This window comes from Corticium candelabrum, chromosome 4, assembly GCF_963422355.1.
Source record: "Corticium candelabrum chromosome 4, ooCorCand1.1, whole genome shotgun sequence".
Taxonomy (NCBI): domain Eukaryota; kingdom Metazoa; phylum Porifera; class Homoscleromorpha; order Homosclerophorida; family Plakinidae; genus Corticium; species Corticium candelabrum.
The window spans coordinates 7,344,908-7,489,086 of NC_085088.1; the positions used below are offsets into that span (position 1 = coordinate 7,344,908).

The 144,179-nt window shown below is 41.3% G+C and overlaps 8 protein-coding genes and 2 long non-coding RNA genes across 14 annotated transcripts in view; 2 read left to right on the top strand and 8 right to left on the bottom strand.

Moving 5' to 3' along the window:
- LOC134178387 (uncharacterized) overlaps window positions 1-81 on the bottom strand; it is a 2,393-nt gene extending 2,312 nt beyond the window's left edge. Inside the window, exon 1 of the mRNA XM_062645264.1 lies at window positions 1-81. This exon is cut by the window's left edge and continues 112 nt beyond it. Coding sequence (XP_062501248.1) covers window positions 1-72 — 72 coding nt within the window. The 5' untranslated portion in view covers window positions 73-81.
- A 12,409-nt stretch (window positions 82-12,490) lies between these two features.
- On the bottom strand, window positions 12,491-15,289 carry LOC134179054 (uncharacterized). The gene is made up of 3 exons (XM_062645957.1): window positions 15,192-15,289; window positions 14,896-15,137; window positions 12,491-14,825 (listed from the first exon to the last, which is right to left on the bottom strand). The coding sequence occupies exons 2-3, from the start codon at window positions 15,068-15,070 to the stop codon at window positions 12,892-12,894; spliced, it is 2,109 nt and encodes a 702-aa protein (XP_062501941.1). The 5' UTR covers window positions 15,071-15,137; window positions 15,192-15,289; the 3' UTR covers window positions 12,491-12,891.
- Window positions 15,290-27,898: 12,609 nt separating this feature from the next.
- On the bottom strand, window positions 27,899-30,348 carry LOC134178308 (uncharacterized). Its single transcript, XM_062645167.1, has 2 exons — window positions 30,150-30,348; window positions 27,899-30,093 (listed from the first exon to the last, which is right to left on the bottom strand). Exons 1-2 carry the CDS (start codon window positions 30,325-30,327, stop codon window positions 28,160-28,162), a joined length of 2,112 nt encoding a protein of 703 aa, XP_062501151.1. The 5' UTR covers window positions 30,328-30,348; the 3' UTR covers window positions 27,899-28,159.
- A 1,112-nt stretch (window positions 30,349-31,460) lies between these two features.
- LOC134178365 (centrosomal protein of 290 kDa-like) lies at window positions 31,461-37,054 on the bottom strand. The gene is made up of 8 exons (XM_062645236.1): window positions 36,897-37,054; window positions 36,707-36,840; window positions 34,436-34,531; window positions 33,084-33,174; window positions 32,892-33,015; window positions 32,757-32,828; window positions 32,680-32,702; window positions 31,461-31,710 (listed from the first exon to the last, which is right to left on the bottom strand). Exons 1-8 carry the CDS (start codon window positions 36,936-36,938, stop codon window positions 31,570-31,572), a joined length of 723 nt encoding a protein of 240 aa, XP_062501220.1. The 5' UTR covers window positions 36,939-37,054; the 3' UTR covers window positions 31,461-31,569.
- A 73-nt stretch (window positions 37,055-37,127) lies between these two features.
- Window positions 37,128-75,506, bottom strand: LOC134178363 (Fanconi anemia group J protein homolog). Of its 3 annotated transcripts, none has more exons than XM_062645233.1 (32): window positions 75,404-75,506; window positions 75,228-75,339; window positions 69,956-69,982; window positions 69,672-69,806; window positions 69,402-69,601; window positions 69,185-69,339; window positions 66,298-66,387; window positions 59,615-59,723; window positions 56,730-56,852; window positions 53,447-53,542; window positions 53,149-53,284; window positions 52,968-53,014; window positions 52,751-52,900; window positions 52,023-52,171; window positions 49,783-49,831; window positions 49,706-49,730; window positions 49,587-49,651; window positions 47,028-47,168; window positions 46,848-46,967; window positions 46,714-46,785; window positions 46,579-46,651; window positions 46,466-46,513; window positions 45,032-45,132; window positions 44,937-44,972; window positions 44,780-44,881; window positions 38,895-38,920; window positions 38,776-38,840; window positions 37,890-38,701; window positions 37,768-37,831; window positions 37,543-37,701; window positions 37,324-37,478; window positions 37,128-37,263 (listed from the first exon to the last, which is right to left on the bottom strand). In XM_062645233.1, exons 1-32 carry the CDS (start codon window positions 75,494-75,496, stop codon window positions 37,225-37,227), a joined length of 3,774 nt encoding a protein of 1,257 aa, XP_062501217.1. In that variant the 5' UTR covers window positions 75,497-75,506; the 3' UTR covers window positions 37,128-37,224. The 3 variants fall into 3 exon arrangements, with proteins under 3 accessions (XP_062501217.1, XP_062501219.1, XP_062501218.1); XM_062645235.1 differs by having other exon boundaries at window positions 69,402-69,577; window positions 75,404-75,503; XM_062645234.1 differs by having other exon boundaries at window positions 49,789-49,831; window positions 75,404-75,503.
- A 54-nt stretch (window positions 75,507-75,560) lies between these two features.
- LOC134179100 (uncharacterized) lies at window positions 75,561-82,453 on the top strand. Its single transcript, XR_009969783.1, has 3 exons — window positions 75,561-75,725; window positions 82,106-82,137; window positions 82,201-82,453. It is a non-coding gene; the product is annotated as an uncharacterized LOC134179100 (long non-coding RNA).
- Window positions 82,454-86,392: 3,939 nt separating this feature from the next.
- On the bottom strand, window positions 86,393-102,664 carry LOC134179087 (dynein axonemal heavy chain 5-like). The gene is made up of 9 exons (XM_062645988.1): window positions 102,457-102,664; window positions 100,965-101,495; window positions 100,003-100,116; window positions 88,365-99,938; window positions 88,178-88,294; window positions 88,006-88,107; window positions 87,470-87,940; window positions 87,154-87,213; window positions 86,393-87,081 (listed from the first exon to the last, which is right to left on the bottom strand). Exons 1-9 carry the CDS (start codon window positions 102,628-102,630, stop codon window positions 86,542-86,544), a joined length of 13,683 nt encoding a protein of 4,560 aa, XP_062501972.1. The 5' UTR covers window positions 102,631-102,664; the 3' UTR covers window positions 86,393-86,541.
- Window positions 102,665-125,232: 22,568 nt separating this feature from the next.
- Window positions 125,233-129,050, top strand: LOC134178540 (uncharacterized). The gene is made up of 9 exons (XM_062645413.1): window positions 125,233-125,395; window positions 125,452-125,563; window positions 125,627-125,635; window positions 125,704-125,778; window positions 125,841-125,878; window positions 126,260-126,301; window positions 126,365-126,624; window positions 126,686-126,813; window positions 128,744-129,050. The coding sequence occupies exons 1-9, from the start codon at window positions 125,238-125,240 to the stop codon at window positions 128,912-128,914; spliced, it is 993 nt and encodes a 330-aa protein (XP_062501397.1). The 5' UTR covers window positions 125,233-125,237; the 3' UTR covers window positions 128,915-129,050.
- On the bottom strand, window positions 128,904-143,664 carry LOC134177872 (solute carrier family 22 member 15-like). 3 transcript variants are annotated; one of them, XM_062644649.1, is made up of 8 exons: window positions 143,369-143,664; window positions 139,046-139,476; window positions 137,333-137,560; window positions 137,139-137,270; window positions 136,990-137,069; window positions 135,071-135,261; window positions 129,120-129,249; window positions 128,904-129,051 (listed from the first exon to the last, which is right to left on the bottom strand). In XM_062644649.1, the coding sequence occupies exons 1-8, from the start codon at window positions 143,633-143,635 to the stop codon at window positions 129,047-129,049; spliced, it is 1,464 nt and encodes a 487-aa protein (XP_062500633.1). In that variant the 5' UTR covers window positions 143,636-143,664; the 3' UTR covers window positions 128,904-129,046. The 3 variants fall into 3 exon arrangements, 2 of the variants coding, with proteins under 2 accessions (XP_062500633.1, XP_062500632.1); XM_062644648.1 differs by lacking the exon at window positions 128,904-129,051 and having other exon boundaries at window positions 129,112-129,249; XR_009969566.1 differs by lacking the exon at window positions 128,904-129,051 and having other exon boundaries at window positions 135,071-135,224.
- Window positions 140,885-143,342, bottom strand: LOC134177873 (uncharacterized). The gene is made up of 3 exons (XR_009969567.1): window positions 141,816-143,342; window positions 141,632-141,746; window positions 140,885-141,297 (listed from the first exon to the last, which is right to left on the bottom strand). It is a non-coding gene; the product is annotated as an uncharacterized LOC134177873 (long non-coding RNA).
- Window positions 143,665-144,179: the final 515 nt, after the last annotated feature.

The window sequence follows — 144,179 nt, forward strand, 5'->3', positions numbered from 1 at the left end:
AGGTCGAAATGCGCTAAAGGAGGACCCGATCAAGGCAATACATACTAATAAAAGAAGCAGCGACGCATCCATTTTCTATTCTCACACTCCACTGAACATGTGACCAGTGAGGTCACGTGAATGAGTCTGCGGAAACACCCGTCGATCTCGCGATGAGAACCAACTTCCCGGGTGACGAACGCACTCACCAGAGCTAATAATAATCCTTCGCCAGTTGTTGTCGTCGGTAGTGAATGGAAGCCTAGAGGCGTCGATTTGACGATGTAGATGGGTGTGTCAGAGCGCCTGCATTTATTTAGACTACATTTAGAGTTTTTTTAATTTGGCAAAAAGTTGGGGTAATTTGTCGCTGTGGCAACCACAGTGCCTTTGTCGATTTTGTACATGGTATTATAAGTCCTGGACCAGCAACACACGCAGTGCTATCTAGAGATCTTTGTCGACTTAATTAAATTTCCTGTTTTAGCGCACAGAATAGGATGAGGAACATTGCGCTTGTGCGTGCAGTGTGTGTGTGTGTGTGTGTGTGTGTGTGTGTGTGTGTGTGTGTGTGTGTGTGTGTGTGTGTGTGTGTGTGTGTGTGTGTATGTGTGTGTATTCGATCGATTCTTGGTGTCTCAAGATGGAATAAAATCAAGAATTCAGACAATTTAGAACAAGCGTGTGAAGACCCTATTGCTATGACAATCCAGAAACAACGATTGCAATGGCTGGGCCATCTGCTACGCATGAGTGACAATCGTCCCCAAAAACAACTACTTCGCAGCAGACTTAGTAATGCAGCAAGACCAACACATGGACCTAAACAGAGATGGATAGATGTTGTCACAAGAGACCTCAGATCATTACATATCAGTCTTCGTGATGCTAATGATCGTGCTGCTTGGAGAAGCGCTATTACGCTGCGCTACCAAACCCATAGTGGGTATGGTGGAATCAAGATGTGTGTGTGTGTGTGTGTGTGTGTGTGTGTGTGTGTGTGTGTGTGTGTGTGTGTGTGTGTATGCGTGCGTGCGAGCGTGCGTGCGTTCGTTTCATCTGCAGAGTTTCCTTTAAACAACAAAGTCTCCACAACCACGAGCGTTTCTGCGTCAGAAAACCTCCACCTCTGCAACATAGCCTATATAGTTATTATAGGGGACCTTCGCTTGCATCGATTCTCATTGGAATGAATTTAGCGAAAGTAAAGTGATGGATGCGCATGTGTGTGCTAGCTGTCTAGCTCAGCATAGGCGGATAGAGGGGAGGGGTCCTGGGGTCAGGACCCCTCCTCTTCAATGACACGACCAGCACAGCCGCATGTTGTTTATTGTGTTACTAACTAGAGTTTTTGATGGATGGTTAACTCATTCAATTATAAACTTATATATGCCTATAATTATTTAATAAAATGCTAGAAAATTAACACTAATAGAGACTGAAGTGAGTTTGCTGGTTCTATAGTTCATATAAATATTTAGCTTCTATGGGGCGTGGATAATTACATTTGAACCCACTCTTTCAAAAAATTCTGTATACGCGCCTGCTGAGTTGTGAAATTATAAATTAGCTGTTACATTTGGTGAATAGAAACATTCGGGACTGTTGGCAGATGTCGATCCAGTCAAGGTCAGTATGAGCACAAATGTAATTTCCCTACTTGCGCAAGGAACTTACACGCAATTGCTTCTCTCGAATCCAAATAGTTAGTGTCACGTCTCGGTATGCTGACTTAGATGACTGTATCTAGCTACAATCTATTTGTTACCTAGCTACAAGATATTTGTTACAATACTGTCAAAGCATATTAGCGACTTACCAAAGACATTTGTTCCTCGACAGTAGTCTAGACTATAGTAAATCAAAATTTTTGTAAGACCATACTTGCAGCTGTTAATCGAGCGCGCAAGCGCTAGTCGCGCACATGCGCTAGGGTCACATGCAGTAGTGTATGTGGCGATTTATTGAAGGGATTGAACGGCCGGCCGGACAATTGGAATGCAGCGCAGGCGCTCTTTGTTATCGATAGTGTGAATTACAGCGTGCCAGATGTCGAAAGTACCACGTGCCAGTCAATGTACCCTTCTCGAGCACGCTCTTCATGTTAACTAAAACATTAGTTAGCAAGTGCCGCAGCAGCGGTTCCGTAATTGAGGTTATCAGCCGAAGGTTTAGCCTGCACTTTATAGTTCGTTGTATTTCATTTACACAAGGTTTGTTGTAATGCATGCCACAATATACATGTAATGAGTATAGCGTTATAGAGTAACTGCTAGAGAAACGTCCACTGCTAGAACGACAACACTACGCATGCCCAACACCCGCTATTACATCATGCACTACACTAACCCCTCCCTAATGTTGTAGTCTACTAGATAGCCACCTAAATAATTTGGTGGTCTGGCGTCTAGGTCTTATGTACATGGAGTCTTCAGCCGATCTGTCCTGGGCTTGACGTACATTGCAAGGCGTGTGATGTTCGTCAAGTGGTGGTGAGGGACTAGTTTCCGCTGGTGGAGTTTATGTCGGCTCTGATGTAGCTTCCACACCTGCTGGTTGTTTCGTCTCCTTTGAGTTGGAACGGCCTTGCTCTAAGCTCGTTTTTGTGTACAAAGGGGGTAGAACGGCTTGCAACCTAGTTTGTGCTGGTGGATCTTCCTGATGGTTGTTGGGAGCGTCAGCCAGGCTTTTAACTGTCTCTGAGATTTCTTTTGACACTCGGTGATAGCTTGGTTTTAGCCGGTTATAGAGTACTACTGTTCGACGACTTCCTCTCATTGGTTGAATCATGTAGCCAGTCTCCCCACGTCGAGTTATAATTTTGAAAGGACCGGTGCAAGGGCAAGTGAGTTTGGTTACGTTCCGTCGAAGGTGAAAAAGATTACTTTGTCTCCAGGGGTGTACCTATGATTGGGTCGTGAGTTGTAGTTACGCCTCTGCGCCAACTGTGCTGCAAGACTTCCACTATTTCTCGAGCAAGCATCCGGCGGTTCTGCAACCCGGTCATAAAAGACTGAGTATCTTCGGGCGGAGTTTGAGAAGTGTCAAAACAAGTGTCTGCAGGCAACTGAGGGGAACGCCTGTACACTAGCTCAAATGGAGAGTAACCAGTCGATGCCTGTTTTGCTGATCGGTAAGCACCTAAAAATGGAGACGTCCACATATCCCAATCGTTTGGAATATTGCTGCAGCATTAGTAAGCATGCTGATGAGTGTGCAATTCAAACTTTTGACTAAACCGTTACATGGAAGATGACCCGGAGTAGTGCGCACCTTTACAATTCCCTAGCAATAGCATAGCTCTTCGATTAGTGCACTCTCAAAGTTTGGGCCTTGATCGGAAAGCAGTATACGAGGTATTCCATGACGACTCACAACCTCTTCTACAAGCGCTCGGGCGACAGTTTCGGCCTTCTTATCTTTTAGAGAAACAGCTTCCGGCCAGCAAGTAAAATAGTCTAAACCAGCAAGACGTATTTGTTGCCGCGTTGTGTCACCGGCAGTTTCAAAATATCCATGGCTACTATTTTAAATGGTCTGCCCACTGGGATAGACTGAAGGTTTGCTCGTTTGGAGCGATTGCGCTTACGGAAGCGTTGACATTTGTCACAAGTTTTTATATATTCAACCACGCATTTCGAGTAAGTGTGCCAATAAAACCTTCTCTTACTCGATCTGCTGTTTTGTCTATACCCAAGTGACCACCAAAGCAATCATCATGAAGTTGTTGTAACACGTCGCGGACGACAGAAGTTGGAACTATTTTAGTTGTAGTTGGTCCCATCGAGGTCCCGAGCTACAAAGTCTAGAGAGTACACCGTCCTTTATCACTAGTTGGCTCCATATTTGTCAATATCGTCGCAAGACGCCGAAACGCCATGGTCCACTTGGAGGCGGCAGATGTTACTGGTCACTAGCTTGTCGATTACCCGTTTTATTGCTTCTAATTCAAGAGCGGCATTGACTGCATCGACCAACGACTTTGGTTTTGCATGACGAACGCGTATGCGGGAGTCACCTTCAGGCAGGCCATCGATGACTTGATCGCGCGACAGCAGATCTCTTTGTGCAGGCGCCGTTTTTGGAAAAGCGCGGAAAGCCAATGTACGATGTGCCATGGCAGGCTCGAGAAGTCGCTCGTCGTTCCTCTTGGTTCATGCCCTGAACTCCTTGCGGTAAAGCTCCGATTGGTCCAGAGGTTAAAAGTTGGAGGATAAAGCCGATTTCAACAAATCATACGAAGACTTCTCGGCAGTAAGTAACCTGTAGAGTTCATGCGGGTAGCCCTTTATCCGAAGAGCAAGATATTGTCGCCGTTGTGTATCGCCCCACTCGTTCACCTCCGCGTGCAGCTCAAAGTCGTCTAGCCAATCACGCCATCGCAGGTCAGGGTCGCCTTTGAAACAATTCGGCAGCACCGCCGGGCGTCGTTTAGGCGAAACTGTGCTACTGTTTGCTTGAGATGGAAACGGATCCACTTCGACGTGCTCGTTGCTCATCCCACGTCTGTCACCAATGTAGTAGGTATAGCGTTATAGAGTAACTGTTAGAGCAACGTCCACTGCTAGTACGAAAACACTACGCATGCCCAACACCCGCTATTACATCATGCATTACATATATATAAAGCATTGTGTAAGGTACTGTCATAGCTGTAGGCCAACAAATTATTAGCTCCCTAGCGGTCAATGACTTGACCGTATACACATCTCATAAGGCATTGCTTGAATTTGCTGCAGGAATATAGGAATACCCAACCATTACTTGGTGGCAACTATAAATACATGCTGAATCATGGGCAAGCCGAGATTCCTGTTTATGGTGTTGCCCTTAACAGGGCTCCAGCATAAGGAAAAATTAAATTATAATATTGATCTTTAATTGCTCAGTCAGAGTCTCCAGTTCGCTCATGAATTCCGTCAACGTGTAACTGGAATGATTTTTGTGAAGCAGAAGATAGATAGGAAAGATCAGTGGGAGGGACGTTCGATACTTGTTGACAACACAAATCTTTCATCATAACGCTCCCCTGAATTTCAATGTGAGAGTAAAGAAAGCATCATCCAATCCCGATGACCATGATTTGGATGGATCGCTTATTACCTGATTCACATGCTGACGGCTTGCGTTAAAGCTACCAATAAAGGCAGCAGCAGACGAAGACAAGGCAAAACGGAGGCCAAGACCTCCTACCCGTCCTGGCAGAGATGCTCGCATCCATGCCAAGTTTGAGATTGAAGAACGTGATGTGGCATAAGGATCTCTGCATCCCAACGTCAAAACGAGACAATTGGTCATTGACCATGCGACCAGGAACTGTGAGAATAAGATGGTTGAGTTTGCAAACACTCTGGCAAGTTCTCAATAACTCAATTTCCACTTGTGGATTGTTAGATTTAAAAGCAATTCACGCGCCTCCAATACGCTGTCCACTCTTTTGCTAAAGAATTTCTCAAAATATTAATTGCTCAGAGCAAAGTAATGGCGTGCCTAGGAGCTTCATTCCTGCATTAGAAGAAGAACGAATTCCAGTAATCTTAGGAAATTCAGTATACCAGATGGACAACTAAATGCTCTTGATGTCATCGATGCCATCAACAGCTTGAGACCGAGCAACAAGAAAAAAGATCTAGTAGAGGATCCAAATGATCTTGCTGAACACTTTAGAAGACTTGAGATTTGGCCACACTTCACCTTTCCTGCTGAAGTTAATATGAGACCGTCTAGCCGATGCAAATACGTCTGAAAATTTTACTTCCAACTCATGGAAAAGGAGTTACTGTAACATTCCAGAGGTGTCGAGAGCAATGGCATCCAAGTTGGGAGGCCAACATCAAGACGCGGTAACGGCATTGTTCCCCATCAGCCATTTGAAAGTTCTATGACCTATTTTATGTAGTGACTAAGCGCTGCTGATTGAGGGCCTTGGCCCTCGTTGCTCCAGGGTTCATACACCTATGCATTTGTTGAGGGCGTTTTCGTGTCAATTTACAACAGAGCTCTTCGTTGAAGCAGTTCTTTTCAATAAGAGACCGAACAGAATGTATATATAGCAGCCTCTAGACCACTCTTCACTCTAACTCTCACTTGTCTGTAGGGTAAAAGTATATCTGGAAGACGTGATCGGACAGCGGTCCAACAAACACGACCAGCTTGCTTCCTATTAAATCTTGTCAACAGCGATAGGGCACACACTGCCACATGTCTTTCGAAGAGCTATGAGCGGTGCAGTAACCAATCAAGCTAGGGGCGATGGCCTCATCAATCTTTTCTCGCTAAAAGCTTGTTTATCACTTTATTCAGTTGTTCAAGACAAATTTGTACATTAGGAGAAACGTTGACCACTTTTGTATCAATCAGATGTTGTGCTCCAAGTTTAGAGCCACCTGGACTTGTGCCTCCAGGGAATGCATTAATTTCAGAGGAGACAGTATTGCAACAAAGTCAACAGTCAAGGAAGATACACTATTGTTAGTAACGTTTGGTGGTGAACGCGACTACGATGTCTTTCCAGAAGTTTATTAAATGCTTCAACGTCACCTTCTGATGCACAACCAAAGCACTCACGCAAAGACTGCATGGCTTGACCGTAACGTGCATCTATCCATGGTTGGATAAATTCATATATAGTTCTTCCATGCGATGTTGTTCAGTCACGTTTGATTGATTCAGCATCTGGTGAACAGAGATAGCCCCAAGTATGCATTGTGCTCTTACATCGACTCTGGCAAATTCCTTAAATGTACCAAGTCACCATCTTGCTATTGACGGAGAATAGCAGATCGACATCAGAGAATGAATGGCAACTCTTTTCTTCTTTTTATACCTTGATGTGGTATATAAACGTAATACTGATTGGGGAAACATGAATACGCGAACAAGTCCCCATAAACCATCAGACTGAGCATGGCATAATTCTGTAGCAAAACTTTAGAAAGCATAAATTACGGACTAACCTTGGAACATGAAAAATAGTGTCAAACCAAATTGTAATGACAACTGAAAGTATTTCTGACTCAATTGGTGGTATGTCGAGTTACCGAAGACGCAGACTTGGGGGCGTTCGATTGTGCACTTTCAGCGTCTTTCAGAAGAGTCTGGAAGAGCACGCCCCTCTTACAACTTCTTTCGGCTCAGAGCTGGAAGAGGTTGAAAGAGGGCGTACTCTTCCAACCAGCAGCTGATTTCGTAGAATTTTGGCTCTTCCAACCATAGCGGCAGAGCTTTAAAAGTTGGAAGAGGGGCGTGCGCGTGGAGCCTCTTCTGGAAGAGCCCAATCGAACGCGCCCTTCATTAATTACATTACTCTAGCACCAAGTCAGCATAGAAAGCTCCAGAATGAAGAGACGGAGAAGTGTTGATTTAAGACAGAGTGTAACACAACAAAAGACAATACACTATATATAGGTAAGCTATAGACTCAAACTACAATGAACTCGAAGAAATCACACCGGCCGGCAAACAAGTCATCACTCTGAGTTCCCGTATATCCTATCATCCCCTTTCCCTATAGGCACTTGTCATAGTCACGTAGATATCATGGCGTATTCACTAATCTCCCACTTTGGGTAACCTTTGGATTGCTTTCAACTGCACAGCTTCTTTTTCGTCCGAATATTCTTTTTGTCGCTGGAAGGTAACATTCTCGCTCTGTTTCCAGCTTTCTTTTGGTAGACGAAGTTCCTTGCTTGAGCCACCTGACAATACATCTAGCACTGGTTGAGTTTCAGCGTCGATGTTCTGTAGCACAGGGTTCTCTAATTTGCTATGGGATCTCAATATCACAAAGTCATTGAAATCAAGTCAATGATTGCTAGTGACCATGCATGCAATGATTATCAAGTAGTAATTGCAGTATCCGGGTGCTGGTCATCCGGGAGTTTAGTCCTGGTAGTAGATCTTTCAATAGCGAATCACGAGATATCACACTGGCGACGAGGATGGCGACGCTTGGGTGCTTGGAAGAATTCGATGAAGCCAAAGGCAACTGGTGGCAGTACGCCGAACGGATGCAGCAGGTCTTCGTGGATAACGAGATGGAAGATGCCGCCAGAAAGCGCGCCATTTTCTTGAGTAGCGTGGGACCTCGTACGTATACTGTTGAAAAGTTTGTTACATCCGGATAAGCCAGAAGAAAAGCCATTTTCAGACATCTGTGCCACGTCGGAGGTCCATTTCAACCCAAAGCCTTCTACTACGATGCAACGTTTCAAATTCAACAGCAGAAACCGCCACCCAGGTAAGTCAGTGGCAAATTACGAAGCGAAATTACCTAAGCTTGCCGAATATTGTGAATTTAGGGATTCGTTGAGTGATTTGCTGCAAGATAGACTGGTTGTGGTGGTCAAAGATAAGAGGATCCAGAGACGGCTGCTGTTAGAGAGAGATCTGAAATTCCAGAAAGCGTAAGAGGTGGCTCAAGCGATAGAGTTAGCAGCTAAGAATGCTGAACAGTTGAGTGCTAGCGCAAATGTCAAGCCTGAGACACCACCAGTGGTTGTCCAAAATGTAGAAAGCCAGAAGTCTTCTCTGTCAAGCTGCTATCGATGCGGTTATAAAGGCCCTGTTCCATCAAGCTGCCATTTTTAGTCAGCAACTTGTCACGGGTGCAAAAGATGGGGCACATACTTAGAGCATGCAAGACCGAAGGAAAGATTGGCAATCAAGAACAGCAAGCAGCTGTAGTGGAACAAGAATGGGAATTACCTGAGGATGATGAAAAATCACAACAGTATCATTACCATATGACTCACAAAGTGAGTAAAGAAGAGATAGTAAATTCTTTGGAGTCAAACCAGAAGCCTTCGTTCACTCCAGTGATGATAGAAAGGAAAAAGCTTGACATGGAAATCGACACTGATGCATCAGTGTCACTGATGCATCAGTGTCACTGATTAGTGAAGCTGTTTATAGGCAGCTGTGGAAAAGGCAGCGCCCTGCATTGCGTAATACAGCCAGTGTCCTGAAGACCTATACAAGAGAGAAAATTTCTTTGCTGGGGAGGATCATCGTCAAGGCAAGCACCCCTCAGGCCACCAAGGGGCTAAAGCTATCATAACTAGTCGTGAAAGGAAGTGGCCCTAGTTTTTGTGGGTGTGACTGTCTGAGTAAACTGAAAATTAACTGGCAGGCATCCCACCAGGTTTTGTGACTAGATAGAGAGAAGGTGGGTGGTATCCTGGAGCAGTATGAGGAGGTATTTCGAGATGAACTAGGACTCTTTAAGAGTGAAAAAGTCAAGATCCACGTAGACGCCCAGGCAACTACCCGTTTCTATCGTGCAAGAAACGTACCGAACGCAATCAGAGAACAAGTGCAAGAAGCTCTTTGCAAATTGGTTGACACTGCAATTGTCGAACCTGTACGGCACTCTGAATGGGCAGCACCAATAGTCCCAAATTTTGAAGGCACATGACTTTATTAGAGTTTGCGGGGATTATGAAATGACAGTCAACCAAGTAGCCAAACCTGATAGCTATCCCCTACCACGGATAAACGACCTTCTTGCACGATTGGATGGACAAAGGCAGTTAGAAGACTCGAGCAGTCAAACCCCTTTGTCACTATAAACACCCACAATGAGATTATTTCAATATAATCGCTTACTTTTTGGTGTGTCTGCGGCTCCTGCCATATTCCAAAGCACAATGGAGAATCTGTTGCAAGGTATTGATGGGGTGGTATTATATCTTGACGATATCCTAGTGACCGGGAAGTGTCAGGATCAGCATTTACAGAGGTTAGAAGAAGTCTTGCAGAAGTTGTCCGCGGCAGGGCTGTGACCAAGAGAGCGAAATGCCAGTTCATGGTTCCATCAGTGCAGTATATAGGAGTAACCATTGATGCAGAAGGCACTCATCCGAATAAAGAGAAAGTTAGAGCTATCCAGGAAGCTCCCGCAACAACATCTGTGAAAGAACTTAAGGCTTTTCTTGGATTTTACATGCCAGCAGCAAGCGAGGGCACCGCCATTAGCTCCAATGTGTGCACGGGAATGACCAGAAAAGCCATGGAGTCGATTGCATGTCGACTATGCCAAGCCGTTTATGGGAGCATACTTTTTGTCATTGTGGACGATCGCTCCAAATGGATGGATATTCACTACACCGGCAATTCTTGTACATCGGCCATCACAATAGAGAAGTGCGTGACTCTTTCGCACTCATGGCTTGTTGGATACGTTAGTGTCTGACGATAGACCTTCTTTTGTGTCACAGAAGTTCAAAGAATTTGTGAAGGGCAGCGGTATTAGACATGTGCGGACAACATCTTATCATCCCGCCTCTAATGGCCTTGCAGAGAGGGCAGTACAGTCGTTTAACGCTGGCATGCCAAAGCAATCATCAGGGTCTGTAAAAACCGAGTTGGCAAAATATTTACTCAACTATCGTACCACCCGCATACAACCACTGTAGTGACACCAGCACAACTATTGATGGGGCAAAGGCTGACGACTTCCATAGACAGGCTGTTCCCAGATGGGTCTAGGAAAGTGGTCCAAACACAGTTACCACAGAAGAATTACCATGACCAGCATGTTACATACCGTCCATTTCACGTAAAGACAGAGTATTTATCAGGAACTATGCAAATGGCCTATTTTTGTGTACATGGGGTCATATTATAGCCGTCACGGGTCCACTGTCTTATGAGTGTCAATTAGTTGATGGCCGCTGAGTACGCCGACGTCAAGATCAATTCCGAAGAGGGAGGTAGAGGTAACACCTCCAGTAGTTAGGGAAAGACTGAGTTGTGGTGAAGGACTACCAGAGATGGTGGACAGTTTTCAGAAGGCAGCAGACGCTGTGGTTGCTGGTGGTCCTTTCGACCTAACAGAAGACAAAGAGAGCAGTTTTCTCATATCTGCACAACACACATGCAGCTAGGCCGGTTAAAGAAGGCAGAAATCGCTGGCAAATAGCATCTTTTAGAGGCTTCAGCATATCAGAAATGTTTGGAACAGTTCTCATAAGATACGACCATCTGTGAACCAAAACCTTGACTGAAAGCTGCATGCGGATCGATGTGTGCTAAAAATAACAGACAGCTTGTCAATTTGTACAACCTATTCCGTAACTTTGCTGTCAACGTATTCGGTTACAAAAAGTGGATGGCCTATATAGAGCTGCACCTATATGTCGCTTTCCATGCAGATGTCGTAATTTAGACAGATCTAGGGACCGCCAAATGCACAACATCCTTCTTCAAACTTGTTCTCCATCACTATCAGCCAAGTTTTCAGAGCATTGGAATGATAGCCGAAACCGGGACCATCTTTAACAAGTGCATCCCAACCTCCCACCAATCCCTGACATTTTCACAATTTCGGCTCCAGTGGCATCATCTGCATACCATAATTTTTACATAGCCGTACGTGTCAGCCTAGTGATGAGAAGTAGGATCCAATGATACACATAGAAAGTTTGACATGAAAGTAGTGCCAGTTTTTCAATCAGGACAGTCTGATGTTTTTGGTTTGAATGGCATTTTCCAGTAACATCAGACCACCTGTTGCTTTTCTGCAGTGGGCTCCAAACTCTACAATATACTTGGTCATTGTTGGAACAATCCCTTTAATCAAAGAGCTAGAAAAGATACTGAAGCAAATCTGACCCATCTGGCACAGGCAAGAGTTGTCAATTGATGTGTCGTATTACGTTGCCAATCACAACAGCCGATGACTGTGTGACCTCAACCTACTGATGTCATACTGACTGACAACATTCAGTTGATTAGACTGTGTGCTTCCAAACGGCTTGTTCACGACCACCTCATCTTAAGCAAACCATCTTTTTTCACTGCTTACTTCATCCGCTATCTTCTTAGCGTTATGCATTGCTATAAATTCCCTTACACCTGATGCCGCCTAGACCTTGCAATTGTAAACATGAATTAGACTGTTCTGGCAAACAAACTTTTTTTATGAACATTTCGCGCATCTAATTGACTGTTCGTCCATTGGTTGTGATTGCCACGTACGACATAAAGTAAATGCTGCTTCATGATTAGATCCCGCATAAGAGGCATGGCACAGTGACAAGATACAGTTTCAGCTATGAGCCCTACAAGAAACGGGACTTTGTAAAAGTTACGAGACTTGGCGAGTAGCGTACTCTAAACGTACGTATGGGCTGACCCGACTTCCGGTCTGCAAACGATTTTGTAGAAATAGGCCACGCCTCCTTTGTGTGCCCAATCACGGAGCAGTATTTCCTGTAGTTATCTCGTATGGGGCAAGCAAAGACAACATAAACCCACCAACATACATATGACCTAATTTTGCACCATTCTTACTGTATCGAAAACTATCCAAAAAACCATCCTTGTAAAAGTTAATTAAAAAGAGCTGGTGACAGAACATGTACACTTCCCTGTTTAGCACCATTTCCAATATTAATGCATCTGATAACGTCTCTTTCACTTCAACCTCATTTTTTCCTTTGCATACAATACATGGGTATTGGCAACTACTAGTGGTGGCATATGTGACATTGATTAATCAATATGGGATTAATTACTAAACGGTAAGAGATGTTTAACCAGTCCATTCTTTTACAATAATTATAAATCAGGCACTCAGTCAAGCAGAAAGGCTGGACAAGTCAGTAGAGTATGGACACTCCATACATGCTGTGTCATAAATCTGTCTTTAATGCGTGCAGTTATACTGTGTTGATTGTCCGCTTGATTACCAGTAAAGTTCACTGTGATTTCCAACAAAGTTGAGGAGATACTCATTTCTTGGTACACAAATAGCAAATATTGGCAGGAGTCAAGTTCCTGGAAAGAACAACCAGCAAAAATACAAGCAAATAAGGAAGCATTAATTAATACAGATTTGCTGGTTATGCAATCTCAAAACTCAAATTCTCAATCCAGCAAGCTCATCACTTGATTTTGATCTTGATCTCTTTAGGTGCTAGATATCATGGCAGCAAAGATACCTCCAATAACTGGACGAGCTCTAAAGCCCTTCACTTTACCAGTTGTTGTGAAATACCAATCACTGAATGGAACCCGATCTGGACTCATATCAGCAAAATGATACACACTGTTTGTAATTGCATCAAATTGGTCATGATTGCAAATTGAGGCGATCCACATGAGCCAGTCAGTTTTTGTAAAGTCTGCACGATTGTCAAGAGGAACACCATATGCATTCATCTTCTTTTGATAATAAGCACATTCCAAATCATACACTGATTGAGGAAACAAATTTAAACCAAGGTATCGATCATACAAAAGATTGTATTTGAGTGACCACGTGTCGGGCAGATTGTACTGCATTCGGTAATGATCTCCATCACTAGCATTTTTCATCCACATTGTTACAAAATTCTTTGCTTGCATTAAGTAGTGTGTAGCTATGTCTTTCTGACCATCTTGTTCGAGTAAATATGCTAGTGCTCCAAGGCCAACAATTCCTTTGATCGCAAGATTTGCATTATGTGGAGAAGGACCTTCAAAATCATCTGTGCACAACTGGTTGCCTGGATCTGGAAGGTTGGATACTAAATAGTCTCCCCATTTACGAAGCAAAGGCCAGTAGGGTTTTAGATACGTCAATGATCCCGGTTGACTCGGAAAGGCCAGTTTTTCTATATTTCTGTACCGTTTTGCTATGGCAGCTATCATGATGAGCATGTTACCAGTCTCTTCCATTGGCATCTGCTCTTGATGATTTGGAGCAAGATCACAAATGGGCCAATGACCGAGATGATGTGGTGCCCAGGCAAGGTTGTAAGGAATATACTCACCGTATGCTTTTGTTTCATTATTAGCATATGCAAGAATTGGCATTAGAAGCTTCTGCAATCGAGTGGGAAAAATATATAGAAGAAGAGGAGAACCCGGATAGAGAACATCAACTGTGTTCACAGCACCACCACTTGAAATTTCCTTCAGAAAAGCCCATTCTTGTTCTAATATGTCATTCCATACTAACTGTGTTCCGCCCACAGTTTGTCGCCAGGCTAATGTTGCTATCGTACTGTAATTGTCAGCTGGACTAATGTTTGCAGAGATCACCCCAATAAGAAAAGCATCCGTTAATATACATGTTAATCCCACACGAGAGGCGCTAGCATGAGCAGATCTCAACATTTCTGCTGTGTCATTGTTGTAGAGATGCCGCCACAAAGGTATCATGTTATGTCCAAAATAGCGAATGGACACAACTTGATCATATGCTAGAACAATGTAACGACTTGCTCCATTGCCCTCTCCCACATTACCCAAATCCCATGAGACAGCTAAAACAGGCCAGTTATCTTCACATGCACGTGGAGGCTTATCGTCCTCATCAGGAAATGCTTTCCCATTAGCAAACGATCCTCTTGCATTGACATCACTCGTTATAACTGTAGACACATTGCCATTGTCTTCAACTGATGTATACCAGTAGCCCCAGTTTATTCTATCCGATCCCTGTTGCAAATATTTCTGATCGACGGTTCCTATAGACATAGTGTGATGACCTTCTACAGCTGACCTGTTGCGTGACCACGTGACCATTTCTTTGGAGTCCATCACAGCTGGTTCAGCAGAATTGTCATAATAAAGTTGAACGTCGTGTACTTTGTTGTCTTCAGATGACACGGTAAGGTTCAGATATGTCACAGGAATCTCATACATTGAGACATCCACATCCTCAAAGAGGGCCACAGGAATAGCAGAAACACTAGAGAAGATGACATCCAATTTTACTCCATCCTGATGGAAGGTATAGTAAGTAGACGATGGAGCTACAGCCACTCCTGTTTGCTCAACATTAGGAATTGAAGAACCTCTTAGTAAGCTCTGTGGTCCCATGTAGCGATATGTCTTGCCGTCTATGCGAATGAGACCTGCACAGGTAATCGTGCATTGCAACCCGTCATGCAGTTCACTGTCTAGAAAGTTGTAGAGATAGCTTACCCGTCAAACCCATGCTAGCTCCTGACCAATGCACTGGAAACTCGTCATACAGATTATCTGCTGCAGACCATATGCTCGTATAGGGGTTATTGACGACTAGAGGTACTGAAGGAGGTCGAAATGCGCTAAAGCAGGACCCGATCAAGGCAAGACATAAAAGCAGCGACACGTCCATTTCGTCAGCCACAGAGCATGTGACCCGAAAGATCACATGAATAGTTATCAAGGCGGGTGGGCGGGCACTGTAAAAACAAAATTAGCGACTGACCCATTCATTACCACATCGTGCTGCGTACACAAATATTGGAGGCGATCCAGTTGATACAATCCAGTGTCCAACCGGTCATCTCCCCCTACAAGGAAAAAGACCGATATTCGGAGGTTTCGTTTTCTGACAGTCTACCACAGAATTTATGTTCGAACAGGTCCCGTATACACGTGCAGTAGACCCGGATAACAAGACGAGGTAGACATTCAGCCACGCACACGTATTCCTATCACGGCAGAGCTTTGCCCTACATTGTAGCTCCAGTCGAACAGAAGCCCTCACTATCTGACCGGCACATGGGCCCCCAGAGCCCGGTTATTGTGACTACCCTGCAAACTCAAGAAAGGGACATATACGCGAGATGTTCTTACAGATGTATCGCAACGCGTAAGTGCAAATACGACGTACCAACTGCTTGCAGAGATACCAATCACACACGTACAGTACAAATATGGATGTCGACGGTAAAGCATAGTAGACTGTCATTTACTGTGCTAGAATATTTCTAATACAGTATACGCAAACTGCTATTGCAACAAACTAGTACGATACGCCGTTGCAATTACAGCATGCAGATGGCCAAGTGAGTGTAGAGATATTGGTCTGACACATACGTCGACTTAGCAATTAGGCTACGTAGCAGTGAGCAGAAAGAGGCACTTCTTAACCAGTGTGACTCCACCTACATACACACACAGAGAGAGAGAGAGAGATCTGAAGACACTGCCAATAGGGATGAGCCAAATTACCTTTTCAGACGTTTTGAACTATAATTTCCATCTTACTACACATTAGACTTGTAAAGTTATTTACAATTAGGAAAACTACTAAATGGGTGGTATTACATAATTGAAACAACCAAAGTGCCATTTATATCGAGTACATTATATATTATCCAGAGAATTTATTATCCAGAGAATTTATAACACACAACAGCAACGCAGTTTTCACCAATACCTTCATAGTTCCTCAGTCCTCTTCATCGTCACTGACATCAGAAATGTCTGCCTGAAGTTCACTCTGGCCCATGTCCTCATAGAAGGGAAAATGCTCAGGCGGACAAAGGGTTTGCCCATGTAGGCTTACTGCAGTTTCTGACAGTCCATCATCTCATTCCAAATCTAAATCAGTGTCTGAGCTGTTGCTATCTGTATCATCAGCATGGGCATGAACCTGAAGTGGTAATGATGCACAAGCATCGATATCAGAGGGTGTGGGTACTGAATAGAATGAAATGACAGCAACATCAGACCAGCCTAACTGCAAGTCATCCTCTCTTACAGTTTCTTTGCATTTAGGGCACATGCCATATCTGTTGTGAGGATTTCTACAGTTGCCTCTGCATCTGCATCTAGTGGTACAAGGCCTACATTGCTGGAAACAACTTCTGCATCCTCCTCTGCTCCCACTGCAACCTGTCTGACAGGTGCATCTATCTGTAGGAAACATTTATTAAAATACTCTTATCATGCCTGGTATCCCACAAAACAGAAATAGAGCTACCTTCATCTATCAACCAGCCAGAGCCAGCATACGAAAGGAAGGATGAGGTCTCCTCTCGACTCTCATATACCAACCGGATGGCATACTCTGCACGCAGTACATGCTGGTGCAATGCAGGCAAGGATGGGATCATATTGGCTTCATGATTCTGACCTCCACTACTATCATGAAATGTCAGGCGTCTCAATAAATCAACCCACTGCCGGACTGTTGATACGGTCATGTCTCTGATACAGCATATCCTAACCACTGCAAAACTAGTGCAAGCTCATAAGGAATAGGAGCATCTTTGAGAGCCAGAGCAAAGCTGTATGCAGACTGACTGGAAAAGACAGACTAGTGCTTGTCATAGTACAAACACATTATAAACTTAATACTCGCAGGCAATGACAAGGAACAGAATTCGAAATAGCCATCTTCCCTCATTTCAAATAGAACCAACTCTTGGTCAGAACAAATAAAAGAAATATTGTTCAAAAACCATTTTACAGCAGCATGATGCGACATTCCAAAAATTAAGCTGACGTAGTCAGTACCACTGAGAGTGTACACCACGAGAAGACATGCAGCAGGATGTGACAGACTTTGCAAATAAGGATGAGATTTCATAACACTTGATATTCCACTTATGGCAACAAATTCTGAATTTGGTCTCAGCTCAACATATACCAACTTGTCAAAAAATATCCCAGCTCAACTAATGCCAGTCCACCCATCCAGATGTCCGTATCATGAGCAAACACTATTACTGCAGAAAAGGAGCTCTTACAAGAGTGATACCAAACACCTTGATCCCCTTCCCTTTCTGGTTTTTGGGTAATTTCTCACACCTACCCCCAGGTGACAGCAACAATGGTTGCTCAAAAGACGGAGAGTCGATCAAAACAGACTGTCCAACATGAAGCTCTTCCTTAGCTAACTGCATGAATGTCTCAGCAGCAAACTCTATCAGACCTGCTTTGAAATCTGGTGTTGCCAAGACACAGGCATACTCTTTGCCAAGAGGCATTTTCTCAGTCGGTGATGGAAACTGATAAGATGACTTGCTTTCGATACCAACTTTCTTGTGTCTCACTGAATGAAGTAATTGCCTAGGGAAGGCAGAAATTCTGGTTTGTCGATGACAATAGTAACCGTACCAGCCCCTCGCAAAAATCCCATTTTCACAACAATTTGACGCCACATGTATTGACAAAATTCAAGCAGAGATACCCCTTGAGATGGAGGGGGCTGATGAAGAACCCGAAGGAAGTCAATAACAAAGTCAAATGCATTTTGATTGGCTGTCAAAAGAGAGCATGTAGTAGCAAAGATTGGTGCCAAAACAGGATCCCTGACAAACGCTAGTCTGATTGAACTTTTGGGGTCGTTGACGAATTTCACCCTTGCCCGTTGCTATTGCGAGTGGTAATGGACAGGTCTGGGCAAGGGCAATTCCACTACAAATTAAATGTGCATATGCATTTTCCAGCAAACGAGTAGCTTTCTGCACTTTAGCTTTCTCTCTTGAAATCGATGTACGGGTGGTAAACGTCCGAAATTTTTGTCTGCGTTTTCCTGGAACTTCTGTAGGAGGACATAAAGCATATTGCCTTGCATAAAAAACCAACCGTCTCCTACCAACATTTCTTATGTCTAGCAGGTCACTCCTAGTTGGCTTGTCAAGTGACTTGGGACAATGGGCAAACACATTATGCAACTCAACAGCATCAAGACACTTCAAATCAAGTGATTTTCAACCAAGACTGTCACAGTAGTTGGTAAGTGAGTGCCGTGCACTATTTTTGACTTCCGAGTTTTGCCAACAGCAGAGCAAAAACAAGACACCACATTTTCCAGATAGGCTAGGAAATTGCTAAGTTCAACTACCTGAAAGTGGGAAGGTCTAGACACAACTTCTTTTAAGCCACAATTAATCTCAGTCTCATGCAATTCATCTAGCGCTTGATTATGAAATGGCACACCTAATTTTGACGCTGTCCAGTGTCCTTGCTCGAATTGCTGGATGATGGCAGTAGGGAATGTCAGTACATCACTGAGTGTTTAGACAGCCAAGACCTCGTATTTATCACGGGTATATGCAAAGAGCAGGTCACAGAACTGTTTTATGCAGGCATTGCAAAGGACCCGGTTCCCTGATCTAATTGCCATATAGTAGGCACAGTACACCATTAGGAAGCGAAGCAAACTACACCAGAACTGGCTAACTTCATTTTTCCCTTTACACAATTCCTGCACACAGATCTCAAATTTTCCCCAGTCCTGAAGATCTTCAGAAATGTCAAGAAGGCCCGTATCGTAACAATGTTTTAAAATTGCTTTCATTCATTAGGACTTCTAGTAATGCTATGAGAATTCGATGTATATCCTTCCACTTTAAGACCTCCTTCGTGCCACAATTTGCTGCTATATCGTGAAACCCTCCATCCCATAACACACTCTTCAGAACTTCTGACACCGTTTTGATAAAATGCCAATCACCAGGTACAGGAGAAAGCCATTCAAAAATGTCAAGATCTTTACGTTTTAGATTCTTCATGATAGCATAGAGCTGCTGGTCCCCCCAACGACAACATAACATGAAAAGCCTTCCTGACCTATGCAAAGATCTTTCTTCAGTTCAATAAGGTATGATGCAACATCTTCTGGTCTACCTGAGTATGCCTCTCTAACTGTTGCATATTTGATCACATGAGACTCAGCAGGTGTGAATGACTCTAACCTAGTCCATAAGACCTGGAGAAGTGACTGCATGAGAGCACTCTGATGGTTTGCAAAACAAACGATCTGCGGAACCAATGACAGAAAGCACGGTTGATGTAAACTTACAATAATGTGCTCGTTCAGAAATGGTCAAGTCTAAGAAATCTAATTCTTGCAAGCTTTCAGGCAGTCGAGATACCGCACAGCTAGCTAATGGGCAAGCAGTTGGACAGGGTTCTGCAGGTGGGGAATGATGTGAAACTTGGCCTGTCAGGAGATGCAGCATTCGCTTTTGGTATCCACCACTAAAATCTTCTTTGCAAAAGCCATCTTGAATTCCAAGTTGTCTCCAAAACTGCATCACATCTAACTCATTAATCAACTTCGTTCAACAGCCCAATGTTTGCCATGATTTCTGATGTGATGGATGGATGGCAGAATCCCAAACATACCCAAAATCTGAAAACCTCTGTCTCTAAGGCTATTAGCAAATGCAAACAATCCTAGCAGAGTTTGAAGAAAACAAGACCTTCTATCTAGCAAGTTGCAAAGTAATGCAATGACCATATGCAACTTCAATTGCTTTTTAACCTCAGTGGTGTTTGAAATTCTGGCACAACTTTCCAAAAATCGTTTTAACTCAGGATGAATAAACTGGTTTAAAGAATGACAAAGAGATTTGCCTTCATCTGGAAACAGCGAGCGATAATCAAACCTTCCTGAAACAGGTAGCATGCTGCACTGTTCCTTAATCAAATTACGAAAGTTCTGGGCTGTAAATGACGTTGACCTAGTGTCAATGATCTTTCTGTACATAGCTGCAGCACCCTTTGGATGAAAAAATGTTTCGTCATATACCATGTAGCCATGTTTTTCTAGGACCAACATGAATTCGATACTTATCTATGATGTCCACGTGTTTTTCAAAGTATCTTCGAAAGCACAAGACTTTCTGTTTCAAAGAGTGACTATCTAAGCAGGTATTGGCCTCTCTCATGGCACCCTTCAAAGGAGAATATGATATCTTTGTACATTAAATAACCATCAATTTCAAGGGCATGGACAGCTGACAAGGTGACTTTGGCGATAGTTTCGCTATCATCAAAATTTGAAAGAAGGTCCCCGGCAATATCTATTTGACGATCAGACAGGCATAGGGCAGCACAGTTTCCACATAGACAGTCTCTGCTAGATAGCTGTGGAAATCCTTCAAACTGAGTAAAAAGAAGTGACACTACTTCTGCTCGTTCTCCCAACATCTCCCAATTTTTATCCCAATCACCTCGATCACATATTCTGCACTGCTGACATCCTAGGTAAGTTTTCATCATTTGGAAGTGTTTTTCACACATGGGACAGTCTAAGTGCATGTCCTGCTCTAAGCCAAAAACCTCTTCCAAACCAGTTGAATGCACTGTGGAACATCTGAGACGCCAGACCAATTCTTCACTTCTCCGCAAGTACAAGTATCACTACTCTGTTGGTGACACACAGCACAATGAAACTCAAATTGTTTCTGCCATCTAGGGATTTCTCTAGAATGTCTTCTTAAACAATCAGCAAAGCAGGCTTTACAGAGGCAACTGCTTAAACAATCAGCAAAGCAGGCTTTACAGAGGCAACTGTCTGGTCGCAAATCGAATGCTCTACTGCTTCCACGAGACAAGTAGGAAGAAAAAGAGGATGCATTACGCTCATTGCCAAGGTGTCACATTTCAGTCCCACCATGATGTTCTCTGTATGTAGCAGAGCTACCTAGCTGCACCCACACCTCGCATGAACCGCATATGTGCGTGTCTTCTACGGTTGACTTTCTACCTTTTTTTGCAGGAGGCGTAAATCCGCTCCCACTTTGCCCACTCATGATGGAACATCAACCGCACACTCAAGGTCAATGGCTGTATGTATGCCGTTAATTAACTAAGGAGAATACAAATCAAAGACGAGGGCTCGACAACCACAAATAGATACAAGGCTTCCTACCTCACTGCCTACAAAGGACTGCCAGAATGCAGAGACACTGTGAAGCAAGCAAATATTACCAGTAAGCTACACGTAGAAAGACCTGAAGCTTACCAATGTCAAAAGCCGGACCCAGTCTGATTCTTGATGCAACAACACTGAACAGCTGCCGTCGGATATTCGCCAGCTTGAGGGGAACGATTGCTCGCTAATTTGTGAAAGCAACCGCAGATATCTAAATGGCGCGAAGTAGCACCGCCCCGACACAACAAATCACGCCAAAATCTGAGTGCCATCTGTCGTGAGTCCAGCTAATAGCGTTGATACGGCGGTAGTTTGCATGGTGGCATCGAGACCTGACGGCTTAGGAAAGCACACGCGCGAATGAAGCAACTGCAGATAAAGGGAGGAAAATCAGTTGGGCAAAATGTAGAGAACAAAAGAATGTCGCTTACTTTGACCGCTCACAGGAAACTACGTAACATTAGCCCAAGAAAACTCATACCCAGCAAGCTCCAACGCAACCGATTCCTCATCGAAGTGCACGTGCTAACGACAGTCTTCCACATGCTTTACAACAAATGCCAATAACACTCACCTTGTACGATTACACCGCGAGTCAAGACGACCGGAAACCGCCATAATCATCGTCACTTTGACCTGGTCTTGCACCTCCAAACAAGAAAAGATTCCACCTTGACAAGAAGTTCTGAAGAAAGCAATAGTGCAGGCACATCTAACAACCAAGTAGGTTGGATTCGCTCCGCTCTCTGGGTTGGGCGAAATACAAATAGTTGAAGCTACCGGCCGACGAACGTCATAATTGGCCGTTTTGCTCGTCTTCTTGCAGGCGTATCTAGATCTCTCTAGGATTGGAAGGCACGCAAAAAAACAGAGAATAGATCAGTTGTCAACGATGCGTTGTAAGGTGTGCTGAGCTCTAAGACTTACTAGACTGTGAGCCGATGATTCGATGTCGTCATACAAGCTAGCGATACGCCCTACAGAGACGGTCAGATTACCCGGGACATATCGCGAACTTAATTTCCCCGGTTGTTTGGTAGACTGAGAGTACGGAAGCCGATAGGTTCGCGTTTATCTATAGACTCGACCCAGTCTCTTCCGCCCTCGTCATTCCCCGGGTAATCAATCCTCGCCGTAGAGACCACTCGATCATGCTCCGCTCACTGCTAGTGGTTACTGTTTGTGTGCATGCAAATAATTCTCAAAAGTTCAAACTGTAGTATTTACAATAATTGGAAAGTCCTGTTTATCCGTGCCGACTGCTGCAGCAAGTTTTCTGTTTCAAAAGCCTGTCACTGAACATACCAGTTTCTCGTCCAAATTAGGTAAGAGGCAGATTCTCCTGGTACTAACGCTCCAAACTCTTCAGCTTGTCGTTTCTAGAAGGGGTCTGTACACATAGGTAGAGGGACACGGATTAGTCCAAGCGCTGACTTTTTCTGTCTTTCATAAAATCTTTCCCTGCACAATTGCACAAACAAAAGAAATCGTAATTACAGTCCCAACAACATTGAGTCTAACTAGTTGATCAAGGAAGTGATCCAGAAACAGAACGACAACAGCTCTTCTATAGTACTCTTCTATTGTCTCTGTGAGAACATTTACACGGTTCCTTTGCGTGTACCACAACGAAAAGATAGAGATGGCACACAGTCACCTTCAGCTTCATGAATATTTTCAGCTCCATATTTGAACCATCGGTTACTGTGTTCCGACACGCTATCCCTGAAAGTCCTATCTGTATACGTCTCTACATAACTCTCTAGAATCTTTCTTAGAGAAGATCTATAGAAATTCCTTAAGACACGCCCACTGGGTTGGAGTGCACCATCTCTGGATTATTTGGCAAGGTTTCGGTGTTTTAGTTGTTGAAATTAGATTGGAGTAGTATGCGTTTAATTAATTAAAATAAGTTTTTATAATTACGCTTATTTAGCTCGCGCTAAGCCGAAACACTGAAGACGCCCTAGCTGCTTCAAGTGTCGCGCCTACTTTAGTATAGTATTTGTCAAATAACTGCGCTTGTATCCGCAATTCTAAATTTTCATGTAGAAACTGTGTTTGTTTGGTTGGTTTTGGTTTGTTTGTGTGTGTAGTCCAAAGATTGTTAGTGTTATAACTTATTTTGGTTTTGCAAACCAAGAAAGTTATTCTTTTGCACGAGAGGCTGGCAAATTTCAAAAAAAAAAAAGATAATGATCCTAACCATGAAACAAAGAGAAAGTGAAGGGATTTAGTCTGTCAGGATTTGGAGTCAATAGGTGCATCATGCCAAGGGCACCAGGTGTACATGAGATGCCAATGAAGGGGTGGTGTGACATTGTCGAGAGGGAGTGTCTGAGTCGATCTTATATAAGGCAGCAGTAAATCGTAAGAAGAACAGATGTGCAGCAAACATTCTATCTTAGGGGAAAGGTTACATCTGTGAATGCAAGAGAACATGCATTTAAAGATCAGACGACCTTGTAAGGCATTACCGATTTTGCTGGAACACTATATAGCAATTTGGCAGTTAGCCAAGGATGACAATCTGAGGGTACAGTTATTATGGTTAATTACTACATGGGCGGCTTAAAAGTTCAAGGATCAAGGTGTGCGTGCGTGCGTGCTGTAGCTCAATTGGTTAGACAGTGCATTTGGAAATGGCAACATCCGGGTTGCAAAGTTCAAGTCACAGTGATGGCGAGCTATGGCATAACACTTACACAAAATTGCTTCTCTCGATTCAGAAGTATAAATGAGTACCTGGTCTTTGAACTGGGGTGGACAAGACCGCTGGCTTGGCAGTAACATAGCGCATGATGTTATGGAGCTGCGCCACGCCATAGTCAGTGCCCCTTGATGACTCTGGCCAAGCCCCAGGAGGATTGTAGCGCTGGTCCTTAAGCTTCCACGTAGCGCATGGAGGCCCTGTCTCTAGAGGCAAGGGAGCTATCTCTGTAACTGACCCTATGGTCGACGTCGAGCGACGTGGAGAGCATAACTTTTGTCCATTTTTTTGCGCTCGCGCCTGTATAGGCTACTTAATAATCCTCTCAAGTAACATGACAAGCTTCAATGTTGGGCAGTACACTTTGCAGAAGTTAGTGTCTAATTATTGCTCATCGAACTGTCAGTTGGACATTAACTAATGCACTGCCAGACATCATAGCTTCCATTCTCAGATGATGAAGACCTGTTCCGGGTCACATCTGAAAATGAGATTCGGGTACCTATGGCACATCTCAAAGATGGTAAGGCTCCGGGTCCTGAGGAGCTGACGGCATATCTGCTGAGCTGCTGAAGTTGATAGAAGGCAAAACCATCTGCTGGTTCACCTCACTGTTCAACTCCATTTGGAGCAGTGAGAGCATCCCCACCTTATGGTTCCGCTTCACAAGAAGAAAAGGCTATCCGAGTGCGACAACTACAGACGCATTGCCGATTTGAGCATCCCTAGCATGGTCTTTACTCTCGTTATATTGAACAGGATCCAACACAGAGTTGAAATCGTCTTGTGTGGAAACCAGTGTGGCTTCCGCAAGGGTATATGTACGTAGAGGGTGCACTGAGCAACTCTTCTCTCTCAGGGTGTTGATTGAAAAAGACGGGTAGTACCATCGTCTTCTATACGTCTACTTTGTAGACCTCCGTAAGGCCTACGATTCAATCAACAGAGAAGCTCTCTGGTCTCAGTCTGTGCTCTAATATTGTTACCATCTGCCATTTAAATTGCTCAACATCACCAAGCATTGCGCAATAACACTTCTGCCGCTATGGTAAAACATCGTATTTCTCTGTATTTAGTGGTGTCAAACAGGGTTGTGTACTTGCTCCAACTATGTTCAACCTCTACTTTGATACTACGATTCACCTTGCTATTACTGACCAACCAACAGGATGTAGGCCTGTGCTTGTCATACCTCATGGATGCTGACTTGGTATGGAACATAAAGAAGCTTACATCAGAGGTGTCAGTGACAGATCTTGAATATGCTGATAGTATGGCACAGATATCTGATTCCCATGACAGCCTCTCTGCCTTGCTGGAATCTCTGGATTCCTCTTTCCATCACACGGGACTTACCATCAACTGCAAGAAGACAAAGTTTCTAGCTGTCTTACCTGGAGATGATTCCCATCTTCCATCTCTTATTCTTCCCTATCCTGGTTGTGATCCCATTGAGGTGGTGCCATCCTTCTAGTACCTTAGAAGTTTGAATTCTGTCTTCAACAATTGTACCTTGGACGTTGACATATCAGTACGGATCACCAAAGCATCCTTTGGCACCAGGAGAAGATCAAGCTCACGACCAAACTGAGCATCTATATCTATGTCTCTGTAGTTCTTTCTACCCTCCTGTATGATCTGGGAACAGCAGCACTTTTGGAGTCACGGGTATATCGTCTACAGAGTTTCGTGATGTGAAGCCTCCGCTCAGTCGTTGGAGTGTCCCTATGGGACAAGAAGAGACACCACCTTCAAAGATAGCCCACCCATCAGATAGCCCACCTACAAAGAACCTCCATCATGCTAACTCGGAGACGTCTTTGACTATTGAATCACATCCTGCGCACGAATGAGAGTCGTCTACCGATAAATCTTTTGGTGCGAGCATCTTCCCAAGGTAGACGTTCAGTGGGACGCCAGAGAATGAGAGGGATTTGAGGAATTGCAAACTTCAGAAGGATTAGAGAATACTAGAACACAAGATATCGAGCTCCCGGCTCTGGCGGTGCTTCGATCTGCTCGTACGCCTTGATGTTTGGCTTACACAACGGAATAGACATACGTTCTCGTTCCACATGTCCAAGGCGAAGAGCCCCTTTTGGCGTATCCAATCGGGGAGCTGTTGTGTGAAGACGTGCTTCTCACATGGATGATGTGGAGTTGGTAACAACCTGACCTCCTTCGCATACAGTGGCGAGGGAAGCCTCTGTTGAGTGGGGGAGGGGTACTGCTTGTATGTCGATCTATTAAATATGTTAATACGCATAACTTAATACACATACATACACATAAAATCGTTAAGTCATTGTTATAGTACCCAATTCCCTTGTTATATACATGTATATCTATGTATACCAGCTATTTGTCTAATATGGCGCAATTTTGGTAGCCGGTGGGAGTGCCTTCACGTCTCGGGCGCCGAGAGGCGTAGAGACCCACGTTTACATTGTAGAGAAAAAGGACGGGAGGATCGTTTTTAAGGATCTCTGCAATGCAAACAGGCTATTCTTGGCAGGTGGTAAGATTTTAATCCCAGACCCCCTACACATAACTGAAGAAAGCCATCAGAACGAACCATTAAGTGGTTTAGAAAACCTACAAACTAGAGAAAACAAAAGGGACACAAGGAGTCTCCTTGCTACACACCAGATGACGACGCTCAATGGATATCCAAATCTGAGTTCACCTTCCAATCCATAGCACCACTGAACCCAAGTAAAGAGTTCACGCAGGGAGGTCAGACAAAATTAGCCCGAGAAAGCTGCTTCGATCGCAATTGTTGAAAGCGTACATATCACTCTTTAAACAGCATTAAGGTGGCATCATCACCGTGTTCAGATATTACTTTTTGTACATAGCGAATGGAAAGATGCTTCCAAACAGCTGCAGAATTTTTGTACATCAACAACTTACAAAATTGTACAAAAGTATCACACTTTGCCATGCTACATGGGTCTTGTTTTGTAAACATTCCTGACTGCTTGCCCTCTCGACAGCTGCGTAGATTCATTAAAACAAACTTTATTGCTTGAAAGGAAATAGTGTTACTCTTATGCTGATGAGTAATCATTAGAATGAACAAGGCGTGGCGCAAGATAAGAGTAAAACAAGTAAGACCGTCGAGGTGGAAAACTGAAAGAATTTACAAGTAAACTTTTGGGCAACACGCATCATAAAGTTCTTGTAGTTTATCTAAACTACGTATAACGTTTATCCCTAATTCATTAAATTTATTAGTTGAATGTGTTATGTTGTAAGAGCTATATATAGAAGAATACTTGTGGTTTGATTTTAGGTGATCTTTTAACTGTAGCTGAGACTCTGACATCTGGTGAATTGAGCTTTTGCCGGGAGATGCTACGTAGTGCTGTAGCTCGGAGAAGGACAACACGAGATAAATGAAGTGAGTGGTCTCTGTCAGGATATTACGCTTTTGTTTATGCTGACAGATATTACGCTTGTGTTTATGCTGTTAGCTGTGTTGTATATATACACCTATGACATTCACAGTTCAGCTCCGCTCTCCAACATACTACACTAGCTGCTAGTGTTATGCAGTCTTAACCCTCTGGTACACTACTTGTCAACAATAGATTGCTGCCATTTATCAATGTTTAATCAAATGTAACTGAAATCAATTTCCCCTTCCTTCAAGTCAATGTTGTCATTTGTTTCAAAAGATCAATTGAAAATGGTGAGATCTCACCATCTTGAACGACCTGAAATGAAGCAGTTCCACGTGTTGTGGTTTGTTGGTTACGTAAGGACGTTTTAGTTATGTTCATAGTTTTCTAATGAAATATGCCATAATAGATTGCACAGCAGGAAGTATAATGACTTCTACAATTATTATTGACTACGATAAAGAGCAATGATTTGTTTAGGATGGGATGTGTTTGGCCTTATTTAAAGTCAACAAGTTGAGAAGGCACTCATATATCTTGGTACAGAAATAGCAAATAGGCAAGCTCCTGGAAGGAACAAGCAGTTAAAATAAAAGCAAAAAAAGCGTTAATGCAGCGTTGTTAGTTATACAAACAGAAAACTAAAGTTCTCAATCTAGCAAGATTGCACTTGTTTTTGATCTCGATCCCTTAAGAGTTAAATAACATGACGGCAAAAACACCTCCAATAACTGGACGAGCTCTAAAGCCCTTCACTCTACCAGTTGTTGTGAAATACCAATCACTGAATGGAACCCGATCTGGACTTTCATCAGCGAAATGGTACACACTGTTTGTAATTGCATCAAACTGGTCATGATTGCAAATTGAGGCGATCCACATAAGCCAGTCAGCTTTTGTAAAGTCTGCACGATTGTCAAGAGGAACACCATACGCATTCATCTTCTTTTGATAATAAGCACATTCCAAATCATAAACTGATTGAGGAAACAAATTTAAACCAAGGTATCGATCATACACAAGATTGTATTTGAGTGACCACGTGTCAGGCAGATTGTACTGCAGTCGGTAATGATCTCCATCACTAGCATTTTTCATCCACATTGTTACAAAATTCTTTGCTTGCATTAAGTAGTGTGTAGCTATGTCTTTCTGACCATCTTGTTCGAGTAAATATGCTAGTGCTCCGAGACCAACAATTCCTTTGATTGCCAGGTTTGCATTATGTGGAGAAGGACCTTCAAAATCATCTGTGCACAACTGGTTGCCTGGATCAGGAAGGTTGGATACTAAATAGTCTCCCCATCTACGAAGTAAAGGCCAGTAGGGTTCTAGATAAGTCAATGATCCCGGTTGACTCTGAAAGCCCAGTTTTTCTATATTTCTGTACCGTTTTGCTATGGCAGCTATCATGATGAGCATGTTACCAGTCTCTTCCATTGGCATCTGTTCTTGATGATTTGGAGCAAGATCACAAATGGGCCAATGACCGAGATGATGCGGTGCCCAGGTAAGGTTGTAAGGAATATACTCACCGTATGCTTTTGTTTCATTATTAGCATATGCAAGAATTGGCATTAGAAGCTTTTGTAATCGACTTGGAAAAGCATATACAAAAAGAGGAGAGCTCGGATAGAGAACATCAACTGTGCTCACATCACCATCACTTGAAATTTCCTTCAGAAAAGCCCATTCTTGCTGTAAAATGTCATTCCATACTAACTGTGTTCCACCCACAGTTTGTCGCCAGGCTAATGTTGCTATTGCACTGTAATTGTCAGCTGGATTAAAATACCCCGAGAATGCACCAATAACCAGACCATCTGTCAGTATACATGTTAACGACAAAGGAGAGGCGTAAGTATGAGCAGATCTCAACATTTCTGCTGTATTATTGTTGTAGACATGCCGCCACAAAGGTATCATGTTATGTCCAAAATAGCGAATGGACACAACTTGATCATATGCTAGAACAATGTAACGACTTGCTGCATTGTCCATTCCCACATTACCCAAATCCCATGAGACAGCTAAAACGGGCCAGTTGTCTTCACATGCACGTGGAGGCTTATCATCCTCATCAGGAAATGCTCTCCCAGTAGCAAATGACCCTCTGGCATTGACATCACTCGTTATAACTGTAGACACATTGTCATTGTCTTCAACTGATGTATACCAGTAGCCCCAGTTTATTCTATCTGATCCCTGTTGCAAATATTTCTGATCGACGGTTCCTATAGACATAGTGTGGTGACCTTCTACAGCTGACCTATTGCGTGACCACGTGACCATTTCTTTGGAGTCCATCACCGCCGGTTCAGCAGAATTGTCATAATAAAGTTGGACATGGTGTAATTTCCCGTCTTCAGACGACACGGAAAGGTTCAGATATGTCACAGGAATCTCATACAGGGAGACATACGTACCACCAAAGACTTCCCCGGGAATAGCAGAAACGCTAGAGAAGATGACATCCAATTTTACTCCATCCTGATGGAAGGTATAGTGAGTAGACGTTGGACCTACAGCCACTTCTGTTTGCTCAACATTCGGAATTGAAGAACCTGTTAGTAAGCTTTCCGGCCCCATGTAACGATATGTCTTGCTGTCTATCCGAATGAGACCTGCACATGAAACATTGCAAACCATCGGTTACTGTTCAGTTGTAGGCTTAGCTTACCCGTCAAACCCATGATGCCTCCTGACCAATGCATCGGAAACTCGTCATACAGATTATCCGTTGCAGACCATATGCTTATATAGGGGTTGTTGACAACTAGAGGCACTGAAGGAGGTCGAAATGCGCTAAAGCAGGGCCCGATCAAGGCAACGCATAAGAAAAGCAGCGACACATCCATTTTCGGTTTCTCAGCACTCCACTGAACATGTGACCAGACAGATCACGTGAACGTACACGTACAGTAAACTATACGTTTGTTTGTAGCAAAAGAAACAAGACGCTAAAAGCCAGTCAACTCTACCATGCTACTCTAAGTCAGGGGCGTCGGACGGCCATGGCCGTCGTTACAGCGATATGTGTTTCCCCGGGTTACAAGTTTCCCCGCACGTATATCCGCATAATGTTGTGTGTCCCCGCACACATATATCACTGGACTGTCTACATCAAAGATACCGCAAGAGTGCATGTTCCAACCTTCAAAATTTGATTTTTATTTTGTCAGATAATTGGAAGAGATTTAATTGTTATTTCTGTAATAGCTTTATTTAATTAATAGTCTAAATTCAAGTAGCACTGCCAGAATTCATTGGGAACACAGCACTAGGTGTGTTTACCTAGTGTATGTTGTACAGTACGTACACTTATCACTACTCTAGTATTAGATGTGTGTGTGTGTGTGTGTGTGTGTGTGTGTGTGTGTGTGTGTGTGTGTGTGTGTGTGTGTGTAGACTAACAACTATATATTAGCAGGGGCCGTGCACACAAAACACTAAGAATATGTGTGCGGGAAACTTGTAACCCGGAAAAACACATCACTGTAACACCGTACCAGCTAAAGAAATGGACTCACCAGTCGTCTAATACGCGTATACTTAAGATTAATAAATATCTAGCTAATACATGTTTTACACATACTGTTGGGTAACAAAAATTCGAGGCGAGGCCATCAAGTTGCTCGATATTCGGAGGTTTTCGATTTCCAGGTCATAGACGGTAGTAAAAATCCACTAAGAATATTTGGTAGTTTTCAGTGTCTATAATTACGCCTACTTAGCGCGCGCTAGCACCGTGTTTCTCCTCTGAGTTACGTTTAGACGGCTCTGCAATTTCTACTAAATATAGTAGGTTTGACTGTCCAGCCGGTCGTCTTCCCCCAGGAGGAGAAAGACTGGCTCCCCAAGAGGAGAAAGACCGAGGCTGGAGTCTTTTCCTCCTGAGGGGACAAGGGGCTGGACACTCCAGCCTACCTGCTTTACACTAAAAGAGTAGCACGGGCATCCTCACTACTACAGTAGTAGATCATTAGTAGTTATAAAGCTGTTATAATATTTCTAATATACGTAGTACGGTACGTAGTAGTTATAAAGCAGTGATTTGTGTTATCTTGGCTCTATTGATGTGATTTACTAAAATGAAGTCATTAATCACATGAAGGCGTTACTGTAGGAAAGGGGATATCGTGTCTGCGGCACAGTTTTCTCATAGTTCTATCATAGGACTGGCATAACTTAGCTGACTGTTGCAATGCATATTTCAGGTCTTCAATTTCCTCAAAAAAATTCTACAAAACAAAGAATCAATTAACATATGTCATTTTAACCACATCCATAACAACCACGAGTAACTGAAGTAACCTAAGTTAATCAACAATGATACATTTTGGCAGTAGCAGTCAAAACAACACATGTTAAATTTGGAAAAAATAAAAGTCTGTAATTACGTAAACTGCAAAAGTTAAAGGGGAACTCCCATGAAAATAGAAGTAACGTTCTCATGATAGTAATAAGTGGCCTGATTCTATTGGTACCTTTCTTTCTTAATAGAACTCTTTCTGAACGGAGAAATTGAGCTTCCAACGTGGGGGCGTAACCCTATGGTAGTCGCCATTTTGAGATGATGACGTACGAATATCTTACCGATTGCGCATGTGTTGTCATCAGAGTATATGGCGTAGCTTCCGTACAGTTTTGAGCCCGAATGTGATGACGCTGAGAGCAGTTCGAGTTCGGGAAACTCTCATGAAATTGATTCGGACACAGGGGACGGAATCCCCAAGCGCTTTACCACGCATCATCATAGACGGCTCACACCCAAGGACGTTCTTAGTGAGCATCCAAGATACTGTGTTATTAGATGCTACATCCTTTCAAATTCTGACTGACCCTCGATATATCCTCGCTACACAGAGCAACATACGCGAGTAAGATATTGCTACGTCATCATTTCAAAATGGCGACTGCCATAAGGTTACGCCCCCATGTTCGAAGCTCAATTTCTCCGTTCAGAAAGAGTTGTATTAAGAAAGAAAGGTACCAATAGAGTCAGGGCACTTGGTACTATCATGAGAACGTTACTTGTAATTTCGTGGGAGTTCCCCTTTAAGTGATCTGATTAATGCAAATGCACTTTATTGTTTTGTCACATAGTTGTTGAATAATTTTCAAGCTATAAAGCAGCCAGTGCTTCATTGTAATAGAAACATTGACAACTATCACAAATAAATTGAGTTTAGGTATTAAACATGTTGTACCTTGTCAAGACATTCAAATTCAGCTGCAAAATGGCAAATCAGTGACAAAACCACAAGATCATCTAAACTCGACACACCTTTCCATTTCAGCTGTTTTTCCCTTAAAGCATCCCTCTCTTTAGTAACTGCAGCTAACTTCTTATTCATCCCTTGTGTCGAGACAAGAAAGCTAATAATAATAACCAGTGGGTTCATAGTGTAAATGTATCAACCTGATATACTTTGTTCTCTCTTCAGAGATGATATCTGAGACGTCAGTCTTTCATTTAGTTTTACCAATCCATCAGCATGTAATTGGCTGCTTTCTAGCTGCTTCTCAACTTCTCTCTTTTCAACCTGTGCTAGGAACATCATTGCAGTCAGACGTGACTCCAGTTGTACAACACATCCATCTCATTCAGCACCTTCAAAGTCGCAATTGACTCTTTCAATTTGGTACTTTCAGCAACCATCCGACTGTACTTGCGAGACACTTCTGAGTATCCCTCAAGTATTCTATAATCAAAAGACAAACCACACAACACAAATATCACAAATCACCACTGCTGCTTACATACACACAATATAAAACATGTGCATTTTCAGTGTGTACTGATAACTCAATGTTTAGTTACAAGAGTTGAAGACTTATCTACAGAAGTACCGGGAACCTAAACTTGTAAAATCTATCTAAAATCCTACAAAGCAGCTGTTGTTTCATGTGACCACAAAGTCCGTAAAAAGTCTGTAGTCATTACAGTACAGTAACAAAAGTTATCACATCCAGGACATAACAATCAGTCATGGTTATGTAATGTTAGGTTCCCGTATAAATGTTGTAATCCAAGAAGTGATTGATTTTCCGTTAGCAGTTGCGGGCAGGTAAGTTCTGTTGTTTATCTCTGACAAGACCTGGCAATCACAAACATATATTACAATGTTGTGGTAAAACCTCTCATAAATGGTTTGTACATCTGATTGGCTCTTTGTCCATTGTCTGTGATACGACATAAACAATACTGCTTTGTAATTGGGCCACACAAGAGGCATGGTGTACATTCCTGAAGCGTGGCAAGAACTAGCCAGCCACACACCCACCCACAAACATAGCCCACAGACAAGAAGTCAGTTAACCTCTATACGGTTTGAGTTGCTCTTGCCAAGTCTCACGACTTTACAAACTTCCAAATCAGCTATAAGCCGTAAGGAATGAACCTTTGTATTATTCAAGTATAAGCCTTACGAAACAGGACTTTGTCATGAGACTTGGCAAGTAGCTACTCACAAAACATAGAGATGAACTACTAGTATGTGGCTGGCTGGCTGGCTGGCTGTCACACTCAAGAACGTGCCACACCCTCAATACGGTCTGATCATAGAGCAGTATTTGCGATTTGTCATACATGGCACTTGGATGACTACGGAGTTTGCTGCCACTTCGTACAATTTCAGATGATAGATCTTACAAGTAGCACATTGAATAGCATCTAAATTTCGAACTTCTTTGTGTGGCTATCATATCATGGTTTTCAAAAGGCTCACAGCAGTGAAAGCAATAGTGTAAATGCAGATTCAATTAGTTATGATAACAAGACAACAAAAACCAATTTTAATGCACATGCACTGTTGCAACATCAATGAACTTGTTTATCTTGACTACTTGTTTAAGTCAAGATATTCTGGTAATTTTGAATGTATATAATGAAAGAACAGTACTCTTATTGAGTTGCTTTTAGCTGCTGCTGTAAGTACCTGATTAAAATAATACAACACTGACTTGTTCATGTTCTCCGGGTCAAGTTGGGAATGACTGCTTTGTGGAACTTTGTTAACTTGACATTCTTGATGATGTTTGTCTTTGCAGCATAATCCACTAAACATCAATGATACAAAATACAAAAATACAAATGTTACAAAATACAAAATGGCCTAGGCACTGTTGATAATGTAACATAGCCATCACGCAATTGGTAATTTGACTATTAAGTAAAATACAACATATGGTAACCCTTGAACAAAAAAAGCTAATTAGAAAAACAAACAGACAGTCAGAAAAAGATAAATAGTTGAACTCTTAGAATGTACATATCTAGACAAGACTGCTCTGTGTGAAGGAGTTGCTGCAGCTTTGAAGGAAAACAATGAACAATAGCTTTACCTTTCATATGTCTAGTAGTACCTTAAATGCCAGCTAATATGCTTATGAAAAGAACAAGTTGCATTGTTTCCATTTAGTTATACAGAACACAACATATTGATGGTGAACAAATAGCAAATCTTATAAAGTAAATAAACACTATTAAAACAGTTCTTGAAATGATGTGGCATCGCAAATGCTGAAGAAGATCGGGTCTGCAGTTGTAGGCTGCTTCATAAACAGGAGACTTTGAATAACCAAAACTGACTTTATGACATCACCATGACGCCATTGCATGCAGCTGGAGACATTTACATGTATGATTAAGGCATCTATGTGTATATAAATTACCATTGTACAAACTGCATAAGCCCTAAGGTTGCTATATTAAAGACACATTTGTATATGATTCTAGACAATATTGCTAACTCGACTTGAAATGCCTATTGTCTACACTTTATTTAACACCTTCAGTACATAGTAATTTGATCCAAAAATTGCAGTTTTATGAAAGTTCCTAACTCTATGCAAATGCAGTCATGTGAGATGCAAATGTGAGTATTAGCAGTGCCAGGAAAGTTGTTCTCTTTTGATGTCTTGTGTAATCATGTAGCTACATTCACACAAAATGCTATAAAACGTACATTATAATTTCTGCATGCTGGTGATGTACTTGGTCTCATTTCACTAAGAATTTTTCTCACTTCAACATATAGTGGTCTCGTAAGCTACAAAAGCTGTCATTATAAGCAAAAACTGTATGAAAGAAGTTGACTTAGAAAAGCGGACATTGACACACCAAATAGGAGTTCAAATGAACCCACTAAACCTCCAGCCTACAGGCCTGAAGATGAAAGCATTGTCTTCAGAAAGTCAAGTAGCTTAACAAAGTGCTTCAACAAAGCACCTAAAGCTTAATACCTCAGTAACCTGAAACAACAGCTCACAATAAGCACAGTAAAGATACTGAGTCTTCTGATATTTAACTTCAGCAAGAACATTTGATTCATGTATACTCAGAACTGTAAACACAACTCTCTTTACTTCATATCCATTCCTTCTCCCAAAAAGATTGCTCTCAATTAATTCCCTTTGTTTTTCCTTGTTGGCAGACAGCAAAAATACTTATTTTCTAATTAATCTTAATTAATTAAAACATTTGGCATTTGTACTATACATTTAGCATGTAAATATATATATATAAGAAAGTGTGAATAAGAGACCTAACGACATGCTTGTTTGCAATGGCCCCATCACACGTCCATCTTGCTAAAACAGCAGCAGAACCAAGAAAAAGAAACAGTGCTATTTTAAATAGACAACTACAGATTTTCAACATACAGGATGATAAAAAGTTATTTAGGTCTACAGCTGTGCTAGACATTTAGTGAAAATGCTCTAGCCAAGCGCAGAAGGCTTGATCGATAACTGGAAGTGCTATAGGCTTCAAATTATCTTTTGAAAGTCAAATAAATTTTCAGTATCATAAGATTGTTTCTCTTTAATTAAATAATACAAAGTATTCCACTTTGGATGATGCAACTCACCCTTCTATGGTTGACTCAAGGAGAAGTGCAATTTTTAAATTTTTCAGGTCAAGTACAGCAAATGAGCTAGATGTGTCCCTCTTTCATTAGTGAGAACTAGCAGCTGTCTCATATTGGATGGACATATCCCATTTGAAAGAATAAGACCTTTATTAACACATCTGGTTTGTGAATGATCAGCCTTCACCTTATTCTAAAAACGGGAATAAAAAGTACTTTACAGCTTTGTACAGTGTCTCTCTCAGTATTAGATAGGAAAGTCTTTACTAATTATTTTAATTAATTAAGACAGACAGTGACACTAGTCTATACAATAACTATCATAAAAACTCTAAACAGGCAATGAAACACGTTTATGCAAGACCTGGTATCTCTATCTCTAATGGTTCCTCTTCTTCCTACTTGTGATTCCATTTCAGCAACGTGTGTCTCTAGTTTCCTGTTTCTTTCTACAAGACGAACATACTTTCGTTTGAGTCTCTTGTTCTCGTCATGCAGCTAGGGACGTCAGATTTAATACACTTGAAAATAAAAAATTCGGTTTTCATTCTGACCTTCAAACACGTGCAGATGTCAGGTAATTCAACAAACGCCATCCTAAAGACCCGTATAAATTCAACATCACCCGGATGTTAAAAACGTCCAACATTCGCATTTTCTTCCAACAGTATTTTCGCTCTTTCGTCATGTCACAGAATCGGTACGCATACGGTTGAGCATGGAAACGAGCGTGATATATGAAAGTGTAATCGTATAACCAAGCATTCAGTCAGATGTTAAAACAAGACAAAATCAAACAACAAATATTTAAATTGATAGTCTTATCAAATAGTCATCTTTAGTGCAACTCTATTTGATAATTCACTTAGACTTCTGCTTCATTTATTGAGTATAATCGACAGCTGATTGTAAAAGATAAACCTGAGCGAGAAACCAACCATTGAGCCAATAGACTACATGCAGGTCTATAGTTTGTGTCACCTTATTCAATCTCTCCATCAGTGACGGTCGACTACAAGAAACAACTTTGAATCCTACAAGAGGAGGAGACTCAGGCGAGCAGTGAGTACCACAATTAGAGCAAACCAGTGGCACATAGCTCAACCCTTCAGCCTCACTCCAAATACAGTTTAATGCTAGGAACAACCAAGAAAGATCAATGAGTACTAGTCACAGGCTCGGAATCAACAAGTACAGTACCAGAAAATGGCCAAGAAACTGTAGATGTTTGAGGTAAAACTATGCATTTGACAGTTAGATCTTCCTCAGTACAAACAAAGCATTTAGAAAGTGTGCAACTCTTGCCAAGTTTACTCAAAAGGTCATCTATTCCACAGCTAACTTCCACTGCACTGAGAGCTACAAATACAATATTATGTAACAAGAGCTACTCAGAAATCATACTGAGCGACTAGATTTGGTCACCTGCAACCAGTTGCTCCTTGCAACTTTTGCATCGAACTTCACCCTCCACAGCTTTAGAATCAATCTACAAGCAAACAAAATAAACAATTTGGGCTTTTGAGTCAGAAAATGATCAGTTGAACATTTTCCTCCATTGTGTCAGCCACCTCCTCGGGATAAATAAATTGTGTTGTACTAGTTGGTTGTATACTTTCTTTGTCAAACAATGACAGCAAATGCAAATCATCTTTGGTAACACATTCACGTTGAGTTTCCAACCTCGCTCTGACATGTTTGTGTCCTATTCGAACATTACCAGGCAGTTGAGCAACTGGAAAATCTTGTTCTTCTGTACAATAATCCTCTTTGAATCCAGACTGTCCATCATCTTTACAAGGTACACAACTAATTGATTCATTCTGACACATACTTGTCTGCTTGAAACTAGTACAGTCACCATCAACAAAGTCTTCAGACCCTAAAGTAGAAAAAAGTAATGGAGTGGCTGAATTCTTGGCCCGGGTAATGGTAGGTGCTGAATGGTCTTCTCCAATATACTGGCTCTGAATGCCAGTTGATGGACGCACAATAAATGGACTTGGACTCATCGTATTGGTTTTACGTTGCAATGCACTACTGCTGACCGATCTTGCAATTGTGTGTGTGCCATATATTTGTGATGCAGTTACAAAAGCTGGACTAGATGAAGTAGTACTAGTATTGCATATTACTTGGTTGTCTTGAGACAGTGTCGCCACTGCACGAATACTTGGGCAGGTAGCTGACTTAACAGGAGACATGACAGATACAACTGATGTATCAGCAATCATCGATGAATCAATATTATGTCCTTGAGAATCAGACATTCGATCAAAAGAAAATTTCTTAATTGAGTCCAGAGCTACATCAAAAACACCAAAGTGTTGCACTTGATGACGAATCCATTTAGAAAGACCTGCCACCACAAAGTACAAGCACAGCAGACCACGTATTGTAAACCGATCTGATCATAAATTAACTGTGGCACACCTCTAATATACTTCTCTGAATGACCAAATCTCTCATCAATCATAAGAAGAGCACCCCAATCACTCCTAAATAAGAGAAAATTCAACACTACTATATCTACCTAATAATCAATCACTTACCTGTGACGCAAACATCTTCCAAGAGCCTGTCACAAAACAAAATATTACAACATCAATGAATCAATCACAGGTAATGCCTCAGTAAGCTTTACACCTTTTTTAGGCTCAAAAAATTCTACAAGGTTGAAATTTCATAGTGCTTATAAACACCATGTCTTGCTTGCTTGTTGCAATAGCATGATAGTGGAATTCAAAATGTATCACACAATAGTTGATGTCTATATGTATATATGCTGACTCAGAATAACATCCAGCGTTTATATATATATATATATATATATATATATATATATATATATATATATATATATATATTACACCATACACTTCATGCGTACCATCTACAGTACATCACACACACACACACACACACACACACACACGCACGCACGCACGCACGCACGCACGCACGCACGCACGCACACACACACACACACACACACACACACACACACACACTTTTTTCCAAACTCAAACAACCCCCCCAAACATCCCGAAACCAAACAAGTCTTACACTACACTAGGTATATCCCAACTATCAAGGTCCTGTATGTCAAGCTGAATTCTCTTATGATTCATCATTCTCGAATTATTTTCCATAATTGAATAGAGAGTTGCTGCATCATATTTTGAAAAGCCTAGTGGAATTTAAGGCCACTGACTGATGAGGTTTTGGAAGCAATAGCTTTCAGAGTTTTGATGCTGAATAATGACCAGAGCGCCAAGGTCTCAACCACTAAGAGGTAAAGAAGACCACCAGCTGTACGAACTCTGTCTTCATGGCGAATATCCTTTTGTTCTTCACATACCTCTGCTATGGCTCCAGCTCTTACAGCTGATTTTGTCAGATAACGGCTGCAGAGTTTTTAACCGTTACGTCAAAATAGGCAGGTCGACCCTCCAAGAAATCAGGGTGAAAAACATCACCAGAACGTCCTTCAGTAGAACCATTGCACCTCATCTCCCTCATAACATCTCTGTTCTCAACCAATAAGGCCTGGAAAATAGCTTCTGCCAATGCATTGTGTCTACGTGTGCGCTCTGGACCAAAACCACAACCAAGAAGGTGATCTCCAATGTGTCAATGTGCTGACAACAACTGCCCAAGACAGATGCCGCAGGAGAAGGAAACATCTTGATTCCCAACCAAAGCCATACCGCAATAACAAACTCATGAAGAGACATGGAAAGGCCGAGATTAGAGTAGGTTATTGCCCGCAACCAAGCTCCTGCATGAGATGTACTGATTGAATTTAAATGTGCTCTGTCTCGTAATCTAGCAGTGTTCAACAAATACTTGACTAAATCAGAGTCAAATTCTGATTGGATTTGCCGTTAAGTAGCAATGCTGAAATCTAAAGTCGAAAAACAGTGACAAATCTGAAGATGACTTTCGGAGTCTCCTGATGGTAAAGGCCTTGAGAAATGCAAATTTGAAATATCCAGTGAATTGCAAGCCTTTTTTAGGAAGTCCTGTACCATCTTACGAGTAGAATTGCAACTCCCTACATAAGCAGCTGGTGAAGACTGGACTGCTTCTCTCAGACCAAGTTCACCAAGTCTAATACGTAACGTTGCATGCAGCCATGCCATATCTGTAACAGAAGAACAACAAATAATTTCTAAAAATCGACGTAACCCTTGATCAAAGCAATGTAATTGTTTCAACAACATGGCCAAACAACAGTTCGTGAAAAGATTGACTTTGCAATATATATATATATATATATATATATATATATATATATATGGATCTTTTAATTGTAGAGGTTTTATATCCTCGGAAAGACGTATTTCAGAATTGATGAAAGAACTAGACTTTTTGGCGATACGGGAACATTGGTTATCTCCAAATGAATTTGTTATGCTATCCTCTGCATCAGAAGATGTTATGTATTGTGCTTTGCATCCCCTATGGAGAAAGATGCAATGTTACTTGGTCGACCATGAGGCAGAGATGCTATTTTATGGCATAGGCAGAGTCATTATATGATATCACTGCGTCGGGTTAGATAGGATTGTTGCAGTTTGAGTTAAATCAAGTATTGGAATTATTCTTGTTGTTGTTGTTTACTTGCCAGTCGATTATGGTGACACTTTGTCTTTGAATGATTACATCTCTGAGATTCGTTATCTGGAAAGTATTCTACACATGAATGACCATGATGAAGTGATCATTTCAGGTGACTTTAATGCTGATCTTCGTAGTCAGAACAGTCGTATGTCGAGACAGTTGGCTTCCTTTACTTCTGATTGGGACTTGTTTACTGTCGGCTTGAATGATCTCATGTTGTCAAGCAAAGCAAGTACATGGCACAGATCTGATTTTGGCTGTCAGTCATGGATTGATTATTTCCTTATTTCCGGTAGTCTGAGCAATACAATTATCAAGTTTGAAATAAGAGAAATGGTGGATATCTGTCTGATCACTGGCCATTTGTCTTGTCTACTGATGTTAGTTTTGACCACAAACATGCAACAGAGAAACTTCATTTGCCTTTGATCAAATGTCTGTGGTGGAGAAAGATGTCAGATATTGACTTAGATAACTACCATTCTTGTTTGGAGACGGAACTGGGTACTTTGAACATACCAGCTATTTCTAGCTGGGCTTCAAGGGAAGCTGCATTATCTAGGTCAACGAATCAAATTATGGCACATGTGCAGTAGAATTACGCACGTGTGTAGTTGCTCCCTCGCCATTATCAGCACTCTCTTGCGCTATACCAGCATGCCTGTATCATTACAAGAGTCCGACAAGCAAGTTTCTGATAATCCCCACTTATACTGGCATGCAGCTAAATGCACGGAAATGCGGTTTTGTGTATGTCTTTATGTATGTATGCATATATGTCAAAAACATTTCTGTCACAAATCTAACTGAGGCATCACCAAAATGCCACTATACATGTAGATGCATGTGCAACACAAGTTACAACCAATCAGTTGCATACTCAATCTCAAAGCAGACCTCTAACTAAGTCATCAGTAACACAGTACAGTAGAACCTCGCTAATCCGGACCTCGTTAATCTGGACCCTCGCTAATCCAGACGACTTACGGCACCCGGCCTCGCATCTCCAGAATATGTTGGGAATTCCGAGGCAGGTTAAATCTGGGAATTATTCCCGTGATTCAAAAATGTCTGCGTCTGATGTACGTAACAGCAAGCTGTCTGGCAAAAATAAGAGCAAGAAGGCTACACGTCGTCACAAGACATTGACAATAGACGAAAAGATCGCTATTCTTGATGAACCGACAACATCTTACGCTGCAATCGCAGAGCGGTACGAAGTAGGCCGAAGCACAATTGGCGACATCAAGAAGAAAGAGGTGGATCTGCGACAATTTAAAAGAAAGCTGACTGAAAAGACACGCGTTTCTTTAATCCGGACGACTTCACTAATCCGGACAGCTAGACGTTGAGCGCGGAACAAGGCTGTCCGGATTAGCGAAGTTCTACTGTAGTACATATTAGTCTAACTTTTTCTAAATTTGGCTGTATTCTTTTTGTGATGTCAGAGTTATGACATCATCATCTGACAATTAGTTTGCTGTAAGCCCCAAGTCACCTTCTGTGTATGCCACTGTAAATATGTACAACTAGCACAAACAAAGACACTAAAACAGATTGATGTTTGTCTGTTGCACAGCAATCATGTAATGTTCGGCTCCTGTTGTCTCTAACAAAGCAAATCTCCCAAACGACTGACACCAATCACTCTATGTAGAGACAATTAATACGTCCAATTTTTGCTACACTAATTTAATCTGTAGCATATTCAATGCCACTGAGTTGAAGACGTAAACGTACCGTAAAACCAGAAAATCGTGCGTACATAATATTGTGCGATTTTGTCCAAAATCACTCCTTCAACTCTATTGTGCCGTTTTAAATTGTGTGGTTTTAAATTGTGCGATTGGCAGCCATGTACACTCATACAAATGTTTATCACAGAATGTCAATTTCTAGTAGAACAGAAAACACAACACCAGGTCACAGACTGAAATCAATTCCAACTGATCTAAATTCTTTGCCAATGTCAAGATGATATGCACAGTAATCAAATGCATCCAATAACCATTGAGCAGCTAATGCCTTCAGAACACTGTTTTGCAAACCAACTACCATTGTATCTACTGTGCCTCCACTGGATAAGTGACACGAAACTTTGTCAGAATACCATGCCACAAAACTCTGCTTCATGTGGTCCTTCAAGGGCTTATTCACGCACACATCAAGAGGTTGAAGTCTGTCAGTGCAGTTGGCAGGAACAAAGACACACAGAATAGACTCCAACTTGAATTTATCTAGCACTGATTGAACTCAATGAGTCCGGAACACGTCCAAGATCAGTAATGCTTTCTGTGACTCTGGAAGGCCTAGTTGAGCCTTGACTTTCTTTAGGTAAGGCTTCAGGATGGTGTCAATGGCGCGTAGAACTTTAGCCTCATTAGCCCAATGGTTTGGTGTGTGCCACACATTCCAGTTCTCTGGAAATTAAATGTCGGGTGGCATCTCTCTGTGTTGCCCTCAAATAGAACTTGTGAAGGCAACCTGTCGCCTGAAGCTGAAATTGTTAGCAAATCCGTTATTTCTCGTTTGTCGTTCATTCCTTTGATTGAAATTCTACCTGTTCTCTGCTTCTCCATGGTCCGCTGTGACGATGGAACTATCTGGACAGCTGTTTGAGCCCAGTTAAGAACCAGTTGAGGTGCAATATTGTGTTCTGCAACCTTCTGTTTGATTCACGTCAGAAGTCAACCTTGAGCGCCTCAAATTCAACAGGAGGAAGTCTTGCTGTTTCATTCAAGTCAGTAGAGATCAAGCATAGGACTTAGTGATGTCAACTGTGCCCCCGTTTTCCTTTAGAAGGCATCTGTTACATGCCTGCAAAATGCCCTTTGCTGCTGCTTCAACGACACGTGTCGTCCAGCAGATCATAATTTAATTACGTAATCTTGAACCACACGATCCAGGTCTCCAAGCATTAGACTACGTCTACATTGTCTAGGAGAGAGACTGGTAACGGCAATCGGTCCATGATGCGTAGAAGTAGCTGCTTGGCATTGCAGTTCCACCTTGCACAAATCACGGAACTTGTAGACTGTCGACTCAGGCACGTTCCAGCGCAGTTGCCTGGTGAAGTGTCTGGCTGCTGCAGCAGGCCCATGGTGGGCTGCATACTCTCCAATAGCTGCCCTCACTTCCTCACTGTATATGTGCTGGTTTGTCGTCTTTCTTCGTTCGGCCGTAGCTAGTAGGTCGTTATCTTCATCTCCAACGACATCATTGGTGGCCTCTTCCTCTACATTAACCGGAACAGGGACAAATATGCCCTTGTCTTTTGGCGTAATACGCTGAAAGAAATCGCGGATCGACATGGAAGAAACGGATGATGTTGGGTAACAGGTGCTAAAGACTCATGCAATGTCAGTTTGACTACATGAAACGCACAATATCATGTACCACAGGATTTTCTGGTTTTACGGTAGTTTACTGCTAGCTATTGCATCATATATAATGTTCATGTTGGAAATATATAAAAATGACAGCCACACTAAAAAACTGACCAATACTGAGCTCTAACTTTAAACAAAATGTTCAAATTTTAAGGTAACATAGACAGACAAAGACAAACAGACCAGCAAACAGACAGCCTAACAAATTGTTCGAGTTTGAAAAAAGACTATTGGTCCACATTTGAATTCAGTTGTAAACTAAGATGTTTGAATCAGTATCTTCCTAACTCATGCTCATGCTGATGATTAGTAGATAATGTGCGATACATATTTCTATGTGACAGACAGAAAAACAGGCAAATAAACAGACAAGCATAAGCAAAAAGGCAGACAAGCAAGCTGGCAAGCAAACTAAACAGTACCTGGTTGAGTGCTCGAAATGCTTGTGTCTCATACCACAAAGCTCCTCGCAAAAGACCTCGCTCATTAGCATACTGATCATTGTATCTTCTCTTCAGTTCCACCTGTGTCAAATATAAATGATAAGAAACTGATAGAAACAAGTTTGTTCTATAATACCTGAACATCTTTAATGCTCGGAAAAGGAATTCCAATCTGTGCAGCAAGCAAAGCTGTATGCTAAATACTAAGTAAATCAGCAATGGCATAGCTACCGTAATGACTGCTCTAGCGTTGTTGTCAGCAAAATCAAGTCCTTCACTGACCTTGCCTCGACAGACTGCTATTAACAATGCACCTCTAGCATCAGCCTCATCTAAAGTAGAGAAAAATGTACAGAAACACATATACATACAGACACATAAATGAACAGCATTTGACAGCTAAACAAAAAACAAAAACAGACAAACAAATAAAAAGACAGACAAGCACACTGGTAAAAAGAGAGACAAGCAACAGGTAAGTAAGCCAAAAGACCATCAAACAGATAAAACTCCGACAAACAAATGAATAAACAAATAGACAAACAAACAAACACACACACACACACAAACACACACACACACACACACAAACACACCACACACACACACACACACACACACACACACACAAGCAAATACCACTAAATCAGACAAACAAACAACAGACAAAAACACAGGCAGACACTTAGTTCATTCATTGCAACGTGGCTGTAAAAGTTCTTTCATACTGTGTCCGGATAAGAGCATATTTAGTATCTAGTGAACTGAGATCTGGATGTCCTTTACAGTAAATTAACATTAAATGTTGCTTCCTGCTGGTCTGTTTTAACAGTTTGTTCAAAATTACTCTGGTATTGCATCTTTGAAAAACTATTGAAAAACAATGTCTCCAAAGGCCTTCAGACTGAAAGAAAGACACACAGACCAAGAGACAAAACATAGACAAACCAACAAAATGACTACAAAATAAATAAATAAACAAGTAAATGTGCCTGATTGAGATATCATGCTTTTCACAGTTTCTATCATACACAAGACAAGATCTAACTGGTTGGTAGAAACAGGTCCTACATCTCTGTTTAGTCAAATTGCCTTCAAATCCAATAAACAATAGCACAGATATCACAATAAGTTACTTGGGCAAACCTTGCAGTGTTTGATAGTAAGTCTGGCTTTAACATCTAAGTTGTACATTGCTTTAGTGTGCTCATAGCCTTAAAGGCTCTAATAATCATGCCAGTGTCTGAAAAGTCTGCACATGATCAAACATTACCTGTTTCCTTCACCTTTAGAAACTCCATGCAATCAATGTGACAAACATCTACAACCTAACTGCAAGCAAATCATTGTTTACATAATTAGAACAAAGTAAATGCTTGAATCTATTGTCATAAACCGAACCAACAAACCAAAATAACAGAATTAATGACCAAGTGTTTAACATATGCAGTCTCATTATGCTGTTTACAATCATTGTAAACACTAAACAAGTCATGTCAATGTTTATACCAAGAGAGACAAATAAAACACAAAACCAGACAATGGACTGAGAAGTCACTACAATGTGAACTCTTAGTATTTCTGTACCAAACAATTTTGCAGACAAAATGATACACCGTGTGTAACAAACTATATGATAATGTTGACTAACAATTGAGAGTCTACCTGCCCTCTGAATGATGTCATAAAACTCTTGCAAAACACCCTCAAAGTCTACACAAATCATTACAAAATGATCATCCAATGCCTAATAGTATAGTTAGCAGATGCCTACAAACCAGTTTTCTCGCTGCCTCTTGGTTCTGTTAAAACGCACTTAAGTTTGACAAGACTTTTCATCAACCCGGTGTTCTGCAAAAGACAATCTACAAATTGACTAAGTCAATAACCATATCACGCAGTTGTTACAACACCTGCCATCGTTTGTAAAACTTGTCAAGATGAGAGTAGGATGGCACAAAGCACAACACACCAAAGGGAATGATCTACATGTATAAACAACACTGTAAGAGCTTTATAATGATGATATCACAAACCATATTCTAACTTTGCACACTTGTAGCACTATCTCTCCAACCTCATCTTGATACTCAAAAGTTTCAGAGGATTTAAAGCGCCCATCCATTTTTGTTCCATTTGGTCCGATACCAAGGGAACCAACCCAAACCTGTTACAAGAAACATATTGTTGTCATATGAAACATATCCAACAGAGTCAATGCCTGGACCTGTTCCTTTCTGATTACGTGGCTGGCTTCCAAACGAATAGGAAAGTTTGTGCCAAGTTCTGATGAGAAAGTACTGAGAGGAGAGAGAGTTCCAGATGAGACAATGACACAGCGAGCTAAACTGCTCACTTGAGTGAAAGCCTGCAGTAAAGAAGTTATGTGTATATAACATGAGAAGTATGACTAGAAACCACAAAAATTGACAATATAACAAACAGATGCACATACACATGCATGGACTCACACACAAAACAGACAAACAGACAGAAAGGCAGACAAAAACAAACGGAAAGGCGCACAAACAGATAAACATATAAACACCCAGGGTTAGTAGTAACGATGAGCAAAAGACAGAAAATACAAACGAAAAGTAAACAAGCAAGACAAAACACAGACAAACATCACATATTAACTTCTATTCTGTAGAATTTATTGAAGTAGAATGCAACTTAATAGGGATAATAATAGCTAGTTACTGGCACGTGGCCCCTACCCAGTGAGCGCTCTCTTAGACCATGCAAGAATATCAGTATTCAGCCCAGTGATCGCATATTTTACATATACCGTAGTTATTGCACACATTCTGTAGTTATTGCCAGCCCCCATAATTATTGCATGCACCCACTGCATGGGACTGATCATAACACTGTATTGAAACGTCAACAATGTTACAAACAAGCAGGACATCGTATGGAAACCGCAACAATATCACAAACAAGCTAACAAGTCAAATGAGAAGGAGAAATATTATCCCAGTCATTCAAGTGCAGCAAACAAAAGTAAGCCATCTCTGACTAAATAATTGAAACTGCCATCAAACCCAGAAAGCTGACTACATGACAGTCTACTCGAACACTCATTGGGTAAGGGCCACATGCCGGTAACTCAGTCAGTTATCACCCTTGTTCCAGAGCAATATCATATTCCTTGCCCTCTCACCGTTTATCACACTTGCTTGCAGCTCGTGCAATAAACGATGGTTGGGACAATAAATGATATTGCTTTGGAATGCGGGTGATAACCTATACGTACGTAATGTACGTTTAAGCGCAACTGATATTTGCAGCAAGCTTGACTAATTACATCTAACAAGCCTTTCTATTAGCTTTTACAGGTTTTCACAGAAGGATCAAGAAATGAAATATTGTACATCATGCCATGTAACTGGTACAAAACACTAAATAGATACAGTAGGACACCACTTATTCAACACTCAGTTATCCGACAGCACGGATTATCCAACGGTGCATTGCTTGTCTGAACTGCGAGGCTGTGCGCAAGCTAGGATATACAATTCCTGTGCGTACAGCACTGTATCCGTGATCCACGTGTCGTCAAATTAAATGTGAAGCTCTAGAAACGGTTCTTCAGTACCTGGAAGAACAACCTGAAGTTTCAGTAAGTACAATGGTCCTACTGAATGGGCTGCTGATGAAAACTACAGCAAGAAGAGCGAAAGCATTGATACAGACTAAGATTAGTGGTTACTTTAAGTCTTGACAGTTCCCATTAGTGTTCTCCCTAGTCAAAGAAGTTGTACTGTATTAGTTGTTACATGTACAATTAGATGTTGAGCTTCTTTAAGTATTCTGCAGTTGTTTTTCAAAATGCGTCGATTATCCGACGTTTTCAGTTATCCGACATCCTTTTGGTCCCATGCCCATCAGATAAGTGGTGTCCTACTGTGCCTACATAAAAGTAGACAGTCACAGTGAGACTAGTGAGCAAGTAGCAAAAAGCCTGATGTCTCATCATAAAACAAATATCAAGATTCCAAAAAAGCCAATGAGACAACTTTGTATCATGCAATTGTTTCTACATATTATTAGAAACAGATATACAGTACATTATATGAGTTGTAAAGTGCCCCTGGCCTATATATGGTATGTGTGTGTTGGCGTCAAGCGGCACGAGTCAGACAGACAGCGAGCAAACTACACGCTGTCGGAATGGTCTCAAATGATGGCATTTACACATACAATCCTGCAATTATTATCTAAATAAGAGATATCGTTACTTTCAGCTGTAATGCACCATCAACCTAAGTAGATGGCAAAAATGATGATCAGAGATGTTATGCAACAGCAGGTCAAGAAACGATTGTACCATTTTTCTTTAGCAGTTTGCACCCCAAACACAAGATCTTTGAATAAGATGCTGAAATACTCCAATTTTGTATTAATTACATTCCAATTACATTGTTTCAATAGTCTCTCAAGTAGGGTTAAAACTAAGACCACGAGACTCAAAACACAGTTTGTGCATGAGGTTTAAAATTTACCACATTTACTACTGTCAATTGCTAACACCATTAACAACATCCATTTTGACAGTGCAGAGTAACAGTTTCTTTACCAACATACTTCATGACAACTAAAGCCAAATCCACTAAGGATCAACTTGCTATACATGCAATGTGAAGCTGCTATTTCAGCTGAAACCCTATCTTGTTGCAATGCTTGCTCACGCCTCTATATAAAGCATTCACGTGTACAACAAAATAAATTAGGGTTTGAACAGGTGTAATTACCATCTGCATATTCTATGTCAGGTACTTACAACAGCTGGATTAAGACACCAAAAATACAAGGAATATTTCCAGGCCTTCTGCATTCGTTTCATGGCTACATCAGATAAACATGAAGTTTATAAAAAAAACTAAAACATACTGTTCTTACATCGTCGTTGTCTCCAAGCATCAACCTACAAGCAAGTTAGACAATGTTGGTATTTAGTAAAACTACAAAAAGTGTACCTTTACGTTTTCCTCTGCATTAAGAGACAGAACTCGACCAACAGCCACCCTGTTTAGTAACAGATTCCAAGTCAATGGAGAACACTCATAAATGACAAGAAAAAATTAATTAATGACAACAGCAGGGGTTAGCTTGGCCTTTTAAAGTGGAGGGAGTTAATTCGGCAAACGCAATGCATTTTTGGGATTGACCAACAGTCCCAATCTATTAACAAATATTAGAAAATACAAAAAGGGCAACATACGTTCATATGCATTCTGAAACCCTACATGTATGCTACTTAAAACCATCCTACGATTTCAACTTGTAAGAACTCTACTCTGAGTCCATCAATAGTATCCTCTTAGTAACCTTTTCTCTCTCAACTGTTACAAAGGTCAGAAAAGTGAGTCTTTCTTCTTCCATAGAATATATAAGTCAACTCTTCTATTCAGTTGACAAGGAGTAGAGGAAGAACATTCAAATTCTGCTGCAAAGGCTAGAATGACCAGACATATACCTTTAAAAGCTGCAAAACTTCTGGATTACTGTTTAAGCAACCTTTTAGCAAACAGTTGCCAAATACATTATGTTGCTGGTATGTCAAACATGTTTGCTGGTTCTGATGAGTAGCTACTATTGCCTTATTTCAGCATAAAAACAATAAGTTGACTGATAAAAGACTCAAATTGGGTTGTTCTTCGTCAAGACATCTGCGGTCTCTTCAGCAGCGAAAAGATCAGCACATGCTCTAGCCTCAAACATCCAGACTTTTGAGAGCGTGCTGCATCCTAGTTAGACTGTCGAATATGTGTATGTACAGTATTACCGGTGGTATATTGGGCACGCTACAAGTTCATTTGCCTAACATGCATGTAAAGAGCAAATATATAATGGCCACTAAAACAATTCTAAAAGTGAAAGGTACGGGGATACAAAGGCTGCAGCTTCTCTACCCCGTACCACAGAAAACCCCGAACACCACAACCACCAAAAGACAAAGAGAATTGCAATCACAAACATAAAACAAGCATATTGTAACTGCAAATCAAGCATATTGTAACTGCAAATCATAAAACTAATAAAACAAACAGATAGCGAAATAAAAATGCAGAAAACAGTAGCTAATAATGAAAGACACAACCCTGCATGGTAATACCACTAAGACTACAAACTAGTACAGCTACCAGTAAGAAATAGAAACTGTATAACCCATATAACTAACTAAAATTAATGTGATATGTGTCAATTTTTAAACAGTAAACAGTGACATCAACATGTTCTCTTAGGAACTAAACTAAACTTTAAATGTACACTAGATTCTGAACCAGTTCTTTGTACAGGCTATAGTAGCAGGCAAAAGTTACAACTATATCTGTGGGCATTTCTTCCTTATACCTGCTGCACATCTACTGGTACTGAGCCTTCTATATAGCAGCAGAGGAGAGTAGCACAATGGCAAGACACGTCACGGTCCGTACAGGTATCTGACTCTCTGTGAGCGAGTTTGGTGGCCAACCGCTTTCTTTCACGTTCTGGAATCTCTTCCTGTTGTGCTTGTGCGACGTGTTCCTTGTTGCCCGAAAGCCTTCTTTCACATTGTTCTGGGGTCTCTTACTGTTGTGCTCGTGCAACGTGCTCCCTGTTGTCTGACAGCCTTCCATCACGTTTTCTGGTGTCTCTTGGTTCCTCGTGGTTTTTTGTCTCTTGACAACAGATGTGCAACGGCCTAGGCCAGTCGTTGTCTTCTGTAACATCTCAATGGAAGAAATACCCACATCAACTTAACACTGAACAAAAATATCTCTTCAGAACCCTATATCTTTCTCTGGACGTAGTTTGATGTTTAAGAGCAGCAAAATAAACTACAGCTTGCTCAGATAACACAGTCTGATGAAACTGCTAGATAGCATTGTAATAAAACAATGGTATGTAAACATGAATGATGAAAGTGGCCACATCTATAAGAGATTGAGCCCACCTAATGCAACTTCAAATTGAGTCTATCAGGGGCATTCTCTCTTCTTCCTGAATGACGAACCCCATAAGGGTAGTTCTACAGCACTATGTTGTTCAATGTTGCATCCCCAAGAGGAGACCCAACTGAAGCTGGAGGACGACATCACCCTGCCTATGTTCTTACCGATGTCAAGTTACGCCTGTACCTCAGATTTTAGCCTCGTTGATGATCCGGCCTAGCCGGCTATCAAGCTTATACATACAAACTGTCAATTTTAGTAGTATAGATGGTATATTGCACCTGTAATCAAGAGCATATTTGCCCTCATGATCAATGAGATATGCTAGTGCTAAAAGAAGACCTTCCAGAACGGTCAGTGTGCTTGTTGTCACAACATTCAGAAGCCTTTGAGCATCCATAGCATTAGAAGCAACTTGAGAAAAGTGATCCTAAACACAACAGGCAACAAATTCACTACACACAAAAAGCAAGGTTAAATCTTGAACTGCAAACGAAGAGCTATAATATGGCAGACATTTAACCATTAGACTCAGAACCCACCAGGCAACAAAAACTTTGCAATGAAGACAAAATCAGTAAAGGTTGACTTTCAAATTCATACAAGCGTAAGAGACAGATAATATGGACAAGATTCTAATACAAAATTTACCACTAGACGAAATTTAAGGGATAACAAATGTTCCTAACAGATACAAAAAGGGAGTATGCAATTCTGATTTGTTGGAAACAGTGTCGCAACTTCATAAAGTGCAAACTCTCCATGGAATTGCCAACAAAAAGTGATAAAACAGTCGATACTACATGCTAGTGAGCATTTTGTTTTGCATTTACTAATCAACTCTGTAAACAAGCTTCATTTGAAGTCCTAGGCAAAGGCTCTCCTCAAGAAATTGTTCTAACATTGTTACTTAGTGTTCAAAAATTACCATGATTCACTGTCATGTAAGCCAGTCACAAAAGATATAAGTATGCTGCAACCCACACCTATTTATTACAATATAACATACTTTCATTGTATGAAGATTAGCCGCAATGATTCCTTTCTCAGCAAGAAACATGACAAACTCTGGACCAGTCACCACTTTATACTGTGTCTCAAAGTCATGCTCTGCAACTTGTGACTTGTTAGTGTCAATCCATTCAAGAAGAACAGCACACTGCAAAGACACAAACACAATTAAGTTTCATAATAGAAATGCTATGAATAGTAGAAAAGTTCCTAACCATGTGGTTCATCATTTGGTGGCTCTTGGGGAGTATGTCGACTTCCGCTGAAACATTGGAAAGCCATAGATTACAGAACAACAACGCATTAAACTAACTATTGCTCAAGCCCATGACAAAAACAGATAATTTCGATGTACTTAAGAATGAAACAAGATCAACACAAATCATAATTACTCACCCATCTTACTCATCTCATCAGAAGCTACCTGTAACTCTTCTATAGAAACACTAAAACTAGCTGCATCACGAGAAAAATCTTCAATATTGTGAGCTTCATCTAGTACAACAATCTGCCCTTCCAGATCAATTCCCATCTAGTAAATGCACAATATACAAAAACTACAAGTTGTTGAGCTGTTGCTGTGATGTGTGTGTGTGTGTGTGTGTGTGTGTGTGTGTGTGTGTGTGTGTGTGTGTATGTGTGTGTGTGTGTGTGTGTGTGTGTGTGTGTGTGTGTGTGTGTGTGTGTGTGTGACCTGGTGTCTAATCTTGGGGTCAATAAGATAATTGTATGGACAGAAAATGATGTCAGCTCCAGTCAACAAGTTACGAGAAACAAAATATGGACACATCTACAAAACAAAATAAAAGATAACCAGTTTCAAGATCTAGCACAAGCAATATTTAATTTTGACACATGCTGTATCAATACAATTACAACAAAAATAATAGCAACAAAGTACAAACTCCCATTAATTAGAATGACAAGAAACAAGATGCCAGGTGATCTATTTTCAAGAAACAGAAACAAGGAAAATTCCATCAAATATTGAGATAAACATTGGCTAAAAGCTATGCACAAGATCAATGGATAGCAGTAATGGATAAATAATTGACAAAGTTATCAAAGACTTAAATAGAAAGGTATAAAATTAAGAAATAATAGTCAACAGCTAAATTGTTATATGATTAATATTGTACTTCATGATATTCATAATCAGTGACAACTACATGTATCTTAGGCCACCAGACTCATTTGACTAACCAAAACACTGTCTAACATATCCATTCTGTATTAAGGCATAATTTACATTTTCTTGTTTTTCTTATTATCAGTCACTGCTGCACAAATTGTAAATAAATAGCAATCGTCGCATTTGATAAGCCCTGTCTGTGAACCTTGAACAGTAAATGTTGTGTTTGAAGGTGGCCTTTTGACAGCACCGTTTTGATGATATCTACTATTTTGTTGGTATAGGATTGCCTCAAACGATGGAAGCATCATCAAATAAAGGAGAGAAATCTGCAGCTATACTGCATGAACCTAGATGCTGAATTTGAAGTCTCAGTGACAACCAACTGTTACTATAATTCGGTGACAGTGCCAAATGTATCACAGCAATCATCGTTGCAGAAACACTGCACCATTGCAAAAAAGACTTGTCCAGATACCTCGCACATCTCGGATGCACAAGTCCCTTGTGAAAACAGTCACTTTCTAAAATTAATTAATGAAAGGCTCTGCCTCTGGTTACAGTAGTGAGTTTTGTTGACAACACTACAACCGACCAAACGAACAACCTAATCATTAGACATATGTGGGTGAGTCGATAGACATATGTGGGCAGTGCAATTGTCACGAGAGCAGATGTTGGCAATTATCCTAGGTATTAAGTTGTTTCAAAACAAACACAGGTGCTTCATTGTTTCGCAGACTCAACCCAAAGTTAGTGGCATGTCATAGTCCATTTCTTCTTTGATAGATACAGCGCTGATTACAAATACATGACCGGATCTAGTAGGTGGTGTCTCCCTTTACAGGAAATAGAGCGATTTCTACTGAATACAGCCAAACAGTGCTTGAATAGCATCGGACCAGTGCAAAACTTAGTGAAAATATAGTTCTGATACGTTGTTTCTGGTCATGCAATATATAGTACAGCAGCTGCATGTTCAATAACCTCCAAGCTAGCAGCCGAGCGTCAGCACTTTACAGCTACTTCATTTAGTTTATGAACTCGTTTAAAGGGGAACTCTCACCAAAATCAACTATCTCTCAGATGAAAGCTGTCACTTCATGACACAACCCTTTGCAACCGTTTACTGCAGAAGCTTTTTACCGTGACGAAGAAATAAAGCATTGAAATTACCTGAGTGGGCGTGTTTAGTACCCGTATGTGGCATGAGCGTAAATCTGATTGTTGGTTAGCAAGGAAGACCGATACCTATGCACATTTCAAGGTACAGATTGTAACACGTATGGTGTCAAGTTGTGATTTATTGACTAAAGCAAACTGGAACCCCAAAGTTACCACGCAAGTATCGACTGTGTCAATACAACAGTGGAGCCTCAGAAGGAGACCCTGTTAGACTAGTTCATAGATCATGTCTCGCTGAAATTTGGGTGCGTTAAAAGCACTTGGTATGGTTAAACCTAAAGTAGTCACTTCGAGAGAAAAGTCAGACTTTGTGTACATACGGGGAATCGTCTGAACAACTCGTTGCCGATTCTCTGCTTCTGTGGCTGTCTGAACCGTAGGGTTCCTGCAGGAAGATACCAGGCCTTGTATCTTTCTTTCAACAAGTTTTAGTATTTGGTGAGAGTTCTCCTTTAAGCTAAACTATAGTTTACCGTGGAGGTAGTGAAAACACGGCATTAGACCTTTCAATAGACACTCAGTCGAGTAACCCAAAGATATTTTTGGTGCAGCCAGTAAATGAGTAGTCAAATTTGTTGCAATAAATATACACCATGACCAGCCTTGAAATCGATTGTAAGGAAACTTTACAAGACCAAAGAAATTTTGTACTAGGCTGCCTAATAAATGTCTTGTACACACGTTAAACAGTGGATCGTCATGTGTATATACCACATCTTCCATGGTACAACTATGACACCGAGATAACATAGGGCTTGTGTAGTCGAAGCTTTTGCTGCCTATCATCAATATCAGGGGTGTGTCTAAAGCAGGTACTGTGCAAAAGCACCACAGTTATCCTAGCCTCATCCCCAGACTCACATGAGCTTGGAAGTGTCCGATTTCCGTAAGAGGTTGAAGTGTCAGATGGGAACCAAACACTGCCAGCTCACGTACGTCTGTGGACAAGACTAAAGCCTGGTTCACAATACGATGCTGAAGCCGACGTTGACGCTGGAATAGAAATGAATCCTATGCCAGCGACAGCATCAACATCAAAGGATGCCGCCTGCATCAAGGCGGTGTTTTTAATGTTGACGCTCAACTGAGCGTCAGCGTCAATATTTGTGAACCGGGCTTAAGTTATTCCTATCTTGACTCATTCTGTTTATGTATACCATCCCTATATCCCCATTTCAAATTCAAAGAATTTTTTATCTACTTGTAATATTGCGAATTAGTACAGACAGTAAACCTTGTATATATAACATGATCAACATTCATCATGATGACAAACAAGTCATTATGGTTAGTCTGTTGCCTATCAAATTGTGTAAATTTCTATTACCTTTGTACGTGTACATATTTTGGGTGCGTTATACATTACATTAGACAGTTGCAGCTGTGGCATTTACTGTTTTATACTTATAGAAACTATAAAACAGTGGAGTACACCAGCATATCAAATTCAAGTCCTCAATTCACAGTACAAGAATAGGTTTTCTTCAAGATTATACAATGTAATACACAATAAGATATCAAAGCTGTTATGATGTAATGCAGAAAGAAAGGTAATGCAACCACAACAGACGTTTAAATTAATGAAGTCAAAATTGACTGTCCAACCAGGTTGGAATAGTGAGATATAATAATTTTGTATGAAATGTACTGTCCAACTCACCATAGTCTCTTTTCCAAAGCTTACTAACTCCTCCAAGTCCCAAGCTGTCTCAAAGCCATAACCTCGAAGGTCTTCATAATTTCTCACTTTAGTGCCTCGAAAAAACTGACAACCACCTCCATCCTAACAACAAATTATATTGCAAGAATTATTTCTTCTACAAATTTATTAGACAACTTCATTCTTTGTCTCAGACTGTATACATGTATGTTATAAGAAACATAAAAGTCAGCCTAGCCATCCACTTATCAAGCTTGGAAGTTTATGTGCTCACAATATACGTATGCTTATTATAGTTGACTTAGAAGTCGTTCAAAAATATCGGCAATTTCACAAGCATTACAAAGCGTACGATAAGGGGAGGAGGTTATGGCCTTTGTACACTTTATAAAATGTTGGTCGGTAGCAAATGCCTCATAATAATTTCTCTGTTTTCCATGCCAGAATTACATCATGCATAGTTCCCACGGCAGCCTATTCCGATTTTGTTCTAGAACAACAATATCAGTCGTCCATAGAAAGCCCAGTTGTCTCTACCATGACTTTCTTGATGTTTTTGTCTTTGTCCACTTGAAAAAAAAACGGAATCCTCGAGCTGACATCATTCAAGCAGGTCAACTAGAATGGAAGAAGAACTGTATCATGCAGAAGTGCTGAAAACCACACGTCAACTCTCTAATAGATGGAACCATGGTCATTGAATTGTGCATCATCGTGCATCAACAATATTGCCTACGCTTTGGGGAGGGAGAGGGGGCTTCAGAAAAGTGTGTACTTGGTATGTTCACAAAGTTGTCGAGAATTTTCAACGGCCCTTTATCAATTAAAATGTTAAAGCATTATACATGTATCTGCACTACACTGACAAAAGTTGAATCACATTTCAATTTTTGTGTGTATCCTAGCAACCTAGTTGATGCTGATGTAACTTGAGGTAAAGACCAAAGCATTCTTAGTCCTGCAGTGGCAACTATGGCAACAGTAATCAATTAAAGAATAATTGTGTCCTTGCTGTAGAGTTGCCTATATGTGTAGAAAGCAAAAAGCAGCAGCCTAAACATCATGCTTCCTAGATGAAAGATGGCGACGTCTTTGTCACTACCATATTCATACCAAATTGTGATGTCTGATGTGTGGAAATATCCTATATTTCCAAGTTTGGAAGAGGAAACAAGCATATGAAGCAAACAATCTCAAATATACAAAACAATTCTATCTGCAATTCTGTTGTTGTTATGTTTCGAATCTCATCCAAAATCACTATCTATTACTGCCTAAATGATGTAGTCACCAATGTTGGGTTTCTGTTGCTTCACAAATGCATTTGACACAATTTGGCATTTTCTGGTGTTACAAGTGCACTCTCGTCAATTGATATTTCTAAAATATATCAAAATCTAATAATGAGCCTACTATTTTACACCCTCATTTAGTTTCTGATTACTAAAAGTGATAAACCTGTCCTAAACTTAATTTGTGAACAGTCTTTTTGTATGTACTTCATAGTCTCTGCAAACCTGTTCTATTCAAATTGTATATGGACTTGGCAGCTTCCTGACAGAAACATTATGTAAATAAAATGTATTTGCATTCTATAGCAAATGGTATTTCCACAACCAAAAGTCCCAAGCAAATTGTCTATAGTAGCAAAACTCAATATGAATGCAAGCAGTTGGTACAGCAATTTCATTTTATACTTAAGATCTACTTGTGACAATGCATATCAAACATATTGTTTTGCATACACTAGTCTTTCCAAGATCACATAATTTTCTCTATAACTAGTAAATAACTTCCCTGCTATAATTGTCAGCTTTGTTCCAAAACTATGGTATAAGGTGGGGAATCAAACACATTAAGATGCTAACTGCATTTGATCAACTGAGGTCTGTACAAGCACAAAGTGCAACTCATTTCACATCACTAGGCCTGATGTTTGCATGCATAGTCATTAGTCATTAGTCATCTTGCAGCAAAGTCTGGCAGATGGTCTTTGTAGTCTTCCAAATGTTGTGACCTTTGCCTCATGAAGCAATGTTTGCACGAGCTAACACTGGCTGTAAAACATTCTATGCTATGTAGATCTCTTTTGTAACTGGCCTTGCCTTGTCTATAAGTGCAGCATTGGCTTTAGTTAATCCACAGTGACAACATTCATTCATAAGCTTGAAGACACTTTTACCAAGCTGTAGAAATTGGTCTTATTTCATTGTGCAGTTTCATAACTTGTCTTCCTCATGAACTTGCATCATACGTTTCAGTTCAATGTACTCAGAGTCTTAATTACAGATATGTTTCTCTAAACATCAAATTATTTGGAATTCCTAACACTACAATGTTGACCATCCCACTCATTCTATGGTGGTGCACTACTTCTGCTCGATCAAAAGCGCATAATCCAAAAACATGTGTTTCACAAACAATGTTAAACCTGATGATTTTGCAATGCAAATACTATACTATGTCTGCCTATTTAGCCTCATGTCGACAACAATTAAAATACTAGGTGCATAGAAGAAGTGCACATAGAAATTAAGCCATCAATACAAGCATCACACAGAAAAAAGACAGCTATGAAGGAGTGTGTACCTAAACAGTAAGTGTACGATCTTAAAATATCCTTACAGTACATAAATTGGTATAACCTTTAGCAGCAAATATTTGATGCAATAGATGTGCTTGTGTACAGGTCTTTGCTATGGTATAGGGACTACAAAAGGCAGTTGATCCATGCAAGTGTCATATGGTGAATGCTGTAGATTCCGTTGAGGTGTGTCTGACATAATGTAAGTAACTACGTTATTAGTAACAACAATCCGTGCATGCGCAAATAGCAATTCTCTTTTGGAATATTAATCACATACTAAGTAATTTATATACAATACCTTAGGTTGTCCAAGTGCTAATAATTTCTGACATTCTTCATTCTTGTGTTTGCTTCTTGATACACCAGGATGAATACAGTTCTGTTCACGACTGCCAAGAACACACATCCTGCAACAGAATACCCAACCATATTCTTAAAGCATCATATTTCCACAGATCAAAGTAGAGCCAACCAAAAAGCAACACTAGACTATCAACCAATGCTGCACAAAACAGACAAAGGAAAACATAGTTTGAAACTGTACATCTTATGTAAATATGTGTTCGGTGTTAGCAATTTTTTTAAAGTTCTCAAGTTCAAAGGTTAGATGTCATTCTCGTTAAAACACCAGTTCCCAGTTTACCGCACCCTCTATGTAGGGATACAAAGAATCTAAAATGGCAGCCAATACAAAGTATCCAAACGCATCCCAGCCAGACCTCTTAGAACTCAGCAGAGAGATCTCAAAGCCAACTAACGCTCAACTTCACACGTTCCTAAAAGTAGCCAAACTAAAAGCACTGACACTACGCACTTCATCGGCAAGTAAGAAACCCCATTTATTTTTCACATTTCACATTTCACTTTTGTCAGCCAGGCTAGCGCCTCACTCAAAGCAGCTACAAGAACAAGAGTAATACCAAACAACTCGCTCTTCTCCGAGGAACTGCACTGACCCAACAGCTAGAACTGTGCAAAGTCCATCTGTATCAGTCAACTGCTGCAGTGCAATTCTTGGTAGTACTTCCACAACACCATGTTGTTCTGGTCATGTGTACACATGTGACTACTGTTTGAGAGCCTAGCTGCCACTTCTACATTTTTCTTACAGTTGCGTGTAGTTGAGCACGTACGTACAATTAGATGTTCAACGGCGTGCTGACTGACTCTCTGTGCAAATAAGAGCTGACTCTTGGTGCATGATGAGTGTATTTATGACGAGGGAGTTGTTTATTGATGCAATCAATGTTATTACAAATATCCGTTAGCTGCTGCATACATCAGTCAAAGTATCAAATCCCGAGTTGCACAATTCCTTCATTTCCTTCCTTTCATTTCCTTCTTCAACTATGCACATTTTTACATACATGTACTCACAGTAGCACACAGATTGGAGCAAGACAAAAACCACCTCATCTACATAACTAAAAGATGAATGAAACAAGTATAAAAACATTTTGAGAAAATGATGGATATGAGTACTTATGCATGCTCATCTCCTACATCACAATCTTATTACTTAAATTTTCTCAAAATGTTTTTATACTTGTACATATCAACTGCAATGACTTCAACAAAAGTAAGGCTCACACACTTCTGGAACCCTACTTAGCACAATCAAGTACAAAGTTCTTTGCTGCTACATATGTATTAATTAGTTTAAAAAATGAACCCAAGCAACAATTCAGTTTTATGGCACAAAACTATTCCATGCAACATCTGCAATATTTTTCAACATCACAGCATCTATTTCAACTGCCGATGACAACAACAACCTACCTATAAATGTAATATTATTAATCATGTCACGATGTGACACATCTTTTAACATATATCAATCAGTTAGATATTATATGAGTTACTAGTATCACTGGCAATAAACAAGTCCCAGTGAGTCAACAAGATTGAAAACTGTTTCTTCTGGGTCTAGTGCTTCTTCGTTAGGCTTCCTCTTCGGTTCTGCTCTTCTGCCGTTCACTTGCCAATGACAAGCATCTTTCCACCACAGTTGCACTGCATGAGTACAGTCCCATGTTGAAATAGAAGTGCCTTTCTATTCCCATCAGGTCATCAAGGCCTTGCTCACTTAAGTTGCATCTACGGTTAGTCTTTATCAATTTCAGCTGGGAGAATATACGTTCAACTCGCCCATTAAATGGGCAAGCAAAACAGTAGCTGAACTAGTAACAGAATACTACTCCACCGTTTGCTGTCCACTGAATTGAACAGTTTAACCAAACAGTGGCATAATCAAGGCAAAGATTGATATACCCTTTTCCATACTGCAGCATGTCACGCCACTCTTCCAGCAATTGGTTGGTGTCGACATTGGCACGTTGGAGGGGTACCTGGAATCAACTGGCTAAAATAAATTCAATATGATCATCAGCAAAATCAGTGGCATCAATCTTCTCCCACCCTTGGGTAACCAGAATGGTAATGCAGCTGTTTAGCAAATTCGCATGCTGTGATTTGATTCGACTCTTCAGACAAGTCACAACACTCTTGGTTATAGCCTGCTGATTATTCCTAAGGTACTGCAAACCATTTTCATAATTGACCAGCTCAACAGCCTGGTAAGATGATGCATGTCCACTGTGGGTAATCCTGCTAATGACCTTCTTGACAGTGGGAAGTTCCTCAAGTGGAATACTCTCAAGTGTTTCAATTGCTCTTACTGTCCTTACAACAGATTTGAAAGCACTAATAATACAGACTTCATCACTCTGCAGAACCTTGCAGAGAGTACTACCTAGCTTCAGAATGTCATGAAAGAGGGCACAGGCCATTATCATTTTGCCTTCTCTCCACTTCCGAATGTAGCCAGTCAGTTTTGCTTTATCTGCACATTTTGTTGCCGAATCAGTAATCAGAGTCTGCAGATGTGACAAATATGCCCCAAATCTGTCTATGATACAAGACAAAGCACCTACCTTGTGAGTAATAAACCTTGTCCCGCTAGCACATAGTGGTCTGTTGCCTCTGGAGGAAGGCATTTCAAAAGGTTGCAAGTACTACTTCAGGGCTTGAACAACATGATCCAATTCTCTGCACTTTTTACCAGATTTTTCATATAAATAATATATTCGAAGAAGGATCTCATCAACTTCAGAGAAAAACGTACCTTCAAGAGCATCTTTAGTGCTAGCTCAAGTCGGTGAGCTATGCACCAAAATGCAAAAATCCAAGGAACATGCTCCTTTGTTTCCCTTTCAATTCATTCTTACCCATATTGACATTAGCTCCATCACATCCAATACCAATTAGTTTGCTCCGCCAATCTTGCACTCAAATATGCTCCACTGCACAAGTCAAGCAGACAAATAGTCCAGTGGCATAGATAGATTTGGGTTGTAGAACAGCAATGAATTTCAATCAAATATGTAATTAGCTATCAAGACTATGAGGATCACAATAGAGAGCTACAAACTGTTCTTGCTCAATAGTAGTTATATCACTGCTGCCGTCTGTTTGGACACTAAAGAATTTAGCCTGCTGTAATTCATCACTACGCTGTCCTCTCAATGATAGCTAAATATAATGGACAAAAGCAGCACAGGCAAACTCGTTCTTATATCCAGTACCCAAGTCTACCCCATGCTACACTTCTTCTTAATTTCTCTTCTGTTCCTTTGTCTAGTGTTGTGACTGCCTTTGCAATGGCTGAGTAAGTAACGAGGATTGCTACTTCGGCTCTGTCAAAGCAATGACTTAGCATGTGTATGGATATCAGAAACTGCTTGTTCTCGAAATGAAGACGCACGCAGATTCTTAGAACCAACATTGAAGCCTGGATGAAAGTTTCGGCATCCATAAACTCTTTCTTCAAACTGCGTACAGATTGAACCCTTTAATGCAGACCAGCTGAGGGTTATCTGCAGACTTATCATCTTCAACTACATGCATGTAGCTAGATTTCTGTCATTTTCCAAAATCCACTTTTCTGCTGTCTTAACAGTAACAGAACGCTGATTTTTAGAGCAAATTGATGAATTGATCACAAAATCTGATAAAGTAGAATATTTATAAAACCCATTGCAGGGTCAGATACCACAATATCAGATTTAGAAACAATATTACATGTACCAATACATGACCTGCTGTTTCCCTGAGGTGGCAAGAATGCTGACATCTGAGTCTGTAACTTTGACGGTTTCGATGGATGGGTATGGGTAACTACAGCACTCTTCTTCTTTTGTTGTAAAGCTCTGAATTGTGGCAGTAGACAATTCGACACACTTCTTCCTTTTGTGGCAGCACATGCAACAGATGCCGTTAATCCATCACTATATGTAGCTGAATTAGGTACACAAGGAACAAAATGGTTTGGACTACGAAATTCGGAGTCTAGTCTACTTCTGGTGCAAGACCAAAGAATTAGGACTGGTCCTCCTTCACTTGGCCTTTCCCTATGTGGTTGCAGGTATTCTTGAGAGACTAGTTTAAACTGTGTCGGATTCACTGAATAAACATCTCTGCTTAGCACACTGGCCAGGGCTGCTATTTCAAACATTCCAAAAATGCCATTTCACCGACTTTTGACACACACTGAATTGCTTTGAGGCATGTGTCATGTGTTGGCAGGTTGGCAGCTATGCCGTCTGAAGAGGTGCTGAAAGCAGCGTTGCAAAGTGTCTGAAGGAAGAGAGTTCAAACACAATGACTTGTTCGTGAGTAGTTGCGTCTTCGCTTGTGCTATAAATAAGTCGACGTAATGCTCTGGATTGTCTTGCAACTCCTTCATGACAAATGTGCGTATGTGACTATGGTTTTCTTCGTCGTCTGTGGCCATGACCCTAGCAGAGCAATAGAAACAGTTGCCGTCACCATGGACAGACAAGGGAGCGAAACCACAAGGCACATCGGTAGGGTACAGTTCCATCCCAACGTCATACAAAAAAGTAGCCGGAAAGGTCCAGCTGTGGAAAACTGAAAGCACCCCTCTCAATTAAGTAACAAACACCATAGAAACTGACAATGACATGCTAAATTGTTTAGTTTAGTTGTTAACTGAAGCAATTATTGCAGACAAAACTGCACTGCTGTAATGGGACATGCTATTGCAAAAACATGGGCATCAAGCTTGTCCGGACATTGTCCGATGTCCAGCCGTTATCCTGGACACTGCATCTTGTAAGTCCATGAACGAAAACATCACTTCTAAATGACTGATTCTCCAACAAGTTAATAAGCAAGCTTCGTGTCAGCTAATGCCAACTGAGTGGCCTAGTCAATTTCAAAAGTTGCCAAAAAAGTGATACCAACAACATTATTAAATAATATAGCAATAGCACCAACAATTATAAATACAGAGGCAGCTCTAGAGTTTGCAAAAGGGTGTTCCGTTGATGAAGGTAATGAACAGTCTATGAAATAAAAGTGAAAGACTGACTATTATAAATCAGTATGCCACAAACACTAATATTATATTTGAACACATATGAGCCTATCAATTTCACATCGTGACCACAAGTGTGTTCTCCAATGTCTTGTGTCTGTCTCAGTCATCCCTAAACAATGGACAAGCATGCGACAAGAGTGCAGCTCAACAAAATATAAGAGACAATCTTGTGAAAATCTACAAAAGCTGAAATATGAATGTCCATAGATGCCAGTACAGATAGATGATCAGAACCAATTGAAAACCTCAGATAGTTTTTGAGTCGTTTCAGCACCCGTTGCTTCTTTCATTCTCAGCAGAACAGAGTGCAGGCAATTCTCAAGCAAGTCTAGATGTTAGGAAAACCCTCCCTGCAAGTCCTTAAGCACACCTTCAAGAGAGAAGTAGGCTTACCCTCCTGTATTGCCCACTTCCTCTTCCATTTCTGATAATCATTGTCCAGTGCGCTATGACTTAGAACATCTACAGAGTAAGTCTCATCAATCGTTTCGATCACTGTGAGTCACCATTTCAAATGCCAAAGCACGGCCAGTTTTATACCTTTCTTTGCATCTCATTGATGCAAACCTTCAATTCACTAACAAGGGAATCAAAATAAGGAACAACTCACAGAATGGCGACAATATATACTCCTTTGGTGATCAAGCAGAGAATGATCACGGTGCTACTTGCGTAATGCAGTTTGTGAAACTTTGGTCTCAGTACTCTCGGTGTCAGCAAGACCTACACTTTGTTGATACCAGGTATCCACGATCTCCAATAATCTGTCACGTACTTCTTCAAGATCATCAATGGTGGACCTTACTAAGCCGCACGCCTTCATGATTTCATTGCTTGGGTGTACACCTTAATATTCAGCGATTTATGGATGGAAGCCAAGTCATTCAATTTTGAAGCACACACAAGGACGACCAAAACTCAAAAGAGGTATAAATTAACAATCGGCTCTAGAAGTCTCTGTCCCAGCTCCATTCACCACACTTGTTGGCATGATTGTGCATTATGACATCAAAAGGCTTTCCTGTTGATGGGTATAACTTACTGAACACTTCATAAGCATCATAGATCCAACAAGTTTTGAAATGGGTCTTGCAGCTTCTGGTGCGAGTCTTCCTGGTTCACTTCAGTGACCTCCACCAAGAGTTACTGCTGTTTTGGTGAATAGTTGAAAAGTATGGTAGTCTCTGTGATACTATGACCATGTTTCAGATGACTGGTAGACTGTTGTTTAGATCATGCTTATTGTACTTGCTCCTTTTAGAGCCACTACTCTTCCCAGTTTCTGGCTAGAGATCTTTTCTACTTGTCTGCTTTCCAGAATGGCAATTATTGACACAATGTCTGCCAATCCTGGTTCCGTAGAACCCCAAACTCCTTCTAAATCTGCCACTGAAAGAGCTATATCCCATAGTAACTAAGCTAACTCTTACAGCTGTGATGTTTAATATTTAGTAAATGTAAAAATATTTGTTGTAATGTACATCCAGCAAAATAGACTCAACTTTGTGACTCACCAGACACAAAAGCATATGATGTAATCTAGTGGTAAACATAAAAACAATCTATGCATAAAACCTTACTTTGCATCATGGTAAGATGTCTTCTTTAGCTCTCGTACAATCTGTGCTATTTGTCTGTGAGTTCGTGTGCCAAAGTAAACCTTTGGAAGGCTAAAGATTCAAAACAAAATTGGAATACAAATTGATACGACCAACTATAGCAAATGTTTCTCAACAAACAATGCAATACCTGGTACATTAACAATTGAGCAGAATTGCACTACCGGTATGTCATCTGTTTGTTATTTAATTAATTTAAGTAGAGTTATTAATATTCTTGCACATTTTAAAAACACAGTACAGAAGGTAGTGTGAAAATGTAGTTAAATCAACAACAGTTGCCATAAAATAAGCTGCACAGTCACAAATGAAAACAAATGTCCGGTAACTGTGTGTCGTACTAAGAGTTCCCAATGAACAGATACTGGCATGTTTTCTGTAAACACAAATGTAGACAGAGATGAAGTTAAAAAGTTGGGAACTCCTTTGGAGCAAAGATCATGCATGCAACATTATGTCCTATATCGCAAATCAAATACACCACATTTCCTTGATTACAAAGTTACTTCTTCAATTCTTGCCAATTTCTGTATCTAGTCAAGAATAGCTTCTATTCAAAAGCAGTTTCATTGAAGGAGTCTCAAGCCCACTAAGAACATTGCCATGCTAAAAACACTATCATGCATGCTAATGTGTACTCTCTTTACAAACAAGCTGCTCTAATGCCTTTTCAAGAAAAACATACCATAAGCAGCAGTTGCCCACTTTAGACTATTATTGCCCTTTGTCCACAACTATTTACTGTCATAATTGTAAAGCCTCATTAACAAGTTGGTTGGTATATAAAATACAAGCATTAGTAGCCACACTGCTGCCACTAATTCTGCCCAAAGTATGCCACTTCAGATGCTATTTCAGCAGACAATCCACAAAAAGGTAGAGCTCACTAACTGTTTTCTTCTACTATCACACCCTGCAGTGATAAATTAAGGTAAGTGTGTACAATGAGATAGATTCTCATTACAATGTCTAAATAGTAGGGTAGCACCATGGTCTAAATATGTATGCAGTGCAAACATTGTAAAAGCATAGTTTGTAAAAGCATAGTTAAAAGTCGTTTCTTCACATCTAAGTCTAAAATGTGCATGCTAAGTGCATACCATATTCCACAAAATAGTGCCCCATGCTCAAATAATGCTCCAAGGTGAGCTATAACAAAATAATAATGCCACGTGCTCAATTAGAGCTCCACTGGGATAGTATTCAAACCCAGTTATGTTCATGCATGCCTATCAATGCGCATGTTTGAGATGAAATGAACACCCAGATAGAACCACTGATTGACAATGGAGAATTAATGTATGCAACAGACCAAGAATGTGACTCACATGAAAGTGAAAGTAACCAGGATACATACCAGCAAGATTGTAAGATTAAATTAGGCAGTTTGTTTGTGTTGTTTAAGTAGTGTGATGGCATGCAAACGAACAATGCAAGTCTCTGTGCTTGCAAAATAATAATGCCCCATGCTCGAATTGCGCCCCATGGTCAAATAATGCCCTGTATGTTTCAGAACTATAAAAATAGTGCCCCATGAGACACTATTCGCAGAAATACGGTAGCTGTGATCAGTTCAAGTAAACTTGACAATAAAACTGTTGTATGCAGTTGCATCCGAGAGCTTAAAACAAACTCCATGTGTTTATGTGCTTTGGTCTGGCAATCCAAGCTGTAACAGACACTAGTAATCAATAGTCGCTATTTGTGACAAAATTCTGTCATCCTCTGTGGAGCCCTGTCATTAAAGTATGTGACTTGGCAAGTCACTTGATTTCTACAAAAGTTCTCACCTTGGCTTTAATGAAGTAAACGTCTATCACCATGTTTTTTCATTTCCAATAGTTCATCACCTCTGCCAAAGTCACTTCCTCTTCATGATAATGTCCGACAGTAACTGTAAGTAATGTGTTCTACTGAGTGTATCAAGATGTGTGTATGAAGTGGTTACAGGAACTTCATACAAAGGGAGCTTCTAATCCAGCAAATACACTTTTAAGCATTCAAGAAATATTGTCTATACAGTGTTCGTCAAATCGCTACACCTGTTAGTTGCCCCTGGGCTACCATGTGCTCATGTGTTGGTTGCCCGTCATAAAAATGAAGAAGTTGCTAAAAAAAGTTGAGTGTTAAGAATTTATGTTTTATTGTATCCATAATTATATTTAAAGATGTTGCTGCCTTTTATTTTAACAAAGAAAACACCTAGACTACCTATTTTGAAATATGACTAAGAATTTAGACGATCTGAAATTAGAATCTTGCATGTAACTATAAACCAGTAAATGAAGGAGAATAAAACCAACCAAGAACAGAGAGAATGGCAAACATACATAAAACAAAGGACTATGCCGCAGCTGTGGAACTTACAATACTAAAATTTTAGCTCTACTTATTAGCCACAACCAGTAGCTCACAAGACCGGAAGTTGAGGAACCATAATTTTGGAGTGACAGGTCACGTCGGCTTCTAGGAATCTGACCTTGCTAGCTGTATTGCAGTAACTAAGAACCAGCTCTTTGACTGTGAACAAAATCAAATTGTCCTACGTTATCTACAAGATTATGATGTAAACCCTCTACTTTGACTTATCTAAGTACCAGTGATACTTGCTGAAAGCCACTGTTGACAGCTACAATTGCGATAAGCCACCTGCTAAGGCTAAATGCTACATGTTTGTTGTTACTTGCTACACCCTATGACTAGCCTTGTCCCCAGACTCTCTCGCGCTAGTGCACAGACACTTGACACTGAACTATGCTACACTACAGCTGGTCATAAACATTACTAACATACATTACGTAGCCTTTCCCTTATCACATCAAGGCCAACCATTCAGCAAAATGTATACCTGGACTCAGCTTTCATCTTTGCAACTGATTCACCTTCCATTCTAGTGCAAAATTCGCAGATGTGAGTGTCTTGTTTTGGACAATAAGAATAGGACAATTGACCAACACCAGATTGTAAAATACTTGGAGACATGCCAAGCAAGCTGACATGTTTCTGAACAACAGCTTCTGTAGCATCATTTACATCTCTGATTAAGGACAGGCTGCCCAACTAACCTGCTCACTAACTTGTGTTTTGGTAAAGTCATCAATGTGATCTTCATAACCAATATGTGGTCGTGGCCTCTTTAATGAATACCCTGGAAGGCGAAATTTCTTTGCCAAAAATTTGAAATCTGAATCTTCAGCTATTTCATCAACAGACTGTTGAGAAGAAGAGACAAATGGCAATGCTAGTAAATATAATGCAAACAGTTCTAATTGAAAGATCAAGTGAAGTTACAAACAATGCCTTTGTCTCATGCAATTGCATCTATGTATAATTACCTGTAGAGACGTAGGAAGGAGAAGCCTTATCTGCACAGATAACTTGGGTTGTTAGCAATCCTTGAGGTGTCGTTGATAACATGCCAACAGGCACAGTAGAACCATTATACTGAGCACAAGTACAATGACCAGTATCTGCAAGACAACGGATAATCATAATTTAGCCTAGCCATTATCTTAGCTTGTGGCAAGTACACATAAGTGTGTGTGTGTGTGTGTGTGTGTGTGTGTGTGTGTGTGTGTGTGTGTGTGCACGTGCACGTGTACAACTACACAATGCCCACCTGTAATTTCTTGATTTCTTTGTTTTGCTACACACACAAAATTACATTAACAATTGCAATACACGACCGCAATAAAATGCTGTTTGCAACCACTGAAGAAACACATAAAACCCACAACAAAACTGAACCAAAGTGGTACGGCAATGCATGGTAATACAAAACGGATCATGATTTTGAGGCTCAAAATGTAGGAATATAGTGCCGCTCCAAATTATACAATTTATGTCACAACTAGAAACACATAATATTCACCAAGTGGTTAAACAAGTGTACTAAGCAGTGATCTAGCCTCCATGATCGGTCATGAAGCTATTGCAAGGCCTCAATGATTTTACAGCGACAACAACTGTGAACAGCTTTAGTCTATGCATGGCTATGCCAATAGATATATAGATCCTTTATTGGCACTGCTGTAGTCTCTGCATGGCTATACAGATAGATCCTTATTGGGAAAAGAAAGCCTGTCAGAAAAAATCAAAGACTAACAACGAAAGAAGCCAAGAAATGTCAGTAACCGTTCAAATCAAAGACATGACTGTCAAAAATATTCTCTACATATTTTTTTGATTAATTAAGTACAGTGCCTGTTGCTATATAAGACCATAGTAGTTGCCTAATTCAGTAAGTATCATAGTAGTTGTCTATTTCAGTAAGCATCATGTCTACTGTATCTCTGGTAAATATAGACAAAACCACTGCTCATGCACAGATGAGACAATGCACAACTGTGAAGTTGCTAACTCACAAGATCGTAACCTCTCCTATGAACCATATCAAGAAAATCCAAAGATGTTGAAAATGAACTATTTGTTGCTTCGCTAGTGTAGTTGCTATGTTTTGCATTCTGCCTTAAAGGGGAACTCCCACGAAAATACAAGTCTATTTGTAATAGAAGTAGACATCGTGCTGACTCTTTTAAATTTCTTTTGTCAAAGCGACATACAAAAGGAAAATAAAGCCGTAAAGTAGGGGGCGTGTCACTATGTTCCATTTGAAAGATGATGTAGAAGTGTCTTACCATGGTGCTGAACAGTGAAGTACAACTATGCGTAGGCATATCTCTGTGTAAGCTGCTGCGCTGCATTGCATATGGCTGCAACAATAAAGACTAGCCTCCACCTGGCAAGTCCAAGTGCACGTGGTAGGCAGTATCCCACCCAAGTTAAGTCCCCAAGAGGGGTCGGCTAGTCAAGTGCGAGCACACGTGCGAACCAGTCAAAATTGCACCTGTCCAGCAGCACAGGCACGCCGATCCGTCATCTGTCCAGCCGGACTGCATGCGTACAGACGGTCTACTTCCCGTCACATGATGCAATTTCCACTTACGGACGCGACAGGACAAAATGGTTACTAGCGCAATATATATATAAGGACATCAACAGTGGCTTCCGTACTAACGCTTGCCTGTGGTTGTCAAAACTCTGACTGAAAGATCCACCTGTATTGTGCAACAGTCGTGCATGTACCAATCATTTCCAGCTGACGGTTTCGAGCAAGATCTGCAAGCCGAACTACTGAAAACTAGGGCAAGAACACATCTGAAAGCGGATGGTTTTCCAGCATTATCTTTTTGTAAACACCAAACCATAACAATCAACAAGCAAGAGACGATGGCAGATTCATGTAAGTACACCTTCATCACTACATGAAAAACATCACTAAAAGCAGTATACTATAATACTTGACAATAATTACAATGCTGTGTGTACACAGGCTATTTCAGATATAATTGAAAAGTCATCATCATCTAAATCAGCTAGAATACTGGATACTGACCCAGAATTCTAGGTAGACAATGATGAGACATTTCGTGATAATTATGTACCAGCAGTTTGCGATGCATCAACCCAGTATAATCTCTCAGACGTATATCCAGAAGACCGTGCATACTGTTTCTAACATCTTCTCTCATTCCTACATCAACAGTACTTGTCATCCCCCAGCTTTTCATCACGCCCGAACTGGAAATTTGCTACTGCTTCATGTATAGAATCAGAAGATGAGTCCCCGTGTAGATTCAGATTATGACCAGTCCTGTGATACAGCAAACACAACACTTGCATCCATCCAATCCGACACCAAATTACCTCCCAAAAGAAGAAACAAAGTACATAGTTTTTAATAGAGAGCTTCAACAGCTCCTTTTCTGTCCAACCCATGGTGCACTAGTTGACAACACCTCTGAGCATACCCAAGGTAGCAATGTTGACTGTGAAACTGGTTTGCTCAAAAGGCCACTGCACTACTTGGCACTCACAGCCCCTAATCAATGATAAGCTAGCTGGCAATCTGGTAACAGCAGCAGCAGCAGTTCTTCTTCAGGTGGAAGCTACAGCAAGTTGTCACAATTCGTAAATACAATGAAGGTGCAGTTCCTGACTGAATCAACTTTCTATAAACCAAGATGCATACCTCATTCCAATAACAAATTACACTTGGCAGACACATTGCTGCTCTCTTCTAGAACAGTTCAAAAACACTGCTTTGTGCCCCTTGGGGGATGGTACTGTAGGCATGATAGCTCTGGCTATCCTGCCAACTATGGACTCACACTTGAATTTCAGCTTGTTCAGTTAAGTGAAGTCTAACTCTAGTTGTGGAACAAGAGGGATTCGAAAGATCTATTCAAAAGCTAGAGAGTGACGGTTTGACCATATATCAAATAGCAACATACAGACATCCACAAATCACAGCTGCAATAAGAAGAAATACCCTTACATAAGCCACCAGCACAATGTCTGGCATGTATCCAAAGGAGTTGTAAAAAATTGACTCAGAAGGGGAAAGCCAAAAATGCAAAAGTCTGCTGCCATGGATACAATCAATCTCCAACCACCTGTGGTGTTCCTCTCAATCTTGTAATGGAGATGCCAAAGTTCTAAAAGAAAAATGGATATCGGTAAGTACTAACTAACCATGTAAACGTTCACTCTTGGGAGCATGCAAGTGCCTTTGTAAGATGTGAACATTCAGAGCTGTCTTCAGAAAAGTAAGTAAAAAAATGACTACAGCCTGGTTCCACTGCTTATGAAGCTCTCAAGTCAGTTGTTTTGGACAAAAGATGACTGACAGACATAAAAAAAGTTGACCAAATTTTGTTACACTGGGAAATTAGACGTATATACAACAAAGTACTGTCCAAAGAGACACACTTTGGGTACAATTGTATGTTGACGAGAACATCACAACCATAACATTGACAGAGAGCAAGCCACAACTAGCCAAGGAATCAAATGTTACAAGGTTGTCTTTCCTAAAGCAACCAAAGCCTAGGTACCAAAAACAATAAGTCAATCTAAAAATGATGAATATTTACAAGACATTGTTACTTCTGTCATATAAAGAGAGACATCATAGCTCACTGTCCATCAGTGCCACTAGCCATGAATATTGCTGAAACTGAAAGACCACCTAAGGAGGAAGTTATAGTTTACACTAGCTCAAGATTTCATTAGAGACACATTTTACCTGTGATTACACTAATAATGTAAAACTATAAGTCAACACTACTAAAAATATTTCACATCATTGCAAATCACCAGCCTCTCCAAAGCCTACATAATGTCTGCTCTCCTCCGGAAAGGCACTATGTACCGAAGAAACCACACAAGACAAAATGACAACTCGTACTCCACTCCTCAAAAGTTCATGAGCACAGTGAATAAATTTTCGGTACGCAGTTAAGTCTAAAAGCCTCAATAGAAACTACACCTGGGAAGAAAGAGTCGGCACAATATCTATTAAACTACAAATAAAGTTGCATTTTCATGGGAGTTCCCCTTAACAGTCAACTTAATTTCACTTATGCCTAACAATAACAATAACAACAACAACCAGCATCATCCTGATAGACTTGTGGAGACGACCGACATCATTATGATGTGGGACACAGCCATCCTTACTGCTAATAAGATCGATGCCAATCATCCTGACATGTTTCACTTGTCTTCTTATTGATATCAACTGTCCTGCTGATGGCAACAATGCCAGGAAACAGGCTGAGAAGTTGATGAAGTACAGCAACTTGTGGGTGGAGGTAAGCCGGTGTCTGACACTGGTTGTTCCAGTGGTGTTGGGAGCGTTGGGCACAGAGCAAGCAGGTTTTGCACGGTGACTGGGCAACCAGCAGCACTTACAGAAAACAGTGCTTCTTGAACCTAGTTGGATCCTGCAAAAGTCATGTCTTCTGTTTAGACAGCCATTATGGTTTAAGCACCGCTGAGGCAGGGATTGCTTCCGGTACTTACAAGAGACCTTACGAACCAGGCTGATCTGTTTGAGCACAACACAGTAATACTATAGCCTAGTGGTTAAAGTTCTGGTCCTCTGACCATGATAACCTGGGTTCAATCCCAGGTGCCAACAGCAATATAATAAAATGAGTCTGTTCAGTGTTGGTTCTTTCTCACTGTCTATTCAGCTATGTCTGTCAGAGTAGACTTGTTTCCATTGAAAGGGAGTTTCTGTGATCTGGCGTCGGAACCATTAGCAATGAGGATCAGTGCTTTATTGATTGCGTGCACTACAGGTATTTTTTCACTAATCAATATGCCAGTTATAACATATAATTACTAGCGCCATATGGATTACACAGAAACATGTACCTCTGTGACTTACTGCTGGGTTGGTGGGCACTCAGTTGAGGGTAAAGACCCCACTAGTCCTACTTAGAGGGTAATGACAACATAATAATAACCCCACTTGCTCATCATGGAAGGGCATAACAACACGACACATAGCTACCACTCCATGGTTTGGGGGTTTAAACCCCAGTGACAACAGTAAATAGTCTGTCTTTCTTTCTCATGTTTTTCTAGCTTGTCCATGAGACCATGACTCATTTCAGTTGTTGGGGAGTCTCTGTGGTCTGGCGAACGGTCTGTTGACGATAACGTTCAGCGCTTTCCTGGTGGTCATTTATATCCACTAGGCGTGCTGTTCCGAGTTCGCGGGCACCGTAATACTTGCAATCTATATCGCATTGGCTAGTCATTGATCGCCGTGTGGACTACACAGAAACATGTACCCTGCTGGGCTCACCTGCCGGGTTGGTGGGCGCCCAGATGGGGTAAAGACCCCACTTGCCAATCATGGAAAGGCATATATAACGACACATAATAATAATAATCTTATTTCTCTCACATCATTACATGACGTAGTTCCCACTAAAGGGGCAACACGATTATTATTGAACGTCTCCGTTATAACAAATTCATCGGGATGTAGGTTATCCATTTCTAGACACAATCACTCAGTATCTAGCTGTTCCAACCTCTCTCATTGCTTTGCCATGCCAGCACAGAACAAAGTAAAGCCAAGCTCTTTCCACTTCCCGTTGGGCTCTCTAGAAGAGAGTTTTCTTGTTTCTCGATGCCCTTGATAATCTGAACAAAAAAATTCATTTTTACGTCATCAGAAATTTAGTTGGTCTAGCTAGATAACTAACACCTTAGCCATCATCGAGAGTTGAGACGGATACGGTTTAATTGGAAATGACACTTTGATCCCGCTTACAGAGTAAGAAAGAGCTTCGCTGGCCATGTTTACAGCCCGCGCGTTTCGAAGAAGTTTGACCCGGATAATCTATGTTTATTTCAACTTGACCGCGAAAAAGACTGACTCGTCGTGATGCACCATCACATGGTGGACACACGCTAGCCATCCTTGCCAAAGCAGATTCGTGTTGGATTGGCATGTTCTTTTGCCTAATAGTCTTCGTTTGGGGGAACAATGGAGGCTAGCGCCTTGAATTCAAGAAGAGAATGCAAAGGTGATGTCTACCAGGTTTCTAGCGTAGCAGGTAGTGTTTGTGACTTTGTTCTGAACTCCACTAAGATTGGAGGACAGTCTGTGTACGTCAGGACGTACGCAGCCTCGAAGTTCCAGACGGTCTAGAACTTCGAGGCTAGTCAGGACTAGAGCCGTATATCTGGTCAGGACAGAACTTAATAACCGTTGTTGAAACTTACTTTTAGTTGCAGAACGGACATTCATACGCAAGTACACACACACACACACACACACACACACACACACACACACACACACACACACACACACACACACACATGTCAAGCCATCCGCGTCATTCGACGTCGACCATGTGCTACGTGGAGGCTTAGGGCCAGCACTACAATCCATCTGGACAGGTGCACTGACCATGGCGCAGCTCTGGGACAGGACACCAAGGCCGACAAGTCCGTCTGCATGATGTTACTTGTATGATGTTACTTGCATGATGTTACTGCCAAGCCAACGGTCATGTCCACCTCAGTCAATCACCAGGTACTCATTTATACTCCTGAGTCGAGAGAAGCAACTGTGTGTAAGTTTCATAAGGAAATTCTGCCATAACTCACCATCAATGTGACTTGAACCTGCAACCCTGCAAGGTCCCGGATGTTTTCATTCTCCAAATGCGCTCTTTAACCAATTGAACTACTACTGCTACTACACACACACACACACACACACACACACACACACACACACACACACACACACACACACACACACACAATTTATCTGTTCATGATGTATCTATATGTAGCTCGTATATACTCAGTAAATGTTCCTGTCAGTGAAGGCTGATTCATGCTGAGCACGTAATGTAACATAACAACATAAGTTAAGGCGACTTTACGTTATGCAAGATCATTCACACTGGCAAATTTTGTTGCCGTAACATACCACATTGACTTTCATAACGTAACGTTATGCAAGATCATTCACACTGGCAAATTTTGTTGCCGTAACGTACCACATTGACTTTCATAACGTAACGTAAGGTGTTGAGATGGATTCAACTTTTCCCGGTTGACGTAAGCAATTGTCCAATCATGGAGCAGTGCGGGGGTGTCTCTCCTGAGGATGCGCATTTTCACTGCTGTAAGATGGATACCGATGAGCAGCCTAGTGACCTTGTATGCGAGTAGCCCTGTTTTGTACGACGTCAAAAAAGAGCAGATTTCAAGAGCACTTGGGTAAAAGAGAATGGTTGGAAAAGCTATTATTGTTGCAGCCTTGGAAAGGACAGGTCAATGTTTGACTTTCTCAAACAGGACGTCACGTCACACGTAGACAACCATTATAAGTTTAGTTTATGTAATGGAAGCTTGTACAGGACACTGAACGTATGTGAGGAGCTCAATGTGAATGCTCTAGAAATAGCATGTTCAGTTACGTAGATCGCCGTACGTTGATAAAATACGTTAAGTTACGTTACATGCTCAGTGTGAATCAGCCTTGAGTCAGTCAGTCAGTTTGTAGAGTCCCGGATCTAATATGGGACATTCTCAAATATGGGACACTGGCACAATGCTTTAATGCAAGCTACCTCCCCAATTTTATATCAAAGGAAAGACCAATCATTCATAAATCATTTCTGTTAGATTCAAGCTAATCAGTTTAATTTTTGTATTGCCATAAGCTCCAATATGGGACAAAACCATGTAATATCGGACAGCCGCTAGTTCTTGCTGAACACAGCGTCTTAATCATGGATCGGATATTCAGTCAAGAGGGACACGTCTCTTCTACCACAATGTTGGAGCCAAGTTCATCGCTTCACGTGTCTCCTCTCTAGAAACGACGGAAAAGGGGCGGGTTGCAGCATCTAATATGGGACACCCGTATTGTATGAAGCGAGACCATGTCACATTGCCTAGAATTTATTTGACTTTCGAACAGCAAGGCAAAGTTATTTATTGCTTCTTGTGATTAATCAAGTCTTCCTATACTCAGTTAGAGAGCTTTTTCACTGTTTTCTGCATTGTCTAGCTCGCTAAAACACAGCTGCAAAAACAGCTTGTAGTCTAGAAATGACTAGAATCACCATCTTTGTGTTCAAACACTTTGTAGCATATCTTGGTTGCATCAAAAACACTTCCTACTGTTGTTCTTGGCAAAGCCGATTGAGTGTGGGTGGAGCCACTGTAATGAAGTGTTTATATATAGCACAGTGACTTCCTCAGTCGCGCAGTGCATGTTTCCGCAAGGTCTGAAGTGAAGATTTATACAGTTTAGTCAACTGTCAGTCAGTTAGACTAAGTCTTTTTGTTACTAGCCTAGTCTATATATTTCTAGATTATTCATGAGATCTGCGCGCATTGTTTGAAGCCCCGCTTGCAAGAAGATATGGTCGTGCAGTACCTGGTCTGGCACTAAGAGACAGTGTACATGGAGATGCTCATGCAGAAAGTCAAAGATAACAGGGACGGTCTGGAACTACTTTATTACAGTGGCTCCATCCACATTTGATCGGTTTTGCCAAGAACAACAGGGAGTGTTTTTATGCAACCAAGAGATGATACAAAGTGTTTGAACACAAAGATGATGATTCTAGTCATTTCTAGACTACAAGCTATTTTTTGCAGCTGTGTTTTAGATAGCTAGACAATGCAGACAACAGTGAAAAAGCTCTCTAACTGAGTATAGAGGACTTGATTAATCACTAGAAGCAATAAACAGCTTTTCTTGCTGTTTGGGAGTCATATAAATTCTAGGCAATGCGACATTGTCTCGCTTCAAACAGTATGGGTGTCCCATATTAGATGCTGTGATCCGCCCCTTTTCCATCGTCTCTAAAGAGGAGAAGCGTGAAGCAATGAACTTGGCTCCAATATTGTTGGTAGACGTGCCCCTCTTGACTGAATACCCGATCCATGATTAAGATGCTTTGTTCGGCGAGAACTAGCAGCTGTTCCATATTAGATGGTTTTGTCCCATATTGACCCTTCCTCGAAAAAGAGCTTGTGGCGGTATGAAAATTAAACCGATTAGCTTGAATCAAACAGAAATGATTTATGAATGATCAGTCTTTACTTTGATATAAAAAATGGAAAGGTAGCTTGCGTTTAAGCTTTGTGCCAGTGTACCATATTTGAAACTGTCCCATATTAGATCCAGGACTCTACTACATGTCATATGATTTGTTCAATAATGGTAGGTCTTGGAATCAATCAGTGTGTTTGTTGTTCTAAAATGGCATTCATTTGCCATATTTTCTGATGTAATGTTACCTTCAAGCCTTGTAGTGCTTGTTGCGTTCAGCTTGCGGTATCACAGGCTGAGCTGAGAACTTTGATTGTTATCGGTTTATTACGCGATGCATGAAATGCTAGGGATAGTAACACCGTCCAGTCACGTGACGTATGATCATACGACCAGCCTGCTAGGGCAATTGCATAACACATGACCCAATAAATAATATAACTTCTTTACCGTATAAGATGAAATATTTGTGGGGAATTTATTTTGGCGGATTGGCGGATTTTTTAGCTAGTGTCAGTATAGAATCTGCCGTCAATTTGGCTACTGGGATATGTTGACGTCATCACTCACGTGAATCAAGCATCATGCGATGTGGCACGAATGAGGTTACAAGATGGTAACCACTGCTTGCCGTCTGTGGTGCCTACCCATATCAAACAACGAAGTTAAACATGAGAATGAGGCCGTGCAGCTATCAATGAAGTACAGGTGAAGTCATGCGGGTTAAATTCTGTAATCGCAAACTCCTCCATGAAGCAGCCACTTATTTTAACTACATAGTGGGTGGGGAATATTGTACATATATCAATTATCCAACAACGATGTCCAACCGCCAAAATATAGTCCGCCAATATGCTTTTACCTTCAACTTTCAGCCAAATAAATTTCTGCCAATCTTTCATCTTGCATGGTATTTGCTCACATTATAGGATTCTGCTATGATGTAAAATTGTTACAAACATGACGTTATTTTATACCGCACATGTCATTTGGCGGTGTTCTTGTCTGCGTTCCAACTGGTATGTTGCTCACGCCATAGTGTCGATTGAGGCAAATATGTGGTAGGCATTCTCACACTCTTCTAATTGAGCGGTTTCCAGTTGTCGATTCGGTATATGCGCTGCGGTTTGCTAGAAACAATATGTGGCAAATCACTTACCTCGCATTAAGATTAAGCTATTTCTAATGCTGAATTCTCTTTGTTTGATGGAATAATACGTTCCTGGAGCCAAATTAGCCACCAGCCATTGAAATGCAAGGCATCAGAGCTTCCTAGGTGGTGGTTACTACCAAAGTACTCGGAACTGAAAAGGGTTCAACTGGCTCTGACTAATTACATTCAAGCTGCACAGCTATGGCACGCGGAGGGTTTGCACTGTAGTGCTTCTTCATTAGTATTTGTATCTGGTGATGTTTCTAAACAAGCAGCTCAAAAATGTTTGATACACACTTTATGGGATAGGTTTTGCGTCCTGCTCAGTTGCAAAGTCATATAGCAAGTACACTGAAACATGTGCTGACAGCCTTTGGTACATGTGAAAAATATACAACAAGAATTAGGGGAGTTGTTTACATTTTATAAGTGTCTTCAGCTATTAATTGACTCGAATGAAGCTGGACCTTCAGTTGTTTCTCTCTCCTTACTCGTGTGTGTGTGTGTGTGTGTGTGTGTGTGTGTGTGTGTGTGTGTGTGTGTGTGTGTGTGTGCACCTGCATGTGCCCGTACATGCATGCATGTGTGTGGGTATGGGTGTAGGTGTGTGGTGCTGTAGGTCAATTGGTTAAAGAGTGCATCTGGAGAATGGAAACATTCGGGACCATGCAAGGTTACAAGTTAAGTCACAGTGATGGCAAGCTCTAGCATAATTTCCGTAAGCGAAAAACTTACACACAATTGCTTCTCTCAGGTCAGGAGTATAAATGAGTACCTGGCTATTGACTGGGGTGGATAAGACCGCTAGCTTAGCAGTGACATCATGCAGCAGACAGGTAACTGTGGGCCTTGGTATCCAGTCCCAGAGCTACATCATAGTCAGTGCCGCTGGCTCTGGCCAAGCTTCAGGTGGATTGTAGCACTTACTCTAAGCCTCCACGTAGCGCATGGAGGCGATGTCTCTAGAGACAGGGGAGCTATCTCTGCAACTAACCTTAATTAAGGTCGACGTCGAACGACATGGAGGGCTTAAATCATTTGTCCATTTTTGTCAATTGTGTGTGTGTGCGCGCGTGCACGCGTGCAGGAAGATGAGATCACTCCTGAATATTCAGCAAGTATATCATTCAGATCATATGAGAGGACACTGCAGAGCATGAGGTTCATCTATGCTCATAAGGCTGTTATCACACTTTTGCAAAATGAAAGCTCTCTTACCGTGTTCTTTTGTGACCATGAACACAGCTACCTCATCGCATGCTGGAGCATTGAATCATCCCCTTTGTTCATTTGCAGATCGTCTATCAGCATTAATGACAGCCTTATCATGCTGCTCATGGTGAATCAGAACATTTTTGGCTATCTTGAAACTCTGCACATGAGTGTAGATGCTGTAAAGCATTCTCTGTAGGTTTTGAATTATCCTTAGCCTCAAACCAGGACCAATGCCTTGTCTTGCTTACAACTGTGTCTCAGCATCACCCAGAAAGTAGATCTGAGCAAATTTGGAAGCTTCATTCAGCAAGGGACAGAGACTTCCAATAAGGTGGTATACTTAACCTTGTAGTTTGAACAAGGATTCTCCGTGTGTCTCCTTAATTTCCTTACAACCTATTCAGATTTATGTACAGTCTTTCTTTGTCTGTACCTGGTTTAGAATATGATGCTGACGCACTTAAGAAATCGTCTTGACAGAAGTGCATCATTTGATGTTGACGCTGACGCTGAGATTGGAGTAGGATTTTTCATTTCTATTTCAGTGTCAGCATTGACGTCAGTGTCAGCATGATATTGTGAACCAGGGCTATTGCTGTTGGTGAGACCCTACATTGCTTCACTAGTTGAGTTTGCTGTGCTGATGTTCAATCAAAGCTACCAAACATTTTTCTCTCTTATAAACAAGTTAGAGTAGCAATTCCTGGTAGTTTAGAAGCTGCAGTACACATTCTAAGTCATTTCAGTGACACTCATGGCAATGATCCTAATCTATGTTGCCTTAAAATAGACATGAATAACACTTTCAACAACTGCTCACAACAATCTTTCTTGAAAAGATTACATAAAGAGATTTCTGACAACTCTCTTGTAAATTATGGTTTTGGTCCTTCTTGGGACTTATAGTAATAAATAAATATATACATACTATTATATAACATAATGTTTATAATTCACATCTGTGTCATTGATCAGAGTTTCACTGTGATGATGTATCTCGTTTTGTTTAGGAACCACTTTTCATCGCTTCTTATTCATCAAGGTACTGGTCTTCTTCCATTTTCTCTCAGAAGAACAGTGACCAAATGGTGTACATCTGTTGCAGGTGATTGCCGAGTAAGGTAGATGCTTCTTTAGTTTGAAAATTTGCAAGGAAGAAACAATGTACACTAGCTACTGTGACATTAAGTGTGGTGTTTTTAGGATTATTGAGTGTTTCAATAGTCAAGGTACAGACGTTGTTATTCTAGGTAAAAAGTTTATTGAACCCAGGTGGTTTTGTAGGCTTTGGTCACTTGTAAGCTTTCGTCACTTGTTGGCATGATATCAATTTAGCATTTACTGCTCCTCGATGGCTTTCTAATGCGCTGAAATAATCTAGTTAATTAACTGCTTTACTGGTACATCAATTTCAGGAAGCACAACACATCTACACACGTTGTAGTGAAACACCACATGTTCTGTAAGTGGCAGTAATTTCAAGCCACTTTCATTAACTATACATTCGTGCTACATAACTTTTCCATAGCTAGTGCCATTTTGTGTTGTTCTTGGTCATTGTAATATTTGCTGTGTTATACTGAGCCTGACAGTCAAGGCATTGGTTTTTGGAGATGACGTGTGTTGCATTTTTTGAAGCTGAACTGTAATTCTCGTGGTCCAGGTGATTATGAACTCACTTATTAATTAAAGTTTGCCTTCTGTTCTATAGTGAAAGACGGATTTATTAGCCAGGTCTCTTGTGTAGTACAGCATCCTTTCCCCAACACCTGAAGTACAAGAGCATATGCAGCGGGCGGAATTTTGATGTGTTCTTTGAAGCCGCGTTATACAGAGTACGTCTCTTTCTTCTTTCAAGTTTGGGTCTCTTGTCTTTGCAGCAAATGATGGATGGATGCATCAGAGTAAGAGGCTGTTAGCAAATGTGAATTTTACAAAGTAGGGGACATCCACTTCCGCCCAATACTTTGTAGTGTTTCTTGAAATTTTCTTAATCTTTAATCACATTAGCTTGAGAGTGTCACAAGGACACTGAAAACATAGGTCTCTTCCCCCTCCGGGCCATTTCTTTCCGTTTTTGTTTCTTGACAATTTCGACAATTTTTGAAGATAATTGTATGCAAGTTTAATTTGTCCCAACAACCAAATAACTTCAGCTTGAAGCCCTGGTAAAACTTCTTGAAGTTTAGCTTTTTCATTTTGCTGCAGCAGCTTCCTGATTCAAAGCTCCTGAAGCCATAATTCAGCAGCAAGGATTGGCCAGTGTGATATATACCTGAGACAGTATCAAACACAAAGTCTGATCTGTCGTCAGCTCTCTCGCATCTCCCTCTAAGGCTTCGTATCTGTTTCTCTGCTTCTCTGTTTCTGCCAAGCAGCAATTCTGCTCAACTAGACGTCTAGTGCCCTTGATGTTTGAATGTCCGGTAATGACATCCACAAAATTTTCACTCCAGTATCAAAGCGGCACGAGTCAGACAAATAGCAAAGCAAACTACAGTACGCTAGGGATGGTCTCACAAGATGGCACTTACACGTACATGCAATTCTTGCCATCATTACCGAGTTTAGATTATCCCAAACATTCAGACGGTTTACCATATAAATGTGTAGGGTGGTCTTTCAAACAGTGATAATACAAATCAATCCTCGGTCATCTGTCTGTCTGTCTGTTTGTGCCCCTCCAATATCGGGATTGTGGGCATCGCCCCTCCAATACTGGACGCTATATGTAATGGGAATTCATTTTAGCGAACGAGGATAGAGAAATACTTTGAAAGTTTTGTTCCTTGCAAGTAGAAATACTATTGGATGGTGTTGCAGCTGACTCGCTTGATACACATTGTTGGGATCATTTTTGCATGCTGCTCTGGCTAATTCTGTCACAGATTAATCAATGACAAACCATTTAAAGTCAAGATGGCGGCAGACTGTTACGAAATGTTCTCCCCCGCCCCTCCCCCTCTCAATTCACAGGATGTGTGCCTGTGTGTGTCTGTGTCTGTGTGTGTTGTGTGTCTGTGTGTGTGTGTGTGTGTGTGTGTGTGTGTGTGTGTGTGTGTGTGTGTGTGTGTGTGTGTGTGTGCGCGCGCGCGTGACCCAGTGTGGTCAGCCAATAGACGTAGGATACCACCCCATGACGTGTAAGTGGGGCGATGGCCCAATCAAACGACATGGTTGTGTACTCGACTGCTTTTACGACATGTCCAAATTTCTTGGATTTCATGGTCGGAAAGAATTGAAGGCGCCATTCGAGAATAATCAACGTCCTGACATTTCCATTCAGCTGTTGTATATAGCAAAGCATCTTGTAGACGTAAGCATTACCTATTCCTTGGCAAAACGGTCTATCAGTTCCAGTTGTAGTAAACCTGGTTTCGCTGCAGCTGAGGGAGTAAATCGCAACTAAGTCAACAAATCTTGGATCTTGTTTCGTCTCATTGCCTTGGAGGTATACGGTCGCTGGGGAAGCAAAGCGCAAGAGGCACTAGAAGAACTATCAAAGTTGTGTCTTCTACGTTCAGGCTTATACCCAGCGAGTTCAAGATGCAGTGGAGAATAGCTGTCTGTCTTCAAAGGGCCAATTCGTCAATCTTTCAAAACAAGGTGTCTGCCATCCTTGAAAAGTGTGTCAAAAACAATGTTGCTACTTTTACCATTTCAGCAAGATACTTTGGCAATGGAACTTAGCTGTAAGCTTTGTTTAGGTGTGTTGTAGTGTCTAGTTCCCATAAGTGTTAGTGGTAGTGATATCTGATTTACTTGTTTATTGCTTGCCAGATTTGCCATTTAAGTGTTGACAGTTGCAGTTACTTTTGTGGTATTTGGTTGAAGTAGAAGTGTGTGTGTGTGTGTGTGTGTGTGTGTGTGTGTGTGTGTGTGTGTTTGTGTGTGAACACAATCGGGATCTAGCGAATGCGCTCGTTTTCGCACAATAAAACTGTCTAGTTCGGATTTTTGGTTTCAACACGACAAGTATCAGTGTCAAGCGGCCCGCGTATACAGTCTGTATCTAGAAACCACAATAAAGGCAGATGTAAAATTGAGCTACAGTACGCTGATTTTCGCAAGATAAAACTGCCTACGAATTCTATACCTTGTAACGCTACGCTATCTTGAAATCTACGTCAACCGGCCCGAGTAAAGCTGATTTACCATAAAATTGTCTAATACGGATTTTAGGGGGAGTTAAATTACCCAAAATAAAAAAGAGATTATATCAAAAACACGATTGAGATAGCATACGCTGATTTTCGCATTATGAAACTTCTAATACGGCTTTATAGACTGTAACGCTCCGTCGCCATCGAAACAGATTACCTAGGGTGCATTTCTTTTACCTAATCCGTCTAATCCGCGTATCGACTGGATTAGCCGGATGAGCTGGATTAGCAAATCCATCTAATCTGGATTAGCTGGATTAGGTAAAAGAAACGCACCCCTAGATACGAATTTTTTTCTAAGCGCTGTCCCTGGCCATGTAATGCATGTGGGTGTGTGGGCGTCAAACGGCGCGAGTCAGGCAGACAGCAAAGTAAACTACTATTGGGGTGATCTTACATGATGCAGGCTCGTGGGCTTCTTCCCCCGTGGGAGTTAGAAATTTAAAAACCTGGATGACGTCATTTCAATATTACGTGATCTTAATTGATATTAAACAGTAGACAAGTTTTAAAACGCCTGTACCAGGCTTAGAGAATGTACTGCACTTAGCTAGTAGAACAGATAAGCAAATATCAAAGTTCGTAATCATTCGGTCAAGAAATGAAGCGACCACATTGTTTTGAAGCAGTCAAAAACGGACTCTGCAGCAGAGTTGCTGTGGTGTATTCCCCACTCTTCCTGCTAGTGTGCAGAATGGCGGAAAACTGGCAGAATACTCTCATCAGCGTTTCTGCGCTTTTTTGTATACATATGGTCCTTGATCATTGCATATAGGCTTTGATGGCCTGCTTTGTAATTTTATCGTCAAATCGGACGGGTGTGAGAGAAACTGGTCTACTAATAGGAAGAGTCCTAGACAACAATGAAATTTAACCTAGTGATACTGACGAAAAGCGGCTGAGCCTCGATGCGGTTCCCCAGGCCTGGCGGCTCCGTGTCCCAGTAGAGGTGTCCAAATTCTTCGCCAACGCAAACAACTGTGATCCTGTGAAAGGAAACGCCCTTATACAAGACTCGCCCAGCCAGCGGGGGTGAGCAGATTCGAACCCTCTTACTCCCCAGCCTATGCGGACCTGCACGATGGCATTTACATTGAACGAGTGACAAGCAAGGTGACACATCATGAATCACGATTGAGGAGCAAAATGGATATAATGCAATCTATAATAATACTGATACATACTGCCTAGAAACATAATATCATACCACGTGAAGTTTTGATATCAAAGTGGTAAACATAACAAACGCAACATATTAGATAAAATGAGTTAACTGACAGAATTCACTTTGTGTCACACAGCAAGGCGACACCGCGTAAGATCCAATGGTCTGGACTCTGTGTTGTCTTCAACATCAGCGAGGTAATGTACGTCAAGTCGGTTCGATTGGGCTTCTTGTAAACAGGACATTCATACATCTTCGCGTCCTTTCCTTGACTTGATTGAATAGCATAAATCCATACGACAGGCATGTTGGTGAAGAGAACCTTATTGGGGGATTCCACAAGTTTACAGCTTTTACGGTCCCACCCGGCGCCATCCAGATACAAGCCGTGTACATAAACACCCTCCGAAGGTGGAGTAGTGATATCGTCCTTGAACTGACGAATCACTTCGTTGTGCAAGACCGCGCTGTCTAGAGCCCATCCCTTGTGAGCGCGCGTTACCTCCTGGCGCATGGCTGTAAGGAAGCCTTGAGGGTTGAAGAAACCTGTCATCCAGAATACGTTTGGACGTTCCTCAAAGACCCAAGACCGAAATTGACTGTCTCGTTCTAGGAGCTCCGTGAACCAGAATCCAATAGTGGACGACTTCCAGGAGATCTGTGAAAAAGATGGATGATTAAGACAAAGTACAGCAACAATTGGGTGCACCGGTGGTATACTGTACAATACCTTCAGCCAAACTGCCGGGACTTTGGCATCATACATTTTATCCAGAGCATCCCTCAAATTCTACAGTCACAACATACAAGGTTCACGTTATTTGCACAAGTCTTGCCTGATTGCGTATGTATAGTAGTGGCGGCAGCGTCCTGGATCACCTGTCCGTCTGCCCAGCTGGCCGTGTTTGACTGCGTAGGTCTGTCCATGTCCCTGTGAGTCCCTATTGCAGTGTGTGTGTGTGTGTGTGTGTGTGTGTGTGTGTGTGTGTGTGTGTGTGTGTGTGTGTGTGTGTGCGCGCGTGTGTATGTTTGCCCGTGTGACATACCTCACTCATTATGATAGTACCGTCGATAGCCAACTTAAGATCGGTAAGTGTGGTCTGTACACACACAATGACGCGCTGCATTCGATCAATCTCCTGTCGTAGAAAGATATTCATAGGAGCTATTGCACCCATCTTCTGCAGCCGTGCCTTCACTTCATGAGGAATATAAAACGTTGGTAGCTTGTTCAACATATCGTCGGCTAGTCGTTGGACCACGCTCTCGCGAGTCTCGCCGCCACCCGAAGCACTATCTTTCGGCTGAATACTAAGCATTGTGTCCAACACGGTCTGAGCTGTGTTGTCTTGGTACGTAATGTCGGCGTTGGGGTGAAGTCCAAACGCCTCGGGTGTGTCGACAAGAGGTAAATGGTCAATAGCATCCATAAAACCAGCATGATTGGGGCATTTAGGGATGTTGTAGCCTTTGTAGAAGTTGAAAGAGGGTTGAAACATGAACTCACCGAACCAAACCTACAACGAATTACTTGAATCTCTACACGACAAGAGTAAGAACAGGGGCAACGGTATTTGGACACCTTGGCGAACGTGTTGAGAAGCCGTTTGTCGTAGTCATCGGTCACTCGGCCACCATACTGGACTTCACCGACCATGTAGCGCACGGTATTCCACGAGATACCCTAGACAAGTCAAAACAACGCCATCAACCATTTTCTATTAATACATTACGAGAGTTATATTAATGCTAACTCTCTTCAGGTCCATATCGTCAAGATGATTCTGGAAGAATTGAATTGTCGAAGATAAGTCGCCCTGATTGAATTCATACGGGATATTCCATCCAAGCGCACCAAACTTCCTTCTTTCCTGTTGCACAGCACAAAAACAGTCTTAATGGACACAACGACTGACTCAATCAGAGCAAAAGAAGACCTACCTGCACGGTCGTGTGGAGGAAAGCGACAGCGAAGAGAATAGGCTTCCATTGCGGCAAGTTGCTCACGTCTAATGTGTCTTGTGTGATGGTGCCAGTGTACGAGCGTTTGAGACCAGCTTTGATTCCTTGCGGTGGCTCGTTGGTAAATTTGATTGACACCTGCAGTAGATTGATAGAAAATTTCTTGTGTTCCTCTGTTGTTACCCACAATCGGAACTGATCGTTGACCGATTCGGTCTCCACGACTGTAAGCAGCAGCTCTTCCAGAAAATCAAGAGCCAAATGGCAGTTCTGCAGAAGAGCCCAACCTCCTTGACTCATGAACTGCTGCACTAACCGGCGGGCGTGAACCTCTTGACCTTGACCCATCGAAACAGTCCGAAAGTCAATGCCGTGCCTCTTGGAAAGAGACTCGATAGAATTTGTAGGATCGGATCCCATCGAGAGTAAGCAAATCATGGGTGTACGTGGAGTGCTCTCTTCCCACATCACCTTCAAGTCGAGGATGACACCTTCCGCATATTTCACTCCCAGAGATTCGGCAATGTACTTGCGTGCTTGAGGCAAGACGCGATCGGGACACCAACATCTGACCAACATTAGCTTTCTCATCGTATCCAGTGAATTGCTGTAGCCGTCGGGAATGGTGGCCTCCTCCGGTGCATCAGACTCAAACCAACTCTTCCACAGTTTTTCATTGCGAATGATTTGATTCAAAACTTCAGAAAACTGTGGAAGCTTAGACAACTCCACGAGATTGAGCCACATCATATCACTGATCCACTTGAACGGCTTAGGCTGAACGGCATTGAGATCAAGAGCAGCACCGCCCTTGATAAGCGTCTGAAACTCCTTGTGTTTCACTTTCCCTGCCTCCATATCAATCTTGAGAGCAAGTAACAGCGTGAAAAGAAATTTGTGCGTTTCGTACAAGCCACGGCAGCTGTACTTAAAAACAGCGAATGTCAAGTACTCAACGATATTGGCAATTCGTTTGGCGGTGATAGGTGACTTATCGGACCGCTGCATCGACAAATCAAACAGACCCAAAAACTGAGCCAACGCCGTCTGATACATAACGTTAACCATTGACATTTCAACGATGAGGAAATAAAGAATACTTCCACGCGTAGCGACGGGACGGAACTCCTCACGAGCGGTCGTGATCTTCACCTCCGTCTCGGCAGCTATTGTTAACTTCTTACTGACATCCTCGGCTGTGATCTTTGTCGTACGCAAAACATCAATTAGAGACTCGTCATCAACCAGCGATCCCTTTGTACTAGTGAGTCGATACAAAAGACTGTCTTCTAATTCTTTCATCTTCTTCTTGTTCGCCGTAACGTCTTGCATCAGTTTGACCTTTTCGTTTTCGAGCTCACTTTTCTCTTTTAGAATGACAAGACCCAGCAGCTGATCACCGAGGCCCTTCATTGTAACGGTGAAGTCAATTATTGACGTCCGAGCAAACACTTCGGGTGTGTATGCAGGATTGGCTAGCTTGGTGGTAATATAGAGATAAAATCCTTTCATCACGTCCACTTCCTTGTCACCGACTTTAACTTTGAAAGTTGATCCTGACTTTATGAAGTTCTTTTCCAGCACGTTGTCGAGTGCGGGATCGAGTTCTTCACCGACATCTTCAATCACAAGCGGTCGTCCCAAAGATAGAGAGTCCTCGAGGTGAGTTCTGAAGTACTTGTGATTGAGACTCGTCACTTGCAGTTCGTTGCCTCCTTCTTTGCTCTTTACCCAAGCTTTGCCTTGACCCTGAGGATCGATCAGCAGCGGGTACCTAGTCGCTTTGGTGACTATAATTCCGTTCTGTATCGATAGTTCGTCGTTTGGTAGACCTTGTAAGTTCCATTCACCGATAGTTGCTGAATCTGTCAACATGGTGACAAGGTTGATATCGCCTGAAAACGGGATCTGTCGACGTTTCAATTCTACCTTCCAGATGTCAAGCAAAAGCAATCTGTACTCCTGATTGAACGGACCGGAATAGGACAAGAAACCGGTGCAAAGCAAAGCATCTCCGACCAATCTGGCAGTTTGTGCTTCAAACTCTTTGCTTTGCTCTGTCCAGCGAGTCTTCTCACCGGCCAAACCGTTGATTAGTGCAGAAGCAGCATCCATTTTACGACGACACGTCTCCGCGTCGTCTACAAGCGCTTGCCTCTTTCTCACCGCCTCGTCATACATAGCTTGAACTTCATTCAATTCTCGCTGCTTTTCGTCAAGTTGTGCTTGAGCTGACTGTAAATCAGAATTGGCGGCAGCAAGACGACTCTCCGCAACTGCCAAATTTGCTTTCAACGGAAGAACTTCCTTGTTGATGCCGTAGAAGAATGACATTGCCATCGTCCACGAGCACAAACCCGCAACGTTACCGCACACTTTCTTGGCGTTGTCAAAATTGTAGTCCTCTGCTTCAAGGTATGGTGCCAACAATTCAACAGTTTCTTCATTGATCGAGTCTTTGGAGAACGACATAAGCGAATTGAGAAATCCTGACTGACTCATCATCTTCAATGACTCGCCCCACGATGGCTTACAACACGGTCGATCAGGATCGGGAGTTACTGGATCGATTCGACGGGTGAATAACAGCAGCACTGCGTCCATAATACGCATGATGAGATGGGGAGGTTTGGCTAACTTGCGAACGGTAGCGATGTCGGCCGCTTTGATCGTCTGCAGAGCTGCTTCTGCTTCCTCCAACGCCGGTTTGGCCTTCTCTAGTTTCTCCTCCGCAACAACTTTGTCTTTAGCAATATCGTCCACAATCGCTTGGGCTTTGTCTTTGACTTTCTGAACTTGAGCTTTCACTTTCTCGGCCGCCTGGGCACTAACGGTCACCTCCGCTAACACTTTTTCTGCCTCGGCAGAAGCTACGGCCAATTCTTTCTCCTTCACCGCCAGCTCTTTCGACAGCTGAGAAACGGATTCGCTCGCTTCCACGAGCTTGTCTAACCCAGTGTTCATGCGCCTCGCTAATTCTCCAATTTCGCCACCACGGCTCGAGTAAATAGTCTTATAACCGTTGAGGAAAGACAAGTAACTCTTTGGCGTAACGTGAGTCGAACGGCGATATCGGTTAAAATAATCGGCGCATTTCTCTGCCACACCGTCTTGGATAGTACCCATCGTTTGTATCAACTCGGCTTTCACAGTGTCAGAGCACTTGACGTCGTACTCTGATAGGAAATGTTTGGCGACCGCTATCAAGGCGTCCTTGGGCCAGCGGTTAAACCAATCCATTGTACAACCGGATATGAGGCCGGGAAATTTGAGAGATCGATTGCGGAACTTTTCTCCTACTGGGGAGAAACAGAGAACAACGTGTAGGTTTCCACGTACTCGAGAAAGAAAATACTCATAGAGATTTTCAGGCGTGGGTGGCCGTTTTGGGTACTGTTTCTTCATAATAGGAATCAGCTCGTTGTTAATCTCATCCAGTTCATCGCGAGCAAACAAATTGGATACTTCACCGGACGACAAAACGTTATTCATATACTCTAAGAAATTTTCATCTTTGATTTCATTGTCTGTGAAGATAAAGGAAACTCCCTTGCCTTTCACTCCACATGTGCGATAGAGAACTTTGAGATCATCCATTAAGTTGTTTGTATTGTACGATCTTGTCAAGGTGATCTGGAAACTGGTGTATCCCGCAACAAACGAAGCCATGCGAGTGAGACTCTGCTTTCCCGAACCTCCAACACCGACCAATAACGCATTTCCTCGAGGTGTTCGTATTATGCGGGATATTCGTACGAGATGCATCATGGCATCTTTGAAGAATACTAGATCCATACCTGTGCCACGCACCGTCTCGTTGTACTGCTGCATGTAACTGAGAAGTTTCTCTTCCAGCTCATCGTAAGGAGGAATGCGTTCGTATATCTTGGGCGCATCGAAATCGGCATCTTCGGGCTCGTCTCCCGTGATTTCTGGTGCTTCTCGCAAAAAGTCAACGAAATAAGGTTCTTCTGGTATTTGTGCGAGCTGATCGGCTGGGAGTTCTTCTTCCGCTGCCTTATGAAGAGCTCTCAGAAACCATTCGGTATCTTCTGGTGTCGTAAATCTGTCGGCGATGACGCGAGTACACTCGTGCTTCCACAACGACAACAGCACCTCAGTAGAATTACAAACGTCGCTGTCGACATTGAGCATGCCTTCCCATATACGAGACAGATCTCGTAGATTGAAAACGTAATGAAACTTGGCTGGAGTAGGAAGCATTTTCACTTTTGTGCTTTGCCAAAGGCGGCGGGTACAGCTGACAAGTTTGGCTGTGCATTCGACAATTTCAGAAGTAAAGCCTCGCTCCTTACAGAAGTGACCGCAACCGATCACGCTGAAAATCTTGTCGATCGATGCATTGGAAGGTAGGGTACAGTTAAAAACGCTAAATTGGCGTTTGAGACGTTGTGGAATGTCGTTTCTGCCTCCTCCTGGATGAATCATGGCTCCGATAAACTGAATATCAACGATGCTTGTGAATTCTCCAGGTTTCTCCAAGTTGTAGAATCCTTTCATTTCTAGAGTCTGGCGAACAATCTCGTTCGTTGGCTGGTCACCCCACTCGTTGATGATAGGCATATTGATGTCGTCCACAAATACCGTCATCTTCTTTCCGGCAGGTGGTCCATACGTGGTGCCCATTCTCTTGTCTACGTAACTTTCAATTGTTCTCTGGAAAATGTACGACGTTGTAGCAGACGAGAAGTTGAGACTCTTGAAGAGATGCTCTTCCGAGTTATAGCGAGCACAGTAGCCTTTGACCATGACAGTCTTTGCAGTGCCTTGCTCACCAATCAACAGAACGGATCTCTGCTGCTTAGCCAACGTGTCTATGATAAAGTCGGTTCTGACGTTGTCCACGTTCGGTACGAGGATAGAAGCATATTCGGGCGAGTGATCGACAGGATATTTGTACTCCTGTACTCGTTCGAGCCAATGCTGCCACTGTCCATCTTCATTGACCACATATTCAAACATGGTATCACCCGTTGAAGGGTCGACGGGAGGAAAGTCGAGGTGACTAGCATTTTGTCTCAGAAACTCTTCCATTTTTGCCCGATCGTCGAGTTCGAGCAACGCCCCAATAGACCACATCAGCGTAAACACAAAGACACGTTTAAGATAACCAGCGTCAACGCTTGATCCGTCTTCTTTTTTCGGTATTAATCCTTGCATGAGGGCAATGCACTGAGAGATATAGTTGCACTCGAGCAGCTCCATTTTAGGAACAAACGACGTCAGGTTGTGTTGATAGAGCTGAGTAAAACAAGAATGAAACAGAGACATAAGCGTTTCGGCTTCCAACGGAGGCCGAGTGTTGAGCCATCCTTGCAATATCGGCTTCCAGTCGAGGGCAGACGAGCTCATAAAGACCATGCCGTTTCGAGAAACGGTTGCGGGTGAAGCATTGTCGATGTTGTGTGGCTCGAATACGATCTTGCACAAGGGAGCCATCGGAATGCGATCGCCATTAGCTAACGTGAGGGTCTTGTTATCGTCCAGAACTGAGTTGAGATTCTCGATCCACAACGTGTCCACTGGACCGTCGAGTAAGAGCCAAATGTGCTCGTTTTTCTTCGCCCGAAGCGTCTTGCGCCACAGCGTTGAGAAGATGCCGTCGGTCCAATCGTTGGTGGCGACATCGAGGCGACCGAACATCTGAGGAGCCGTGATGGCTTTTGGATTCATGCGCATTTCGCGATGAGGCTCACCGCAGTCGGTCATAGCTTTCATCAGAATGTGAATGCAGCAGGTCTTGCCTGCTCCCGACGGCCCGAGCGCCATCATGCCGTGTCGAACTCGTTGCGTTTCGAATAGTTGGATGAGCTTGAGGGTCCAAGCAGGGTGGTTGACTAATCCTGCTTTCTCAACGTGATTGGAAATTGCCGCTTCCAACTCGGGATAGCCGGCTTTGTCGAGAACGACGCCAGGAAACAGATCGTTAATGAGGGAGAGAAAGAGAGGTTCGTCCTCGTCGATTAGCTTAGACAAATTCATATCGCGGAGAACGCGCATGACGGTCTTCGTCTCGCCATCATCCGGGTTTTGGCGCTTGACCGTTCCCAATGTCCTAAGAACGGATAGAATATTACGAAGACCAAAATCGTAGTGAACTTGTTTGGTCAGCTGCTCCTCACAGAGCTTGTACAATGTGTAGAATTTGCAAGCTAAAAGGATGCTCTCTATAAAACCGGCACTAGCCAGTTTAACGCGAATAATAATTTGGCGATCGGGGACCATCATCGCCACAGGGCGGAAATTAATCTTGAGGTTTTCGGGAAGTTCTTGCCTTCCCGCGTAACCGGGGTTCATCGTAAGGAACAGGCCAAATTCAGGATTCATTTTCACCATGTCTCCATCGCTGAATAGAAACTCGGGCTTGCGCTCTTTCTTACAAGACAACACGATAGCAATCTGCTGAGCTGCTACCGATAGAACAGGTAACTCAATTCGATTGAACTCATCAAAACAACCCCAACTACCCGACTGCGCCAAGCCTTTGTATATACGACCAAGGCCACGGTAGTCCATTTGATCAGAACAGTTAAATACTACGACATATTTCCCCAAGGCTCTGCCCATGTCCTTGACGGTTTCGGTTTTACCAGTTCCCGCTGGTCCTGCAGGGGCGCCTCCCAAAGACATACCGAGGGCTTGAGCCAGACTGATGTAGCATCGATCGGTCAATGGCGTAATTACAAGACGTTCGGTGCATCCTAAGAATTCGTTTTGGTATGTAAAATTGACGTCTGTGATCTTAATCAGGCATTGGTCCGTTTCATCCGTAAAGTAGAAACGGGACTGCTTCAGCCACTCAAAATCGGATGGTATTCGGACGTGCATACGCACGAGGTGGTCAAAAATGTCGCGCTGATGAACGTGGATTGTGATGAATGTCTCGTACTTTGTGCGGTCCATAGGCTGTAGGTCTTGCAGAGTCATCTCAATAAGACTATTGAGCATATCAAGAAAATATTGGTTGGTTGTTTGCATGATTTTCTTATCTGTGCGAGCGTTGGTCAATGCAGCTTCAGAGTCTCTTGTCCACAACATTTGCAAGCCAAGAAGACCCACCTGAGACACAGAGTTGGCAAGAAAATCAAGAAGATTGAAACTAGGATCTTCGATTGCTTGAGACGAGGTACGTACAACAGAATGAATGGACATTTTGACTCCGTTTAACAAAGTACCTAACCAAATCTCTACGTTACCTTGAGCCATAACTGCCTTGTCCAGTTCCATGGTTTCTCCTTCGCGAGAAGAGAATGACAAGATGCGATCATAGTCTTTTTCGTGAAATACGACGTTCTTTACGTTATCAAAAACACCGAGCAGATGAGCCTGAATTGTGTGAGAATCACTTGCTTGACCAAGGATTTCAAGCAGAGCTGGATCTGAAACGAAGAAGAATCGAGGGAAGACCAAGCGTTTTTTCTCCAAGTAACCAGTCAGCGACTTCTGGCACAATTCCAGCTGCTCTAACAGATGTGGAAGTAGCTGTCCAAGCGTTTCATCTCCTACACAACACTGGACAACGTTGGATACTTCATGAGCCCTTGTCATGATCTTCAACCATGACTTGTCAATGTTCTGAAATCGCTTAGCTTCCTTAGGCAGCTGTTTGGCAATGTCTCCACCCACAAAAACAGCCTCCAAGTATATCCATAAATTCTGAACAATCAGCCAATTCTCAGTAATCTCGGTTGTACGAGTAAGTTTGTGAACCCATAACTGAATGTCTTTCTTAAAAGGAGCATTGTAGCGGTTACTCATCAAAGAAGCCAGTACCATCAAGCTGTCTTCCATCAACGTCACTGTCTCAGTCATGGCCTCGCCTTGTAGTAACAAGTCTCCCCTGTTTTTGAAAGACGAAAATTGTAGTACCTGTGCACTCCATTCAGTAATGACACCCTTCAGTTTAGCCTCAATGTCCATTTCTTTGACAGCTGCAATGCAAACGTCCTCAATGTCCTCCTTATTTTGCAGCAGTGGTGCTTCCATAATGTTGCGTAGTTGGAAATTCTCAGATTCAACATCAAACTTGTGATTGGTGATCTGTTCTAAACGATCCCAATGACGTTGTTTCATTGCTTTATGTGCCATTAACTCCAGCAAAGGGCACGTTTCGTTGAAGTCATCAATCCTCTTCTTCAAGTCCAGAAATGCTTGCCAGTCTTTCATGGCTCGAGGTAGCTTCCTACAACGGTTTTGAAATTCCAGCAACTCGTTGTTGATCTTGTCGATGTCGACTTCACCCCAAAGAATATCATAGTAACCGTCAACGCTGTCAACAACAGCATTGTACAAGCCATAAAGCTTTTGCAGGAGAGTCAATTCTTTCTTAATTCGTTGTAGAGTTGGATAATCCGTAACAGGTAAGCCAAACAGCTCTTCTCCACCACTGTAAGTGAGGAATCTGCGCCAGAGTTCATCAAAGCGACTTTGGTAAACCTGCAAACGCTCGCTAGCTTCTCGGGGAGGTACGCCTACAGCCATGGGCCCTAGTTCATCATAATCTTTTGTAAAGGTCTTCACATCATCACAGAACACAGAAACGTTTTCAAGGAGATTGCCTTTAAATTTGGGCTGAATTTTTAGGAGATTATCCTGAACTTCCACTGATTGAGCTAGTAGCCTTTCCCACGTGTAACGTAGGGTATCAACTTTCTCAGCTTCTTCTCTTGGCACAGCTATCTGAGATCGATTCAGCATAAAGTATGACTCCTCTATTGGCCCTATGGTCATGTCAATCCGAATCTGGTTCTCACGGATTTCTTGTAAGGCAACCATTGCACCTCGTACATCATCAAGATCTTTAATAGCCCGGCCAAGACGATGACTAAGGTCATCCAATTGAGCAAACATCTCTGACATCGTGGTAGCATATGTCTGATTGCAACTGCGTCCATAAGCAACCTTCCATTGTTTGGTTTCAGCTGTAAGTGAAATCTTGAGAGACTCCGTATAAAGACAAATTGCGCCAACCGCAACAGTTTCAGGTTCACTTAGTATAAGACTGTCAAGCTGTTCATAGTGCCTAATCCGACTCTGGAATTCACTCAGGTTTGGCTCACGTTCCAAAAACTCAGCTAGAGTGGTTTCTACATTTGACTGCCAAAGTTCTCCATAGTTTTTGAACTGCTCTAGTGCATCTATGACATTCTGCTTTGTCGAATTAATAGCAGTTGACAACATAGACACTGACTTGACCATGTCCCTGTTCTCTGAGACATACTTGTAATAGTTTCTCAATGGTGGGATCACTTTTGTAATGGTAGCAGTGCTTTTGACATCTGCCATATCTGCTCTGGTACCACGATCAAGTTTAGCAATCTGAGACTGACTAACATGAGCTACCTCATCCAAAAGAATACTCTCTCTTCTATCTTCATCACTATCATCATGCAATGGGGTAATTTGTACCCGAGTTTGCCCCCATTGAAGAACTTCTTTTGCAACACTAACAATAAATTGTGCTGCTTTGTTGACTGCTTGCTGAATTTCATCTAGCCCCGGCTGCATGACAATGTTTGGAATGGCCAGAGTAACGTCTCCTCTGAATATAACTCTGTTCTCATAACGTGAATCATCAGAGTCGCCATACACGTTAAAAGAACTTGATGATACAGACCGTTTCAACATGTCTAACGTTGATTTCATCAATCTCAGGAGTGTGTCCACACACCGGTGGTTAAAATGCACTCTCAGATCTTGCGCTGCTTCACGCAGTTCTCTTTTTAGTTGCCTTTGTCTTTCCAGAGCAGCTTGACCTGGAACTGGTTTTGCTAAAGACTCTTCTAAGCTAACAGCCGATGATGATCGAACACCAGCCCGACTAGCTGCAGTCTTTCTCTTAGCGCTTGCATTGTGAGATGGTACTGCGCCACCCCCAATTCCATCCTCTCCAATAGGTTCAATAGGTAAAAGAAGGGGTTGTGTATCCTCAGGTACACCATCATCGTTGGCACCAAGGAGCAAAGAGATAAGATCTTCCACAGCCTTCTCAGCAAGCATACTATTGGTCTCTAACACTGTTGAACCAAGTGAACATAATTCTTCAGTTCTGGACAGAAACTGATCAATAGTCCAGGCCTCTCCATCAGGAATTTCACACAACTGAACTGCTGTCATATCATCAAATGCCTTTTCAATGCGAAAGTGGCATATATCATCAACTCCATCAAGAAGCACTTCTGCATCTCTCAATGCAGCACGCACACTGCTAATAAAGTGATCCACAGTCATTGATGTCCATGTCAAATCACTGAGACCGGGTTCTAGAGCAGAATCCACTAGTGCAAGGTGTGGAACCATAAGCTGACCTAATACTGGTAGAACTCTATTCCTTACTCGAACGTTTTCAGCCAACAGAAGATCAAGTTCAGCAAAATTTTTCTTCAGCTGTTGCTCCCTTGCACGCAAGTTTCTTGCCAGTTCTGGAACTTCTAAGCCAATCCTCTCCATAGAGTCTGCTTCTCTTACAAGAGTTAGAATTGCAGGATCAAAGTTTACATAAAGCTGCTGTTCATTCTTGGGATGCCTCACAAGAATGGATGCATTGAGACCACCATTGACAAGTTCTATTTGCTGTAGCCATGCATTGTGGTAGAGCATCTCGTATTCTAGTAAGACTTTTCCCAACTTGTTGTAATGTTTGATCATCTTCTTGGCTTGCTGTGACTTCATGAGGTCTTGAAATTGACGGAAAATGGTCATTGGTTCATCAATTCGTCGAAACAGCTGCCGTGCCCAGGCAATCTTGCCTGCAACTGGAGAAAGATCCGACTCTGTTGGAGGATCCTTCTTCTGCTTTGTGTACAATTTTTGTATTGCATCAATGTCTCTCATGTAATGCATGAGAATACGTTGGTACTTGGCTTGAATGTCCAGACCTGGAATTGCCAAATTTTCAAATCGTTGAAGTAGCTTCAAGGCTCGTTCAGTTGATGGAATGTGTTCAAAACTCTGATCTAAGAATATCTGAAGCTGATTGTGCATCTCTGCAACATTGGAACGAAACTCTTCATAATCCATGTCAAAATCAAGTTTTCTGTGATACAATGGATTGTATGGTTTCTTCTTTATGGTTGTTGCGATCAGGTTGTATTTGCCAGCAATTGGCTCAATGCCTTCAAGTTTAGAAAGAGTAAGCGGGAAATAAACTCTTATAGTCTCTATTACCTCTATGATTTTGTCAAGTCGACGTGTGAACGCATCAAACTTTCCAAAAATGTACATCTCACTGAACTCAAAAGGGCGCTCATCAGGCTGCTCAGCCAGGTTTTGCTTTGTTTGATGAAAGCAGCTTTGATACTGTTTGTTCAATTGTATGCATGCACGGAGCTTCAAAGAGACTTCTCGATCATCCTGTTCCCACACTTTTTTGAAGCCATTGTCAGTGATATAGCTTCGACATGCAGTGATCATTTGATTAGTAACTTTCACAAAGAGGGCTGTCATCCGCTCTGGTGTGTTGTAATATCTGGAGTACGTGTTGATCATCCGAATGGCATTCATCAGACCAGGAATAGACTCTACCATACTCACCTAAATGAATCAATACAAAGCAGTCATAAATGACAAAGCACAACACTTGAAACCAAGAACAAACCGGATCACTCTTGTACAAAGGTTCACAGTATTTCTCCAGGGTGTAGAGGAATTTTACGTTGTCTTTAGCTTCATTAGCTGCATCAGTAATGCGAGCATCAAGGTCTCTCCAAACCTACAACAATAAACACGCAGTTACACTGTATTCTAACCAAAGTAGAAAATTAAACAGAAAACAATAGTATAATAATAACTAATCAACAAAAAAGAAGTCACTGCAGTCACTGTGCACGAACACAATACAACATGTGACACACATCTATCTATAACTTTTTGAACCACATCTCTTGACAAACACAAGCTAGCAATTTCAATAGTATACCTAAAACCTGTTGGTGTCCTGATGCTAATAATGTCACCTAATTACTCTGTTGAAAAAGAACAAATCTTGACAACTTTTTCTAAAATGCAGTATCAAACCAAACGTGGTCATTTCACCATTATATCACTCATTCAGAATATTCAAACGATTCAACTGCATGCTGCTATTTAATTTTTCAGGAAAGAGTTTCTTTAGCAATCGGTGAAGTTCACGGCCATACTTACAAGGTCATAGGAAGTCACTATTTTTAGAAAGAAACAACCTGTTCCATACACAAGATACTAGACATGAGCAGCAAGTCAAAACTATTTAATAAACCATACAAAGTAATAGAATAACATGATGTAACTAATATGACTATAACCTTCCTTAATTTTAGGAAACCAAACTTTCATTTGACAAATCATAAATGTTGCCTTGTATAAGGTGGAAATGCATGGTATGGGATGAGCACCAACTGAAAACAGAATCAAGAACACCAAACAAATGTTAGATTGGCACGGAATGCCCAGTCACTGATTAGACTTTTAACTCATTCACTTGAGACTTTAGTCAAACTAGTAGCTGGCGTTTGTAATGCATCAAATTGGTTATTAAGTTAAGAATAAACAAGTGAAGATGAACTGTGGCAATAAACTTACAACAAGGGTCTTTGACTTGGCAGCAGTAAGTGCACTCACAACAGACCGGCATTCCTGACTCCTTAACCTGCTCAGAAGTGAGTTGAATTTGCCTGTTCTCTTCTTCCAGTGTTCCAGTTCAGCTTTGGGTCCAATATCATCTGCCTCCTTCCTCATCTGTTCACTTTTGGCTAGCATCTGTTCTATCTCTTTGCACCATGTTGTCATAGTGACTTCTAAAGCCTCAACTGTCTCTGGAGAATGAGCAGCAGCAAGCAGCCCTGCTGGAGATGCCAAAGCTGATACATCAACCAGTTGACACGGGGAGAGAGTAACTTTCTCTGAAATAGTCGTTCTAGCTCCAGAAAGAACAGAAACAAAAGCGTCCAGTTTGCCAAGAAAGTCATCACGCACTGACTGCCCGTTCTTGTTATTTAACTCGCCCCAACTGGAAACTTGAGCAAGTGCTGGTATGTATATTGTATTTAGAAGACTTTCCATAGCTCCAAGTAAACCATCACCATTCCGACTTTCCAGAACACCAAAATTAACCTGTCCACATAATGATCATATATATTATCTGATCAACAGACATTATCTACGTTACTGCATATGCACACTTATGCAAGCCACTAAGTTAACATATACATTCTCTCACAGCACAATGTAGAAAACATGGCATGCTGATGGATTACTGTTAAAACTTATGTTTTTTGTTGTTGTGAATTATGAACAGATGATGCCAATGGCAAGAACAACACACACACACACACACACACACACACACACACACACACACACACACACACACACGCACGCACGCACGCACGCACGCACGCACGCACGCACGCACGCACGCACGCGCGCGCGCGCGCACACACACACACACACACACCACGCGCGCACGCACACACACACACACACACACACACCACACACACACACACACACACCACACACACACACACACACACACACACACACACACACACACACACACACACACACACAAGGCAAATGGATAAGAAGCTGCCGTTAAACGGTAATGCCCCCCGCCAGATGGCTGGGTTCCTGTGCACTAAGCAGGAGCTATGGGCCGTGCTAAGCAATCTCCTGGAGCCTGGCCAGGTGCTCGCAGGAGCACCAACTGCGACACCAACTGTGGTGTGGGCACCCGAAGTGCCACCCCAGTCAAAGACCAGGTACTCATTTATACTCCTGAGTCGACAGAGGAAATTGTGTCTAAGTTTCTTGCCCAATGAAATTATGTCATAGCTCGCCATCACTGTGACTTGAACCTGCAAGGTCCCGGATGTAATCACTCCATAAGGTGACTCTCTAACCAACTGAGCTATCACACCACACACACACACACACACACCACCACCACCACCACCACCAACAACAACAACAACAACAACAGTGTACACACACATTTATGAAACGCCAATACACTTGATAGCAATCATTTAGTTTGATATATACTTTACATTTAGCAAACGTTGACACAAACCTCTTGGTTCACATTCGCTGGAGTGATGGCTTTGGGTGTCGTTCTGATGAAGAAAACACACAACCCTGTGAATGCCTCCTTTCTCCCATCAGTCACATATACTTTAGGTTTAGGTTTAGCACTAGTGGCAGTTCCCTTTCCTTCATCAACTTTCCCACATTCATAGTAGAACATAAGAATATGTGAGCCATTAGCAGCAAAAAACTGGGCCATGACTTGGAGCTATAAGAACACAATTGCTACTATTAGATACATCACCAAGTTATTAGAGACTGCTAAACAGGAAGTCTACAAAATAAACAGATTTATACTGCAGCAGTAAATGCTTGCAAACCAGATTAGTAAAATGAATACATTTAAAAACAACAGAGATAGATGTGTAAAACGGAAAGAATGACACAAGTGCCAAAGTATTAGACAAGATTAAAACCAAACACGAAAGACAGAAATGATCTCAGGTGAGAGTTGATTTTGTTGATGTATTGGTAGTGAATTTTGACTGAAAGTGTTTTGACAATAAATTTCCATTTTCTCCCTGGCAACAATTGCAGTATACTCAGTTGCTGATATTATGTGGATCAAATCTCGAAAACACTCTTAATTAACCAGTTTTGCTCAGAGCCTCGGCGAAAACATACTTCTCTTATTCAATAAACATTTCTCGATCTCTCTTGAGAAACAAATTTTTAAACTGCTGACTTACCTTATTCCTTATTAGACAAATAAGGACACTTCTTTCTGTCAGAATCATACCATGCACAATCATCTACTGAAGAGCAATCTACATTAGACTTCTTTACAGAATTAAGCCACAGAAGTAAGACTTCTTCCTCAGAAAGCCGTGTACACAAGTTATGCTCACCTCTTATTTCCAATCCCCCCCATCAGACAGGTATTGATAATTACGTTATTGAGACAACACAGCTACAACATCATCAGATTTAAACTACACCTTGACAAAGTCACTAGTAACCATCCACAAGTCAATTAGAGATATTTGCCTCCCGTATTACCACACCATTTGCCGCACGCCAGTATAGCGAGGTTTACCAAGAATTGGCTTTACTAAGTTTGGTAGCTGTACCATAGGCTCGAGTGTCCAGCCGGTCATCTCCCCCTAGGAAAAGAAAGACCACTGGAGACATTTACCATTCAAAGAAAACTGCCGACTCTCTCCCAATCGGGATCTTACACATTTGATTAATGTTTGCATATCCACAACAGCTATGATAGCGATGCACATCGCTATTGGCTCTCTGAAATGTAATTTGTAACTGAGTAGTCAATCCCTCATGCCGTTTGATATAACAGTTCGTTAGCATGTGAGCTGCACCTGCATGTTGTCTTTTTCTTTGTCTTCCTTTTCTTACTTTGAGGAATAGGCAGCGCAAGCAAAACAATTTTTAGTCGCTGAGGGTGTTGTACTTTGCATGCATTGAACGAGTAGACCATCTACAAAGCTATGATTTGCGTAGGTTGCAGTCGACTGTTGGTTGACCTCTGTGGTAACCTTTGAATCTTAGAACGAGAGACAGAAAACGAGAAGAACTGGAAAGAGCCAACCTGTTGTTTGTAAACTTGGATGGCAAGTGTTGAGACGAAGTAAGCCCAAGGAACTTTCATCAAAGCAAAATTACATTAGCAAAGAGCTAAAAGTGACGTGCATCCCTATCGAGGATGCAAAAATGTTGAGCTGCACTCTGATTGGAGGATAGGATAGAGAGTCAGCGGTTTGTTTGAGAGTCAAATGTCTCCAGTTAGTCTTTCTCCTCCTGGACAACCAGCTGGACACTCGAGCCTAACTATACCAGTGAGGCATGCTGGTATAGGTGGGGATGAGCTGGGACAGTGAGGTTATTATCTGGTATGTGCAGGCTTCAAATTGATGCACAACCCACATGGAAAAAGTGGGGGACACAATGGATCACGTAGCAATATCACTGACACATGATTAAGAATGAAAAGATGAGAAGAAGGAGAAGGAAGAGGACAGGGGTTATAACATATTGGAGTAAAACATGCATGTTATTAGATGGTTACATTTGTTGCTATCTAATTAATGGTTGCATTTTCAATTGTTACAGTTCTGTTGCACATTCATAAGATGCCGTGTGAATTTCTGTCAAACATTTATTTGCATTGACGAGTGCATTCTTTCAACGTCGGGCTCAAGAGCAGTTGCCTTGCATATGTGTTCATTGTTATGTGATATGGCTTACGTGATGGAGACCTGTCCATTCCATTCCGTCCTGTCGTGTATGCCCACATCAAATGACAGCAGATTGTGAATACCTTCATGCTACGTAAAGTCACGATGCAGACTGTGATGGATAAAACCCACGTCCTCTCCAGTTGAACGGAAATGAAATTGAGTAGCTGACAAATCAGAGCAAACGACTAATATTAATTTGCTCATGCAAGTATCCCATATAATCTCTGAAGGTGATGACAAACGTTTCTACCTTTCCTTTTCTTCTTGCTTCCTTGGAGCACCACAGCACACACAAACAAGAACAGACTTTCCTTTCCCATCAAGGAACTAAAGTCACGTACGTAGATCAAGTGTGCAGAGTAAGCTACAAATTGTGAATCAGTCTGTGTCACCGTTTGACAATACCAACCTGACCGCAAACGCTATAATGGAACGGACTGCTGTCCATCACTTACTGTGAACTCAGCTTAACCCTGATTGACAGGTTCAACAATAGCTTCTTAGAATGAAGCTGTGAATAGTATACAAGGTTTGAAATGGTAATGATCTGGAATTCTTGAGGACATCAAATGATGACATTCTGGTGTAAACTTTAGTGCAATTACCTTGAATACAAGGAACTCAGTAAAGTTAGTGTACTGATTCTGACATTGTCCCCAAAATTTATGACTGTGAACGTGAGTTAGTACCCTTGAGTATACATCTAAATTGACAAATCAGTTGCTGATCTAGGAGAATGCACTGTTAGTTCATTTCAATTGAAATGTGTTTAAGCACAGTCTAATTCGTGTTGTGTTGTAATTCGTAAGTTAAGGGACCATCCATAAATACTCACACTTACCCATTTGGGGCAGGGCAGTTAAAGCCTTGCTCATATTTTAAATGTCCAATCATCTCTGTGCAGTCAGGATCAGCAAGGACAATCTTGCCAATGAACAGGACACTCTTTGATACTGGAACTGTGTTCAATGAAAAGCACTACAGCAAAATGGAATATAACGGTCGGTCATTGCTCATTGAACGACCAACTGGTGTTAATGACCGACCGCAATTTTGCTTTGATCGGACATACCTACATGACTGTTCAAGGCATAATAATAGTTATTGCATGGATGGCATTGGTAGGAATCAATGAGCAACCCAAAAGTCCAGACAGCTGATGGAAGCAGGCAAGATCTAGAGTTGATGATCTCCAGATGTGTGAGTGCAAAATAACGATTTAGAGCAATATCATATTTACTGCCCAAGCACCATTTATTGTACAAGCTGCAGTTGAATGGATAAACGGTGGGAGGGACAAATGTCGGTAACTAAGTTGTTTGTTGAACAAGAACATGCTCTTGATTAGCTTGCTCATCTATTGATCTGTTCAAGTTATTTACTTTAACGGCCTTGCTTTAACTACGATTTAATAAAATTTACTTACAATGAATTGTAATAGCTACGACAGCCACCTGACGTCATCATGATCACTAGCAATGCAACAAGCCAAATTTTATGTTTAGAATTTGATAGCAAATACATACAGTAGTGAATATGATGCAAAAATAAAGAAATGGAATTAAATGTTGATGGCAATGATTACAAGAATGAATGCCCAAAATCTTAAATGTCAGGTCAACCTCTTTTGCTAGAGCACAGTGTCCGACCAAAATCTCCGCCCTATACTCCACTCTGCTATAGTGCAACCCTCGACTGTTAGCTACACAGCTTCAATGTTAGCCTCAAACTTCCAGATCAGAGTGTGCTGGACCAGAACGGTACTAAAATGATTTCGGAAATAGCCTTCTAAGCTAATCAGGGTCTCAGAACCGGAATGTCAGTTGTAAATTCTGATCGGTTTAGCAGTAATTGGTTATGCTAAGTGCACTGACACTGATTACACGCTTGTGAAATTCTCCTGGGTGGCTAAGTGAACGCCAGAGTCGTGAATGGAGACTCTGGTGCACGCACACATCTTAGTTTTAGTTTCAGCTTCAGTTCTTCGATCTTTTCAAGCTTGCGATGACAGGACATGCACAGCAGCGTTGCTAGACCATCACCTTTGACAACTGGTCAAGCGGTTAGACTAGCTAGCGTTCTGCTACAGAATCAAAGAGTCGTCACTTCATGCCGTCCACCAAGATAGCGCTGCAAACACGACAGACGTCTCTTTTGTTTGAGACCTCATGGCATTTACAAATGACATGTTTTGTGTAATGTATCTTTCCATCTCATTAAACACGGTAAAACAACCCTAACCTGTTAGACTACCATTTAGCATAGCTTTTTGATGAGTATTTCCGAAATCATTTTAGTAGCGTTTTGGCCCAGACTAGAGTTGCACAATTCACACGCTCCCTGGTGTGGAAGTTCAAGGCTACTTATTAATTAAATGTAACTAGCCAGAGCCAAATAGAAGAGCGTTATAAGGAGACTGGACATGTTGAGCAGTGAGATACATTGTAAACGTAATGCAATGGAGTTTCTTACTACTCATTTAGCAGCAGCAGACACGTTTCCTAAACAACTGGCAACCATCTTCTACTACACCAGTTTTGATGATGAACAAATGTGCATCAGAAATGCACACTAAACTGGAAGTATGTACTATTCAAAACTGCGAATGTGTCTGAATGTACCTGAACTATACTCTCACTAAGTTTCCCGCTGGTAGGACACCATCCAAGCACGTTTTGGCTGTTTCATTAGCAATCACTCTGATTTCATGTAGGATCGAGACACCGCCTACCATATCCAGTCATGTATTTGCCTCAAAAAAAGTAGACCATCACACACACAACACAATTACTTGACATATCCAACTACCATGTCTTGTAACTTTGGATTACGTCCGCAACACAATAACGACTCCCGACTACGTAATGCTAGGGGTCGTTCAAAATTATCGACAGTTTCACGAGCATACAAGCTCATGCTAGGGAGAAGGGGTTATGACCTCTGTGTGCTCTATGAAATGTTAATCAGTGGCAAATGGCTTGTGCTAATTTCTCATTTTGCTCTGTGAACTGGAACTGCTAGGGTATGCGCATTGAGATTTCAATGGATGATGCTTTTACTGTTAAGGCTTCAGAGGAAGGCTCGGAAAGCAGAAGGAGAAACCGAAGCAATGTCAACCCCTACTACGACTTCACCAGCTACCGATCCATCGACTACCAAAGCGACTTCAGCTAACAGCGCCTCTTGTTGACCTTGTGATGGACACCAATCTTCCTCAAATGGAGCAATAGAGCTCACGAAACTACCAGTATTACTGTCTGCAAAATAATTTGCCATATCACACTTCTGGGACTTTGCAGAAACAAGGCGTGTCAGTTGTAGCAGTTCCAGCTCCTTGGACCCAACTGTCAGAACCAGTTTGAACAGTTTCAGGAATAAATCAAACATGAGTTTCAGCAGTTGCAGCAGTTCTAGAACTGCCGGAACTGCAAATCAAATGCACCCTATGTTTCCCATGACTCGACTTGCATCATGCATTGTTCCCGGGGCTAGTCACTCGCCCATTATATGTACAGGATTTGCAAACATGTACCACCACGGCAGCTTATTCCGGTTAGAACGTCAGCCATCCATAAAGTGCCCAGCTGTCTCTACCACAACTTTCTCAATGTTTTCGTCTTTGTCCACTAGAATGACAGGAAAGTTGAGCTGACATCATTCGGAATGGAAGAACTGTATCAATGCAGAAGTGTTGAAGACCACACGTCAACCCTCTAATAGATGGAACTATGGTCAAGATATTGAATTGTGCATCAACAATATTGTGTACTTTTTGGGGATGAGAGTGGGCTTCAGAAAAGCGTGCGTTTTGTACACCCGTGAAAAATTGTCGATAATTTCAAATGATCCCTTAGCATTCTTCCACAGAATCTCATGTCTCGAAAAAGCAGAATGTAATCATGTGAAGGTTCACTGATGCTTGCCTTCGGCTAGAGGCCTGCTTTGAAAGATCGAGACAGAGCCTGCTGGTAACAGGTCAGGAAGTCTGGCAAAAGACTACTTAGCCTATGAGCGCCATGCGATGACAAAGTGATATTCGAAGGCCTGGAAAGAAACGTTTCTCTTTCCAAAGGCTGATGAAGATTGCCACATGCAACTTGTCCACCTCCATCCATGTGCTTCGACAATACCTGGGCAGCAAGAATCTCTCAAAAATGTACTCTACTTAGTACTAGCTACATACCATGATGTAGTGAAGTGTGCAGTCTTGAATTTTCCAGGAGATACTTTTATATAAACACCAGAAAAATAGTGGACATAAAGCAGACTGTAGTAGACAAAGGCCTGTTAATTCTAATTGTGTTCTATTTAATTAATAGTATCTTGTCTATCAAAACCCACCTCGCTATTGTACAATAACATGGAGTGCAAATGACACACTTGTCTACTTATTCTATCTACAGTGTGTTGCATTTACTCCATCTACAAATAAAACACTTTGTATTCTATTGTAAAGCCGTTGTTGTAGTGCCCGTTTCTGTTGAGGGAGGGGTCAATCAAGCAGAGAAACGGGCATTCTCATATTTGGTAAAATGTGACTATTTACGGACAGTCCCTAGTATAGAATATATGGTTTTCATTCGGTTTCGTCAGTTGTCGTTTCTGATTTACCAGTTGGCCCGTTTCTCACGTTGTCAAAGAATTCTGCAATATCCCTTCTAGGCGGCGGTGCTTTGTCAACATTGGTAACACCTGCTGGTGATTCTGCTCGTCATGTTGTTTTGTTTGTTCTTCTCCACTGTCAACTTCCTTCAGTTATGTCATTTTATTCTTTACCAGTCAGCTTGTCTCTGAGGTTGTCAATGATTTCTGCAAGATCCCTACTTAGCAGCGGTGCCTTGTCAACGTTGGTGTCAACTGTTGGTGTTTCTTCTCATCATGTACTCTTTCTTCCTTTCTACTATTAATCTTCAGTTTACACTTTTCCAGTCAGCTTGTCTCTGAGGTCGTCAAGGATTTCTGCATAATCTCTATTGAACGGCGGTGCCTTGGCAACATTGGTGTCAACTGTTGGTGAATCTTCTCGTAATTTTTTCGGTTTTCCTTTCTACTATTAACCTTCTTCAATTATGTCTTGTTTCTATCCCATCAGTCAGCCTGTCTCTGAGGTTGTCAAGAATTTCTGCAATATCACTCTACAGCGGCGGTGCCTTGTCAGCTTTGGTGACACCTGCTTCTGGACATGTTACTGTTTCCCTACCTTTGACTATCTACATTCAAAATTTTTGTTACTGTTTACACTTTTCTCTTATCTCATCTTAGACATAAGTGGAACTTTAAAATGTGCTACACTCACAAACTGGTTTTTTTGGGATGCTCTCTGTATGCAGTTTACTGTTCAGTGTTCCGCCCATAAGGTGGTTATAAAGAAGTAAAAAATATAATAAAATATATATATATATATATTCTTTACATTATATGTACTTAATATATGCACAATAAATCCAGAAAACATGTGATTACTACATCCTGTAATAACAGTATTAAAAACACCTTTGTTGTCAAATGATGCCACTCCTTAGCACTAAAAGTTGAGAAGTTTCCCATCCCTAATTGTTGGCATGTATTTATGGTAACATAGGAGATACTAACCACCGATTAGACCATCAAAAATTTAAATATTGCATTGCCGTTAACTTTTCATTTTTTTTTCAAATCTCAGTCAACAGTGATGCAATCTTGACAAGCTAGTCCACGAGTGCCAATAAAACCTCTACTGACAGAACACAAGACTAATCTTTCCCTAATATTACATTACAGGTATTTGTTGAAACATGAGAGGCACTCTAAGTTGGTCAAACTTTGCTCTGTTACAAACATATCCTTCATGACAGAACTACATCCAGTTCCTGAAAAACTTGTTGGATTTCAGTCACGTGTCTATCACATCTCCGATTCATGCTTAGTGGTCGTCCATATTTTTCAGAATTTTCATGAGGGCATGAAACGTAAGCTTTTTCTCTTCCCCTCTCCCTTCCCAAAAGCGTTCGCGAAAACTTCTAATTTAATATTAATACAGCGGTCTGAACCTGAGACCACGTCTACACCGTGAGAACATGAACCAGCATTAGAAATCTACGAGCAGACTAGAGGATACAGAAACAACACTTTACCTTTAATTCCTGTCTAAAATATGACGTAATCTTTCTCTTTGTCATCATCTCTAGTTTCCAAAAAGCTTCTCTCAAAATGGAATCCTTCTTCTCATCACTCTCAACCTTCCAAAACTCATGTTCCTTCCTGACAGCGTATTGCCTGCCGTAACTGGTATTTAGATAAACAAAAGAGTTGACGAAATGTTGATGGTGCGCATGGACAGTGTGCGTATGGACAGAGCCCGCACAGTTGGACAACTCTGGCAACTTCCCTACGTTCTCCATCAAGACACGAGGCAAAAGAGAAACCCGGGTATTGCTCATTATCCCGGATGCGGTTAACTAGCAGTAGCAGTAGTAGATATTAAAGGAGAACTCTCACCAAATACTAAAACTTGTTGAAAGAAAGATACAAGGCCTGGTATTTTCCTGCAGGAAACCTACGGTCCAGACAGCCACAGAAGCAGAGAATCGGCAACAAGTTGTTCAGACAAGTCCCCGTATGTACACAAAGTCTTACTCTCTCGAAGTAACTACTTTAGGTTTAACCTTACTAAGTGCTCTTAACGCACCCAAAATTCAGCGAGACATGATCTATGAGCTAATCTAAGAATGGTCTCCTTCTGAGGTTGTATTGCGACAGTCGATACTTAAGTGATAACTTTGGAGTCCCAGTTTGCTTTAGTCAATAAATCACAACTTGACACCATATGTCTCACAATCCTTACCTTGAAATGTGCACAGATATCAGTCTTCCTTGCTAACCAACAATCAGAGGTACACATATGCCACATACGGATACTAAACACGCCTACACAGGTAACTTCAATGCTCTATTTCTTCGTTACAGTAAACTTCTGCTGTAAATGGTTGCAAAGAGTTGTGTCATGAAGTGACAGCTTTCATCTGAGAGATACTTGATTTTGGTGAGAGTTCTCCTTTAACGCAATGGTTGTTGGTTTGACCACGCAAACCTGTGTGTTAATAACATTGAACTACCTCGGTGAAAATGTCCTACACATGTGCTAGAACGACATTTTTCCAAAACATAAGCCTGGTTTTTACCCCCTCCTCAGTGTATGTTTTGTATGCTCGTGAAAATGCCGAAAAATATGGACAACCCCTTATGTGAAGTGAGTACAGTCTATAAAAAGCTGTCATTGCCCATACCTGTATATCATGAGTTAATCAGAACATACAGAAGAACACAAAGAAAATATTTTCTTGCAAACCCTAGCCTAAGTTGAAATCCAAAGTAAATAAGTTGCACAAGATCAGACACAGACACAGACTTTAGTGTCTCCTGCCTATACAGCATGCATGGCCCACTGGTTTGTTTGTGCCACTGTTACTATGATACAACAAGAAGACAACAGGCCATTCTTATGTAAGTAAGATTCTTAACCTAATTAATTAAATGAGATGGTCTTACTCAGTCTAGCAAATGAGTTACATTAAAATAAATTAATCGGCTATGTTGTATTAACTGCTACAGCTTCTGAAATTTGCGATCATAAACTTTGGATTTTATTCGTTCTTATGTGATTTCTAGAAATTATTTCCAATTTGCTTTGACAAACACGCCGACAGACAGACTAAAATATTCTAACCTGAGAGCCTTCCAAAACGCAATCCTCAATTTCGCTTTGTTCCATTCCCAGTTTTTTAGAAACAGTACTGAATATGTACTCATGTCGTGTGTCCATAGTCGCTCGCTTTGCATCACGTTCGACCTTCGTAATTAGACAAAAAGTTTGTTAGCATACCACAATCACTCACGTGACCGAACGTCCTACAACCGCCCAAGCGCGAACACACAATATTCACATTCAGAGCATGGACACAAGCTCTAGCATGCAAACAAGCTATTTCACTCTGAGCAATACAACACCCAACGCTGCGTCCACTAGACAGACCTCCATGGACAGCCTTCCACGAAGGCCTGGACGCAAATCTGAGATTTGCAGTGATTGCGTTCTACGAAAAGTCTTTGATACACATTGTCTAACCTGCTTGTCCTTTACGGAGTCTGAGCCAGGCATCACCAATCTTGTTTTGGATCTCTCTCCGACTTGACCCTTCCGCGTGTGTTTTCTTCCTGCAGGCGCCTTCCGAGATGTTATTCTCGGTGGAGCAACGTCTTTGTCCGCCATCGTTTGTCAACGTGGCGCCAAACAACACAGTTAGACACGTCACGTAACGCAACACCTTTTGTTGACAAGTCGTAACATGTAGCTACTAGGAGTCGTACACTCCCACCAGTTACTATGGCACCGGAAAGCGCGCGCTAAACATATCACATAAAAATGTCTTCTCTGAACAGAGACGCATATGCTGCAATATGCCTGACAGTATCTAGTCGAGAAAACAAATTAACAGTTTGATTTTACATCAAACGTGTATCGTGACCGTGTGCATTTCTCTGATGCTGTGCTCACGTGATTTACCAAAACTTTAGAATTACTAACCTGCTTATCGCCAAAACTCCATTTAGTTTCAGTCTTTCATTTTTCAAATCTAACCACTGCTACACCACAAATATTTTTACAAAAGGCACAGAGGTGTTTTCTTCAGATCCCGGATATCAAACTCGTGCGCGAGACTATTACGTATACGTACCTAGTATGGCTCTACTACAGTCTACCAATATTCGAAATAGTATTTTCGAGAGAGAGCGATTTTCGACAACTTCTGGTACAGGCTCTAGCTAATTTAATTAACTAGCTAGGCCGCGTTTCCACTAGATGCACCCTAACCTAGTTTAGCTTAGACCACTTGCTAAGGCGGTTTAGATCACGTGTTTAATTCACGCCCTTTAGCGCGCGTTAGGCTGGACGCTAAAATCAGCTGAACTATGGGTTACAAGACGATACAAGATGGACAAAGAGCACTTATATTCAATGACCGAGGTGAAGGGAGAGTTGTTGTCGGACCAAGAAGGGTTAGTTGATAGCACCTCTGAGGCTATAGCGGCTCCCCTTTGTCTACTGGAACTATCAGTCAACAGTTTGTGTTTAGCTGTGGTTGCAAAGAGGAGAGACGCTCCAGATGCTTCCATCAAAAGTGGCCAGCCAGTCTCAGTATCTACAAGTAAAAGATAAAGAAGGCACAATTGAAAATTATCCGGGGTAAGAGAAATTGCATTCACACGAACTAGCTAAATTGTCTGGGTGCATTCTATTATTGTGTCTAAAATTTTAGTTACAGTTAGATGTTCTAAGTAATTAGCAGCCAGTATTCCATGTACAATTCGATTCCATATGCTGCTCGAGCTCACTAGCCTTGGCTAGTGACAGCTGACTCAAATGGACGTCAATTTAGCAAGAAAGAAATGAACTGCTTCTCTAAATGCACTTATACGTAGTAAACGTACGTAGCCTTTTGAACTCTGAAAGAAACCATTTATTAATTAATTAAGTAATTCATTGTGGCGTCAGTTCACAGAATTAGCAGCCCCTGACAGAATTCTCATAAAGTTAATTAATTTACTGTTGTATGCAAATTTCTTGAGTTCACATGCATTTTTTCTTCATTCTGAAAAATTAGCAGCCAGACAGAATTCTCATTCAAGGATATATCCCGTTCTATTATATCCCATTCTGAGAAATTAGCAAGAATCGAGTATCCCAATTTCTGCAAATTTATATGTTGTTGCACATGAGTATCCTGTTCTAATTTATTATGGAGTGTATCTCTGAAGAATTATCGGCCAGACAAAATTCTCATGAAGAATATTGTTCAGAGTTCTATCCCGGTAAACGGTATCCCGTTCTGATTGTTATATAGAAAGTATCCCGTTGAAGACAAAGAAAATGTAACAGAGTGTCCCATTTCCAAGAATCCCGTTGATTGGATTAGTGATTGGTTGAAGCCATTTTTAAGACCCGGATATGAGCAAGAATATCTTTCGGTTTCCGACGTTACCCACAATAAACGACACGCTCAGCACGTACCATCCGACGTCGGGAACGGGCAGTTTAAATTTGGTGCAGATCTGGTACGCCATTACGGAGATATTTGCACACGAGCGGAGGCGGGTTTCATCGACTGGAAATCACGTCTTCGTGGGAGAAGTCTGGTAGACAACGACATCTTAACTTTTAACTGCTAGGGATTTGACATGCACAAGCCAAATTTGGTGGGGACACACACACACACACACACACACACACACACACACACACACACACACACACACACACACACACACACACACACACACACACACACACACACACACACACACACACACACACACACACACACACACACACACACACACACACACACACCACAGCTCTTCTTTACATATATATATATATATATATATATATATATATATATATATATATATATATATATATATATTAATATAAGCAAATGTGACAACGTTACGCAAATTGCTCTAAGTGTCCAACAGAACAAACTCCTTTAACAAAAACCTGTCCTGGATAAGCCTGGTGTTATGTTGCCATAATCGTACTGATATTTGCTCATTATTAACAGCTATGCCAAGAATTGTATTGTGAACAGTAGCTAAACAAGATGCTCTTATTTCTAGCGTTTCTAAACTAGACTTAGTCTGATAATCAAGACTTTCTGCAACTAGTGGTAGAAAGAGCAACCAGATTTCAGGACTTCGTCACCATGTTTCATATCTTTCTCTTCAACTCCAGCCACTGCAGCTGATCCAGGATTTCAAATGGCATGTATAATGAGATTAGGCTGTAATGAGTTCCTCACTGAAACATCAAAAAATGCAGGATGTTCTTCTAAAATATCAGGATGATACAAGTCACCTGGCTTTTGAAGTTTTTTGCACTATAACATTGTTCAATATTTGAGCTCTTCTTGTCAAAAAGGAGATAATGAAAGAGTACGTGACATAAAGCATCATGGTGTTTGATCCTAAGACTTCGGTTTTCACAACCAGTAGTAGAATCTAAGATGATCTCCAAAGACATCGAGAATGTGCGTACAAGAATTCGGTGGAGGAGGGAAGAGTGGTATACCAAGAAAGATTTGAATAGCAATCACGAAGTCCTCTCTAGACATGGATAGGCCAAGTTTAGGCTTTGAGGTTGCCTGGTTCCATGTTCCAGTGTGAGGAGTCGCAAGAGTACTGAGTCTCGCTTGATTGCGAAGACTACTTACAGATTCAGCTTAATAGTGCTGATGTGTCAAGATAACTTTGAAGCTGACATTGTTTCAAACCAGAGAGTTGCAAATCTAGCCTGACACCGTCTAAGATATTGTTGAAAAGACAATTACAATCCTGTTCTCCTGGAAATGAAGTGGTAGAAGGAAGCTAGGTTAGTTGCATAGCCAGCTGTCGACTACAATTGCAACTACCAAAAAGCATCAATAGCAGCAGTGTTCTCACCAGTACCATCAAAATGACGATTGGGAGTGGGAAGGGACATTTGGAGTGGGGAAACAGCATTTGTTGATGGTTGGGAACAGAATTGGAAAGTCTTAGCAAACATATATAGTGTGAGATGTTTTACTACAAGGTCCATCACGGATCTAAAGACACTAAGTGTTCTTGATGGTCCCAAAGTTTCTACATAACACAATACGTATTCTCATGTCAGACATCTGTTAATCTTAGAGAGTGCATGGTCTCTTTCCTTGTTGGTGTTTGAGGTGAATTCCTGTTGACATTTCACACAAGAAGTGGTAACCAGTGACTGTGGTTGCAGCAACTGTTCACTAGTTGCTGTTTATCTTCAATCTCAGGTTTTATACACCCTTACTCTTTTAAAGGTCAGCTCATAATTCCAGTTTTAATTAAGTCAACTTTCCATTGTAATAATCTACTGTATCATCTGTCTGTCTGTCTGTGTTATATTTAAGTTCAATGAGGTTTATTCTGAGTGGCATTTGTATATTGACTAGTGTACCAACTATAAACTAACTATATATAACATACTGCCATTCTGACTCTAATAAAGTGATAGCATGATGTCATTACCAAATATGCCAACATCAAACGTTTGATGACGTCACTATATTTGATGACGTCATATTGACAGTTGGCAAAAAAATTCTGGCTAGAACTCTGAGCAGAACGACTGGCAGAATGTAAACCTAACCTCTAAGGCGAGAAGTGATGGTAGCATGGATTCAAGACTCTTGAAGAGCAATCAGATATGGGCAAACGAGTAATAAGTTGTAACGAATGTTGCAGACCTGGGTCAAGTCGAAGTAGCTGTCCATGAACTCTGCCAGAAGGGATAATTCGTATAGGATGATTCAAACGGCATAAGCCCAAGCAACTTCGGAGAAGCTGAAACTCAACATCCAGGTCAGACAAACAAGATTGAGCCAACAACACCTTGTCTGCTCTCTTTCTGAAATAGTTATCAAAGTATTTATCCGACCCCACAATTGGAGCTCTGAGTAATTCCAAACCATCTGACTGTGCATTGACCCTTGTCACTGAAATATCTATTTTAGAAAAGGATAGGTCACCTGAAGGCTTTGATAAACAGGCCATATTTATGTACCATAGTTTAAATTTTAGACCTGGAATGACACCAATATCATCTGAGAGCTCTAGCAAAGACAAACAAAACAGCAAAGGATCACCCTGCACACCAGCAGATGAAAGAATTCTGTGAGCTCACCTTTGGACTGGTAACACCACTTAAGTCCACGGCAATAACTCTGATAAATAAGGAAAGCTGTGTGTGTGTGTGTGTGTGTGTGTGTGTGTGTGTGTGTGTGTGTGTGTGTGTCTGTGTCTGTGTCTGTGTCTGTGTCTGTGTGTGTTGCACACATGCACGCACAACAGCATATCTCCAAATCAGGTAGTCGCAGTGCCATCAAGTTTTGCTCACACACGCCGAACCGACAAAGTAGACAGTGAGGTGTCATCTTCCAGAGTTCTCTTGGGACAACACAATTTCTTGTAATCAAACCCACCTCCACTCACATGTGAATTTCTCTAGAATGTTGCATTGGATCTCCACCAAAATGAAGCTGCCCATTCCTGACCTTATTATCCGCAACGTCGATAAATGTTAGATATTTTTAGTATATCCGGGTTTTTAAAAAATGCAGCTACCGTTTTTTGCCCATGTATGCATGTCAAATAGCTGCCACGTTTACTACACCTGTTCTCTTCAACAGCTGCAACATAGACGTGACATGGTCGCACATAATATATGGGGGAAACAAGCTCAATATCGGGGTTGGTGTTATATACGTAAATTTGAGTTAATTTTCCCAGTGAGAACGGGAATGTTGGGATTTTGTATTGTCTCTGCCTAACTACCGGTATACCAGAAATTTGTGTTACTGTACTCACTTGATTATTACCCCACCCCAATGGTTGGCCAGAGTTAAAGGTCAAGTATGAATAGGATCTTTCTAAAAAAACTGACACCTAAAGTTGTTAATTGGCAGAAGTGATTGATTAACTTAAACAGCATGTTGGTACACTAGTAGAGCTTCAAACCACCACCACTACCTAAAATATAGAAACCGAGTCTTTAATATAGTGAGTATCTGAGTCATCAAAACCTTCAACATGTGGTTGACAGTCATGCGCAAGTTGAAGCATGTCAGCATTTCTACAGGTGCAAATCTAGCAACAGTCACTGTGGAAAAGTGTAAATTAGCACTAATTAAAGGACTAAGAGGTGTAGAAATCTTAAGAGTTCTGGTCAGAGTGTTGGCTGTGGGCTTACTTGAGCCTTGGAGTAATAATCAAGTGAACATTATAATTTATTATGTAATCAATTTGCCTGGGCAAAGAATGGGCTAATCAGCTACAGTAGCAATGACAGCAATATCTTCAAAGTGACGACGTTCAACAAGAATGTCGAATAGCTGTGTTCCTGCTATGGGCAGAAATTCGTGTTACTTTGTCATGGGTAAATCAGTTACACCTGTTTCCTGCAACCGCAGCAACGTCTTTGAAGTAATGGCATTCAACTGGAATGCCACTGACTTTAGACGTGATTTGTTCACACATACGGGTAACAGACTTCCTGTGATTACATTTGTTTCCACCCAATAACCAGGGTGTATGTGGGAATTTGTATTAATTGTGTTAAATGTTTCTATTTGGTTAGCTTAAGCTCTTTGACTTTTAAGGAAGTCATGTGTTTCATTTGCAGCCAAAACACAACTTCAGTTTTCGACAATCCTTTTACTCTTTTGGTTACTGTGCTCTAAAAGAATACACAGTCAATTGGCTCTTTTACTTATGGCGTGAGTCACTGCAAATAACAAGATTTCTCAAGAACATCCCTTGTCCTATCTTGCTCTACTTGTCACTGTGTTACTTTCTCTTTTAATATACCCTACTGCTTCTAGTGTTTTTCGAGACTCATTCTTTTTTAGACTCCAAAAATCCTAACTTTTTAAGGTCTAGATGTGCAATATTAGTCATTTTATAGATTTAATTATTGTTTATTTATTCTTTCCAACTGATTCAATTCTCACATTTCTAGTTGGCATCTTGAGCTGCACACTTCCAACCAGCGGCTATATTTGACGATGTTTCATGCGCACGTGCAAAAACCAAAGCCTGGACAACCAGCAATATTTTTCAAGACCAAACTATTATGTTTTGTTATCCTACTATTTTTTGAAGGCAAAATTTTCGAAAAGATTTACTCAAAAAACTTATGAGCAGTAGGATAGTCAAGATTATAGTGAGCGCTTTCACACACAGAGTTAACTCAGGTTAAATCGGGTTAACTTTAGGTTAAACTCCAATTACCCCAGTCATGTGAACATCGTGTGAACGCAAGTTCATTAAACCTGGGTTAAGCGAGGGTTAAGCTAACCCTGGCTCCAAGTAGGGTTAAACCGGGGTTAAAGGGGGTTAGAGTGGAGTTAAACAGAGACATGCCCTAGCGATCAATCGTGCCAACGTACAAATGGCTTCTCCTTCTCTTGTTCCGCTATCGGCGTTACTGCTTTCCTGTTCTCAAGCAGAAACTTAAAGCAATCGATGTGTGTGCTGTACTGTAGATCTCCTGCGTCTAATTACCTGTGTGGTACAGGGGGCTCAAAAAATAGGTTGTCAAGTCGTCATTTGATGAGTTAAATTTTACAACTGACGACTAAAGTTCTAGTCTAGGTCGTCAAATGACGACTAGAGCAGACCAATGCTAGTTTGTAATGACTTTCTCAGTTTACAGGCGGATAACTGTACTGTACTGAAACATGCGCCGCTTTGACGCTCACATTCGGAAATTTGTCTTACAATGCAGTGGCGTACGCAGGCATGTTTCCAGGTTGCCCGGAAACCCCCCTAGAGGTGGGCGTTACCGTTAACGGTACACAGATGTCTGGGAATTTGAGGCTATGTTGTAGCACGTGTCTTCTCACTGCTACACGTGCCAGTCAGGAATGAAGCGTCAGTTGACATTGTCACAGTTTGTAACAGGGCCTACAGCTGCTGAAGATGGACCCCTCTGATGGGCTGCCTCAGGAGATGCACAACTGGGTCAACAAATGGCGCAGATTCAAAGGAGCGTTTCCTCACACGCCTGCAGATTGCTTGTCATATGCTGACGAAACTATGTACCCAAACATCAACTGTGTGCTGCGCATATTTTGCACACTGCCAGTCACGACAGCAGAGTGTGAAAGATCCGTGTCTGTCTTAAGGCGACTAAAGACATACCTAAGGTCCTCAATGGGCCAAGAAAGACTAAGCAGTTTGGCTCTACTACACATCAATCAATCGATGACAATTGATTTTGATGCAGTTATTAACAGTTTTTCCAGGAAACATCCGCGAAGAATGATTTTGAAAGACATTTTGTCAACTTGTATAGATACATAAGACATCGTGATATTACAAGGATGAGAGTAAATATCAAATATCAATTAAACCATTAATATCAATATTAATCTAGATATTGATATAAAAACAGTTATTAAGATCAATAATATTGATATTAATATAAACAGATCAATATTATTGATATTAATATGGGGAAAAAACCAGAGAAATCCTGGGTACGCGCCTGCAATGGCATGTACGCGTAGTGCTGCCAGCAGCGTGCCGTACGTTGACAAACTGCTTATATCCCGGATAATGAAACTGGGCATGCAAGAGCCATCTCAAGATTCCGACGAAGTAAAGGCATGAAGTTGTGACTAGGGAGCAGTGGAGACAATAGTAAATCCTGTAGGTTGAAATAGGTAGATATGATTTTAGTAGCGAGAAACGGACAACTTTTCACAATGTGATATCTGGTTGAAACCCCACCTTGTTTTGACAAAGATAGGTGGTATGCGTTTAATCTCTAATTCAATAAGCTATCACTATTGTCTTCCTTGAAAATGTCTAGCTCTGTAAAATCTAGCACGTCGTATCCATTGGCTCAGCGGTAATGTGTGTGTATCAGTTGCATGCCATTGTGGGAATATTGCACTGCACTGAATTCTAGAAGGCCGTACAAAATGGCGGCATTAAACACAATGATTGATACCAACATGACGTCCTAGACTAAAAATTTTGACGACCTAAAAATTTTGGACACTTGTCAAATGACGACAACTAGTTGGACCAATTTTTCGAGCCCTGGGTACACGTGAACACAAGTTGGGTGGAGTAGGGTTATCATAACTCTACCCGAGTTATCTTAATCCAAGTTAACCCGAGTTAACCCTGTGTGAGAAAGCGCTCAGTAAGGGGTAGTGCTTCCTGCCCATTACTGGATTTACTGTTTTATGTCATGCAAGTCAGCAGTCTTTGGTCTATGGTCACTTGACTGTTTTTGGGGTGATCACCCAGCATGCACTAGCTCTGTCAATACAGTAGAACCTCACTAATCTGAACTACGCTAATCCGAATCCTCACGAATCCCAATTACCTTTAGCACCCTGCCTCATGTACCAAATCCTAATAGGCAGCCAGATCCAGGTTGCTGCCGCATTGAAGCTATTATCTAGTTTTCAGCAAATACAGTTATCTGACTCTTAAATCCTCACTGTCATATTATTTAGAGAATTTAGTCGTTGCAGCTGTGTCCTTGACCACATATGTGACATATAACGACATATGTAAATGCACCAGTGGTCTGTGTCTGAGGCAAACTCTGGACCTCCGAGACTACACGTTTTTGTAATCTGAACAACAAGGCTGGACTCTTGAGCCTAACTGTTGCAAGGTCAGTTGAATTTTAAAGGTGCAGGGTCACGCTCAGACATGTGCACTGCTTTCCTTTGAAAAGGTACTTTTTCAAACACTCAGTAACCACGAGGACTTGGACACTCTAATTTGCACTGAAGGCAAAGCTGACTGAAGTCTCTCTATAGCCTGAATTGGAACGATCAAGACGTTGCAGTATGAGGTTGCGTTAGACCGTGACTTTGGTACCTAAATTCTAGTCTGTTTAGATGTAGTTCTCGGAATTTTTCTTCTAAAACCTCAAACTGAGGTTGCTACACTGCAGTTTCGGTAAAATTCGACAATCACCCTTGCACTTCGAGCCAGATCGGAGTTCCTTACGCTCTGTACGTGACCAGAAAGCACACGTCATGTTCCTGTATGTGGCATCTGCCGTAGTCACGCCTTTCTCTCAGAGTAATCAAGCGCACTCAGTTCACAGTGAGCACCAAAAATTGTATTGTTTATAAAGCTTACACTGCTGCCGTGCCCATTGATCGACACCTAAATAGCCAGTTTTGCAGTAGTTTTTGTCTATTGACTTCTGCGCATGCGCAACATATGAACAGTGTTTGAAGGACTTCCTGGCGGTTGAGACTGATTTTCTTGCCAGGACACTTGAACATATGTTACGTACAATAGCTACGACGCAAAAACTACGTCACTTGAGATTGGCTCAATTGCGCATCCCCGAGCATGACCCTGCATCTTTAAAAACTGTAATGACATCACAGTTATATAGCTACTATAAATCCAGAAATTTTAGTACTCATAAATTTTAGTACTTCTGTCCATTAAGTAGTTCGTACACATGTTATTTTAATGTAGGACATCGGTACTGTACTGTAGCTGAATTCAAGTGCATTTATCTATAAATTTTATTAGTCATGTTATTTTAGTACAACCAGGTATCTGTACGAAAATAACGAAAATTTCATGAGTATGAAAATTTCTGGATTCACGGTATTTGTCAACCTTGACTCAAAATATAAATTTCTATATTCAGGGTTTAAAATTCCTGGTGCCTCCTTGCCATTGGCAACTAGCTCTTGCTATTTGGCGAGTGAACGTAGAGAATCTGGTCGCCTAAAGATTCAATGCGGCATTGCACATGGTTGTCCTACTCTTTGGTTTGTGTTGGTCTGGCCGACTGTAAAACCGCAGAATCTCCCATTTGTACTAATAACAACAGAAAAGATCTATCTACCATGGCAGCTAAAGTTCTGATGTTTGCGCATGACGTGATTTTAGCGGTGTCTCTAGGAAACAGACCAATCGCAAATGGGAATTTGCAAAGGGGAACGTGCATTGTGGATGATGGCGCGTCGGTTTGTCGGACCAAGCGATTGACCTGTTTTACTGTAGGCTGTAAGTTACACCTCAGCGCTATTATCTAACTCTACCACCTGTTTACTCTCTCACAACATCTGGAACTGAGACAGTGGGTTGGGCTAATTACCTCAATATGCCAAACATTATATTACAGTGGCAAGGAATGATTACATGTAAAAGCCTGGTCTTTTCTCATAGACTTCCCATGGCCAGGTCAACGTGAACAGGGTTTATAGCTGCTTTGTTACACACCTAATATACATGTAAACCACACATACAAATCCCTGATATCTACTTTCAGTTTCAGTTTGAAATGTAATGTGCGCACACTGAAATAGGAAAGTAGGCGTGGTTGTACATAAAGTAGGCGTGTCTTTGCGTTTAATTGCTCTTGTGACCACCAAATTTGGAGAATTTTAAACCCTGATATTTAAAAAAGTAAAGCCTGCTAGTGAATTGCATAAGCAGCATATGAGTACTCAACATGCGTGAGCACCTTGATATCACCGTCTGGTTAACAGTTTGAATAGTCTTATTGACACTGAGTGTTTTGTTGCCACGCTGTGTAAATATAGTCTCTTGTAGCCAGCCCCTCCCCTTTTATATTTTTGGTAGACGGAGAGGGTCTGGTGCAGTTGCTTTGATGTCCTCGTGTTGCCGCTTGTACAATAAACGTTCAACTAAAGACCGGATGTACCTGGCACTGAGTGGGTACTTATCTTTTATGCAAACTGGCGGGAATTTCCTTCTCTTCGTCTCCTTGCGAATTATGTTGTCATGTGAGCGACGCAGTCATGTCTCTGCGAATGTGTAACTTCTATGTGTACTTACACAGCACTCAGGGCGTCGACAACAGCCTAGACATAACTTATGAGTGTCGATCAGTCGCCCTGTCTCCGTTCAGTTGCCCTGTTTGCCCTGTCTGCCCGAGCTGTTGTGTGTGTTCCTATGCTCATGTTTTGTCGTCTCGTGCTAGCTAGAGGTCGACCAGACACGCAGAGCATGCTCACTGCGTAGTCGGTGGCCATGGAAACAATGGACGTTGCAGTGTGAAGACGTTTGATTCTTGCTGTCACTGTTGCGTCAGTATTCAGGCACATATACATACATACAAAGGTTGGTGACGGAGACAGGGCAGGGCGACTGATCGACACTCATAAGTTACGTCTAGGCTGTCATTGACGCCCTGAGTGCTGTGTAAGTACACATTCGCAGAGACATGACTGCGTTGCTCACATGACAACACAATTCACAAGAAGACGAAGAGAGGAAATTCCAGCCATTTTGCATAAGAGATAAGTACCCACTCAGTCTTTAGTTGAACGTTTATCGTACAAGCGGCAACACGAAGACATCAAAGCAACTGCACCAGACCCTCCCCGCCTACCGAAAATAGAAAAGGGGAGGGGCTGGCTACGCGAGACTAGTGTAAATATTGAGGTAAAGGTGATAATGAGATGAAGGGTAACATTTTCTATAACCACATATGGGGAGAAGCTTTGTATTTCAAACTGTATCCCTGTCAAAATGGTTTTTGACTACTATGGCAGTGGGAGCAGTTACAAATTAAACATGAACTGTGACAGCATTGACAACGAAATCATTCACTATTGTTTATAGAATCTTACACAAATAATTGTCTCATGTTGTCATTAATTATGCCTGAAGCTCACCCTATTATGGTTTGTAGCAACAGGCAATGAATGTAGAGGAGACGAGGAATGATACGTGTAACTTAATTTCGCAATTGTTTGTTGAGGTCTTTTGGGTCACATGCAAAGACTGATCTCTCATAGCATTTGGTTAGTTATTGCTACTAAACAAATAGTTTAATCAAATTAAACTATAGACAGCCTAGAATGTCAGGAACCTTGTTGATATGATATATATATATGTGTGTGTGTGTGTGTGTGTGTGTGTGTGTGTGTGTGTGTGTGTGTGTGTGTGTGTGTGTGTGTGTGTTAATTAAATGTTGAAGTTTTGTTTATGTAGTCCTTGCAGGATGTATCAAAATCCTTTAGAACACGATCGCATTGAAGTCAAAGAAGCAACCAAACTAACAGCAGATGAAATGCTTGTCGTTTATAAACAGGAAAACAACGCTGTTGAACGCCGTCTACTTTATGGACCTGCAGTTTTTGTCCCCACTGCACATGAATGGTACTAAAAATGCACACAGTGTAATTAATTAAATCATTTAATTATTTGTGTCCCAGGCTTCATGAGTTTAATTGGCATGGGGTCGATTCTAATGACAAAACAAGGTGGATTCCAGCAGCTCACAAGTTTCATAAACTGAGTACAATTCCAGGTCAGATGTACTACAATGTAAGTACAGCAACCACAGTATCTGCTGTGCTGCTGCATTTAGGAAGTTTGTTTGTTATGTAGGTTCGAGAAGTGAGTGGTGATGGAACTGTGACTTGGTGTATTTGCTACACTTGTACTATAGCCTCTGTTATGTTTAGGTCCGCACAAATGATGATGTGACAATGCGAGTGAAACTAATGATGTTCTATCAGTTGACTAGTGCAGATAAAATGGTCATCAGTTATATTCTACAATCATGCTCTCTTGAACTATTCACGAGTGATTTTATGTTTAGCTGAACATGACCCATGATCCCATAGCAGACTTCATCAAGTGAGTCTCGCATAATAACCATACGAGGTTACTATTAAATCACTAGATATCTTCAATGGATTTAGTAATTATTGTAAAGCCAGTAGCATTAGTGGCATTCAATTTTGGGATTTTCTGTGATGATGCTAGGGCAAATAAATTAAAAAATGCCACTAAATTTATTTACATGGGCATAATTATGGAGCCATCGCATATATCAGGTAAGGCAGGGAAATCAACAGAACGTTTCAGATTTGTGAATATGCCTGCTGAAAAAGTTGTGTGTGTGTGTGTGTGTGTGTGTGTGTGTGTGTGTGTGTGTGTGTATGTGTGCATGCGTGTGTAAAGAATAATTTTGCAATGCATTTTGCTTCCCACTGATTGGAGTTCTCTTTGTACTAGTGCCGTCTGCTCTGATGTCATTGCATTTGCATCTCAGATGAGGTGTGTAAATGTTAAATTTTGTTTTCAGGTAGCTCATGTTGTACAAAATTACTCGATTTTTAGTTACTCAGAATTTCATAAAGAGACTCATCAACTGAGTAATCTTAAGACATACCCTCAACTGTGCCAGAGAGCTCAGCGCATTGGATATCAGTTTACAAATGTTGTGTACCGTGGATATCACGCAAGTGACCAGTTTCAGGCATTGCAGGACAATGCTATACATACACGCACAAAACGACACTTGGATGCTGAGATACAAGAGGAGGTAGCCAAACTGGAAGGTTTTAAACTCAAGAAAGAAATGGAACGAACAACTCAACGTTGTAGTTTTCTATTTGTTATGCTGTACTATTGATTGACAATGAATTTGCTGATGTGTAGGACAAGCAATTGAGTCGGCTCAGTTTGCTCAGAGGCAAGAGTTGGACAAGAAGAGACAGCTATTGCAACTGAAACAGGAGGAAAGGCAACATGAGGCAAAGCTGAAGAGAAGTGCTAAAGAGCGTGAGGTAAGTAATGCACCAGAGAGTTGAATGTCACCACTCATGTTTGCCACAATGTGAACTCACTTGCCAGTAGCACATTAATTAAGATTTACAGTGGAACCTGGCCTGCAACCATCTGACCAATGTGGGTACCTCTAATTTACGGACAATTGGCAACTTCCATCAGCAAATTCCATATATTTGCATACATTCTGAACCTACAAAGGGGCACCTGTCAGTTACAAATAGTGGACACATTTTTACAGCCCACGGATGCAGTTGATCTGTGAAATGTGAACACACGTGCTCCTCACATGTGTATCATGGGTGCATGAGCCCGCAGACCACATCACATGAAAAGATGCAAGCCATGCTGGCAAGGATGAGCCTTAAACAAAGCCAACGCCTGGGCTTGTCATGTTGCATTTGGCATGTCTACTTTACAGGTACATTGTAGCGGTGCCCTTGAGCATGTGAGCAGGCAAAGTGTGGAACAAAAATTCAAAAGAGATGCTTGCATTACAGTTATGCTCAATAAACAGTTGGAGCTTTGCTTACTTGAAACTGACATAGGAATGTTGCATTCATTCACACATGGCTTCAACTTAACTGAGATAGAAGAATAGGGGCATGTTGAAACATTTGACTATATCGATGTGTTTTTCAAGTAACGACATGTTAAAAGCTTTTTCCTTCTAAAGGTTGCACAATTTCTGACAGTTTCAAACTGGCAGCTTTCATGTACTCAAGACCTTGCAAGAACTGCAAGAAATTGACTAGAATCAGCAAAAAAATATTGAAAAACAAACAAACTAGAAATCAAGATAAAACATCCCATGACATGTGAAATAAGGGAGTACAACAAATAATGATAGCTATTCGTTACCATTTGAAAGCATGCAAAGACATCATCACATCAACTGGCATGTCAGTTAACACCAGCGATAACAATGAGCGTATGCACTGTCCAATCGGCCGTCAGTTGGTCCGGCTACAGAGGCATTACTGTAACCCTCCAAAGAGTGAAGCAGAGTATATTGGTAAGGCTTGATGTGTTTGTCTGGTGCTATCAAGGCTGGCACTTATAGAGTGCTGTCTAAATCAGCTACTTTAGTTAAATTTTTGGGATCACATTCTATTTGGAAATTTGGAAAGCAGTTTGGCCGTTTCATTTAGAATTCTAGTCCTCACTTATGCTTACCCGTGTCTTAAATTTGGTGCAGGAGATTCGTGTACTAATGTAACTAAAGCTCCTGGAGTGTTCATTTTGTCTGCATTCATTCTAGTGGAGACTATAGTAGTAACGGGCATGTGTGAACACTATTGAATGAGAATAGTATTGTATGTATGTATTTATTGACATCAAAACCAACAGTAAGAACAAACAACCTTTGTACAATATTTAAGTATACTTTCCCATGTCTGTGAGTCTAACTAGCTTCAGCTTATCAAAATTGAATTAAAAGTGAGCTGAGGTGTTTAGATATTGATGGTGTTGAGATAAGTGGAGATACAGTACTTGGCATTGTACTGTTCCAGTGTGACATTGTCGCAGACTTCCCGAAGGTGAACACAGCACCGTATGAGACAGGACGAGTAGACTGCACCAATGGTTGACAGTGAAGTATTATGTATAATATATATATTCTCTAATGTCACTTGTACTCGCTACCGCTACTCAGTCAAAATCTAACCCAGTCAAATCAACACCCCTTCTAATACGCTTCTAACTCAGTCAAAACACAATACCTGTCTACTGCCCAATCACAATACTCAAGTCACATGTCTCTACATCACAGACATAGCAATGATGTCTCTATAGAAGTACTTTCACTATTGGATCATTCAATTAAAGTTGCATACTTAGTTGGATTGGCCAATTACTAAATATTTTGCAGCCAACTTTCTCATATACATTAATTTACCAGATATACTGTATTACTTTTATGTTTAGGCCTTGGTGACTATTGAAACTGCTGAAAAGCAGCAAGAAGTACAACTCTTATCGGCACTTCGAGATTTGGGAGTGGATATGACACAATACCTTGTCAGCCAACAACCTGCAAAGATCAGTGATGAGCTGCAGTTGACAAGGGAGCATAGAAGAGACCCAATTTCAACTTAGTTTCCTCTGATTCTTGAAAACTTCTGTCAGTACTGTTCAATTTCTAATTTGCAAATTAATTAGTGTCACATTGCATTATTGTACTCACAAAAATGTTGCCATATATATTTAATAGATGTCAGCGTAGTCTCTCTAATCTAGAGAACACAAGACACACTGTAAGATCAGCGAAACTATTGCTTGTTACAACTAGTGCTTCATCTACCATCCAGTAAATCATCCAATGTCTGTGGCAGTTCTTTGTTCATTGTCTCTGGTAGAAGTAGTCCGGCTAGTAAGGCCAGTAGAGCTGACACACCAAACACTGCATACGGCAATGACTTGGAGATCTTATCCTTGAAGACATAGACATATAAGTAAGTGTCAGAAAGAAAGGTAAGCAGGTAGGCACAGAAGACATACATGTATGTTAAATGAAAGCTTCATCTGTTTTTCCAAACCAATTCTCTTAAAATAAAATGTGTTGTGTGCTGTGTCTGCCTTCAAAATGTGTTGTGTACTACGTCTGCCTTCAAATGAGATTAAATGGCACTTTTGAAAGCTTCAACTGCAGTACGTTTTGGTCTTAGTCAGGCTAGAAATGTTTTTTCTCTACTTTGTAGGCCTTGTTGATATATGATTTGATCTTCAATCATTCCAGTGCTCAACAAAAATGTCCAACCATCATCAGTAGGAGGAAGTGGCGAAATGACCAAGATTGCGCATTTCATTGTTAAAATCTCTGCACCACTATATTCTATAGAATTTAGGAAATACAGACTACTAAAGTATCACATTATGTTTACAGAAAGCAAAAATTAGTGCAAATTAAATCGCTCTGACCAACACTTCACTGACATCTTTTGCAAGTAGAAGCAACAACAATCACAATAAATTAGAAGTTCTTCACTACATATACCTATTGAGAATGAAAATCCATATGGGTTTGCACTGATATAGAAAGTCCATCAGAAGCAGTAAAGTTATAGGCTTACAAGCAGCTTTGACATGACAAAATGAGCACACAGTAACAAAGCAGACAATCTCTAGGAGCATCTGCACAATTGTGTACAGTAGATACCCAATGGGTAAACAAAATTTCACCATTTACTCTTTGCCTTGCAAACAACGTCAAATTTTATTTTGCCCTGTGCAAGTGAGAAGCAATAGGCTGATACTGATACAGTAGTTTCTGTCAAGCAGTAGTCTGGCAGAAAGCCAACGTTTTCTTGTGTCCAAAACGTGATGTCAACTCTTATCTTTATTGTGTGGCTGTTAATTTGGTACTGTCATATATGTGCTTGGTTATTCCATAAAAAAAGGTGGGCTTCATCGTTCTGACACGTGTATGCAGTACTAGTGATGTGTCTTGCTACAGCTAACCTGGATGGAAGGACAACACTACAGTACCAAAGTGCTTACACTCCCCAATCCCCAACAAGTGCTCTTCTGATAGGGAAGCGCTAAGCAATGGCATTTCAGAATGTGCACACACTATCGTTAATTTCACTGTTATATTACTGAATTTGCCTTTCCGAAAAAGTGGCAAAAATAGGCTAACCAAGTAAGTACATGCATAAAGTGTGTTGTGTGTGTGTGTGTGTGTGTGTGTGTGTGTGTGTGTGTGTGTGTGTGTGTGTGTGTGTGTGTGTGTGTGTGTGTGTGTGTCTATGTGTGTGTCTATGTGTGTGTGTGTGTGTGTGTGTGTGTGTGTGTGTGTGTGTGTGTGTGTGTGTGTGTGTGTGTGTGTGTGTGTGTGTCTATGTGTGTGTCTGTGTGTCCGTGTGTGTGTGTGTGTGTGTGTGTGTGTGTGTGTGTGTGTGTGTGTTGTGTCTGTCTGTGTGTGTGTGTGTGTGTGTGTGTGTGTGTGTGTGTGTGTGTGTGTGTGTGTGTATGTGTCTGTGTCTGTGTGTGGGGGGTGAAAGCCCTCTCACTAAACCCTCCAAGAGGGTACCCCATGGGACCTTGTATTTCTGGTAGTTCCCTTGCCCGGGGGAGAAAATATATGCCAACTTCAACCTTCGGCAAGTTGAAGATAGTGAGAGGCTAGCACTCAAAACATATGTTGCTACTAAACGCAGAATAGAGCGCATTCTCCGGCGTGTGGACAAAAGTAGGGGTGGCACTGGGGAGAGAGCAAGTGATGCCAGGAATAGAACTGGGCTCCAAAGATTGAGAGGCAACCCGGCAATCAAGGGGCTGTGCTCGCTGGAAGAGGATATTGAGGGCTTTCCGACTGCCACTAATAACTCAGCTTGTAGTCGGACTGAAATCCAATCTGCTTCTGGTTCCACAATAACATGGTCTGGTCATTCCATGAGATGTCCTATTCTGGATTGCCCTAGTGTATTGTCATCAGTAAATTCCATGAGAAACCACATAAAGAAATTTCATCATATATGCAATACAATAGTAAAGAATAGCTGCAAGTTAAGTTTACAGTACCCTTCAACTGTTAGCTTAAGCTCTTCCTTTCATCGTAAACAGAAAGAAATCAATGATGTGATGTGGAAAAAAGGATCAAATGCTCAAGTTTGGTGTGTAGAATGTTCGAACACTAAAGGGTGTGGGCAGAACTGACCTTCTAGCCAAAGAGTTGATTACAACTGATATTACAGTGCGGCATTACTGAAACTCACTTACCTGGTGCGCATGATGGATTTAGATGACGACTCCTGCTATCGTATGTTGTTTTCTGGACCACTCGAGCTAGCTTCCAGGGGTGTTGGTCTAGTGGTAAGACATAATGTGTTGAAGTCACTCAAATTGTTTGATCGTATCTCAGATAACATATTGCGTGCTGACTTTCTCACTGACAAAGGAACTTTGAATGTCATTGTTGGTTACTCTCCAACAGAACAATGCAAAGTTGTAGTTAAAAATGATTTTTATCGACAACTCTATGTCACTAAGCATAAGGAAGGTTCGCTTGTTGTTGTGCTGGGTGACTTTAAAGCTAGACTTGGAAGGCAGTTTCAAAGTTGTTGGTCAGTTTGGTTTATCACAGTCAACACAGTGACAATGGTGTTAGACTGATAGAATTTTGTCAAGCACATAACCTGAGAATCACAAACACCTTTTTCCAGCAAAAAAATATACACACTGTCACTTGGTATCCTCCTAATCCCAAATTAGAGCCAAGTCTAAAAGACTATGTTTTGGTAAAACAGTCTATGCAAGAAATGGTATATGATACAAGAGTACAACGAGTACCAAATTTTGACAGTAACCACAAAGTTGTTGGTAGTAAGATGGTACTGAAACTTCAGAAGCCACGTGAAAAATGAGGAGTGAAAACTTTTACACGGAACGAACTCAGTGATCCTATTGCTCTAGGCAAATATCAAAATAACGTCATGACTAGATTCACACAAAGATTATATACTGAGACTGAAGCTATGTGGTCTGACTTTGTAGTGCAATTATGGACTCTGCAAATGAGCACCTAACTGTTGTTCAAACAGAAAGAATAGATGGACTTCTGAACATACATTACAGTTGATAGTTGAGAAACGTAAAGCTCACATCGCTTGGATGAGATGTCAGGAAAAAGAGATGACTAGAAAACATTATGTTAGTTTATGCAAACAAGTGAAACAAGCAGTTCGACACAATAAAAAAGAGTGGTTGCATGAACAACCATCTGATTTAGAATATGACTTGAAACACAACATTATAAATATTTCAGAAAGCTCAAAAACTTCAATCAAGTACCCATTCAACCTGCCTCAATAATTATAGATGAGCATGGTCAGAAACTACTTTGTCCTGACAATCAGTTAGATCGTTGAAAGAGACACTGTGACTCGGTCTTAAATGTCAGACGTCCTATTGCAATAGACTCTGAAATGGTTGTACACTCTGTTGGCTCTGGTGCTCCACTCAGTGAAGAAGAAATCACCAATGCTATTAAATAGTTAAAAAATAGAGCATCTGGTAATGATGGAATAACAGCTGAATTACTGAAAGCTGGGCCTACAGAGCTTTTTGATTGGCTATCTGAGCTTCTTCAACAAGTTTGGTCTTCACAAAAAGCGCCACAGAATTGGAAAGATTCAGTTCTTGTTACTGTTTTCAAGAAAAATGACAGACTAATATGTGACAAATATCGAGCCATTTCACTACTCAGTGTACCTGGAAAGGTATATGTTCTTCTGAAACAACTTAAACAGTCGGTTGAACCTCTACTACTAGAAGCCCAATGTGGTTTTCGTTCAGGTAGAGGAACAATTGATCAAATATGGTTGATCCGTCAGTTAATCAAAAAGTCCATTGAACATGAGTCTGCTGTCCACATTGTTTTGTTGATCTGGAAAAGCTTTTGACTCCGTACCTAGAGATGTGAGATCTCAGACTACTTTGAAAGAGAGAGGCATTGAGGAACAAGTTGTACAATTGATTGCTCACATTCACAATGAAACACATTGTCACATCTAAAGGTGAGAAGTCCTCAAAATTTGAAGTTACAGTTGGTGTACGTCAGGGTTGTGTTATGTCGCCTGTATTATTTAATCTCGTCATGCACAAGATTGTACACAGAGCACTAAACAAGCTAAAGTTGGTGGAGTAGAAAAATTGAATACAGGAAAGAGGGAAGTCTCTACATGAATACAGCGTCAGGAAACTAGTGTCATTAAAGCTGCTATGTATGCTGATGATTTAGCATTAACTGAGAAGACCTCGGGTGAACTACAAAAGTTAGCAGACAGTCTACATGAGTCTTGCTGTAAATGAGGAACAAAAATCAGCATCAAGAAAACAAAAGTTTTGAGCATTGGTTGCAAGCTGGCACGTATTCTTCTTGACGGTTCTGTTCTTGAAAACGTTACAGAGTTTACTTACTTGAGGAGTATGATGAGCCCAAATGGTGGATGCAATGCTGAAATTGATGCTCGTCTATGCAAAGCAAGTAAAGTTTTTGGTTCCTGAAAGAAAAGGATACTTGCCAACAAACAGTTTTCAATCTCCACAAAGATGAAAATTTCCTTGCCTTGGTGAGACCAGTTTTGCTATATGGATGTGAGACTTGGTCAGTTACACAAGCAAACTTGCAACGCTTAAATACATTACACATGCGGTGTATTCAATCGATTCTTGGTGTCTCAAGATGGAATAAAATCAAGAATTCAGACAATTTAGAACGAGCATGTGAAGACTCTTCTGCTATGACAATACAGAGACAACGATTGCAATGGCTGGGCCATCTGCTGCACATGAGTGACAATCACCCCAAAAAACAACGACTTCGCAGCAGACTTAGTAATGCAACAAGACCAACACATGGGCCTAAACAGATACGGATAGATGTCGTCAGAAGAGACCTCAGGTCATTACATACCAGTCTTCATAAAGTTGATGATCGTGCTGCTTGCAGAAGCGCCACTACAATGTGTTGCCAAAACCCATAGTGAGTATGGTGGAATCAAGGTCAAGGTGTGTGTGTGTGTGTGTGTGTGTGTGTGTGTGTGTGTGTGTGTGTGTGTGTGTGTGTGTGTGTGTGTGTGTGTGTGTGTGTGTGTGTGTGCATATGCATGCATGTGTGCATGTGTGTGTGTGCATATGCATGCATGTGTGCATGTGTGTGTGGTGCAATAGCTCAGTTGGTTAGAGAGTGCATTTGGAAAATGAAAACATCTGGGACCTTGCAGGGTTGCAGGTTCAAGTCACAGTGATGACGAGCTATGGCATAATTTCCTTAAGCTAGAAACTTACAAACAATTGCTTCTCTCGACTCAGAAGTATAAATGAGTACCTGGTCATTGACTGGGGTGGACATAACTGCTGGCTTGGCAGTAACATCATGCAGCAGACGGGTACGTGTGGGCCTTGGTGTCCAGTCCCAAAGCTGCGCCATAGTCAGTGCCCCTGGATGACTCTGGCCAAGCTCCACGTGGATTGTAGCGCTGGCCCTAAGCCTCCACGTACTGCATGAAGGCCCTGTCTCTAGAGGCAGGGCCCTAAGCCTCCACGTAGCGCATGGAGGCCCTGTCTCTAGAGGCAGGGGAGCTATCTCTGTAACTAACCGTAAGGTTGACGTCATTCACGAATGACGTGGAGGGCTTGACATTTGTCCATTTTTGTCCATTTGTGAATGTGTATGCATGCATGTGTGTGTGTGAGTGTATGCATGCATGCATGTGTGTGTGCACATGCGTGCCTGCACAGTCAAATCCTTACCAACATCATAACAAATGGCAGCACAACTCCTCCAACCCTTGCACCAATTGACAGTATCCCAATCGTCATATTTCTCACTGATGTTGGTGCCAGTTCACCTCCATAAACGTAAAGGTTTGCAAATGTAGATCCAAGCCCAAACTTGGCCAACATACTAAATGATAGTAAGGTACTATCACGTGATACATTCCCTAAACAATAGTAATAAAACAACAACAACAACAACAACAAAAACAACAATACTATATAGTGACAACAGTCTACAACTGTTTCCAATAACAAGTAAAACCACACACCTATTTAGTCTACTCTACACAAGACGTGACAAGAAAAGGTCATACTGTCTAAATGACTTTTCTTGTCACATCTTGCTTGTAGAGTAGACTAGATAGCTGTGTGGTTTATTCTTGTTAAGGTAAACAACTGCAGAACATTGTCAGTAGCGTGATATTCAATGCCCGGAGCAAAATAAAGATCTCTACATGGTGTTTGTAGATTTAACTAAAGCTCTTGACATGGCTAGTTGGCCGGGTCTTTGGAAAATTCTACTCAAGGCTGTCCTGTCAAAATCGTCAACATTATCAAGTCCTTTCACAACAACATGACTACTCGGATGGTTGATAAAGATAGATTGTCTCAATCTTCCATGGCATCAAACAATAGTAAGCAAGGATGTGTTAGAGCACCGCTTTGTTTAACATCACATTAAGCTATGTGACATTAAAAACTGTTAGAAAGGCATGTATATCAAGTTTAGTACCGACAATGGCATATCACAGACTGTCACCACAAACACAAGTCAAAGAACTGCTGATTAGAAAGCTCCTTTTTTGCAGTTGACTGTGGCCCCTTCTTTCATACGCTGGAGGACATGCAGACCCTCCTGGTGCAGCATGTAGGTTTGATATTTAGACTAGCTTGCAAAAACAGAATTGATGGTACACTAAAAGCTAACATGGTACTTCCATTAAGCAATCAGTCATTACTGTTTACAGCACACCTCTGAAGTCAGTAAACATCTTTCGCTATCTTGGAAGCATCATGACAAAAATCTGAAAGGGGACGAAGAGATTTCATCTCGTATCCAAAACGCGTTCTGCTTTTGGAAAATTGACAAAATGATTGTGGTGGAAACACGGGTACGCTTGCAAACCAAACTGAACATGTATTGAGTTATTGTCATCTCAACATTGCTATATGGTTGCAAAATGAGGACGCTATATCACAGGCATGTCACTCAAGATTTAGTTCCTAATACGTACATTCTTCGAATCTGCAACATGAATTGTATCGAGACATTCCTGTGATCAGCACAATTTCGTTGGTCAGCGGACTTGGTTGTATGAACGATGACAGAATATCAAAGGCTGTGTTCTACAGACAACTAACAGAGGGAGCACGTTTACAGGAAGGTCAAAAGAAGATTTCAAAGACAGTCTAAGTCGAACTTAAAATCTTGCCATATAGATCCTCTACAGTGGGAAAAATAGCTAATGACAGGTCTCAATGGAGATCGATCAACATGCAGTACTGCAATCAATCAATTTCAAGACGACCGCTCTAAGGCCACGATACTGAAGACGCAACTCTGAAAGGCAGGGAACTACCATTGCAGCACCTGCATGTTGATCTCGGGTAGTAGTAATAATGATAATAATAATAACAATAATATTTTACGACAGTAAATTATGAAAATTGTGTCTGTCTTTCTTTCTCATGTTTCTCTAGTTTATCCAAGAGACTGTGACTCGTTTTTTTTTTCAGTCATTGGGAAGTTTCTGTGATCAGGCGAACTATTGACTGAACTACTTGCAAATGAATGCTAGATACATAAGCAGCAATACAGACTGTCCCTTTGTCATTAAATAAAAATTTGCACACAATAACAAAAAATGATATAAACAAGCACAGAATATTACCTGATACGAGGAATACACACACTAACAAAGACAAGCAACCAAGTGCAGTAAAGAAAGCAGTGCTTTTACGTCGTCCTTGCCTGCAACATGTAAAACAAACTGCTTATACTAGCCAGCACTCTGTTTGCAGTACAAATGTGCCTGCTTACAGTCGTAGTAACCAGCTAGATGCAATATAACTTGGAAACTCTACAATTGACGCACAAAAGAAGCTGACATACATGTTTGAACCAACACTTGCATTCATTGACAATCCGTAATAATTCAGAGATGCTGCAAACCTGAACAGACACAACACTATCATTTCTTTAATATATCTATCAATAATCAATTCAGATCCAACCAATACAATAACATGACTATGATTCTTCGTCGCATTACTGAATTCTTGAACAGGTCCACTACTCCATCTTTCAGCTGTTCACCTCCATTGCTGTTGTTTGTCTCTGTACTATCCACATCAATGTCTACCCCAGATGCACCATTTGTGACTGCAATTAACTTAAGCAGCTGATCACATTCACTCTTGCGACCTTGCAATAAAAGCCATCTTGGAGACTCAGGAATTTGTCTTCAAAAAATTATAATCAGCAAACACAAATGCAAGTCATACCAAGCAGCAGTTACAGTACCTAAACTATCTAGAATACTCTCATAAAAACCAATGACTTTAGTGACCAAGTAATCTGTAATAATAATTATGCTGCTTTATCCACCCTCAACTATCAGCACTATGTTGCTTTCCTGTCATTGGAAGTAACAAATTGCTTTGTATCCTCAAAACATGAATGTGGTAAGCCACTCAAAGCATGAATGCCAACAACATTCTGTTCATACAGAAATATACAGTATGCTATAATTGCAATGTATCACTCTAGATGATAAATATGCTTCTTAACTAACATAAATAAAATGTGCACCAATTTTAAATCAATTTAATAATTTTAGCATCTGATATGTTAAATGATGTTAAATGTTTCCATTCATATGTTAAAATATGTTAACTGTTTCCAATCATGGTTACAGTTACAATATGCCAACATATTCATTTGTCCACAGATTCCATAATATGATGATACCTTCCCAAATACAAGTCCCACAAAAATTCAAGCACTGGGGCTTCAATTCAAACCACTTTGCAGCTTATTCTGAGAGTTGTTCTTATTACTTAATGAAATACCCAGACCGAATAGAAAACCCACACTGTCTTTAGCTGCATGCATACAGGCAGGATTTGTTTCAACCTGCAGCTGAGGCACCTACTCAACCACTCATGTGAAACTATCATCTATTCTTTCAGGTGTGCGAGAATCACGACAAATGTTTATGGCATGCAAGATGCTCTAATGACCTGCATGAAGGACAAAAGCACTGTGAAGCAAGTTAAACATGATCTCTACCTCTGCAATGACAAATCACAATCAGCGGAAGCAACTGGGCTGATGCCCACAGATGTCACACAACAGGAGAAGACAATCGAGTACTATCAGAAGAATCAGAGTTTGAACGTTTCACTGCAGACAACTTGCTGTAGTTTTTAGGTAGCTGGACAATCAAGTCAACAGATACCAGTAGTGTACATAATTGACAACTGAAGCCATTTGCAACTCTCTAGCGTGCAGTCAATATCTCCCTACCATATAAGTGCCTGTCTAAATACAAGCCCTGCGTCATTAATTACCACACACACGCACACACACACACACGCACGCACACACACACACACACACACACACACACACACACACACACACACACACACACACACACACAAGCTTATTGCATTCCACCATATTATTAATTCAAGGACTGGACTTGTATTTGGATGGATATGGTAAATTGCCTCTAATATTGAACATACATAATACTTTAATAATTTACCAGTGTCACCCTTTGCCCTATTTGATTAACATTCATTCAGTGTTTTAGGCTTTGGTGAACACTAGTTGTAACTCAATGTTCACAATTCACTACCATGAATTATGTTACAATGGAACCTGACAAAGACCTTACTAAATGTATATAATATACAGCATCTTTCATCTAACACACTAACCTCCAAAGAATAGGAATCGATATAGAGGCTAGTAAAGAGCATACTATTGCAAGAGTCCGCCAATTCTTGATCATCAGGGCAAGTCCACAAAGGATCAACATTCCAACAGCAAACATTGCCTGCAGCACATTTCCACACATCTCTCTTGTTGAAGCTCCAACAAGCTCTCCTATCAATACAAAAGGTACTGGAACTAAACCAGCAGCTACAACTCCCTGAATAAAGCGAGCTATTGTGTATGTCATTAAACTCCATGTAAATGCAGTAAGAAAGCAAGCCAATGTAGCCAAAGCAAAACTCCACAGTGCTACAAGCCTTCGACCAAAACAATCTGAGAGATAGCCTGATAGCCAAGATCCAACACCAACACCAACAAACATCGCAGAAACAGGTAATCCTTTCTTCCAGTGATCATGACAAATCAAATTCCACTATAACACAATCCCAAAAATGTTTTACAAGCCAAATATATTTGTTACCTATTGAACAGAAGTGCATGTATTACTTTAATTAAGGTTCACAATCAAATGCAATGCAAATTGTCTATAGATGTCTAGTTTATGTACAAGGTGATTAGTTGATCACAACAACCTACTAAATAAAGCCTCTGTCTGTCGATCCGTCTGTCTGTTCAAGGTAAACAACAAGAAGACAAACGGAATGTCCTGAAAGATATTGCGGTAAGTGTGAATGACAATTCATAGGTAAAAACAAGAACCAAATCTAAGACAACCTGGAATCATACAATTTGGACACATCCAGTCTGTTTCTCCAGTCTAAAGAATGACACCAGTGGGAAAGATTAAAAACAAAGGTCAAACGTTTGCCACTCTTCTCAATAAAGCTGTATGCACAAAAACTCCACAACTGTATAAATGTGTAATGAAAGTCACAAACTAAAAACCAAAAAATGACAGAAAATATTGGTTCTGTGTAAGGTTTTCAAACGTACACACATGACAAAGCTGCAATCATAAAACTTTGACTGATCGCATTCTGTTAACTGCTGATCAGAAATTACACCAACACAAAATGACATAATAGTAGCAATGTGTTGAATCCTTGCAGGATGTTGATGTGATTTAAACATAGATATTATAATTTACCATCACCAAACAATTCTGAGTAAGAACTGCATTGTCCTAACAAACCACTGCAATTACCCATTGTCGGATGCTGATTACTTTCACTAATTAAATCCATCTAAAAATTATCATGTATGATGCTTGCCAAAACATTTGATACTATCTAGTAAGTAATAAAAACAGAATCTGGTATCTGGTCTGTCAAATTATCAATGGAGAAGTTGGAAAAAGTTCTGCCTCAACCCTCAGAACTGTTTCTGTATGATCTAATGTCTCATACTAGACAGTATTCAATCATTAATTCTTTAATGAAGTAACATTGATGTATGACTTGATAAACATTAAAATTACACAGAAAGCTACAACTACTAGCCCTAACCAGGAGAAACTATGTCAAGGGCACTAACTTGACAAGAAGCAACTCCAAACACATCACAAACTCACACCTGCTAGATGTTGAAGTTAACATACCTGCTTCACAATAATCGGATAACAAACTAAAAACACTAGATCCCGTGATAGAAATGCAGCTGCAGTAGCACACTGTGTTCAATGTCTAGTAGCAATGTGGCTGCAAGTGCACGGGGTCAAACTTATACTAGTGCAATCAGCGTAATTTGATTAGCGTGATAACTTTCCTCTGATCAATGTGTACATCAATAATTTGCAATCTATACAGTTATTTTCAATAAAATATATATTGAAATGCAGCACAGGTTGAGTTGTTGCCTTTGAAGTACCTTGGACTGTTACATAAACCTGCTCTAGATGGAATTCTCTGAGGGACTTCACATAATGAATAGCACCACGAACCCACAAAAGGAGCAACAGCGATAGCAGCAGAAATTTGGATCAACTTTGCAATGCAAAAACTCCCAACTTGAAATTAAGACAGACAGACTGACAGAAAGACAGGCAGACAGACCGATACTTTATTCATATACACTCTACTTGTACAGTACATATGCTAGGAATTTGTAAAAGCAAACCAGTCCTTGCAAACAACAAAGTCATAGACAGACAGACAGACTGGTGGAGGTTCTCCTTGCTTGATTCCCTTGAGGTTTTTATCATTTTGGACATTGGGGGAATAGTGGAGAGTTTCTCCACCAGATCTCACTAAGATCACGTGATGAAGACGAAAAGCTGAATTCGATTGAATTTAACCTAAAACATACCGACAGTAAATATTGTCAATAAAAATTACAACGTTGCAATAGTAGTGCTTAGCTAAACAGATTGACAGAATAGTTTGTGGTAATAACTCTGTAGATGACAGCTACAGTGCAAACAGCAGATGGTTGTTCGTTAGAGCTTTTCTTCTACAACCGCTGTTAATATCTTAACTATTAGTGATATATGTAGCCTTTTCTGTATTAGCGTTGATGTTTTCAATAAATGTTCTTTGACAGACAGACAGACAGACAGACAAACAGGCAGACACACAGACAGACAAACATTGTGTTGGTGGCGTCTGCCACTATCACTTCTTGCATCATACCAATTTCGATGTTGGGGTCCCCTTATCTGGAATGAACGCTCTTGTTGCTGTTTTCTGTGTCGTAGTTTCTTCATTGATGTTACTAAAGTGTAATCAAACTTTGCTGCCGCCGACTCTGCGCACATGTCTACGTCTGTTTTCTCTTCGATGGCTTCAGATCTTGTTGGATGTATCGCAGCCTTACCTTGGCCTCGTGCATGTGGTCTAGCATGTCTTCCGAAGATTCTGCTGTCATCACATCTGCCTTCATTTCATTTTCTCTTGCGTGGCTTCAGTGTTTGTGGATGGACCGCAGACTTACCTTGCCCACGTTTACATGGCCTCTTGCATCTTTCACGAGTAGCTGTTGTCATCCTCTTCATCTTCATTTGCTTCCCTCGGTCTTCAACCCTACTTTCTCTGATGGCTTCAATCTCCATTGGATTATCGCAGACTTACCTTGTCCACGTTGTGGTCTAGTGCGTCTTCTGTGGAGATTGTAATCATCATGTTTCTACCTGTTTCTCACTCAAAAAATACTTTCCATTAACTAGTATTCTTTCTTGTGCATGCAGCTGTAGTTTGAAGACTTTATAAGCTTGTAATTGCTGGTAGTTGGACTTTACTATAGTGATTCAAAAATACATGTATTGACAGACAGACAGACAAACAGACAGACACGGTATGTTATTCTTCCATAACATACAACCGCAACTAGCACGTATGGGCGTAGCTGCAGCCCTACCAACACAACATATACGCTGTGGCACAAAAAAAGTTGTAGACGAGCTGGTCCGCTACTAAATACTAACAAAAAATACAGTTGAAACATACAACTCTGTACCAGACTCTACACTGTCACAAGTACACAGTACGTCACATTTTGCACACGTCTTGACACTCCCACGCATTGTATATGCATCGTACACGATACAATATGGAGTACACCATGAAGTCCATGTGACCAGGACCCAGAAAGGGGCTTCATGAGCAAAAGCATGTCCAGGGGACCACCCACTTCCAACATGGTCAACTGGTAGACAGGACAGACACTACAAATGTACGTTAGCGTGCATCTCTGAAACGTTGCGTTAACGCAAATCTCCAAATGTCTCTTTAATTAGTTGTTGTATTGAGAGGCCACTAGCTGAGTCCCATAGACTCGTAGTTTTATGTTTAGCTTTGTTTTAGTGTTAGTGACATTGTACTACAGTGTAGTTTTAATCATGCATTCAATATAGAATTAAGACAGACAGACGATGGGTCGAGAACTAACTATTTAGCTGTGGTGCCTTTTACTGATATTCACTGTATGGTAGCGTTGATGTTGAAAATAAAATAGAAGACAGACAATATAAACAGTTGTACGTAGAACCAAGCCCTATTGGCTTGGGTAGTATCTAGTTGCTTTGCATAGATGGTGTATAATAGTTCAATGTTTGAAAATATATGTATTGACAAACAGACAGACAGACAGACAGACAGACAGACAGGCAGACAGACAGACAGACTGACACTTTAAAGTTTGCTATTAGCTACTTTATCTAGTCTGTAATAGTAATCATGTTTGAATTACTACCATGACAGACAGACAGACCCAGACAGACAGACGCAAAAGTGAATGCAGACAGGCAAACAGACAAAGGCAGACACGCAGACAGACAAACAAACAAACAAACGACAGGCTGGCAGACAGGCAGGCAGGCAGGCTAACAGACAGACAGACAGACTGACAGACGAACAAGCAAGTAGACAAACCTCAGTCACTGTTGACTCTCTCTCAGCTTGATAGTTTGGTAGACATCCACCGTTACTCCATAATTTGCATTTCTCATCCTCATTCATGCCTTTGTCCGTTTGATCTTCTGTTCCACGGCAAAACCATGCCTGCGGTTCCGTGTCTCCAAACACAGGAAAAAATGCGTAAAAACCAGCTGACATGCATATTATACTGAGAAAGATTAACACTCTTCTCTGATATGCACCAAATTGTCCAATTTGACCGTACACCTCATCGAATCCCATTGTACACTCGTACAAAGTGATGGTACCAATCCGGGAACCTACCTAAAAAATTGTGAGAACGTGCTAGCGTGCGTTAAAAGCCTTTTTTGCCCTGAAGTATGACGCGGCCAAAAGGGTCTGGCTACGCGAGACTATTATTATTATTATAGCGGGTTCATGAGCGCATGCGCTAAGGCGTGACGGCTGACGTTACCCTAGCGCTTTTCTACGCCTCGGTTAATGAAGAAGCACTAACGCGCTATTAAAAGTCATGGGATACTGCACGTCACTAGACACCACATGCCAAGACATGTCTAGACAACTAGGAAAGAATAGACAGTTTTTGTGCCAAATACGTAGCTTCGTGTAGCTGTTAGGAAATAATCACATACAAATTTAACATTCTTTACAGTACTCTAAATTTTGGGTCTGGCTAAGCACTCCTTTCAGTTTCCGATTCTGTATCGGTATTGGTATCGCGGCGCCGGCGCCGATAGCCAACGGAGTTGGACAGTAGTTCGGTACTGTCAGATGCGGTTCCAGGGATGGTGTAGCTGTTGCACGT

Bases quoted from the DNA above. Each gene is read 5' to 3' on its own strand.
- LOC134179054 (XM_062645957.1), bottom strand. From the start codon at position 15,070: ATGGACGTGTCGCTGCTTTTATGTCTTGCCTTGATCGGGTCCTGCTTT. The intron at 14,826-14,895 runs GTAAGCTATCTC...TTACCTGTGCAG, and splicing joins AGCTAGCATGGGTTTGACGG to GTCTCATTCGCATAGACGGC.
- LOC134178308 (XM_062645167.1), bottom strand. From the start codon at position 30,327: ATGGATGTGTCGCTGCTTTTCTTATGCGTTGCCTTGATCGGGCCCTGC. The intron at 30,094-30,149 runs GTAAGCTAAGCC...TTTCATGTGCAG, and splicing joins AGGCATCATGGGTTTGACGG to GTCTCATTCGGATAGACAGC.
- LOC134178365 (XM_062645236.1), bottom strand. From the start codon at position 36,938: ATGGCGTTTGTTGAATTACCTGACATCTGCACGTGTTTGAAG. The intron at 33,175-34,435 runs GTCAGTGTTGTA...TTTTGATTATAG, and splicing joins GACCCGGAGAACATGAACAA to AATACTTGAGGGATACTCAG. The intron at 32,829-32,891 runs GTTGATACATTT...TCTCGACACAAG, and splicing joins GAGAGAACAAAGTATATCAG to GGATGAATAAGAAGTTAGCT.
- LOC134178363 (XM_062645233.1), bottom strand. From the start codon at position 75,496: ATGGCCAGCGAAGCTCTTTCTTACTCTGTAAGCGGGATCAAAGTGTCA. The intron at 66,388-69,184 runs GTATACATTTTG...TTGAATCTTTAG, and splicing joins AAGATGAAAGCTGAGTCCAG to CCTTCCAAAGGTTTACTTTG. The intron at 37,702-37,767 runs GTGACCAAATCT...TTGTATTTGTAG, and splicing joins CAAGGAGCAACTGGTTGCAG to CTCTCAGTGCAGTGGAAGTT.
- LOC134179087 (XM_062645988.1), bottom strand. From the start codon at position 102,630: ATGTTCTACTATGAATGTGGGAAAGTTGATGAAGGAAAGGGAACTGCC. The intron at 101,496-102,456 runs GTTTGTGTCAAC...TTATGTGGACAG, and splicing joins CAGCGAATGTGAACCAAGAG to GTTAATTTTGGTGTTCTGGA. The intron at 100,117-100,964 runs GTAAGTTTATTG...TTATTGTTGTAG, and splicing joins CCAAGTCAAAGACCCTTGTT to GTTTGGAGAGACCTTGATGC.
- LOC134178540 (XM_062645413.1), top strand. From the start codon at position 125,238: ATGTATCAAAATCCTTTAGAACACGATCGCATTGAAGTCAAAGAAGCA. The intron at 125,396-125,451 runs GTACTAAAAATG...TTTGTGTCCCAG, and splicing joins GTCCCCACTGCACATGAATG to GCTTCATGAGTTTAATTGGC. The intron at 126,625-126,685 runs GTTGTAGTTTTC...GCTGATGTGTAG, and splicing joins AATGGAACGAACAACTCAAC to GACAAGCAATTGAGTCGGCT.
- LOC134177872 (XM_062644648.1), bottom strand. From the start codon at position 143,635: ATGGGATTCGATGAGGTGTACGGTCAAATTGGACAATTTGGTGCATAT. The intron at 139,477-143,368 runs GTTTGTCTACTT...ATTGTGTTATAG, and splicing joins GAGAGTCAACAGTGACTGAG to TGGAATTTGATTTGTCATGA. The intron at 137,561-139,045 runs GTTAGTGTGTTA...AATTTTTTGAAG, and splicing joins TCGATTCCTATTCTTTGGAG to ACAAATTCCTGAGTCTCCAA.